This window comes from Cornus florida, unplaced genomic scaffold (genome assembly GCF_030987335.1).
Source record: "Cornus florida cultivar Cherokee Brave unplaced genomic scaffold, ASM3098733v1 CherokeeBrave_3.0.0_Hap2_Chr01, whole genome shotgun sequence".
Classification (NCBI taxonomy): Eukaryota; Viridiplantae; Streptophyta; class Magnoliopsida; order Cornales; family Cornaceae; genus Cornus; species Cornus florida.
Genome location: NW_026775571.1, coordinates 88,053,275 through 88,197,453, shown reverse-complemented (window position 1 = coordinate 88,197,453; position 144,179 = coordinate 88,053,275). Strand labels below are relative to the sequence as shown.

General features: G+C 36.0%; 5 protein-coding genes across 9 annotated transcripts; 3 read left to right on the top strand and 2 right to left on the bottom strand.

Annotated features, from left to right (window-relative positions):
* Positions 1 to 4,949: 4,949 nt before the first annotated feature.
* Positions 4,950 to 5,928, bottom strand: LOC132277025 (uncharacterized). The gene is made up of 2 exons (XM_059778720.1): positions 5,752 to 5,928; positions 4,950 to 5,306 (listed from the first exon to the last, which is right to left on the bottom strand). The coding sequence occupies exons 1-2, from the start codon at positions 5,926 to 5,928 to the stop codon at positions 4,950 to 4,952; spliced, it is 534 nt and encodes a 177-aa protein (XP_059634703.1).
* Positions 5,929 to 27,439: 21,511 nt separating this feature from the next.
* LOC132277015 (disease resistance protein L6-like) lies at positions 27,440 to 29,186 on the top strand. The gene is made up of 4 exons (XM_059778708.1): positions 27,440 to 27,520; positions 27,637 to 28,335; positions 28,820 to 28,880; positions 29,062 to 29,186. The coding sequence occupies exons 1-4, from the start codon at positions 27,440 to 27,442 to the stop codon at positions 29,184 to 29,186; spliced, it is 966 nt and encodes a 321-aa protein (XP_059634691.1).
* A 101-nt stretch (positions 29,187 to 29,287) lies between these two features.
* On the top strand, positions 29,288 to 50,937 carry LOC132305025 (disease resistance protein RUN1-like). Of its 3 annotated transcripts, XM_059802712.1 has the most exons (8): positions 29,288 to 29,837; positions 29,926 to 30,014; positions 30,164 to 30,787; positions 43,948 to 45,046; positions 45,181 to 45,672; positions 45,759 to 47,748; positions 47,839 to 47,985; positions 50,559 to 50,937. In XM_059802712.1, the coding sequence occupies exons 3-8, from the start codon at positions 30,276 to 30,278 to the stop codon at positions 50,732 to 50,734; spliced, it is 4,416 nt and encodes a 1,471-aa protein (XP_059658695.1). In that variant the 5' UTR covers positions 29,288 to 29,837; positions 29,926 to 30,014; positions 30,164 to 30,275; the 3' UTR covers positions 50,735 to 50,937. The 3 variants fall into 3 exon arrangements, with proteins under 3 accessions (XP_059658695.1, XP_059658698.1, XP_059658704.1); XM_059802715.1 differs by having other exon boundaries at positions 29,297 to 30,014; positions 47,839 to 47,989; positions 50,559 to 50,853; XM_059802721.1 differs by lacking the exons at positions 29,288 to 29,837; positions 29,926 to 30,014; positions 30,164 to 30,787 and adding an exon at positions 31,262 to 38,334.
* Positions 50,938 to 62,743: 11,806 nt separating this feature from the next.
* On the top strand, positions 62,744 to 92,259 carry LOC132305011 (disease resistance protein RUN1-like). 3 transcript variants are annotated; one of them, XR_009481613.1, is made up of 5 exons: positions 62,744 to 63,942; positions 88,660 to 89,758; positions 89,894 to 90,220; positions 90,307 to 91,947; positions 92,038 to 92,259. XR_009481613.1 is itself a non-coding variant. In XM_059802699.1 (4 exons), exons 1-4 carry the CDS (start codon positions 63,452 to 63,454, stop codon positions 91,741 to 91,743), a joined length of 3,354 nt encoding a protein of 1,117 aa, XP_059658682.1. In that variant the 5' UTR covers positions 62,744 to 63,451; the 3' UTR covers positions 91,744 to 92,259. The 3 variants fall into 3 exon arrangements, 2 of the variants coding, with proteins under 2 accessions (XP_059658682.1, XP_059658688.1); XM_059802699.1 differs by having other exon boundaries at positions 90,307 to 92,259; XM_059802705.1 differs by having other exon boundaries at positions 63,813 to 63,942; positions 88,811 to 89,758; positions 90,307 to 92,259.
* A 21,236-nt stretch (positions 92,260 to 113,495) lies between these two features.
* LOC132277005 (uncharacterized) lies at positions 113,496 to 118,270 on the bottom strand. The gene is made up of 7 exons (XM_059778696.1): positions 118,138 to 118,270; positions 117,069 to 117,794; positions 116,385 to 116,646; positions 116,117 to 116,205; positions 114,335 to 114,754; positions 113,860 to 114,247; positions 113,496 to 113,763 (listed from the first exon to the last, which is right to left on the bottom strand). Exons 1-7 carry the CDS (start codon positions 118,268 to 118,270, stop codon positions 113,496 to 113,498), a joined length of 2,286 nt encoding a protein of 761 aa, XP_059634679.1.
* Between the last annotated feature and the right edge of the window lie 25,909 nt (positions 118,271 to 144,179).

The window sequence follows — 144,179 nt, the reverse complement described above, 5'->3', positions numbered from 1 at the left end:
ACTTTTGACTTTCTTCTTCAAATCCGCATCCGATCTTCAATCTTTGGAATTTTGAACTGAAAAATTACAACTCAATCGGACTTGCTTTGACAACGAAATTAACCAATTATAAAATATATCTCACATCAGCAAAGTTGGCATTCCAATTTTTGGATAGAAATCACCATATTCAAAGTCTTCAATGGAGTTGAGTGTTCAAATTTTTCAGAGAACGTTTGATAAATTCAAATTCAAATTTAAATATGGAGAGTCAAATATCTCATATTTCTAAGAATTTAGCAATTATTGGGTATAGTTTTCAAATTAACACTCCACCCTTGGCTTATAAATAAAGACTACGCACCCAACATATCTTAAAACATAGACAGACTAGAGAGATTGTTGAAGCTCTCCCAAATATTTGACTCACATGAAACATGCCACACTCATATTGTTTTCTTTGAAATCCTTTCACACTGAAATTTTTGAAAACAAAGAAAAACAAGCAAGCTGCAAGTATTCTCATTTTTTGCCGACCTTCAATTCACTATTCGAGATCAAGCTTCATTGGTTCTGGATCGAAAATTCAGTTAAGCCTTCTTCAATTTCAAAGATTTAAAGAAATGCTTAACACAACCTGTTCAAGATCAAACTTTTGAAATCACACCCTTCAAAAAATTATTTGTAACTAAGATGAGTCGAACTTTACACCGGACAAGTGAATTATCCATTTGAGCTAACCCTTAAGGTTATACATGAATTGCCTACAAATAATTATATCATTTTCTGAAAATTAAAAAATTAAATGCTCATTTGCAATTTCGTTCCTAGAATATTTGGGCTTGAACTTTGTGTGTACGATGGATTTTAAGCAAAATGGTGGTGCAATTCTATAGGGGTGAATTTGAAACAATTGATTTGGCATATTTTAATGGTTTTTGTGTCGCTGTCACTCGGGAGCTTTGCTTGACATGTCAAGCTAATAGAAGTTTTGTCTTCTCGTTTAATGAGTTCTATATTTTCAATTAGATCACTTATTATTTTTTTGCTTTTGGTCATAAGGGGAAAATATTGTTAAAATATGTTAATCGGAAAAAAAAAATAATAAAATAAAATTCATACAAGTAATTTTTTTTTTTTTTTTTTTTCGGTAAGTCAATTTCAATAAAACAAAAAAGGGGAACTATACAAAGGAGGGGCAAAGGCCCAAAGACCAAAAACAACAACCTAGCATGGGCAGAACAACCCAGCCCATGAACAAAAACAAAAGCTATTGAAATAGCAACAAGAAACGAAACAGCCAGTTGTAGCAGCAACTACCTCAACAACCCTCACTAATCACCATGGAACACTGAGCTTGGGAGACTCCATGCCACTGCAATAGACCTCGCAGCCTTCGAATCCCGCAGCTTGCAAGACATGAGACGATTCCTAACATCAGTGTAAATTAATTTAGTAACCGACGCGGTGGAAGCCATTTGATTCATGGCATTTCTTCTATTCCTCTCTCTCCAGATAAAATACACTGATGTTGTGAGGCATAACTTGAAAACGAAGGCTTCCGGAGCCTTGGTACCATCCTTCCACATTGACACAATCCAACTTGTAATCTCATATAAGTTGAAGTCTCCAAAATAAATCCCACACAGGTGTTGGAAGAAAATCCAGATCTCATATGCAAATTTACATTTGAAGAAGAGATGTTGGTGACTCTCGGCATCGGCAAGGCACAGGGAGCAGTAATTAGGAGCAATTTTCTTAGCAAGAGCTGGACTATCCCTTGTCTTAAGCCTGTGACATAAAGCAACCCATGCGATGAAAGAATACCTTGGAATGTGCTTTGGAAACCATATTACAGAATGCCAAAGAGTAGGAGGAGGAGGAATGAGGGCTCTGTAAGTAGTAGCTAAGTGGAAGTCTCTAGTAGGGGAAAGGGACCATACAACCGAGTCCTGTGATCCACTTCTCAGTTGAGGGAGCTGCTCTGTTGTCCCATTGAAAGGGACCAGATCTCTGAACAGACGAGGGACTCTCCACTAATCATTCCTAATCAAACATTGAACCTTTGCCCAATCTTCCCATTGAGAACAAGCAATAAGATTGTGGTCAATTCTGGTGTCAAAAGGCCCTAAGGGAAGCCAGAATTAATGAAAGGTCTTGCAAGCCCTATGAGATGGAGAAGCATCCTCCAATTCCAAGAGCACAACTGAGGAGGCTTCAGAGTCCAGAAGCTGTAATTTTTGATGAGGTTTTTATGAGCTCACTCGAACCAAATGAACTGGCCTCTATCCTTGAACAAGTATTCTTATTACTAATTGCTCATTTTCGTTTAGAAAAAAATTAGGATGAAATCGTGTCTTCACCTTATGTATGTTCTTTTTATTGACCATTAGAGTGGCAGAATCTCAAAATTTGATGGTGAAGAACAAAAAAAAAGGAAAAAAAAAAAAGAAAGTGAAATTCTTATCACAATGTAGATGTGGGTAAAGATTAAAATTTGGTAAATGGTAACAAAATAATAATAATAATAATGACATTTTTATCTTAATCTAATTAATGTAAATGTGTGTAAACATCAAAATTTGGTAAATAATAATAATAATAATAATAATTTTGAGAAAATCTTAATATATTTCAATCAATAATACAAGTTTATAATTCAATCAAAGTACATAAAGATATCTAATACTTATATTCGTTAAGTATGTATTTTCAGAGAACCACTTCTCGACTTTGTATCACATTATCTAACTTTCTCTCTTATACACTCCAAAAATCAATACCAGAAATCAATTATTGAGTTTTGAAAAAATTCATATGTTTAATTTTCTCCCACATCTCAATTTTGTAATTCCTTAATACATTCCAAATAAAAAATATCATCCTGTCAAAAATAAAATAATAGACTTAAAATAAAATAATCTTTATAGTATTATACTCACGATTCATGCCAATTTTGTGGTGTCAAATCATACCAAACTTCATACAAAAATATCCCATTTAGTCACAGCATCAAAACCTATTTCCACCCTTTGTACGCAAACACACTTTACATAATGTCCGACAACCATGCTCCATGCATAAAATAATTTTTTCTGAGGCAGGGTAAAAAATTAGGATGAAACCGTGTCTCACTTGAGATATGTTCTTTTTATTGACCATTAGAGTGGGAGAATCTCAAAATTTGTAAATGGTGAAAAAAAAAAGGAAAAAAAAGATGGTAAATAAAAAATTTTAAAAAATGAAACTCTTATGCTAATCTAAAAATCCGCAACCAATTATTGACACTTGAAAAAATCTATTACCACTGGCAACCACTGTTCCTTCTCACTGGAGATGGTAAAAATTATATTGTGAGGTTTGAAAATTTCATATGTTTAATTTTCTCCCATATCTCAATTTTCTAATTCCATAATACATCCCCAATAAAAAATCTCATCCTTTCAAAAATAAAATAAACTTAAAATAAAATAATCTTATAATATAGTATTATAGTCACGATTCATACAAATTATGCGGAGTCAAATCATACCAAACTTCGTGCAAAAACAAACTTTATATAATGTCCGACGACCATGCTTCATGCATGAAATAACATTAACATTTTTTCATGTGAAGGCTCTTAGAATTGTTCAGATAGAATGGTTTCGAAAAGTAAGTATAGAGAGCTCCATAAAGTTTCATGCTTGTTTGTTGTGAGCTACTCCAGCTGTTTATGAATTAGTTAAAAAAAAAAATGGTACCAACTGGCCCAAATTGGCCATTGCAGATCACCCCGATTTCAGAGCCCATTTGCTGATAATGAGCCCTAGGAATTGCACCTCCTATAGCAATCAAAGTTACCATAATCTCTTAGGCGTATAGTGAAAAAGAAAAGAACAGAAGTAGGGAGTATAACAAAGAAAAGCATGGAAAGGAAATGAGAGATATTATTAACTCTTATTGTATTTAGTTGATTAAGAAATAGAATAAAATAATAATAATTATGTTTGAAAAAAAAAAAATTTTATTTTAATGAGTTTATTTATCATATTCATTTTTATAAGTTTTGTCTTCAATAAAAATAAAAAATAAATAAATAATAATAAAGTTTCATTGAAAATTATTGCCACTCCTCCTATTTCTTTCCAATTTTAATGAGATAACAAAACTAACCAAATCCTACTTTCCGAAAAAAAAAAAAAAAAAAAACTAACCAAATCCCTCCATTTTCTTTCTTTTGACGTTAAAGTAATACTTGCATCCTGTGCAGGGGACTGACGTGGGCACACTGTCTGCTGATATCTGTCCAACATTAAAAATATTAAAATATGGGTAATACCCATTTGTACGGTTTAAACCCGTTTCTCCTTGGCACTAATCTGTTCTCTCTCCCTCCCCCTGCTCTCTCTCTCTCCTCTCTCTTCCGCCAATCCAAGAGAGAGAGAGAGAGCATGCCCGGAACAACCAGCTCCCACTTCAGCCACACCGCCGCCGCCGTTACCGCCACCACCTTCGTTCTCCCCTCCCCATTCGGCGACCTCACGTCCACTCTCTCCGCCACCGACCTCCGGAGATCTTCGTCGCCGCTTGCCGCACCTCCACCGGGAAGCCTCTCATCTACATTCCTACCAATTCCTTCAACTCCGACCGATCCCATCCCCTCGCTGTCGTCGCTGTCCAGCTCGCCATCTAGCTCACCGTCAACGCAGCGATCGCTTACTTCCACTGCTGCTTCCAAGGTCAAGAAGGCGTTAGGGCTCCGATCCAGTTCCAATTCGGCGCTGATGTCAACCCAAGAGCATTTTTTAATTAGTAATGGCATTTTTTCATTTTAGTGCACATCAGATCCCAACCCAAGAGCGTGAATCGCTGAAGCATAATCTTCTATGCTATTCCCCAATTCAGATCTATATATACCCATAAACTTGAAACTTGAAACTTGAAACCAACAATTATTAATTCCTTAAAAATATATGATGAATCTTGGATCAATAAGGATCAAAAGGGCCATTGGGTTGAAGCTGTTTGCAGAGTCCAAGATAAGTGAGATAGAGAACTCGATCTTTGGCACCTGATCGATGATGGTTGGTGTGTTTGCAGAAATACTTCAACTGTGTGAGATTACAACACCCAATCATCTGACCCAGAAGCAAGAACAGCCAACTGATCTCTCTCTTCTTCTCCGCAATCACTGGTTTGACATTACTGCCCTGTTTATGACAGAATTTGCAGATTGGAAGAACAGGGTTCAACCATTCATTTGGAGCTCGATCACGCATGGCGGCTTTGTTTTTGACTATAAAACCACCCACGTCGTTGAATTTCTCTCTCAGATCATATGGGGTCTGTTGCGGCGCATATAGTTTAGGTATTCAGAGAGGGGGGAAGAGATGAAGGAGAAACGGGTTTAACCCGCACAAATGGATACTACCCATGTTTTAATATTTTTTTAATGTTGGACAGGTGTCAGTAGGGAGTGTGGCCACTTCATCCTCCCTGCGCAGGATGCAAGCATTACTCTTTACGTTACATTTCATTTCCTTCTGTTATCTTTTTCTTCCATCACGGTCCAGCCAAACGGACCCTTAGACAAGCAGTGGGTTGGAGAGAGGTTAAGCTGATCGCAACCTGATCATAACCTACCCCAATTGATGAGGAGAGAAGGGCCCTCTCTTAGGGCATGAGATTCGGCAACTTCAGGGTTAGAAATATTCCGCAAGAAAAAAATAGAGGCTGCTTTGATAGCCTGATCTCCATAGTCACGAAGAATGAAGCCACCCTCCTACAGACCTGGTAGAAATGGAGAAAGAAGCGTTCACATTCAATTGGAGGGATCCACCGAGATAGAGAACGAGATGGAGAAGGATGGAGATGGGATTGGAAAGAGAGATCCAAGTTAAAGATTTCAGATAATTCGTTGAAATTGGACATTGCACCGTCGAGTATGTCCTTAGGATCCCAAGACATGGTATTGAAACTCAACTCATTGCCAAATTTCCAAATTTGTCAGTATAAGAATGAGGAGCTTGCCATTGGGGAGTGGTTTCCACAACTCGAAGTAATTGCTGCCATTGTTTAGCCCACGGAAGAAATACCGAGTCAAAGCAGAAATGCATGAGATTACTATTAAGAGAAGTACAAGTGCTAATGGGGAGCTTGAAACAAGACATGGTGTAAGTAGTAAGGGTAGATAAAACTGATTTCACCGGCCTGCTTTGGAGAGAAGGTCACCTATGGTGAGTTTGACGCGAGAGCTAACTCTATGAATCAGCTACTTAAATGTGTCAATTATGGACTTGCCCACAAAAGCTGGAAGACCCAGGTATTTGTTGAACCAGCCATTCATAATCCAATTTTGTACTTTCACACTTTACAGTTACCTCAAAAATACTACTACTCCGTATTAGACTCCACTTTAGAGGAGCAATTTTATTTGTTTATTTGTTAAAAATGCTCACAGAACACTTTCCCAAAAAAAATGAAAATAAAATTGCAAATGTGTTGCTTGAACTTTACAAATGAGTGGATAAAATTATATGGGTTTAACAACTTATGCAACTCACAGTTTGATTCCAAACTATCTATAGTCAGGTTGATCATGATTCGAACTCCAATCTTTATATCCTTGCAAAAGATGCTAGAGATACTGAATAAATAAGCCTCAAACAGGAAAAGGATAAACAAATGTGAAAATGCTATAAATAAAAACTTTAATGTTATTGAGTCCACTTGTAACATTTTGGTTAATTTATTTTTAGTTTTTATTTTTTAAAATTTTCCCTTAACATGTTCAATATCCACGTTCAGTATCGTGTGTGGTTTTTTGTTTTGTTTCCGTTACATATTTTCTTGTTTGATTTTGTGTTATGTAGTGCTTCGGGACAACACAGAACTCCAAAATCCAAAAAAGTTAGTTAGAAAACCTCAAAATTCAGATAAGTTGGCTTCAGAGACGTTATACATTATAATGGGGTTCATATAAGATAGACTGCTAAGCAAAGTTGCTTTGAAATATCATGTACTTGGTTGGAGTTAAAGTTGCTTTGAAATATTCCTTGATTGCTGGAGCTAGCTTGCTTTAGAAAAGTATATATCTCATGAGTATAATGCATGTGACTGCTTGCTTTACAAATATATATGCTGTATAGAAATTCTTGGAACCAAGGAATTCCTTGCTTCATATATCTATGTAGAAATTTATTTGAATCGTGGAATTCCTTGCTTCATAAAGTAAATTGAAAGGTTGCAGAGAATTTCATACTTTCTTGTATTGCTCTCACATGTATATATACAGTAGAGTACAACTGAAAAAGGAAACATATCCCATGATTAAAGCAATCTAAGAATTATAACAGCTAGCTATACACTCCTAATTTACAGTGTGTAATCTCATATATTTCTCCTTAATTTATATTGTGTAATTCCATAATTCATGGAGACTAGAATATTCATCCAATATCCCCCCGCAAACGTGACGACGGAGGCAAGACGAGTTTGGAACTGAGATGTGAGAAGCGCTGCTTGGGTAATCCTTTGGTAAATATATCAGCAAGTTGGTCCTTCGAAGACACAAACTGAATTCGATGAGTGCGGGTTGCAACACGTTCATGGACAAAGTGATAGTCTAATTCAATATGTTTAGTGCGTGCATGAAACACTGGATTGGCAGCCATGTAGGTGGCACTTAGGTTATCACAATAAATTACAGTTGGAGAGATAAAGGGAAGACAAAGTTCCTGCAAGAGACTGTCAAACCGTGTCAGCACAAGTATAGGCAAGTGCACGATATTCAGCTTTGGCACTAAAGCGGGAGACTGTCAATTGTTTCTTGGCACACCAAGAGATTAAATTAGGGCCCGACGAGTATCTGGGCAACCGGCCCAATCGGCATCAGAAAAGGCAGTCAAACATGTCGGGATGTTGGAACGGCGTATGGGAAGACCGCAGCCAAGGGAAACTTTAAGATAGCGAAGAATTCTCTTAACAGCTTCCAAATGAGAAGTACGAAGCTGACTCATGAATTGAGCAACGCTTTGGACAGCGTAGGCGATGTGTGGACGAGTAAGGGTAAGGTATTGGAGAGAGCCAACTAAATGTCGATACTCAGTAAGATCAGCCAATAAAGTTCTAGAAGAAAGAGAGAGTTGAGATTTGGCAGCAACAGGTGTAGCACAAGGTTTGCTATCAAGGAGTTTACTTTGGCGAAGGATATCTAGTGTGTATTTATTTTGAGAGAGATGCAGCCCTTGTGAAAAATGAGTAACTTCAATACCCAAAAAATAGTGAAGTTACCCGAGGTCTTTAATTTCAAATTCAGCCCCTAGTGTTTGGGTGAAGGAATGAATGAGAGAAGGAGTATTTCCTGTAAGAATGATGTCGTCCACATAGAGAAGGAGGACCATGACTTGGGAGTTGCGATGAAAAGTGAACATAGAGTTGTCGACTTTGATTTGTACAAAACCATAAGAGAGAATGAAACAACTAAACCGTTGAAACCAGGCCCTGGGTGTTTGCTTTAAACCGTAAATGGCTTTATGGAGTTTGCAAATGTGATGAGGGCGACTAGAATCTACAAACCCGGGTGGTTGAGTCATATACACCTCCTCAGTAAGAGAACCATGAAGAAAGGCATTTTTGACATCCAATTGGTGAATAGGCCATGCATTAGATACAGCAACAGTAAGAACTGTGCGAATCGTGGTGGGCTTGACTACAAGGCTGAAAGTCTCACCATAGTCTATGCCAGCTTGCTAATGAAAGCCTTTAGCAACGAGACGCGCTTTGTAGCACTCAATACTGCCATCAGATCGTTGTTTTAGCTTGAAAACTCATTTACACCCAACAATATTGACATTAGGTGGCGGCGGGACAAGAGACCAAGTGTGTTAATTGAGAAGAGCATTGAATTTTTCGTTCATGGCATTGCGCCATTTCGCGGAGCGAATGGCTTGAGTGTAATAAGTTGGCTCTACATCGGATGAGGTGAGCAAGGTGGAAAAAGCTTGTGGAATCGGATGACGAGTAGCAAAATCTGCCCGTTGTTTGGGTTTGAAAATTCCATCCTTGGCTCTCGTTCTCATAAGATGTACATTATTAGAAGAATTCGATGATGAGTGTGGTTTGGCCGATGGAGGGTATTCCGACATAGTATGTTGAGTGGTTATGTCAGTAAAGGCCTCCACACTTGATGAAAAAACAACATCTTGTGGTGAAGGTGGCGCCGGAGAAGGAACTGTATTGGTCGGTGCTTGAGTTGGTGATGGCTTTGGTGGTGAGATAGCAGCAGGTGGAGTCAGCGAGATAACTGGAATAAAAACCATATCTGATGTAGAGGGTGGACCAGTAGATGATTAAGAGGAGGCAAATGGAAATTCTGCCTCATTAAATAACACATGCCTTGAAATATAGACACGTCCAGTAGGAGGATGCAGACACCGATATCATTTATGACGATTGCTGTAACCAATAAAAACACAGGCAATAGATCTTGGTTGTAATTTTTCAGTTGTATAATTACCAAGATAAGGGTAGCATGCACAACCAAAGGTACGGAGTGAGAGGTAATCAGGATCAGTGGCAAAGAGCCTCTGAAATGGAGAGGACCAGTGGAGGAGTTGGGTTGGGAGTCTGTTAATCAGATATACAGCAGTACAAATGGCTTTAACCCATAAATTTTGAGGGAGATGGGAGACTAGAAGTAAAGTGCGACCCATTTATGAAATATGTCGATGTTTTCGTTCTGCAAGACCATTTTGTTGTGGAGTATGAGGGCATGATAACTGATGGTGTATCCCTTTTTGCGCACATAAAGTATGAAATGAGGTGTTATCACATTCTTTACCACCATTATTTTGCAAAATTTTAATAGATGTGGAAAAATAATTTTCAACAAAAGCAAGAAAATGTTGAAAATGAGTAAAAACTTCAGATTTATGTCGCATAGGAAATATCCATGAATATCGGGTATAATCATCCATAAACAAGACATAATATGTAAAACCAGAGACAGAAGAAACGGGAGACATCCATACATCAGAATGAAGTAAATTAAATGGTGCATCACTACGATGTTTATGAGTGGAAAAGGGAAGCCGCGTAGACTTTCCCAAAGCACAGTGACTACAAAATGTAGAGCGAGAAAAATGAAAAACAGAGCCTAAAGCTTTATTAGATGCCAAGACTTGAAGCACTTTATTGGATGGATGTCCTAAACGTTGATGCCAAGTTGTAGATGATGAACAAGAGGCTGTGAGAGCATGTTGGGAGACATAAGAGGGCTTAATAGGGTACAGACCATCTTCACATCGGCCCTGAAACAAAACAACACCAGTTCGTAAATCACGAATTTCAAAACCCCATGGAAAAAAGATAAAGCTAGCAGAATTATCTTTGGTGAACTGAGCAATGGATAGAAGATTTTTAGACATATTAGGAACATGAAGGACATGTGAAAGTTGTATAAGAGAGGAACTAGTAGGAAGGGATATACTACCAATGTGCGCAATTGGAAGAGAATCACCATTACCCAAGAGAACTTGATCGGTGCCGACATAATCAGACTTATTTGTCATGGAACGAGGATCACCAGTCATATGGTTAGTGGCACCAGTATCAGGATACCAATTGGGATCGACTTGTGAAGCTATTTATATTCCGGCAAAGGTAGAAGAGAGATCGTCCTCTGTTGTATAAGGATTGCGATATCGTTGGTAACATATGGAAGCACTGTGGCCATTTTTAAAACAAATTTGACGTTGAATAGGAGGTGTGGTGGTGGAAGGGTGTTGTCCAAGAACACCTGGACCATAACGATTACGACCACCGCGACCATAACCCCCGCGATTTGGGTTGTAGGATGACTCATATTGATGAAATGTAGAGCGACCCCCACGACCACTGTGATTATTGTTGGTACGATCGCGACTATGGTTGTTTTGATCACGAGAAGAAAGTAATGTTATTTGTGAGCAATTGTTATAGCTAACCGGAGTTTCTGAATGAGTCGAGGGCCTAATATGAGATTCATATGACAAGAGACGAGCACGAAGATCTGGGTATTGTGGGAGCGGTGGGAAGTTAAGAAGAGCTGTGACAAGCATAGAATAATCTGGACTGAGTCCGCGAAGAACAGATGTGACGAGATCTGCATTGGAGATTGGTTAATTGATGGCAGCAAGAGCATCAGCTAGAGATTTAGCATGTTGCAGATATTCTGAAATAGGCTTTGTCCCTTTGCAGATGGAGAGCAATTGAAAACGCAGATGAGTGGCGTTTGCAAGGGATTATTGAGAAAATTTTTGTTTAAGACATTCCCAAATCTGATGAGAAGTAGAGAGTCCAACAACTTGAGAAAGAACATATTCAGATAGAGTGGCATTGATCATGCTTACAAGAGTTTGATCTGTTTGTAGCCAACTGGTATAGGCAGAATTCAAGGTATGTGTTGAAGATTCTGTGTCTGAGAGAAACTGGGGAGGACAAGGATGAGTTCCATCAACGAAACGCCAATAATTTTGGCCAACAAGAAATGGCTTGATCTGACTTTCCCATAGGAGATAGTTGGTTTCTGTTAATTTAATAGAGATAAGAGTTGAAATATTTGGAACAGTAAATGAACTTGTAAAAGAGGCCATAGGCATGTGGTTGGATAAAGAAGAAGCAATAATGGTGGATAAGGTTGAAGTAGCGATGGAGGAAGAAGCCATAGAAAGAAAAAAAAATATACATATATATATAGAGAGAGAGAGAGAAATATTGCTAAGTTATTCCTGCTCTAATACCATGAAAGGTTGCAGAGAATTTCATACTTTCTTGTATTGCTATCACATGTATATATACAATAGAGTACAACTGATAAAGGAAACATATCCCATGATTAAAGCAATCTAAGAATTATAACAACTAGCTATACACTCTTAATTTACAGTATGTAATCCCATATATTTCTCCTTAATTTATATTGTGTAATTCCATAATTCATGGAGACTAGAATATTCATCCAATATAAATATACTGTGATTGCTTGGAGAATACTTCCTCTTTAACCTAAGGATTACTTGCATTGTAAATGTGATCTTGGATGGTTAGATGTATTGAGCTTCTCACATTCCAGTTCCTACCTATTATCTTAGAGAGAGAGAGAGAGAGAGACTGAGCTACTCGCTTTTTTTTTTAAATGGATTATGAGAAAGGCACCAGCACTGCTTTCAACTCTTCATCCACGACCCTTCCAGGTGGTGAATACGACGTCTTTTTGAGTTTCAGAGGCCCAGACACTCGTGAGACCTTCACCGATTACCTGTACACAAGTCTCGAAGCTGCAGGAGTTCGTACCTTTCGAGACAATAATGACCTTCATATAGGTGAAGAGATCGGCCCAGAGCTCCTTGAGGCGATCACTCAATCGAAGATCTCAATCCCAATTTTCTCCAAAGACTACGCGTCCAGTAAATGGTGCCTCCGTGAGCTCACCCAGATGGTGGAGTGTAAGAGAACTACAAGACAAATGATTCTACCCATCTTCTATGATGTTAAACTGTTTCAGGTTTGGCATCAATCTGGGAGTTACGAGGAGGCCTTCTGTAGACATGAGAGCTGTTTCCATGAAAGTACTGTTAAGGAATGGAAGGAGGCATTGAGAGAGGTTGGAGCACTCAAGGGTTTCGAGAAAAAGGCTGACGGGTATGTTTATCCATTTATGCTACTTAAGTGCTTATTTTATAGTGTTGCACAATAAAAATAGCAAGCAATAACTTCAAGATATATATAAAAAAGCTTTAAGCAATGGATGGGATTAATATTCTAATTCAAAATAGGTCAGGAGCAATTACAGACGGGTGTCATGCGTGTTAAATAATGAATAAAATAACAATTTTGAATCCACAAACCAATGGCGCTAGTCCAGATTGTGTAAGCTCTTCTCCCCAAATGGAGAGGTTAAGTGATCTAGCCAATCTGATATATCATTAATCAATGAATGAATTCTGTTACCCAAACAACAGAAGGAAACCAAAAAAAAAAAATAAGGATACTAGCAGTATAAGGGAAATGCTCAAAACTAAACTTTATTAAAAAAATTCTAAAAAAATAAAGTAAGAAATCCAATTACTAAAAACTAATAATTACCAAAAACTAAAGGAATTCGAATTTGTGTATAACAAAAATCCCGAAATAGTTCAAAGTTAAAAAAATGCAATTTACAGGCCCTACGCGACAGAATTTGGCCGAAGAACATCCTACATCAGCACTAAAGTACCCTGAATTGCCAGTTAGGCTATTTCCAATTAGAATAGTTTCTTGTCAGGTAAAAATAGGTTCATCAAAACTATCCTAAAATACTATGTTAACCCGTCCGTTTGGTCTTTTGGCAGTCTGAACGAGTCATATAGGTTTCAACAATTATTTGTAAATCAGTCTCCTTTGTCTGAAAAAAAAAAACTAGCCCCCTAGTTAAAGTAAAAGATTGCATTTCATCTGGCGGATAATACTCAAAATAAATTTGCAACATTAAATGTAGGAGAAATAGCCATGTGTTCGGGAAGTTCAACAACATAAGCAGTTTCATTAATCTTCTTTACTATGATATGGGCTATACTTTTTATATTTTAGTTTGTTGTAGGCGCCAACAAGAAACCTTTCTTTGCTCAGATATACAATAACTAAATCTCCTTCCTGAAACACCTTCTTGTGTCTCTTCTAGTCTATTGCTTCCTTGTATTTCGCATTGGCTTCTTCAAGATTCTTCCGAACCTCATCTTGAATTGCTTTGATGAGATATGCCATATGTTTCGCGACAACATTTTTTTCGGGCAACTTTAGTAGTGGAACCAAATCCATCATATGCCTTGGCAAATAACAATAAACAATAGCAAAAGGTGACTTTTGAGTTGTTATTGTATACAAATTCTGCCTATACCAATGCAAGTTCCCACTATTTCAGTTTTTCGTCCAAAGTACAACGAATCAGATTTCTTAAAGTTCGATTTACCACCTCTGTTTGACCATCAGGTTGTGGATGACTAGTGCTATTGAAATTCAAAGATGTATCAGCCCAAAAAGTCTGCCAAAAGTGTGATAGGAATTTGGTGTCTGATGCTAACTCTGGAGTGTTCCACAAAAATATGTTGTTTAGATGTGTCAAATGCATCAACTTTTATATTTATAAAACCACTTAAACACTTATACGTTAGTATAGTGAGAAGGGATCGTCCATAGAGATTATTGGCTTGGAATTTAACTTGACATTAATGAGCGTGAGATTGAAAAGATGATTGTTTGGTTGATTATACAAATGGTGATTTAAGCATACAAATGAAATGAAGCTAAATTAAACTTGAGTTAAGTGATAGGGAGAGAGACTTAGGGCATGAAATACACCACTAAACTCATGTAACTAAACCAAATGCCTTTAATTAATGGGGAGAATACATTGTAATGAAAATGTGGCTACCAGCACACATCCAATAATCAAAAAGATAATACAAATTGCAATGAATAAGTATGAACTATCAAAATCAAGCATGAATTGTCTACCTAACTATAATTACTCTAAAGTGTACCCATCAAGACTAAGCATAATCCATCAAACTAATTAGCAATTGTATCCAATAAGAACCATGCATGGCCATCACTAAGCACAATTACAAAGAGCACTCAATGTAGAGATTCACCCTCAATTAATCACACATAAGACAACATGCAACCAATATAGAGAATCAATGGAAAGAATTATCAATATAAACCTTGGTACAACCAAGTTTGAATTCACAAGACCAAGCACTAATTACAATACATAATCTCCAAAATTGAGAGACAAAGGTTTAATTACACAAACTTAGGGCTCATCCAAGCCCTAAATGAAGAACTAGCCACTCATGGAGAAGGTAGATATAATCATGGTGGTCTCACAATCCATCTTCATGCTTGGGTTCATCTTCTTCTTCTTCTTCTTCCTTGAGAGAAACCCTAGAGAGAGAGATAGTAGATCTAGAATTTCTCTTTAGCTTTTCAATTCCCAAATGTCTAACCCTTGTAAAAATGATTTAATTATGTATTTATAAGTGACTCTTGGAAGCTAAAATGAGTCAGACCCGTACATTCAAGTAAGGCAATCTCGCATATCCTGGCTCCTCGAAATTGGGGCCCGAAACGAGCACTTAAATAAATCTGCCCGATGCACGATCGATCGTGAATTCCATATGATTGATCTTTTTTTTGCCAGGATCGATAGTGATCCATGCCAGTTATGACTATTTCTGACTTCGCCAGGATCGATCATAGATTTGCAGGATCGATCGTGATTTCCCACTTTGGCTATTTCTGGAGCTTTCTTCCTTCGCTGCATTTTGCTCGACTCCAAAAAGACTTGAATGCACTGGAATGAACCCTTTTCTGGTGCAACAACCTGAAAATGACAATAACACAAATAAGCACTAAACAATGAATAAAGATAGGGCTAAAGTGCTAATAATCATAAGAACAAAGGCCGAAATGTGCATATTTTGGCACTTATCAGTATCCCATTCTGAAGTGGTCGATTTAGGAATTCCATGTAGGCGAATGACCTCATTGAAAAATGGATTTGCTACGTGTGGCATTTGAGGTCCTCTTGCAAGCTATGAAGTGCTACATCTTTGAATAATGATTAACCACCACAAAAACTGAATTTGCCTCTCGCTGAGTGTGTGGAAGTCCTAAGACAAAGTCCATGGACAAATCCTCTTATGAAAATTTGTTATAGGGATAGATAGGTAAATGCTAGTGTTTTGAGACTAACCCTTTGTAGATTAAAAAACCAGACACCTCTTCACATGGTTCCCAACATCCCTCTTGAGTTGTGGCCAATAGTATTGCTCTTTGACCAAAACTATAGTCTTGTCTTGCCCAAGATGTCATCCCAAACTGCCACCATGTAACTCATGGATAATTTTCTCTCAAAGGGAACTCCTTGGAATACAAAGTTAATTACCCTGAAATAAAAACCCTTCTTATATTTGCATACCCTCAGCCGCCTACCCAGTCTGACATGTAGCCCATAATTCCTTAATGACATCATCTTCTTTATATAGCTCTTTCAGACAATCGAGCCCAACAACTTTAACTCGCAAAGTCACCAAGAGTGCTTCTTTTTTGCTGAGTGCATTGGTTACCTTGTTCTGCTAAACCAATTTATGCCTTAAAGAGAAGGTAAATTGCTACAGAAAAACAACCCATTGGGCATGCATTCGGCATCATTAAGCTTCTCACTATAGCATACAATTGGTATGCCCTCTTGGGATAGAGTACAGTAACTATTACAACTGAAGCATCACACTCTGCCTCGAACAACTTCTCAAAGTTTGGTAGTGCTAATATAGATGCAATCGACTTCCTTAATCAAAGCTCTGATACCAACTGATGCAGTGAAAGCAATGAACATTCAATAATTAACAAAAGAACAACTTTGAATTCATTAAGTTAAGAGTAAATTGCAGAGCAATCTAATATATAATTCTGCTCTTTGCAGACATGTATTTTCAACGAAGTTACCCTAACAACAAAAGAAAAACTAAAAACATAATGAAATTTCTCAAAATTAAACTTTCTTCAAAATTTTTAAAAAAAGAAGGCAAAAAACCTAATTACCAAATATTAAAGAAATTCGAATCCATTTAGATGTTTAGGAAAAATCATGAAATATTGAAAATTGGGAAAAACGCAATTCCTAGGACCTAAATGAAAGAATTTGGACCGTTTCCAATCAGAATAAGGTCTTGTTTGGTCAAAAAGGGTTTGTCAAAACTACCCCAAAAAATTGTCAACACACCCATCTGGCCTTTTGGCAGTCCAAACAAGCCATATAGGCTTCAACAATTAGTTCTATATCAGACAAAAATATAATAAGAGTTTTAAGATATTAGTTTGGTTCGTCAACTAACTAGTCCTTGAAATAACTTCAAATAATTATTAATTGATTCAATTTATTTAAAACAAATAACTATACCTTAAAATTAACCAGATTAATGATAATGAATAAAAAGCATCATCATTCTACTAATTATTTGTCCTGCTTTTCATCTTGACATCAATCAGGGAACTAGTAATGATGGTTGTTCGAGCTGTGTTGTTAGAGTTAAAGAAGAAATGCATGGTTTTAATTGAAAACTTGGTTGGAATAAATGATAATGTAGAAAAAATGATGAGATTATTCAAAATTGGTTCTAATGATGATACACGGATTGTTGGTATCTACGGCATGGGAGGTATTGGCAAGATAACTATTGCAAAGTGGATTTACAACAACGTCTTCCAGTGCTTTGAATGTTGTAGTTTTGAAAGTACAAAGAATTTTCCCCAATTCTAGATAGAGAAACTTTACACTTCTAAAATATTTTCCAACCCCTTTTCCCTCTCATTTCCGTCTATTTATAGACGATTACAATCACTCATGGGCTGGACCTATCTTCTTTCCTTTTGGTTGGGCCCAACTCCTTTCATCACAATGTGGGCTTCCTTAATGACTTCCTGAACCTAGGCCCATTAAGCGAGGACTTGCTCCATCTTGGTTGCCCATACTCGACCCGTTCTTAGCAATATGAATCATACCAAGCCCGGGTTACTTTTGGTGTCTTCATTTGCCCCCACAATCTCTCCCTTAATTAATTAGGGTGAGATTATTAAAAAGACACAATCTTGGTCTGACGGCTCGAAGTGATGACATTGGGAATCGAACGGCTGGCACGAAGACCCAAACTCCGAGATCTGTTGCGCCACTTTTACCTTACCTTTCGAATTCTATGTCGCCTCCATTTCTTCTCTTTAAAAACCCTAATCCTCTCAATCCTTGTCTTCCTTTAACATATCTTACTTTTATCCTCCGTTGTTGTCTTCTCGGGTCTCTTCTGTCATCTTCTTGCATTTTACGGCGAGTTTTCTTCAATTTCTCCGGCGAGTTTTTCCTTCGCGATTTGGCTCTTGTGCTGTTGCAGAGTACTTCACAAACTCCTTCCTCAAGGTCATTTTTTTTTACTATTCTTTTTGAAAGAAAAACCTTCATTATCAGAAATTCCTCCCCTTCTCCATGGCTCCCCCTAATTTGAATGCCATTCGTTCCAAAAATAGCATTCCAAATGACGTTTCTCTCAGGATCTACCCCACAAACCTGGATAGGAGCTCTGGTGAGGGTCTCCTTCCTGGGGAGATTTTATTCTCTGCCGTCCACTTAAACGTAATTAGGTTCCCCTTACATCCATTTTTCTGCTATATCTTCAGCAAATTGGGGCTTTGCCCTCTGCAAGTTAACCCTAACTTAGGGTAATTTCAGTCCTTTTGCTCTTGAACCGTGAGAGGGGTCTCAATCTTGACGTCATTGACCTCCACCTCTGCTACTGAATTAACAGAATCAAACATAGTGAGCTGTACTATCATTTCTTTCCTATTGAAAAACGATCGATTTGTACGGACAAGAACTCCTTTGAAAAAGGTTGGAGACAAAACTTGATTGGGGTCAGTGGAAATTGGCGGACTCCGTTCGGCCAATCTTTCTCTATCCCCTCCACCTTTGGAGTATGTTCTGTCTCTGGTTATAAAAAACTGAAAACACATCCCACTGAATGTCACTGTGAAAGTTGCCTTCCCCGTTTTGTACTTTTCTTTATAGATGCCTTCAAATACCTCATGATGAACTGGTTTATAGCGTTTGCAGGGCCAGGCTAGACATCTTACAAGAGAGTGTGTTGAACAACGTCCCTTCAGCTACAGACTTGCTCACTCCTAGCAACCTCTCTGACATCTCTCTCCTAGGATCTACAATGGAGAGCATTCAGATTCCATCTTTTAGCAGGAGGAGGCATTCTGCTCCCATCCCTTCTGCTGCTTCTGTTACCATATCTTCCTCTACACCTGCTACCACATCATCCACCTCAGCTTCGGAACAGGTTATGACTATTCCAGTTATAACTCAAGTCGCAGATCATTCTGCTGACGGGCCTTCTGCACCCATCCCTGCTGAAACTCGTGTTGTGGATCATTCTGCTGAGGCCCATCCTGCTGCTCCCACCAATGTGCCTTCAAACATTCTATCTAACACTTCTTCAGAGAGCACTCAGGATGCTGGGGGATCTTAGAACAATAGAGGGTCTCCTCCAGTTAGAGCTAGTATGTCAGAGAAAAGTCTGGGAAAAAGGCCAATGCCTGAGGGCGGTCATGACCATAGTGACGTCCCACCAGCTCGGAGGATCAAGATGGCTTTTTTCAGGATCACTGAACCCATGCCTCCACCTCAGCTTTTTATTCCAGAGGGTGAATCTGCCAGAACCTCTGGTCCAGCACCTTCCATTCTTCTATGGCGCCCTTTGCTCAGCCGTGAAGATGGCTCGACCATTGGCCCTACAGATTCTTTATACCAGGACCCCTTTACTTCTTTTGCTTTCTACAAGGGTTTTTGGACTCCCAAGGATCTTAAAATCCAGAACAAGATGACCTTTGGTGAAATATACCGGCGGTTCCTAGCAGCTGCCGTTGTGGTAACTTTTCTTCTTATTGAGATACGTCTCTTTTCTATTTTAACTATTTAGTGGCTGAACTGACCAGAACCTCCCTTCCTTTATGCAGACTCTATTTGGAATGTTCACCTTTCTGAAGACCATTGAGGTTCTGAACAAGAAGCTCAAGTCTTTTTCTGCTGGCCTTAAAAGATCCGTTGAAGCGGAGAGCCGGCTTGAGGCCAAAAACGTTGAGCTTGTGTCTAAGCTAAACGAGTCAAAGAAAGAAACTATCACCTTGAAAACTGAGAAAGACACTCTGGCAAATGAGAGGGACGCCCTGAAAGCTGAATGGGAGGCCCTTAAGGCTGAACGGGACTCTCTTCAAGATGAAGTTGATGTCCTGAAGACTGAGAAGAACGTCACCCTGACTGAAAGGGATTCACTAAGGGCTGAGAAGGGAGATCTTCAGCGTACACTTATTGCTGAACGGTTGACCAATGCCAACTCAAACGAAAAGCTTTTAAATGAACGCTCTTCTTTGCTGAATATGATTGGCAAAGTTGAGGGTGGCATGAGAGTTCTCCTTGCCCGCTTCACTAGAACCAGTGCTCTCAGGTATGCTGAAAGGTACAGAGATGGTTTTATTAACCGTTCTCCCCCTGAGGGTGAATCTAGCTCCTGTGCTAGTCCGGATGAGCTGGACGCCTCTTTGGACATCCATCCACCAAGCAACTACCAAAATCCACCATGCGACCCTGCTGAGAATATCTTTATTGAATGCAAAGAGGTTGCAGCCTCAGGGGTTGTTCCACCCTTCCATCCTTTGAACGTTCCTCCTATTACTACTATCATCCCCTCCACATAAGTTGCCTCTGACAGACTCGTGCTAACTGAGGGGGTGATTCATGTTGACTCTCCTTCCAAGGATGATGGTACAGCTAAAAATGGAAAGGGCCACAATGGGCCAGAGGGCAATGATGGGGGAAACAATGAGTCATAGCTTAGAGAAGATTGTGCCAACTAGCACTCTGCCATCTCTTGTAACAGTTTTTTTTTTTTTTTTAATGTATCTTCATGTATCCTCAGAACATCAAACCATGTAACTCAAGATCGTTTTGTAATGAAAGAATAAGGAATGATAATACCTCTTTTTGGCAAAACTTCTATTCTTCAATTTTAGATGATATGATAACTTGATACCTGACTTTTTTCTTTAATTTCAAGTTTCAATTTTCAAATTTCACTTTTCATAAGTGTTTGGCGTTCGGCTTGTTGTGCCAGCTGCCACTGACTTTGCTAAGTGTCTGGCGCTCAGCTAGAATGCCACTTGCCACTCGGCATATGTTTATTTTTGAGCAAGTGTTTGGCGTTCAGCTTATAGTGCCAACTGCCACTTACTTTGCTAAGTGCCTAGCACTCAGTTAGAATGCCAATTGCCACTTGGCATATGTTTATTTTTGAGCAAGTGTTTGGTGTTTGGCGTTCGGCTTGTAGTGCTAGCTATCACCTACTGTGCTAAGTGCCTTGCGTTCGGCTAGAATGCCTCTTGCCACTTGGCATATATTTATTTTTATGCAAGAGTTTGGCATTCGGCTCGTAGTGCCAGTTGCCAGTTGCTCTGCTACGTGTCTGGCGCTCGGCTAGAATGCCCCTTGCCACTTGACATATATTTATTTTTATGCAAGAGTTTGGCGTTCGGCTCGTAGTGCTAGTTGCCACTTGCTCTGCTATGTGCCTGGCACTCAGCTAGAATGTCCCTTGCCACTTGGCATATTTTTTTTTATGCAAGTGTTTGGCGTTCGGCTCATAATGCCAGTTGCCACTTACTCTACTACGTGGGAAGAATGCCAATTAATTTTAAGCAAAATAAACTTTTTTCATAAAACTTGAGAATTTCGTACACTTGCAAGTATGCAAGTCAAAACGAGCATACTGTTCGGAATTAAATTCTACTTCTACTGGTAGTACCTTTTTAGAGACGTGGCATTCCATGGTTTACTGACTAACCTTCCTGTCATGGCCTCCAGGACGTATGCCCCCTTCCCTTTGACTTCTGCAATCCTGTATAGACCTTCCTATGGCGAAAACATCTTTTTGACTATCCCCACCTTCCTTTTCAGAACCAAATTGCCAAGGGTGAAGTAGTGTGCTTCACCCTCTTGTTATGGCTATTTACGAGCGTCTATTAATAAGAAGCAAGCCTTATTACAGCTGCGTCCCTTTTCTCTCTCCAGCAGATCAAGATTAAACCTTAACATTCTATCATTCTGCTCTTGATTCCACGCCAAGCTTCTAACGGTTGGAACTAAGTGCTCGATTGGTTTCACTGCCTCGGTGCCGTACGCTATAGCGAATGGGCTTTCCCCGTTGTTCTGTAAGCCCACAAGAGGTTCGGAGCTTGTCTAACCATTTTCCTTTTTCATTTTCGAGCTTCTTCTTAATGCAGGCAAATATTATCCTGTTCGTGATCTCAGCTTGACCATTAGCCTGGGGATGGTTGACTGCTGCCAACTTTTGATTAATTTCATATTCTTCCAGCAGTTCCTTCACTTGCTTGCTATCGAAATTGGTCCCATTGTCCATAACGATCGACCTTGGTACGCCAAAGCGACAGATAATATTATTCCAGATGAAGTGTCTTACTTGAGTTTGGGTAACACTAGGGTACGGCTCTGCCTCCACCTACTTGGTGAAGTAATCTGTTGCTAGCAATACGTACTTGTTCTGCAATCTTGTGGTCGGCAGAGGGCCAACCACATCCATCCCCCATTGCGCGAAAGGCCATGGTGTGGCCATTACGTGCAAGTCTTCAGGTGGTTGGTGTATCAATGGTCCGAACCTTTGGCATTTATCGCATCTTCTAGAGAATTCTTTTGCATCCCGTGCCATGTTTGGCTAAAAGTACCCTTGTGTCATTACTTTGTATGCCAAAGATCTTCCTCCCGAATGATTTCCGCATACACCTTCATAAATGGTTCGCATGATCTGTCTAGCCTCTGTTGGGGTAACACACTTCAAGTATGGACCCGAAAAGGACCGTATGTACAACTGATCACGCACAATAGCATATTTCGCGGCATTAGACCTGATTTTTCTTGCTTCATCTTTCTGTTCGGGCAGCACACCATCACATACGAAAGCCATGATTGGATCAATCCAGCTCGGCTCATATGGTATAACATTAACTTGCTGAGCGCTCGGATCGGGCAGTTCATCAAAAATGGACAAGTGGATCAACACGTCAACCGGGATGACCCTAGCCAATGTTTCTCTACAACTGGATATAGTATAGGCTAAGCAATCGGCATCTTCATTATACTCCCTCGGCAACTGAATGAACTTAATCTGATCAAAGTCTTTTGCCTCACGCAGAACCGCGATTTGGCATGCTTCCATAGTCTTATCTTTGGTTCCGTATTCTCCAATTACTTGCCGAACGATTAGCTGTGAATCGCTATAAGCGATTAGATTCTTGATCTTCAGCTCTTTAGCCAACTTCAGCCCAGCTAACAATGCCTCGTATTCAGCCTCGTTGGTTGCTTTGAACTCAAGTCTGATTGCTTAGCTCAGCGTGGTGCCCTCTGGTGTTTGCAATTTGATTCCAATTCCTGCCCCCATTTGATTTGAAGAGCCATTAACAAAGAGCTTCCATAAGGAACAACTATAATCTTCCTCCAAGTCTTCAACATCACATTCAAGTAGGAAATTAGCCACCGCTTGACCTTTGATTGCCGTTTTGGGTTCGTATGTAATATCAAATGAGCTTAACTCAATGGCCCATTTTGTCATTCTTCCTGATAGGTCTGGCTTGTGTTAGATCATCCTTATAGGAAAAGTAGTTAAGACGACAATTGGATGGGATTCGAAATAATGCCTGAGCTTCCTTTTCGTGTTGACCAACGACAAGATCATCCGTTCGGCCTTTGAGTACCTTCTTTCCGGCTCGGCCATTGTTTTGCTGACATAAAACACTAGGAATTGCTTTCCGTCTTTGCAAAGGATCAGAACGGCACTTGTCGTGATGCTGGATACCCCAAGGTACACAATGAGCTTTTCATTTGGCTCAGGAGTAGATAGAACCGGAGGGTTTCGCATGTAATCTTTCAGGCTGGTCAATGCCTGTCGTTATTCATCCCCCCAGGCTTATCTTCCATGGCCTCGTATTGTGTTAAAAAATGGTTTACAATGGTCTGAGAGCTTAGAAATGAATCGGCTCAGTGCAGCTATTCGACCTGTGAGTGCTTGCACTTCTTTGGTTGTCTTTAGTTTTGCATTTCTAATCAGAGCTTCCGCCTGGGCTGGGCTAGCCTCAATTCCTCTATGATTGACTACATGTCCCAAGAATTGGCCAGAGCTTACGCCAAATGAGCATTTGGTTGGATTAAGCTTCATTCCGTACTTCCTCAACACACCGAACACATCCTGTAAGTGCTCCAAGTGATCATCCTTCTTCTTACTCTTTACCACCATATCATCAATGTAAGCCTCTACAGTTCTCCCCATTTGACTTTTGAAAATTTTGCTGATTAGCCTTTGATAAGTAGCTCCAGCATTCTTTAATCCGAACGGCATGACTTTGTAGCAGTAGGTCCCACGTTCGGTAACAAAAGAAGTTTTCTCTTCATCAATCGGGTCCATGGGGATTTGATTATAACCTGAGTAATTATCTAGGAAGGTTAATCGCTCGTACCCAGTAATGGCATCCACCATTTGATCAATCCTTGGCAATGGGAAGCTATCCTTTGGGCAAGCTTTGTTCAGATTAGTAAAGTCAATACATACTCTCCATTTCTCATTCTTTTTCTGCACAACAACGACATTAGAGAGCCAGGCCGGGTATTAAACCTCTCTAATGAATCCTACCTCAAGCAACCGATCAATCTCCTCAGCTATGATTCGATTGCGTTCTGGAGCAAATCTTCTCTGCTTCTGCTTCACAGGCTTTGCATTCGGATCTATATTGAGGGAATGATAGGACACAGAAGGACTAATTCCTGGCATGTCTGAATGGCTCCACACGAACACATCTACATTTTGAGTCAAAAAATCAATCAACTTGTTTCTCCCCTTTAACAACTCTGGATCCTACCCTCATTGTTTGGTCCGGCTTCTTATGGTCAATCTGCAGATCAAGAAGAGGTTCTGTAGTCAGAACTGGCGGCTCCTCCTCCCCACTTTTGTTGGGTGGAGGTTCTTGTAATTGTTATCTTGGACTTGCAGAATGGATGGGAATTTTCCCCTTTCCAGCAGATTTCAAAGTCACTGAATAACATTCTTTAGCTGCAACCTGGTCCCCATGAATGTTAATCACCTTGGTCCCATCTGGACCCAAGCATCGCATCACTTGGTATAGGGTTGATGGGACACCCTGAACTCTGTGAATCCACTTTCTTCCCATCAAGAGGTTGTAAGATGGATGAATTTCTACGACCACAAAACTCTCAGTCAAAACTCTCTCAGCAGCTTTTACTGTCAATTCCACCATACCAATGGGCTCCACCCGCTTCCTATCAAATCCTAGCAATGGATTTCCTGTGGGTTTAAGTTTCCCGGGTTCGATCTCGAGCTGGTCGAACGTTATTCTGGGCATGACATTTGTACTACTTCCTAGATCAATCAGAACTCTTCGTACCAGGCATTCTGCAACTGTCAGACTGACGACCAGTGGATCTTCATGAGGAACCTGAACAAATAGCAGGTCTATTCTGTCAAACTTTATCTGTGCCGATGCGTTATGCTGATGCAAAGAATGTACACTGCCAATCCTTCTCTTCATCTGGGCCTGGCGTAATCGCTTTCTGAACAGCTCCTCTGACTCTGCTAATTGTTCAGGTCGGCCATGAATTGCATTTATAATCCGAACGGGCTGAGTGCTGTGGTGATTCGGCTTCTGATTTCTCTTGATCTGCTCAGCCGGTCGGTTCTGCTCTTGCGCCGGACCTTGAACATATCCTGCAAATTCCCCCTTTGCGATCAGCATCTCCACCTGCCTCCTTAGGTTCCTGCATTCATTAGTCTGATGTCCAAAGTCACTATAGAAAGCATAATGTTTAGTTTGATCCCTCTGTTCAAGAGGTTGTGTGATTGGTAAGGGAGGGCGAAACTTATCTTTGTTCTCTTGATACAGCTTTGCCAGGGTAACTCTGAGTGGAGTAACCAACTCCTCCTCTCTGGGCTTTTTCTTTACCTTCCAGGAGGTCTAATATTGTGGCTGAACTTGTTTTTGCCGGATCTTGGCTTTGGACTTCTCTTCTGTTGAAATAATTGATGTCTTCCTTGCATTAGCTGACTCTTCTTCTTCCAGACGCACAAAACTGTCAGCTCTCTCATTGCTCGTCCATGGTCTTCGGCGTATTCACCACCAGGCTTGTGTGAAACGGTGTCCCTCAGTTCATTGCAAGTTTAAACGCTTGGACCACTATGGACGGATGACATTCCATTACCATGCTTTTGACAAGGTTGAACCAGGTGAGGAAAGCTTGGAGTCGTTCATCTTCATGCTGCTTCATTGTGAAAAGGCTTGAAACATCCTTAGCCGGGCGTTTATTTCCATAGTACTGGCTTATGAACTTGTCACACGAGTCCTGGAAACTAGCAATTGAACCTTGAGCCAAATTCTTAAACCAATTGAGGGCTGGCCCAGCCAAACTTGTAGGGAAGCATTTGCACATCAAAGGATCATTGTTAGTATTCAAAGCCATTTTCAACTGAATGTGGTAGATGTGGTCGACCGGGTCAGTTGTTCTATTAAACAGAATGAAGATCGGCATGGAAAACTTCTTCGGATTTGGAGCGTTTAGGATTTCATCAGTGAACGGAGATGCAACCGTCCTTGTTGATGAGCGCAGTGCTTCGTTCTCCCTTGAAAACCGTGATGGAACTCCCTGATCGGCAGATCTCCTTTCTGAACTGCGGTAATCAAATGTTGCCATTGAAGGTTAATAGGGTGGATCAAACGATCTGGTCCTCCGCAAACTCACTTTGCCACGGTGATGTAGCCCTATGATCGTACATCGGCGCTTCATCTCGCATGATCCGTTCGCGGTGTGGCTCCAAATGAATAGATCCCTCTCGATCCTCTACTTGACGGACATTTGGAGGTAGATCGCCTACTAAAACTTCATCACGACGAGGATCCACGCGATTGACACCTTCTGGATCACCTTGATGAACAGCATTGAACGGCAAGACTCCCTCTCCTACCGGAGGTGGCCTCGGAATAGTAGGAGCTTCACGATGCTCCATTCTAACTCGCAATTCTGCATTTTCTTTTCTCAGGACTTCGATCATGTTCATCAACTCATCGAGCTTCAACTGCTGGCCATTTTCCAAGGGATTTGAGCTCTAATCTCCGATCATCATTCCTGATCAGAGCAAAGTCATTAACCACGGATTTCTTGATCAGATCTGAGCTTTGCTAATGCAAACGCACCAGATCTGGACTCAAACTTGTTGAATTCTATTTGTTACTGGCCGGATTGAATTACTTCAGCTACGAGCTTACCGAATTCGACAATCTCAACAAGTCACAACTGCGCAGCTCACCGGAACAAGCACAGATCAGACCTGCTTAGATCAGACGCCAACCTCTCAAAATCAACTGGAACCGAGATTCATCAAGATAGATCACAATTTCATCAATCTTGATTCAACTTTCAGAGATCTAGCGCCTTCTTCGCAAACTGCTCTAAATCGAATCGATTTGGATCAACACCAATCAATCCTCATCGTTCTTCCCACAGACGGCGCCAATTGAAAGTACAAAGAATTTTCCCCAATTCTAGAGAGAGAAACTTTACACTTCCAAAATATTTTCCAACTGCTTTTCCCTCTCATTTCCGTCTATTTATAGATGGTTACAATCACTCCTGGGCTGGACCTATCTTCTTTCCTTTTGCTTGGGCCCAACTCCTTTCATCACAATGTGGGCTTCCTTAATGACTTCCTGAACCTGGACCCATTCAGCGAGGACTTGCTCCATCTTCGTTGCCCATACCCGACCCATTCTTAGCAATATGAATCATACCAAGCCCGGGTCACTTTGGTGTCTTCAAGCTTCCTTGTGGATATTCGAGAAAAAGCTCAACAATACACAGGTCTTGTTAGTTTGCAAAAGCAGCTTCTCAAGGACACCTTAAATTTGCAATGTGACAATATTAGTGATGTTAATAGTGGAATTAACAAGATAAAACACAAATTTCTCATAAAGAAGGTTCTCATTGTTCTTGATGATTTGAATGAAAAGTCTCACTATGATTGCCTTGTGGGAAAGCGTGATTGGTATTGTAAAGGAAGCAGGATCATAGTCACAACTAGAAACAAATATGTTCTAAACGCTCTTCAAGTTGATGAGGCTTACAAACCACAAATTTTGAACCTTGTGCAATCTCTTCAACTTTTAAGCATTCATGCTTTCAAAACAAAGTCTCCTCCAGAAGACTTCGAAAGCATCTCTGGAGAACTCGCATCCACAGCCGTAGGGCTACCTTTAACTCTTGAGGTTATAGGTTCGTATTTATCTAACAAGCCGGAAAAGGTATGGGAAGCTACATTGAAGAAGTTGGAGAAAATACCAGATGATCAAGTCCAAAAAAAGTTGAGAATAAGTTATGATGAATTAACCCATGAACAAAAACAGATATTTCTCGATATTGCATGTCTTTTGACAGGAATGGAAAAAACTTATGCATCTTACATGTGGAATAACTGTAGCTATTATTCAGAGAAGGAACTTTATGACCTTTGTCTCATGTCTCTAGTTAAAATTGGAGATGATAATGTATTAAGGATGCATGATCAACTTAAAGGTCTAGGCAGGGAAATCATTCATCAAGAAAATTTTGGAAATCCAGGAGCACGTAGCTGGTTGTGGGATCAGGAGGAAGCAAGGGGTGTACTAAAGGAATGTAGGGTAATATTTCAGTTAACTAAATTTTATGCCCCTTATTTGATTAATTAATTTTTTCTTGACCCTCCATCATGACAATCTCGTAATACAAAAACCATCACACAAGTGATTTCAATGGTGGCATCCACATGAGCGCCAAAAAGGAAACTACCTGGTTCTCCATAATGATATTTGAAGGGCTTTTAAATTGAAGTTTTAGCTACCTCAATTTAATTTGTCCTCGAGTGAAAGCCAACCAAAACTAACCATGTCTATTTTGTTAGAAAAATTAGTGCATCATTTTTCATTTAAATTTTTGTTTCGGTAAAGCTGAAATGATCTCTAAACCATTTATTATTATTAATTGTTTTAGAAGTCAATAAAAATATGTACTTTTTTCTTTTTAACTAAGAAGGTTCAATTAATTTCTAATGGTCATAATTTTTTGTTTTAGCACCTCTCTTATTGGTTCTTCAATATTTTCTTATTGTTTGGTTGTTGTTGACAGGAAACAGAAAAGGTTGAGGTCCTAAGTCTTGATCACTTGGATAAGGAGCTACCTTTTACAAGTATGGAATTCACAAAACTCTTTAATTTAAGGTATTTCCAAATAGATGGTGGAAAATTTGTTGGGGATTTTAAGCATCTTATGTCACAATTAAGATGGCTTCATTGGCATCGTTGCCCTCACCATTTCGAAGCAACCAATTTTCACACGAATAATCTAGTCATTCTTGACCTATCATATAGAGATATTGATTCTTGGTCACTGTGGGAATTTACTCGAAATTGACCCATCCATTGGCAAGCTGAATAATTTGAGAGAGCTTAACATTTCTTGGACTAAAATAAAGAAGTTACCTGATACAATTTAGATGTTGGAGAAGCTGGAAGTTATAGATGCCTCATGTTGTCCTCAACTTTTTATGTTAAAAGTTTTCCCTCTAGACATTATTAGAGGCGTACAACAATAAAGAATAAATCATTCTAGCGGAATAGAGTTATTTCAACAATAATCTAACTATGAAAAGTTTAGATTCCACTGAATGGATAAAGAGATAATTAAGGAAGATAATGAATTTGGAGAAACTAAATACTGTACTAAAATATTTTGAAATCATGGATGCGTGTAACTCGTGCTCAACGATTACCACATAAAATATTTGAATGAACACTCATTGTTAGGCAGAATCCTAGGCGGAAGCGCGTGCAATCCATTCATCTTCCCATCTCTCCTCTCTCTCTCTCTGACCTCTCACCTCCATCTTTTGGGTCTTCTTTCCCCTCCTCTCAAAAAAAAAGCGCAGGCAATCCATTAATCTTCCTATCTCTCCTCTCTCTCTCTCTCTGACCTCTCACCTCCATCTTTTGGGTCTTCTTTCCCCTCCTCTCTCTTTTTCTCTCCAGCTTCGTCGGCGTACTATAGGTGCAAGCAACGGTGCCCGGAATGCCAGATTTGAGCTCAGGAGTGTCAAGATCAATTGTCCAATCGATCGATGGTGGTGTCGGCGCCGGAGTCTTGTTCGGTGACTGAATCTATTTTTTTTGGATACTTAATTTGGTTTTTATAGTCCTTTCCCTACCATCTCTCTCACTAATTTGTTGGGTGAACAGATCTCTCTTCCAAAGCTATAACTCTTGGATGATCTATTAATTTCGCGTGGCCGGAGCACGCGAGATCGACGCCGAAGAGCGGAGTTAAGGTGTGTTGGCTTCCATCTATATATATTTTTTTCGATAGTGAAATTTCAGATTGTCATCGTTGTGCGCGTTGTTGGGTCGCCGGTGGCTATCGCAAGTTGTGTCGTCACAGTAAGAAACTGATCTGATTTTTCCGTCGTTGTTTGCATAGGTGAGGCTTCATCGGTTCTTGTACGTGCGGTGGCCGGAGCACGCTTCCAGTTCCCACCAAACTTAGATACTCAGACAGAGAGAGAAACTGAGCTTCTCGTTTTGCTTTTGAAATGGATTCTGAGACAAGCACGAGTACTGCTTTCAACCCTTCATCCACGACCCTTGTAGGTGGTGAATACGACGTCTTTTTGAGTTTTAGAGGCCCAGACACTCGCAAAACCTTCACCGATTACCTGTACACAAGTCTCGAAGGTGCAGGAGTTCGTACATTTCGAGACAATAATGGTCTTCGTGAAGGTAAAGAGATTGGGCCAGAGCTACACCAGGCGATCACTCAATCGAAGATCTCAATCCCAATTTTTTCCAAAGGTTACGCATCTAGTAAATGGTGCCTCCATGAGCTCGTCCGGATGGTGGAGTGTAAGAGAACTACAAGGCAACTGATTCTACCCATCTTCTATGATGTTGAACCATTTGAGGTTCGGCATCAATCTGGGAGTTACGAGGAGGCCTTCCGCAAGCACGAGAGTTGTTTTCTTGAAAGTACTGTAAAGGAATGGAAGGAGTCATTGACAGAGGTTGGAGCACTCAAGGGTTGGGTAGTCGAGAAAGAAGCTGATGGGTATGTTAAGTCAATATTTATCCTACTCAAGTGCTTATTTACTGTTTTATTTATTTATTTATTTTTTAAAAAAAAAGATAAAATTGCTTATTTTAGTGTACCCATGTAACACGAACGTGGACGGAAACGTGGACGGAATATATTGACAATCAAAATTTTCTAAAAATAGGGCAGGGTTTCGACCCGGCTATATATAAATATAAAAAAAAAAAATACTTATTTTAGTGTACGTATGTAGAACGAACGTGGACAGAATATATTGACAATCAAAATTTTTATTTATATACATTTATTGGGTAATATTATTACTTCGTATAAAATTTTAATTCATTTTTAATTTCTATATTAAGGGTTGGTTTGAAATGATTTAAAAATTAAATTATGTCCTTGTTGTAATGACTTTTATAATATATATATATATATATATATGTGTGTGTGTGTGTGTGTGTGTGTGTGGATGTTCTACTACTTTATCATAATAATATTATTGTTTTAAATAAACAAATATCATTTTATGCTTCACTTATGATCATATGTGTAATGCTAATATTTTTTATAGAGAAAAGTTGAATACTTTAGAATGTATTCATATTATTTCAAGATAATCAGTTATACTTTGTTTTACAAATGTTAAAAAGTGTCGGTTTAAGTTTCTAGAAATTGTCGGCGAAGTGTTCAAAATAAAAATATTTAATTTTTATTTATGAACATGTATAAGAAGTGTCAGACACGTGTTCGAGGTATCCGACATAGACACGACACGAATACTGCTCCTTTATAGAAGTGTCCGTGCTTTTGTGACGACCCTGGATTTTACAGACCCAGTGTGTCCTGTAATGACCCAAAACGGATCTAAAATGCAGAAGGTAGAACATAAACAAGGTTTTTAGAAATGTATGTCATCCTTAAGACACAAGAGTAACCTTCCGAGGAGTTTTGACACTCAATGGAAGCAAAACGGAGCCAAGGGTATCAAAACCCTACAAGAGAAGGACCAAAGATAAAATGGTTATTTTACCCTAAGAGGTAGGTATTTGACTTCCAACAAGTCAAATTAGATAAAATAAAAAATAAAAAAAAAAATGTCCAAAAACATCATTTGGTAACTTCACGTGAAGTCCCAAGGCCAAAAGAAGAGAAAACCCAAAAGAACCCTATCCCGGTTCGAACCAAATCTGATACCCTCTCACTAAAATAAGGATATCTCGAGCTAGGAGAAGAATTTGAAACTGAAATTTATACTATTGGAAAGCTTACTTCGACGCGGTCCGTTTAAACTCGAGAACGGACTAATTCGGAGTTAAAACGAAACAGTTATAACAGTTCGAAGTTGGAAGGCCAAAGCTGAACCTATAGAAAAGGTTTTGGGAGACTTGAACCGGTTCAGCATTCCTGAACCAGTTGGACCCAAAAACACACCTTGAACCAGTTCAGCCCCTTTGAACCGGTTCAACCCAATCTGCATTGAACCCAAACAGTAGAAAACCAAAAAAATGGAACCGACGAGGGGTTTTCAAGACCAAGACGACATTATTCGGAAAAATGCCGTGAAAAAACTCGCCTTAAAATCACATTTTCTATGTGACGGAGTTATGACCGGAATTTATTTCCCGAAAGAAAATCCCAAAATGCCCTTTAACCGGATTTTGCAAGAAAAATGTGAAATGAGTCTATCGGAGGCTCATTTCACCAACGAAAGAGTTTTTCATGAAAACGATCATGCACGCAGACGTAACTTACCTATTAAGACGTGCTACAATGATCCACAGCTTAAAAATACCGTTGATGCAAAATTTGACCTATCCAAACCCCAATGCATGGAAAAATGCCCTTTAAAGGCAAAAATGCAATAACTGTACTTAAATGCAATCAAATGACTGTTTGGCCATTGGCCACACTTTATGCATATTAAATAAGACCTAGTGGATGTGCTCGTGCACACTTTGCACCACCCGATTTGGAAAGGAACCCTTAAAGACTCGAATTTTTCTATTTTTAGCCCAAAAATGCAATATATGAAACCAAAATGCAAAACCTAAAACAAAATGGTATTTGGCCCTTGGCCACACCTCATACATGGTAAATGAATGCCTAATAATGAATTTCATACACAATTCACACTCCAGTGCAAAGATGATATATTAAAACCCTAGTTTTTCATATTATTCTCATTAAAGACAAATTTCTACATTTTTTAAATATACATGGATTTCAAATAAAGTTTAGCTCTTGGCCACATATCATATACATAAAATGGATGTTAAAAAGTGTGCTTAGTGTTACGGGCTTAGAGTTTCAACACCACTCTAGCTACTCCCGTGCGGCACCAAGACGTTGCTTCTACTCTCGCAAGTACTTAGTCAGCCTAACTCCCGTGCACACCTTAACCAACACGCTCCCCTCGTGCGCTTACTAGTGTTGTAGTGACCCTCGCCCTCTCTTCATTTGGCTTGCACACTCACACACACTAAGGCACTTAAGTTGGCAAGGAAAGAACACTTCTATTACTTCAAAGAATGTTTTGTACAAGGCTAGCACTCAAACTCTCTACAAGGCTCTCAAGACTCACTCTAGGACTTGTTGGCTGCAAAATGAAGTCCTACTCCTATTTATAGGCATCCCCATCCCTAATGGATGGCTAGGATGCATTCTAACCAAAGGTGGAGATCGATTTTCTAGAATCTTCTCCCACCTTCTTCACACTTCCATACTTATCCACAAGTATCTACAACATTCTAGAACTCTCCATACTACTCCTCACAATTCTGGAGAACTCTAGACTATACTACACATAACTATAATCTTCCACACAATACTAGACAATTTCGGAAGACTCTAGAAACTTCACTTGCCATACAGCTGCCATGCAGCGTCCTACTCAGTGCCTGCGTGGCGTAACCTCCATAGGCGGGGCGTGACATTAGGCACACATTACAAATTTCAAGGTAAAAATGACATTTTTAACCTAACTATGTATTATAACTTGAAAAGTAAAACGCAAACATGCTAACATTTACATGTGAATAAGAATACATTTTAAAGAACTTCAATCCAACGAAATGATCTAGGGACGTTGTGCATCCCGAATCAAGGTATCTGTACCTGAAAAATAACTCAATAACTTTGGGGTGAGTAAACAAGTTACTCGTAGGGAATGAGCATGCATAGACGTAACTTTTTACAAAGTTAACACATTAACATGAAACAATTCAAAGGATCATCTCAAGCTACTCATACAATTGAAATGAACTACGGCATACAAGTATACATGCATCAAGTATACAAAAACGATGTAAAAACACGATATACAACATACAAGCATAAACTTTTAAGTATATTAAACTATATCAAAACAAGTTATGCAATGTCTAAGTATACCTATACAAGTATACAATTAATATGGAAAGCTCGTAAATCAAGTATACGAACACAAGTATACTAAGCTAAATGAATTATGCATGAGACAAATATACACGGCACGAGTATACTAAAGTGAGATCCGATTACACAAATCAAACATACAAGGCGTAAGTATACTAAATAAAGTTTAGATACACAAACAAGGATACAAGTTCAAGTATGCTAAATGAGATCTAAATACACGAAGCAAGTATACATTTTCAAGTATACTAAATGAGATCTAACTGCACGAAGCAACTATACAGTGTCAAGTATATTAAATGAGATCCAAATTGCAAGGCAAGTACCAATTCACAAGCTACAAGTAATCCATGATTAACTACTTGGAATTTAATGTAAAATCAGATAGTGGAAAGACTAGGATACTTGGTTACTGACCAAGCAAGTTATTCTAGGCAATTACGACCCACAAGGAACTACTTAGTGAGCACGTGTATAAGTTATTCTGGGCAATTACAACCCACAAGGTACTACCTAGTACGCACTTCATATGACTAAGGAAGCTCGTCGCCGTACTAGAGCCAAACTCTAGCCATCACATGTATATTTTCCTTACAAGCCTTCCAAAATCAATAAGTTCAAAACTTATGCAAAAATCAATAAGTTAGACCAAACCTATATAAACTCAAATAATGTATAGGAATCAATTTTCATGCACAAGTAAGGTTGAATCCACACAAACCATGTCCTAGAGTTTCAAGTTTACAATGACCTTCACAATGTCGAATCTTCAATGTGTGATTCTTTACAAGCTATGATAATATCATTTCAATATCGAAAACACGACCTCATCTAAACAATCCCTAATTAACATATGTTAAACAACATAGCATAGTCATTATATAAACCAACTCAAAACTAAATTAACTCATTAGAACAACAAAATAGAATTTAATTAAAATACGGTAATTAAATCTCTAAATTCTAAAGCAACTCCAAATGGCCCCAAATTGACATATACTAGTGAACAAGTCCTAGTTATTACCATTATCAAGTTAAAAACTCAATCAAATCAATGGAAACTTTAAATAGATTTTAATTAATTCAATACTAGTGAACAAGTCCTAGTTATTACCATTATCAAGTTAAAAACTCAATCAAATCAATGGAAACTTTAAATAGATTTTAATTAATTCATTTAATTTAAAATCTCTAGATTTCTAAACTTATCCAAATGCTCTCAAATTAATATAGGTTAAAGAACATACCAAGGCCTATTTTAATATCACATTACAAGTTGATTTCATGTTAGTTATAACCATGTGAATTAAATTTTCATTAAAGAAAATTATTAAATAAAAGTTGCAATACTTATTCAATACTCCCAATTTAATATATGTCAAAGAACATATCAATGTCTAATGTACTAGCATGCCACAATTTAATTATATGCTATACGCAACCATGAGAATTAAATCTTATACATAGAAAATAATTAAATTAAATTCTAAAACTTGAACAAAGGCATGCTTACAAGTTGTATATGCTTATGAACCAATCAATACAACATTTATATAAGCCTAAGACAACCCCTACCTCAATTTGAGATGAAAATCTCAAAAGCCACCAAATGGAACCCGCAAAAATCCGACGATATTTCGGGGTTTTGTTGAAACCCCAAGGAGGTCACACCAAAATCCTAACTTGGCTTCAAACCCGAACTCAAAAAATGGCCAAAACGGGATTTCAATCGGTTAGAATCGAAGGCCTCGTCAAGGCGAACATTAAAGCCTAAGGCACCACGGCATTTTACTAAAGGGAAAGGGTTCAAAAGGGAAGAGAGAAGGTGGCAGCCCATGGATGCCGGCCAAGAGAGGGGAAAGAGATGAAATGGTTTGACTTTTCATTTTAGAACCCCTTATTTATAGAAAAACCCTAAAAGTGCCCTGAAGGGGCCGTGCTGGGTCCGGAAAAGTGGAATTTGAGCAAACGCGCTCAAACGACAAAACACTGTGAACGAAAAGAACCAAAATGAGAAAAAATGAACAACGGAAGAAATGACGTCAAAAACCGAGTTTTGAGTAGAGAGATATGCCCCGAACAAGTTTGGCGCTAATCGGGCCAAAAACCCTAAAACTGGGGAAAACGTCCGGAAGACAATTCTAAGAGTACACTACTCGACGAAATGTGAAAATGAATCCCGTATGAGGATTTAAGCCCCAAGAAGACACTTCGCAATTAACTTTAATTAATTGCACAAAGGCCCTGACAAAAAAAGATAACTGCGCAAGTGACCCAAATGAAAATATCTTCCAAAAGATATTGTCTTAAAAACCCCCAAATCAAAATATTTTCAAAAGATATTTATGAAAAACATTCCAAGAACCGAAAATACTTCTAAAGAATCTTTTCATCCACGCCCCTGCGGGGAAAAAAAAACGACCGGCGATCTTTCTCCAAAAGTAAAGTTACACTTTTCAAGGAAACCAACAAGAATGAAAGTACGTGGAGTCAAAAACCAACTCCGTGCACGAAGAGTGAGGTTACGCGAAAGGAAATTTCAATGAAAAAAAATTAATCCGTAAAAATGGAAAAAAGGGAAAGGAAGGAAAATGATCGGGTCATTACAGCTTTGTAGTCTAAGGTTAAGGGTTGCTTGAAGTAATTTGGGACCTTAGGCAAAAAATTAAAATTGGCATTTTCAATAATATAAGTAAAAATAGTGACTACTCACAAACAAAATATATCCAATATATATATATATGTATAAATTTATAATAACAAAATTTAATAAAACTAAAAAATAATTAAAGAACCTGATTTAGAAATGCTCCTACAAATTCTTCAATATAATAAAAGTGCATTCAAATTAAAATTAAGAGTAATGAGTATTGAGTGGAGAAGAAAGAGAACTGTAAACTTATAATGAGAGAGAGAGAAGACGACTTGTTGAAAGATGAGAGAAAGTTCATGAGAAATAAGAAAAAGAAGAAGATAAAATCTAGAAAAAGAATATGAAAAGTTTTTGCTACTTCCCCAAATAACAACGGTTGAATACATATTTAATATTTTATTGTTGGTATAACTTTGAGAAATATTTTTTTAGTGCTTGTGTAAAAAATGTGAATGAGAGAGAAAAAAGAAAAAAAAGTGGAAGTTATTTAAATGATATAAATTTTTAGGCCCAATATTAAATTCTGTATTGATTAAGGTTAATAAATAAATAAATAACGTGAATGAGGAGGACAGAGGAAAAAAAAAAAGTCATATAAGGATATAGATTTTTGGGGCCTAATATTATATTAAATTTCTGTATTAGTTTGAGTTTAATTAAAAAACCAAATGAGGGAGGAAAGAGAAAAGAGGGAAAAAAAGAAGAAGTTATTTTAAGATCTAAATCTTTGGGGCCTAATATTAAATTTTTGTATTGATTAATAATAATATTAGGATATAATTATAGTATATCTTCTATAAGAAAATTTTAAAATTTTGGAGCCTTCCTATTGGCTGGGCCTAAGGCAACTGCATAAGTCGTCTAAAGCTTTCTAGGAAGCACTTATACTTCTACATGGGTGACGCAACGATATCGTGTCCATATCCGATACCGACACTCATTGGATACTTGCGGATACTTGATCGACACTTTCTAAATGTATCCATAATTTTAAAATAATTTTATTTTTTATTTTTAACACGTATCCGATACTTATAGAATACTTTTTAGATACTTCGCCAAATATTTCGACCACGTATCCAATACTCCTCAAATACTCCAAAATGCATTTTTAATAAGTTTTGAATATTAAAATATAAATTTTACAACAATAATATCATATTATAATTGTTAAGAAATTTTTTAAAAATATATTGAGATGTATTTCGTAATTAATTTGCAAAATAACTATTGATATATATTCCTATGTTATATTGTATAATGTTTTTAGATCCATAATAGTATAAAAAAGGAACAAAAACTCATTGATGATATATATATATATATACATATATAATTTTTTATTTTCTATTGTTTTATTGTTGCCGTACTCTTATGTTGTTTTGGAGAAAGTATTAAATACCCCGAGGGTATGGTACCCCCGGGATAGTGGAAGCTATTGGATCATGGACGGGGTGATGGGCCCCACCACATGCAAGGGCTGGGATGATCCCGGATGTACCATACCTCCGAGGTATTTAATATTTTCTCGTATTTTTTAGATTTGCTGTATCATCGTACCCGTCGTATTGTATCTGTATCCTGTATTTGTAACCATGTTTCTTAAAAATAAAAATATCAAGAAATAACTTCAAGAAATCATTAAATCAAATAAAACACCAAGAAGCTTTAAGCAATGGGTGGGATTAATATTACAAATCAAAATAGGACAGGAACAATGAGAGAGTGAATAAAGAACAAATTTGAATCCACCAGTTAAAGAGAAAATTGTAGAGTTGTTAATTATGAAATGAATTTTGCTCTCTCTAGTACATTTATTTATAATGAAGAAACACAAACAACTCAAAACCTAAAAAATATAAGGATACTAGCAGTTTAAGGAAAATGCTCAAAATTAAACTTTCTTTGAAAATTCTAAAACAATAAAGATAGGCACCTAATTACTAAAAACTACCAATTACAAGAAATTAAAGGAATTCGAATTGTTTTAATTGGATTTATGACAAAAATCCCGAAATATTAAAAAATTGGAAAACACAATTCACAGGCCTAAACGATAGAATTTGGGCCAAAAAAAGCCCCGCATCAACAGCAAAGCGCCCTGATTATGCAAGTTGAGCCATTTCCAATTGGAATAGGGTCTTAACGGGTCAAAATTGGTTCTTCAAAATTGCTCTGAAAAACTATGTTAACTTGTTCGTTTGGCCTTTTGGCAGTCCAAACAAGCCATACAGTCTTAACAATCAGTTCTACATCAGTCTCCCCTACCTGAACAGAACTCATCCTCAAATTAAAACTAAAAGATCACATCTCATTTGGCTAAAAATACTCAAATAAATCTGCAACAATAAATGTAGGAGAAATAGTTTTGTCTTTAAGAAGTTCAACAACATAAACACTATCATTTATGTTCTTCAAATTCTGATATGCTCCATATTTTTTATCGTTCAGTACGTTGTAGGTAGGGGTGGCAATTCGTGTTCGTGTCGTGTCGATGTAAGAATATTATACTAAATAGTTAAACCCAAACCCAACCCATTTAATAATCGTGTCAAGAATCCTCAACACTAACCCAACTCGTTTATTAAACAGGTAAACGAATTAACCCGTTTAATGACTTGTTTATCAAAACGAGACATTTAATATTTAATCAAATACTAAATAATAGAAAAAAAATTGTCATAATTAACCCAAATATTCAAAATAAAAAGAAAAATCATAACACATAAAATGTTTATGTTAGAATGACTTAACTATCCATAGTAATTGGGTTTAAACAGGTAACATATTATATAGGTCATATTCACGATTATACAGTAACATGTTGAGTTAAATGGGTCATAAACGGGTTATACCGGTTGAACCCCTCAATCCTAACCCGACACGGTTAAGTAAACGAGTTAATCGTGTTGACCCTTTTATGACCCAAACCCGTTTATGCCAAACCCAAACCCTTTTAAGTCGTGTCGTGTTGTAATTTGCCACCCCTAGTTGTAGGTGCCAATAGGAATCCTATCCTTGCGCAGATATACAATAACTAAATGCCTTGTTGAAGACCTTCTTGCTATCTTATTGTCTGTTGCTTCCTAGTATTTTGCATTATCTTCTTCAAGATTCTTCTGAATGTCATCCTGAATTGCTTTGATGAGATCTCTCGTATGTTTCGCAACAACATTCTTTCTAAGTAACTTTAGTAGTGGAACCAAATCCAGCGCATGTCTTGGCAGATGACAATAAAAAGTAGCAAAATATAACCTTTGAGTTGACCGATAAACCATGTTGTTGTATACAAATTCTGTTCGTGCCAATGCAAGATTCCACTATTTTGGTTTTTTGCCCAAAATACACCAAATGGGATTCACTAAAGTCTGATTAACCACTTTTGTCTAACTACCATATTGTGGATTACTGGTGCTACTGAAATTCAAAGATGCATCAAATGCCACGCAAAGTCCGCTAAAAGTGTGATAGGAATTTGGTGTCCCTATTTGAAGTGATGGATTTAGGAACTCCATGTAGGCAACGACCTCCTTGAAAAATAGATTAGCTACGTGTGTGGCATCTAAGGTCCTCTTGCAAGCTATTAAGTGTAACATCTTCAAATAACGATCAACCTCCACAAAAAACTGAATTTGCCCCTCGCTGACTGCATGAAAGTCCTAAGACAATCTATGGATAGATCGTCCCAAAGAAAGTCTGGTTTAGGGAGACCTAGGTAAAGGTTAGTGTTTTAAGACTGAACCGTTGTAGCCTAACAAATCGAACATCTCTTCATATGGTTCCCAACATCTCTCTTTAGTAGTGGCCAATAATATCGTTCTTGGACCAAATCTATGGGTGTAATCTTGCCCAAGTATTCCTCCAAACCGCCACCAAGCAATTCATAGATAATCTGCACTCGTAGGGAACTCCTCGGAGTACAAAGATAATTACCTCAAAGTAACAACCCTTCTTGTATTTGCATACACTCGGTTTGCCTGCCAAGTTTAACACTTAGCCCATAATTCCTTGAAGTCATCATTTATTTCATACAGCTCTTTCAGACAACCAAGCCCAACAACTTCAACTCGTAAAGTCACCAGGAGAGATTCTGTTCTGCTGATTGCATTGGTTTCCTTACAGATAAGGTAAATTGTTGTAGAAAGACAACCCATCAGATATGCATTCGGCTAACTCTATTATGACTTTTGATGAACTTCAAAGCTTTTTGATCAGTGTATATAATGAACTCGCTCTGAACCAAATAATGTTCCTAAACCTTCAGTGCACATACCACTATATAGAGTTCATGCTCATTGGTACTTGGTAGTCCACTTTTTCTGGCATCACTAAACTTCTCACTATAGAATCCAACTGGTATGAGCTATTGGGATTGAACATCACCAAATTCCTATAACTGTTTGGTTTCTTCACACTGCTAAAACTTTCCCTTCTTTATGCATTTAGTAATAGAAGCAACTATACTACTGAAGTTTTCGATAAACCTTCAATAAAATGTCGATAAACGATGGAATTTTATGCACATCGCCTATTGCTTTCAGAGTGGGCCACCCTCCAATTGCTCAAACTTTCTCCTCATCAACTCGAATTCCTTCAACACTCATCACCCAAAAAATAACAAACTTCTTATCATAAAGCTGCACTTTTTCAGATTATTGTATAGGTTACATTTTTGAAGAACTGTTAGTACCTCTCTCAAGTGCGACATATGCTCCGATTTTGACTGACTATAAATCAAGATATCATCAACATAGATAACAACGAATCTGCCAATGAATGGTTTTAATACTTGATTCATAAGAGACCATCCACACGTCATCACTGGCCACTCATACCCTTCTTTGTCTCGAGTCTTTCATTCGTCCTCCGATCTAACGTGAATATTATGATAGTCTATCCTCGAATCAATATCAGTAAATATTTTTGAACCGGTCAATATATCCAACACGTCATTTAGTCATGGTATAAAAAATTGGTATTTAATGTTGATCTCATTGATGGCTTTATTGTCTATACGCATATGCCACTGTCATCCTTCTAACAAAGCTAGAACAATGCAAAGACTATTACTCTCTTGCAGTAACCCCTTCTGAATCAACTCATTAACTTGGTCCCGCAAAATCCAACTCTCCTTTGGGCTCATGCGATATTGCGGTATATGCGGCAGACTAGCACTAGACACAAGATGAATGTGGTGCAAAATGCCTCGCATAGCCCACTAGGGAGATCACCTAAAAAAAAACTCCTTGAACTCTTTAGGCATGGGTTGTAAACTGTTGGGACTATAGAAGGAGTATGTCTTCTCCAACAACCAACGCCAAAATCTCACCGGACTCTTTGACCTCCTCCAAAAACTTCTGATAACTACAAATCAGAAGGATAATTATTCCTTAGCTTGAGAAGCCTTAGAAAAACTGCCTTCTGTCATGGATTATCTTTTTCCCACCTTTGACAAATAAATAAACATTGTCTCTACCCTTTTGAGTAGCATCGATACCAAATTGCCATGGACTGCCCAGAATCATGTGATTATATCCATATCAACCATGTCACATAATGCCTCATCAACATTTTTTTTTCAAATCAAAAAGGTAAATTTACAAATATCCATCACTCTTATTTCTGGCCCATTCTTACTCTAGCCAATTTTATAGGGACTCAGATTCTTCTCTATTTTTCAGCCCTAGCTACTGGGCCATCATCCTTGACACAATGCTCTCATTACTGCAAGTATCAATAATAACATTGCAGACTTTTATATTAACTATACACCTCGTCCGGAATATATTGTGCCTTACAGATGTTCCTCTTTTTTAGGGGCTAGCAGCAACCTTCGCCAGCCCACACACACACACAAGCATCTTCACGAACCACATCATTTTCATCATCGTAGGAAAGCAATCCATCTTCAGCATCCTTCCTTGATCCTCTACATCCTCAGGCTCTATTAGATTTATTGCACTACTCTTAGGACACTGGTTAGATCAATGTGCTAACTGTCTGTATCACTAACACAGTAACACTTATCTTGGCCTGGCCAATTGTAAGGAATATTTTTAGGCACTTTCTGACCCATTACAGAAACTGTTATTGCATTATTCAACTGTGTACTACCCGAATCACGTACTGTTGGAATGGAAGGTAGATTGTTTATAGGCTGTTTTACTTTATTCCGCGCAGAGCGCAATGAATAAAAGTAATTTCTAGAACCAACCTATAATCTTGCAATGCCTGTCAGGTTTCGCATTAGAAATCATCAAATTCGACCCTTAAAAGAGCCACTCCCTGTTGATTGCCAACGAGCTTGCCACCACCTTGTTCATCAACCATCAGTTTAGGGTAAGACAAGGCTCTAATACCAATTGATGGAGTGGAAGCTATGAACAAAAGAACAACTTTCTATTAAAAAATTTAAGAGAAAATTGCATATCAATCTGATATATTATTAATCAATGAATGATTTGTACTTTCTGACGTACATTTATTTATAATCCCTTAACAGCAAAAGAATATATATATATATATATATATATATATATATATATATATATATATATATATATGTATAAAGAAACTTGCAGTATAAGAAAACTGCTAAAAAATAAACTTAATTTCTCTGAAATTTCTTTAAAATAAGGTGAGAAACTTAATTACTGAAAACTACTAATTACCCAAACTTAAAGGAATTTGAATCCATTTAGATGTTAACTAAAATTTAAAAATATTTAAATTGGGAAATCAAAATTGGGGAGCCTAAATGATAGAATTTGACCAAAAAAAATGTTCTAGTTCAGCACTAAAGTTGCTGACTTATGTGAGTTGGGCCGTTTCCAATTAGAATAGGGTCTTGTTGAGTCAAAAATTATGTCAAGACACCCGTTTGGCCTTTTGGCAGTCCAAATGAACAAAAATATAATAAGAATTTTAAGATGATTGGTTTGGTACGTCAACTAGCTAGTCCTTGAAATATCTTCAAATAAGTATTAATTGATTGGTTTTTCAATTTTTTTTTTTTTTTGAAAATAACTATACATTAAATCAATCACATTGATGGTCATAAATTGAAATCATCTTCTTTCTACTACTAATTATTTCTCCTGTTTTTTTTTACCTTGATATCAATCAGGCATCTAGGGGAACTTGTAATGATGGTTGTTCGAACAGTCTTGCTAGAGTTGAAGAAGAAATGCATGGATTTAACTGATAGCTTGGTTGGAATCAATGATAATGTAGACAAAATGATGAGATTATTAAAGGTTGGTTCTAATGATACACAGATTGTTGGTATGTATGGTATGGGAGGTATTGGCAAGACAACTATTGCAAAGTGGATCTACAACAAGCTCTTCCAGTGCTTTGAATGTTGTAGCTTCCTTACCGATATTCGAGAAAAAGCACAACAATACATGGGACTTGTTAGCTTGCAAAAACAGCTTCTCAAGGATGCCTTAAATTTGCGTGGGGACAATATCAGTGATGTTAATAGTGGAATTAATGAGATAAAACAAAGATTCTTGAGACATAAGGTTCTCATTGTTCTTGATGATTTGAATGAAAAGTCTCACTTTGATTGCCTTGTGGGAAAGCGTGATTGGTATGGTAAAGGAAGTAGGATCATAGTCACAACTAGAAACAAACATGTTCTAAACGCTATTCAAGTTGATGAGGTTTACGAGCCACAATTTTTGAACCTTGAGCAATCTCTTCAACTTTTAAGCATTCATGCTTTCAAAAGGGAGTCTCCTCCAGAAGACTTGGACAACATCTCTAGAGAAGTTGCATCCACAGCTGCTGGGCTTCCTCTAACTCTTGAGGTTTTAGGTTCGTATTTATTTGACAAGCCGAAAAAGGTATGGGAAGCTACATTGAAGAAGTTGGAGAAAATACCAGATGATGAAGTCCAAAAAAAGTTAAGAATAAGTTATGATGAATTAACCCATGAGCAAAAACAGATATTTCTGGATATTGCATGTGTTTTTAGAGGGATGAAAATAACTTTTGCATCTTACATGTGGGAAAGCTGTGGCTATTATCCAGAGAAGAACCTTTACGACCTTCGTCTCATGTCTCTAGTAAAAATGGAAGCTGATAATGTGCTGAGGATGCATGATCAACTTAGAGGTCTTGGTAGGGAAATCGTTCGTCAAGAAAATCTCAGGAATCAAGGAGCACATAGCAGGTTGTGGGATCAAAAGGAAGCAGGGGATGTACTGAAGGAACGTAGGGTAATATTTCACTAAAATATATACTTTTTTCTTTTTAACTTCAATTAATTTCTAATATACGTAATTCTTTTTGTTTTAGCACCTCACAAATTGGTTCTTCCATATTTACTTACTGTTTGGTTTGTTGTTGACAGGGAACAGAAAAGATTGAGGTCCTAAGTCTTGATTACTTGACTGAAGAGTTGACGGTTGATGAGATCATAGATGATTTCATACCTACAATACCTTATACGGGTAAGGTATGGAGAGAACTTGTTAATAATTATGATGATGATTTCATGCCTCGTCCAATACCGGAATTGAGAGAACTTGTTAGGGAATTTGGAGAATTGAGAGAACCTGCTAAGAGGTATCTCCATGCGAGTCACGATGATGATTTCTTACCTCCTACAATACCTTATACGAGTAAGGAATTCAGAGAACTTGTTAATATAAGGTATCTCCATATGAATGGCGTTAAACTTGTTGGGGATTTTAAGCATCTTATGTCACAATTAAGATGGCTTCGTTGGTATCGCTGCCCTAGCCATTTCAAAGCAACCAATTTTCACATGAATAATCTAGTCATTCTTGACCTAGCAAATAGTCCCATCACAGAGAACTGGGAGGGTTGGAGTCAAATCAAGGTTTGTGAAATATTTCAACCTACTTTCATTTATAGTTTCCCATCTTATATGTTTTGTAAATTGATCTTTATATATTTTTTTTATAGGTGGCGAATAAGTTAAAAGTTCTGAATCTTACGAATTGTGATTTAAGGAGAACTCCCGAATTTTCATCTTTTGCAAGTTTAGAGATATTGATTCTTGAATGCTGTTCGAAATTGGCCGAAATTGACCCGTCCATTGGTAATCTGGATAATTTGAGAGAGCTTAACATTTCGCAGACTAAAATAAAGAAGTTACCTGATGCAATTTGGATTTTGGAGAAGCTGGAAGTTATAGATGCCTCATATTGTCTGGATTTGAAGTGTAACATCCCCAGTTGTATTGGGAGATCATCATCTTTTAGACACCTGAGGTTTCGTTATACCAAAATTCAAAGCCTACCAACAAGCATTTGCGATCTCTTGTACCTCCAAACCCTTGACTTAGATTACTGCGAAAAGCTCGAAGTAGTGCCAGATCTTCCCTCAAGTTTAAAAATTCTCAAAGTCAAGTCCCACGCGTCCCAGGATAGAGATTTGCGTGTTACCCCCAATAATGTTGCAAATCTAGTTAATTTACAGAATCTGGAGTTTGACGGCTTGAGGGAGGATGTGGAGTTCCCTAGAGATATTGAGAAGTTATCCAAATTGCAGGCATTGGAGTTAAGTAATTCCAACATTAGGATCCTACCCAAAGGGATTGGTGCCCTTTCTCAGCTCAAAATTCTCGGTATACGTACATGTCATGATCTTCAATGCATATTAGGGCTACCTTTTACTCTGGTTGAATTATCGCTTGAAAATTGTGAATTATTGGAAAGATTGACCGATCTGTCAAATTTGAAAAATTTGTTGATATTGAGTTTTGTCTCTTGCCATAAGCTGATGAAAATTCAAGGGCTTGGGGAACTAGAATCATTGAAAACTTTGTACGTATATGGTTGCCACGCTCTTAGAGAGGTACAATTGTTTGGGAAACTAAAATCTCTCCAAAGATTGACAATAGGTGAGTGCCACACACTCACAGTGATTCAAGGGTTAGGAAATTTAGAATCATTGACATCTTTGGACATACGTAAGTGCAATGAAATAACTGAACTTGATTTGCTTGAATGTTCTACATCTCTGCCATCATCCTCGTCCTTGGAGATGAGCCACACTCTTAAAGAGGTACAATTGTTTGGGAAACTAAAATCTCTCGAAAGATTGAGAATAGGTGAGTGCCACACACTGAGAGTGATTCAAGGTTTAGGAAATCTAGAATCATTGACATATTTGAAGATACATGAGTGCAATGAAATAACTGAACTTGATTTGCTTGAATGTTCTGCATCTCTACCATCATCCTCGTCCTTGGAGATGAGCCACACTCTTAAAGAGGTACAATTGTTTGGGAAACTAAAATCTCTCAAAAGATTGACAATACGTGAGTGCCACACATTGAGAGTGATACGAGGGTTAGGAAATCTAGAATCATTGACATTTTTGGAGATAGATGAGTGCAATGAAATAACTGAACTTGATTTGCTTGAATGTTCTGCATCTCTACCATCATCCTCGTCCTTGGAGCTGAGAGTGATTCAAGGGTTAGGAAATCTAGAATCATTGACATCTTTGGAGATAGATGAGTGCAATGAAATAACTGAACAAGTTTTTTTTGAATGTTCTGCATCTCTACCATCATCCTCGTCCTTGGAGATGAGCGAGTACAAACACCTTGAAAATCAATCAATTGGGTCTAACTTGAAGAAGTTATTAGTTCGAAGTTGCAAGAATCTCACTAAGATCCAAGGATTAGATAGATTGGTATCAGTGGAAGATTTGAATTTGTATGGTTGCAAATCCATAGTAAGATTACCCAATCTGTCAAACTTGAAAATGTTGAGACACTTAACCCTCGAAAAATGCACGAGTTTATGTGAGATTGAAGGTGTTGAGGCTTTGGAAGCCTTGGAGGTACTGGATGTCAGAGAGTGCACATCTCTTGAACAAATACCGGATCTGCCAAACACACATATTATCCCGATTAATCCAATAACACAAGAAGAAAAAGAAGGTATGGAAGACAACAATTTCTCTCTCTAGCTAGGTGGTAAGGGATCTTCCATCGGTGCTTCTAATCATTTCTTTGTATTTATCATTTCAGGTTCTTGTTGGACATCTTGTGTAATGTGCCTGTTGTGCCCTTGTTGTCTATTATGCGTGTTGTGCTGTTTAATCCGTGACCTTCGTAGTGAACAACCGAGTACAAATTGGAGAAGGGAATGCGACTCAGATGATTTAGGAATAGAAGGCAGGTATGGAGGATACCACAATATATTTCTACATCCGTGTTCATTTTTTAAATATTTTTATATATTTAAATTAATTATTTTAATTTAAAAAAAAAAAAAACCATTACTTTTCATTAAAGTTGCATAGGGAGACATTTTTAACTGCAAACCACTTTTAGACAGTTACCTTTTTAAATACAAACATCTTACATCTTCAACTTAAAATTAAAATATGATATTTTCTTTCTTTTTGTATTTCGCTATGTTTGTGTAGCATATATATCATTAGCGGACTGTAAAACATACAGGAGAGAGAATTCACATACCAATTACCGTGTTTAATTTTTTAAGACACGATATATAGACTGGTTATGTTATTTCTTAACGATTTTAGTTTTACCCTTTTGAGAAAAAAATTGATACGTGTTACTTAGAATCTCCTTTCACTTAAAGGTGGTAAAATTTGTGGTACCCACTGAAATAAAATAAACTGAAAATAAAAAGAAAAATGTTTACAAGTCCCATTTTTAACAACAAACTAAGGTTCGCAGTCGCGATGTAATGACAGATCTGCACCTATACACTAGTTTTTATAACATAATTCAAATTATTCAATAAATATAAATTTTTAGTGAATTTTGATGAATTTTATTAAATTTTTTAAGATCATTTAGTAAAAGAAATGACTTATCAATGAATTTTAAGTTGTTTTCATTTTTAAAATTACTTTATATTATTATTGAATTTTTTAGTTTTTTTTTAAGCTGAATATTTTTGTAGTACCTTTAATACAAATTTTTTTTTAAGTTTTAAAGAGTTTAGCCCTAGCCTTCCTTCAAAACAAGAGGATGATTGTTTCAGAGTTAGAGCATATATAATTAGATTTTTTAGGCTTTTATGATTGGAAAGATTAAATGGTAGTATCAATATGTAACACTCTTCTGAAAGTAAATGTGATATCATTTTTTATTAGTTTCCTCTAATATCACACTAACCATTTTTGTTTCTTAAATCAAATATAGTCACCATTTTTGTCAACTCCACCAAAGTATATATGAAAAAATGGTGTACGAATTGTGTGGTGATGGTTTATACTAATGCTGTATTTGGTGTGTAAGAATGGAATAGAATGTAATGCTAATTTCAATCATTCATTTGTTTGGTATGCAATTTAAAGTGAAAACGACCATTTCATTACAATAAAAATGCATTCCTGAGAATGAAAATCCATTCAACAACTAAACCTATGAAATAGTCATTTTATTCCCAAATAATTTTTTTTTTTAAAAATTAACTATCCAAAAAATTCTCATGTTCCAAGTTCGAAAACCACCACCACCACCATCGTAACCAATAACATTGTTTTCCACCACCACCGCCTTCCACCACAACCTCCTCCGCATTTCACCACTGCCACCTCCATTGGCTTACATAACCATCACTTACCATCGCCATCATTGTTGCCGCCTTCGATCAACCGCCACACCATCGTTGCCTCCACTGCCTTCCACCACTACCACCTCCACCGTCACCACCAGTACCACAGACTTCCACCAACACCATCACCTTTCACTACCACTACCATTATTGCCACCACCCCTGTCACCATTATCGCCTCCATCATCACCACCATCGCCACCTTCCACCACCATCACCACCTACACCATTATTGACTTCCACCACTACCACCATCGTCACTGCCACAACCACCACTGTTGCTGCTTTCTACCACCACCACACCTCTGTTGCTTCTACAACCTTCCATTGCCACCACCTTCCACATTCCACTAGCACCACTGCCACTGAATTTCATCACTGCCACCGCCTTCCAACAACACCGCCATTGCCTTTCACCACCACCATTGCCATCACCTTCCACCACCATTGTCACCATCACCCCCTCTTTCCACCGCCTCCACCGACTATCACCACCGCAACTGCCTTCCATCACCACCACCTTCCACTGCCACTACCGTTGCCACTGATTTTCACCACCGCCACCGCCTTCCATCTCCACTGCCTTTCACCACCACCACCGTTACCTTGACTGCCTTCGACCACCGCCACCTTCCACTACCACCACCTACAGCTACACCACTATCTCCTTCCATTATCACCGCCTTCCACCTCCACTGCCTTCCACCACCACTGCCACTGTCACATCGACTGCCTTCCACCACCACCACCTACACTACTATCTCTTTTCATCACCACCACCACACTACTACCATTGCCACCACCATCCACCACTGTCACCATTTCTTTTTAAAAACTTATAGAAGAATATTATTTTATTAATTTAATTTATTTGTCAATAAGAGGGTATTTTGGAGATTTCAATTTGAAATTCATTCCATTCTAAATTTCAAATTGGGGCAACCAAACGCTAAAATGGTTATTATCATTTCATTCTAACACATTTCATATTTGTAACTAAACAATATAGTAAGATCGAATGTTGTTACAGCATGATCTATTATTTACTTAATTCTTATTATATATATATATAGCTACATAAGACATGTCAGATACAAATTGAGCCGATTGGAGTTGAGAATGAAGTTTTATTTTTTTTATTATTTTCATTTTCCAGAGATGAGAAAGAAGCTACAACAGAAGAATTCTAGGAGCAATGGCAGCTTTGCATTATGGAAGCAGATGTGCATTATGGAATTAACCTTTTTTTTCTCCTCCTTGGCTTATTTTTGCGAGAACATATATTGGTCATGGCAAAGGATTATTGCAATAACAATTTATGAAGTTTGTTAACAAAAAAAAAAAAAAAAAACACTCGAGGTTTGGCGTGTTATTTATGATTGATTAAAATCCTATAAAATATTTTCAACTAGTGGCTTGGATGGCAATAAATTTTCTAGCAGGTTGTTTGATGGCATGCCTCAAATTTTTTTTTTTCTTTTTTTGGCGGTGGTGATTTATTGTTCAGTCTTGTAAGAGCTGAGATCTTCCTTGATTGCTTGCTTTTAATCTTTCTTCCTATTGATCAATTCTGGTTATGGTTGGAAATTTTATGAAATATTCAGAAGTTGGTTATAATAACCTGAGCATGTATCAAAATTAATACTCAAAGAAAAGGGAAAATGGTCTTATGAGTTAACAATCAAAATATTAGCACTTGAAGGATCTGCAAAATGTGCCTGGGTCACAGGAAGATGGTAATTCTCTTGAAATCTTGCTCTATAACTCCTTTTGATTATATATTTTGATGTTACATAATTACTGAAGTTATTAATTTTTTTCTAATTTAATTTTGTTAAAGGATTGAGGTTTTGGAGTTTCGTAACTGCTATTTGTGGCTTTGTTTACTTCTTTGCCTTCTATGCTACTGCTGTTTAGCTTGCTGCTGCTATTACAGTTGTAGGGTGGATTGGTTAAATACATTGAATGGGAATTTCATTTCTGAAGAATTTTTGAACTATATTGATAGGTTTAATTTTTTCCAATATCTCAAATTTCAAAATTCTGAATAACATGTCATACAAATTAATTAGCATAGTTGCTACAATAGTCTTCTTATAATCAACACTCATGCAAAATGACACTAGTCACACCATCATAATGCTAATAAACTTCATGCAGAAATGGTCAGATTTAGTCACTCAATCACAACCCATTTTTATTTATTGGTATCAGAGCCATGATGGCTTTAATTCTTATTGTTAATGCTTTTTAGGTTCTGGTAGCATGCTTATTATAGTAATTATGTAATGAACAATATGAATATTATTCTGTCTAAATTATGTTTATCCCAGATTCAATTACGGGTCGTCCAAAAGTCGCGTTGGAATGTTCAACCCGTTTTTGCATTAAATTGCTGCACAGGGTATTGTTTCCAGTAAATCGTTGACAGACGAGTAATAGAATCTCTCTTAAGCAGAAGGATGACAGAATAGTAACTTACTGTTCACTATATAATATTATAATATTTATACTGTTCAGACCTTAAAGCATTAACAATAATTAACAGACATGTTACAACCATCTTCGTCCTCCTCTTCAGGACTACAGGACAACCAGGATTCAGAACTGGTAAAAAATACTGAAGTAGTGGAATGGACCAATGTTCAAAATAAATTGAACAGATGGACTATCCCTCCAGTAAGTGCAAAAAGCATTTACAAAATCGGAATGCTTAATTTAGCTGATCTATGGACTATCAAGACCATGGAACAGACCATGCAATTAAGCACTAAGGATACAATAATTAAGTTATTGTCTTCCCGTGACCTTCAGAGGCACATGCATAAATATAAGTACATCCATATAGGTTTAATTCAAATTGCTTTTAAACCTTTAACCTTGTTAGGTATGGATGCTTGTATTCAAGCAACCCTTAGGGATGCTCGATGTCTGAAATTTCACCCTTCCTTGATGGGTGCACTGGAAACCAGTCTATGTCATGGACCGGTTTATTTTAATGTCTATCCTAGTCTTAATTTATCTTTAACAGATAAAAATATCCATGAGGCAGTTAGTCTTAGGGTTCAGACTTATGGGTATGATTACTTACCTGGATCGGAAGTGATAAGTGTTATTTATCGCATCCATTACAAAGTCCTTGATACTATGGGTCCCAATGCCATACGCAAAGACTCTAAAGGAGTAACAGCGTTATGGGATACCAACATGTACACATCAAATGTTGCCACAAAAAGGATGATTCCTTGGAGTGAGATAACATTTCCTGAACACTGGACGATTTCTAATGCCGTTCCAGCACAGCCAATTGCTAATCATAGCTTAGACTGTGTTATTCAGGACCAAGATGGTGATGTTTTTCTGAATTTCAGAAAATCCATAGATCTACATAGATCTACATCATCTAAAGGAAGTCATCTTCCTTATCATGTTTCTTGTCCTCCTTCTCGCCATTCGATCTCATCGGATTACCGAAAGGAAGAACTCCCTGGAGCAGTTGATTCCAAGCTCAAGCTGAAAGGAATACAACAATCTCAGAATCAAATTCCAAGAGGAGTCTACGAGAAAGCACCAATAGGTATGTCTCGTCGCCAATTTGGAATTGAATTCAGCCCAACTCCATCTGAAATGGGAATCGGAAATGAATCTGTCAAGGATCAGTTTGATGATCCCACAGACATCAATGACCCTCATGAATATTAGTTTTAATGGATTTTGTCCCTGATAGAATTGCCATTAATACTGAATTTCAACAGGATCAATATAAAGAATTCAGAAATTGGTATTTCAAAAGTTTTGACCAAAATCAATTACAGCTTTTTAAAACCCAATTTTATGAATTTCTACAAGAACGCAAAATGTTTATACCTTTTGTTTCTTGGTTTTACATGACCAATCATTCTCTTGTTAATATAAACATATTGGATGATTTTCTCAAACCGTGGACCACATCTGAAGATAAGGTTTTTCACTCTGTCCATCCTCCCACTGAACATCTAATTCTGAAAAGAATTGACCCTGACAGTGGTGCTAAAGTGGAAGCCAAGGCTTATAGCCAACCCAGAATAATTGATCCATCCTGTAATGCTACGAAAAAAGACATTTCTCATGTTTACAGGCAGAACAATTATACTAATGTTTGCTTACAAACGGTAGGGTCCCAGCTTGGGAGAATTGAAACAGGAATAGACACGGTATTAAATACAATTAATACTAAGTGTATTACTGTTAAAACTTCTCCACCAGAAGCTTCCTTATCCAAAGCATTGGTGAAACCTGCAATTGAAGTTCAAGGCTTCAATCTGACCCATCCTAAGAAGAATGAAGAATTTCTTACTCTTCTTACTCAGAAGATTCAAGGACTCAAAATTCAGACTTTATCCCATGATGAATCTGAAATTGGTTCTGAATCTGAGAATGTGTTACCTCATATTGAGGTATTCCAAAATGATTTTCCTCAGATGCCTGAGTTAAACAGAATTGTCTATGATAAGAATATCCACTCTAATACAGCCCCTGCTCCGAGTCGATATTATTATCCCAAACCTACACCTCAAGATATCTTGTATGAAGAAGATTATTTTCATACACAGAAATCTTTTCATGGCAAAACCATTTATGAATGGAACATAGATGGCAAATCTGATTATCAGATTTACGAGGTTATTCATCAAATGTTGATGTATAGCCACGTTTGTAAAATCAACAACAATACTGACCCAACCATTGCTAAGTTTGTCGTTGCTGGTTTTACAGGAATCCTTAAAGGATGGTGGGATAATGTTCTCACTGACATTCAGAAAGCTGAAATCTTTTCTGCTACCAAGATAGTTAAAGATGAAGCTACTCAACAAACATGACCTACTCCTAATGCGGTTTACACTCTCATTACCACTATTATCCAACATTTTGTTGGCCCGAAAGGTGCTAATAGTGAACGGAGTCGTGAGCTTCTACAGAATCTAAGATGTCCATCTTTAACTCATTTTAGGTGGTATAAAGATGTTTTCCTGGCCAAGGTTCTCCAACTCAATGATGCAAATCATGAGCATTGGAAGGCAAAATTTGTGGATGGTTTACCAACCTTTTTTGCCGAAAGAATCAGGAAAAAGCTTAGAGATATGAATAATGGTATCTCTATCCCTTACAGAAACTATACCTATGGTGGATTAGTCAACATTGTAATCCAGGAAGGTCTAGCTCTCTGTAATGATCTGAAGTTACAATCCCAGTTAAAAGCACAAAGATTAACTGGTAGAAAGGAAGTAGGTGAATTTTGTGATCAATTTGCCTACCAAACTCCTTTATCTTATCCTAATCCTAGGAAAAGAAATAAGGTTGAAAAACCTTATAAAAGGAAGTATTCCAAAAGAAAGAATTATTCAAAGGAAAAGAATAATTCTAAACAGTATACTAAGCCTAAAAGGAAATATATTCCCAAAGCAAAGGGTAAAGGAAAACCCAAGGCTGAGGCTAAATGTTTTAAATGTGGACGTATCGGCCACTATGCAAACAAGTGCAGAACTAAGGAGAAACTCAGTAGTCTTCAAATCGAAGAGGAACTGAGACTTCAATTAAGTAAATTGTTACTTAATACTAGTTCTTCTGAATCAGAATCATCAAGTAATTATGGGGATGTTGTCATGGAATTACAATCTTCTTCTTCCTCTGAAGCAGAGATTGTAAACCCTAGATGTTCTTGTAATCCCTCGCATGATTATTATAAGGCAATTGTTGAGATGAATGGGTTAAGCTTAAATGTTTTAACTTCGACTCAACAATCCTTATTGGATCTTATAGATCATATCCAGGATCCTCAAATCAAGATGAAAGTCTTTGAAATAGGTTCTGCTTTGGCACGATCTAATGAGGATACGGATAATCCAGATTTTCTGCGCGCAGAGAATCATTACAGCATGAAAGAAGTTCTAAGCAGATTAGAACACCAAGGACAAAATTCTCGTCCTGCTAATCTCCCTGATCTCAGAATGGAGATTAATCTTTTAAAAGAAGAAATTCGTCAATTAAAGTCTAGTCAGACTAAGATGGATTTGGAAATTACTCTTTTAAAAGCAAAATCTGCAATTCCATCTTCATCATCCAATGATGAAGTCCCTCAATCAGAAGGTCCTAATTATCTCCAACTCTTGAATCAAGTTACTTACCAAAAATGGTATATCTCTATCAATTTGGTAATTAATCAGGAGTACACAATCACTAATGCAATCGCCTTAGTTGATAGTGGTGCAGACATGAACTGCATACAGGAAGGATTGGTTCCTACTCAATACTTTGAGAAAACCACTCAAGGTCTTACCAGTGCAAGTGGAGGTAAGATGTAGATTAAGTATAAACTTAATCATGTTTTCATTTGTAAAGAAGGCGTTTGTTTACCATCCACCTTCTTACTCATCAGGAATATGGCACAACAGGTTATTTTGGGCACCCCCTTTTTAGCTTTGATTATGCCAATTGGGAAAATTGATTCTCATGGAATATGCTCTAATTTACATGGCCAGTCAATTACTTTCCAGTTTTTGACCCCACCAGTAAATAAGCATATCAATGCTCTTAAAGATAACATTATCTTTAAAGAAAAGCAACTGAATTATTTGCAAAAGAAGGTATCCTCCTTAGCAATTAATCAAAGATTGGTACAACCCACTGAGCAACAGAAGATTGAGACACTACGACAAAATTTTCTAAAGGAAATCTGTAGTGAGATTCCTAATGCTTTTTGGGCCAGAAAGAAACATATTGTTTCTTTACCCTATGAAAAGGGATTTACCGATCGCATGATTCCTTCTAAAGCTAGTCCCAGCCGCATGAAAGCTGACTACTTGGAATTATGTAAAACTGAAATCAGCTCTTTAATGGCTAAAAAGCTTGTCACTACTAGCTACTCCCCCTGGAGTTGCAGAGCTTTTTATGTCAATAAAAATGCTGAAAAAGAACGAGGAATTCCTCGATTGGTTATTGATTATCGGCCACTCAATCTTGCTTTAAGTTGGATCCGATACCCAATTCCCAACATTAAAGATCTTTTAGATAGGTTACAATCTGCTGTAATCTTTTCTAAATTTGATCTTAAATCTGGATATTACCAGGTACAGATTGCAGAAGAAGACAGGTACAAAACAGCCTTTTGCGTACCTTTCGGACAGTATGAATGGACAGTAATGCCATTTGGATTAAAAAATGCCCCTTCAGAATTTCAACATATTTTGAATGACATATTTAATCCTTTTACTGAATTTTCTATTGTTTATATTGATGATATTTTAATATTTTCAAAATCAATTGATCAGCATTATAAACACTTGAAAATTTTCAAAGATGTCATTTACCGAAGTGGTTTAGTAGTTTCTGCTCCTAAACTAAAACTGTTTTTAACTAAGGTCCGATTTCTTGGTCATAAAATTTGTGATGGGAAAATTAGACCTATTAATCGCAGTATTGAGTTTGCTTCTAAATTTCCAGATGAAATAAAGGATAAAACTCAACTTCAAAGATTTCTGGGTAGCTTGAATTATATTCGCAATCACTACAGAGATCTTGCACAGGACACAGCAATTTTGTATACCAGGTTAAGGAAATCTCCTTCCCCATGGACTTTGGAACACACCAAGGCAGTCCAGAGCCAAACAAATTCCTTGCTTAGCTCTAGCTAATTCTTCATGGTTCAAAATTGTGGAAACAGATGCCTCCAATATCGGATACGGTGGTATTCTTAAACAGAAAAATCCGAACACAGGAACAGAGGAGCTTGTTCGCTTCACTTCAGGAACTTGGAAAAATGCACAATTAAATTATTCAACCATAAAAAAGGAAATTCTTTCTTTGGTTCAATGCATTTATAAATTCCAAGATGATTTAATCAATCAGAAATTCTTGTTACGCATTGATTGTAGTGCTGCTAAACAAGTACTGGAAAAAGATGTAAAGAATTTAGTTTCCAAACAGATATTTGCTGGTTGGCAAGCTGATTATCTGCTTTTGATTTTTCTATTGAATATATTAAAGGCAGTTCTAATTCTTTACCTGATTTTCTAACTCGTGAATTTTTGCAGGGTTCATGAATCAGCCCCCCCATGGGCAGGGCCGGGGTAATACTCCAAAGGCTCGTGGCAAAAACAAGGCTAAGGCCAAAGTGGTTATACCACTCACTGATGATCAGTTTCCATATTTGGAGCATGTTGCTGATCTGCTCAAAACTCCTTCTAAAGGAAACAGCAGCTCCCAGCAAAAACAACAGAAACCAACCATGAAAGAGGTTCTTGAACAAGAAACTTCATGGATACCTAATCAAAGGTATATTCAAACAGTATTGGTACTGGATTCCCAAGATGAGCAATGGATGCCAGATCCTTGGGAAGTAAAATCCAGATATTTCCAAACTCAACAATATGCTGCACCGGATGGTCGCCATAGATATATCTATGAAGCCATTCTTACTGAAACTTCCTCTGTGGAGATCAACCACACGAAGCAATTTCCGAATTCCAAAGATAGTCCTCTTACTTATAGTAATGCTATCTTTAAGAGGCTTATACGGCCTAGTGACTGGGGATTAAATCCCAATTTGCCAAGAAAAATATCCTATGGTCACAGTTACAATTATTGGGATTATATCTCAGCTTGGACATATTCGTTCTTTTATCAAAATCTGAAGCATAGGCATTCTTGGTTCTTCAAGATATGTCCTCAATCAGTTAAGGCTGATTTCCCAAACTGGGTTATACCCTGGTGGGCTATATTTGGCCCTGATCTGGATATGTTGCCCGAATCAATCAGTCAATTATACTTGCCATGGCAACAATTTCATCCTCAATTACGGGGACATGATAATATTCCTGTAGGGAAATCCACCCTATTGTTCTTTACTGAATTTGGAATCCCTTGGATTTGGAAAATGGGATTTCCAATGTGGTTATACCACTGACAAGTTACCGGTCCTCCAGAGGATCTTTTATTACAGATGGTGGTCAGGCATGACTCAAGAACCTATCCAAGCCCTCCTCCATCAGATCAGAAAGAAAACAATGGAATACATGGATAAGATTCCAAAGTTAACTATTCCAGAACCCGAAATCTTTAACCCATTTGAACTTGTTAAAGATATGATCAGAAAACAACAACCATTAATTACCGAAGCTGATTTAATGGTTAAATGCATGGATTTTATGAGGACCAAATTTGTTAAATCTTTTGAGTCCTCCACCCCTACAGTACGAGATGATGCATCCATGGTATCAGGCTCTAGCCAGACCAGTCAAGACGGAAATCAATTTTCCTGTCTAGCAGGTTCTGCACAGGATCCCAATGAAGATCTTAATTCTGAAGATGAGCCTACAGTAGCAGACTATTGGGACTCTCTCACCAGTCACTTGAGGGACAAGATGAATCCACCCAAAAAGTAAAGATTCCTCTTATCCTACCGACAGAAGCAGCCAAAGAACTTTACCCAAAAGTCTTTGGTTCTACAGTATGTCCTTCATCAGATGACTACTTTCCATCAGATAAGGAGACAGCACTTAGTGGTGGGCCGACCGACTGCATTATTCCAGCACACGATCCCATTCACTATGCGGACTTCAAAATGTTAATTTCAAGTCCATTTTATGTATAAATAGAGGGCAAAGTTTTCCTTCAATGTACTTCAATTTTTCTTTTCTCTCTTTTGTAATATTTCTCTAGCTTGGAAGCTTATAAAGAAAGTTTTCTGTAAGTCTGTTCAACTCTTGTGTAAATTTGTTCATATATCGATCCTCATATATATATATTGAGATAATAAAATATATATATCAATTTATTCGTGTAATGTTTGACAACAAAGCTCCTGCACAACTCTAATACGGAATAGTGAAATGTTATTTGTACTTTGAATTTAATACAATTTCAGTTCACATCATCTTCCACAAAAAAATATATATATATTTTATAACATTCTATAGTCAGGTCAATCATGATTCAAACTTGGAACCTTTTTTACACTTAAAGAAGATGATAGAGATAGTGAACACATTAACAAACTTTAAAGCGAATATGGGAATACAAAGTTGAAAATGCAATCAATAAATTTTTTAATGTTTTTGAGTCCACTTTATTACGTTTAAAAATTAAGATAGTAATTCAGCCTTAGGTCCCTGCGCCAGCCCCGTAGTTATTTGGATTATTTCAAAACGTATTTTATAAATAATTATTCATTTTTGTTGATTTTATACTCAAGAGTGCATTTCTAATTTATAATACTATGCTATTTTGTTAAATGAGAAAATATGGTTTCATACTTTTGTAAATGGGGAATAAAGTCTAGAAATATATATTTTTTTATGTAAATATCTAGGAAAGGTTTAGTCATATATAACATTAATTTATTGTAATCCAAGTTTATGTTCACAAAGCGTTACCAACCAGTCAAATGATATTTGTATATATAAGTACAAAAATCACCGATTCAGTTTGATCTCATTCGATTTTTCTGATATTTAAACTTTCAATTAAATATATTCTAACAGTTTCACTATTTGTGGACTGAGATCTGAAACATTGTTAAGAATAGAGACAAAATTTATGTTTAAATCGGTTCAGGCCGTGGTAAAGAATATAACATTGTAGGATTGAGAGTTTTGGGTTCTCCTTTGGTACCTCTCCTTCCAAGAGACTGCAATGATAGTTCAAGAAAATGTTAATTGTATAAAGCATAACTAATGAATTATCTGCAATAAAACATTTCAAATACTTACAAAATAGAGAGCCTACTTGCAAATAAGCTGACGTAACTTTGAGTTCACACTTATAAACTTGTAAAACTTTCAGCTCACACTTGTAAACTCGTAAATCACGAACTAAGCTCAAATATATATATTTATTTAAAGGTAACTTAGCTGAATATTCAAAGAAAGAGGCATGTTTTAAATGTTTTCCCCTACTTATGGTTTAAATTGAAAGATTTTATTAATCAATAAGTTCCATCCCCTCTCAAATCCATTGACCAAAAAGTGTTGTTGCGGGTTTAAAATTTTGTTGAGTAAAATTGAATATCATAACTATATTTCACTTGCAATATGCATATAACATTATTTTATTATTATTATTATAAAAGAAATTGTTTACTTTAACTTTTCAAAAAAATATATATAATAATAACAATAATAAATAAATAAATGCTTTCTTAGATTCAAAAGCGGACACACTAGGCACTTTTCAATAAATAAAGTAGGTGCTTTGCACTGGCTCACACTAGGTCAGTGTTCGATCCCTGTCAACCCTATTATTACTCCCGACTTACCCGGTGTATACTTAGGGCGAGGTACCGCACCCCCAAGTTTGTAACCTATGATGGGTCCCGAAGGGGCCCTGCTTAGGGGAGTTCTTGGTGCTAAAAAAAAAAAAAATAGGCACTGCACCCCCAAGTTTGTAACCTAGGATGGGTCCAGAATGGGCCCTGCCTAGGGAGCTCCTGGTGCTGAAAAAAAAAAAAAAAAAAAATCAAAAGCGCGTACACAGTTCTTCAAAAGTTGACTGTCACTCATACATGTACACCCTCATGGACATCAGGACCATCCATATATGTGGAGACCTGCCCAAATAAACAAATTTTGTTTTTCTTCTGGCACGCTGAGCTATCATCTTTTGTACTTTACAATTTAATTGTTCAAATAAATTTCATTAAAACTTATATATCTTTTAACATCTCAATGTTGGAAAATAAAGCTGGTATGAGAGAAAAAAAAAAATGGCATTATTATATATCTTTAACTGGTGAATTCATGAATTATAAATAGGGTGGGCTAATATTTTTTTTGGTAGCTAATATTAGTAATAATTTTTTTTTGGTGGACAAAAAATTATTCCAAATCTCATTTCAACATGGGGAAAACAATTTTTTATATTTTAGATATAAAAAGGTTACATTTCAAAATTTAAAAAAAAAATAAATCAGCTCATATTATTTACGACATAATACATCTTTTTTTCTTAAAAGAAAAATGTAACACTAAAGCAACACGACTTTTCCAAGATAGTTTTTTCTTTCGCTTTAATTAGCAATTCTGATGAGATATATGTGGCCTTGCCTCGAGTCTTTTAAGTCTTTGTATATTTCCAAAATCAAAAGCTATCCCCCTGCCCTGTGGTTCACGGAAACGCAGAACTTGATCATTTCTAAGTCTTCAAACATGGACGCTTCCCCCAGAAAATGACTCCATAGTGACCATTCATGCATTTTGTTTTATGCCTTAAATTCAGTCTTCGGTTTTGGACAAGAAGATTTGTTCACTTCTATCCCTTTCTCTTTCAATTTGCAGACTCACCTTTTAATTTCTGTACAATGAATGTCTCCTAGTCAAGATTCCACACAATGGTACCTTTGGAAAATCAATCAAAAATTTCGTGCTTGATTGCTCATCCCCAAAATCATTAATCACTGCCTTGTCTTTTAATTAATCATCTTATCAGTAGCAACTAACTCTGTTCTAGTGATTATGGGGCACAGCAGTAAAGAGATTCCATAATTACAATGGAGAGGGGAGACATTATACAGGTTATAAAATAATAAATATATTAGGACTTTGTATGCATTTGTCTTGAAACTAGTGATAGATCATATTTAGCCAGTGCTTGAAAAATTATGATTAAACCCTTGGAACAAGTTACGTTGTTGATGCAATGAATATTCATCTGATTTATTCCATCTGTATTTTTTATTTTTTCTATCTAGTGATCTGCACTTTTGACTTTTATCTAATATATATATATATATATTTTAACACCTTTAACTACTTTTATGAGCTATAAACTTCTAAGAGAATGGCTCTGCAAATTGGTCTCCAATTGAATGCATTGTGTGTCAGATGTAAATCTACCTGTGATTATTGTTAGTGGACACACTATATATTTTATCTTTATTAATGGATGTATATCCTAAATGACTTATATGACATGCTTGTAGGTAGCCCAAAGTAGATTTTTATCATTTTGATTCTCTGGTATATAATTCTCTGTTAAATTTTGGTCACCGCCTGTTAGAGTTTGGATTAGGACTGGATGGTAAAAACCACGGGAATTTTGATCTTTGATATGGGTATTTGAGGTTTTTTGGCCTTTTCAGATGCGAAGTCTCTTTGTAGTGGCATGCTTATAAAAATTTAGCATGTTTCATGAATTTTGAATATTTCAATTCAATAATTAGTGTGTTTTAAAATAGTACAGCAAAGCAGTTAATATGATCCTTTTCTTTTCATTCCAATATATTTCATATTTGTAACAAAAAAATAAAATAAAAATAACCATTCTATTTTCATTCCAAGCACAGCAACGCAGCATAAGTGAAAGTACAAAATCATAATATACCTCCATCTTTTGGGTCTTCTTTTTTTCCCCTTCCTCTCTCAAAAAAATAAAATAAAAGAGCGCGTGCAATCCATTCATCTTCCTATCTCTCCTCTCTTTCTCTGACCTCTCACCTCCATCTTTTGGGTCTTCTTTTCCCTCCTCTCTCTCTTTCTCTCTCCAGCTTCATCGGCTTACTGTAGGTGCAAGCAACGGTGCCCGGAATGCCAGATTTGAGCTCAGGAGTGTCAAGATCAATTGATGGTCCAATCGATCGATGGTGTCGTCGGCGCCGGAGTCTTGTTCGGTGACGGAATCCATTTTTTTTTTTACCATCTCTCTCACTAATTTGTTGGGTGAACAGATCTCTCTTCCAAAGCTATAACTCTTGGATGAACTACTAATTTCGTGGTGGCGGGAGCACGCGAGGTCGACGCCGACGAGCGGAGTTATAGTGTGTTGGCTTCTTCAGCATCGATATTTATTTTTTCGATAGTGAAATTTCAGATTGTCATCGTTGTGCGTTGTTGGGTCGCCGGTGGCTATCGCAAGTTGTGTCGTCACAGTAAGAAACTGATCTGATTTTTCCGTCGTTGTTTGCATAGGTGAGGCTTCATCGGTTCTTGTACGTGCGGTGGCCGGAGCACGCTTCCAGTTCCCACCAAACTTAGATACTCAGACAGAGAGAGAAACTGAGCTTCTCGTTTTGCTTTTGAAATGGATTCTTTCAACTCTTCATCCACGACCCTTCTAGGTGGTGAATACGACGTCTTTTTGAGTTTTAGAGGCCCAGACACTGGCAAAACCTTCACCGATTACCTGTACACAAGTCTCGAAGGTGCAGGAGTTCGTACATTTCGAGACAATAATGACCTTCGTGAAGGTAAAGAGATTGGGCCAGAGCTACACCAGGCGATCACTCAATCGAAGATCTCAATCCCAATTTTTTCCAAAGACTACGCATCTAGTAAATGGTGCCTCCGTGAGCTCGCCCGGATGGTGGAGTGTAAGAGAACTACAAGGCAACTGATTCTACCCATCTTCTATGATGTTGAACCATTTGAGGTTCGGCATCAATCTGGGAGTTACGAGGAGGCCTTCCGCAAGCACGAGAGTTGTTTCGATGAAAGTGCGGTAAAGAAATGGAAGGAGGCATTGACAGAGGTTGGAGCACTCAAGGGTTGGGAAGTCGAGAAAGAAGCTGATGGGTATGTTAATTCAATATTTATTCTACTCAAGGGCTTATTTTCTGTCTTTTAAAAAAATAAAAAAAAATGCTTATTTTAGTGTACCTATGTAGCACGAACGTTACACAATATATTGACTATCAAAATTTTTTAAAAAAAGGGCATGGACACGGCTATATATAAATATAAAATAAAAAAAAAAATTGCTTATTTTAGTGCACCTATATAGCACGAAGAATATATTGACAATCAAAATTTTTATTTATATACATTTATTGGGTAATAGTATTCCTCCGTATAAAATTTTAATTCATTTTTAATTTCTATATTAAGGGTTGGTTTGAAATGATTTAAAAATTAAATTATGTCCTTATTGTAATGACTTTTATTATATATATATATATATATGGTTGTTCTACTACTTTATCATAATAATATTCTTGTTTTAAATAAACAAATATCATTTTATGCTTCACTTATGATAATATGTGTAATGCCAATATTTTTTAAAGAGAAAAGTTGAACACTTTAGAATGTATTCATATTATTTCAAGATAATCAATCAGACTTTGTGTTACAAATGTTAAAAAGTGTCGGTTTAAGTGTCTAGAAAGTGTCAACGAAGTGTCCAAAATAAAAATATTTAATTTTTATTTATGAACATGTATATGAAGTGTCGGACACATGTTCGAGGTATCCGACAGAGACACGACACGAATACTGCTCCTTTGTAGAAGTGTCCGTGCTTTTGTGATGACTCTGAATTTTACAAACCCAGTGTGTCCTGTGATAACCCGAAACGGATCCAAAATGCGGAAGCTAGAATATAAGCAAGGTCTTTAGAGATGTACGTCATCCTTAAGACACAAGAGTGACTTTCTGAAGAGTTTCGAGACTCAACGGAAGCAAAACGGAGCCAAGGGTATCAAAACCCTACAAGAGAAGGACCAAGGGTAAAATGGTCATTTTATCTTAAGAGGTAAGAATTTGATTCCCAACAAGTCAAATTAGATAATAGAAAAAAAAAATGTCCAAAACCATCCTTTGGTAACTTCACTTGAAGTCCCAAGGCCAAAAGAAGAGAAAACTCAAAAGAACCATATCCCGGTTCGAACCAAATCTAACACCCTCTCTCTAAAACAAGGATATCTCGAGGTAAGAGAAGAATCTGAAACTAAAATTTATACCATTGGAAAGCTTACTTCGACACGGTCTGTTTAGACCCAAGAACGGACTAATTCGGAGTTAAAACAAAAGAGTTATGATAGTTTGAAGTTGGAAGGCCAAAACTTAACCTGCAAAAAAGGTTCTGGGAGACTTGAACCGGTTCAGCATTCCTGAACCGGTTCAGCATGGACAAAACGTCCATGTTGGACCCAAAAACACACCTTGAACCGGTTCAACCCCTCTGAACCGGTTCAACCTAACCTACATTGAACCCAAAAGTAGAAAACCAGAAAAATGGAACCAACACGGGGTTTTCAAGACCAAGACGACATTTTCCGGAAAAATGTCGTAAAGAAACTCACCCTAAAATCACATTTTCTATGTGACGGAGTCAAGACCGGAATTTATTTCCCAAAGGAAAATCCTAAAATGCCCTTTAACCGGATTATGCAAGAAAAATGTGAAATGAGTCCATCGGAGGCTCATTTCACCAACGAAAGAGTTTTTCATGAAAACGATCATGCACACAGACGTAACTTACCTATTAGGACGCGCTACAATGATCCACAGCTTAAAAATACCGCCGATACAAAATTTGACCTATCAAAACCCCAATGCGTGAAAAAATGCCCTTTAAAGACAAAAATGCAACAACTGTACTTAAATGCAATCAAATGACCGTTTGGCCGTTAACCACACTTCATGCATATTAAATGAGACCTAGTGGATGTGCTCGTGCACACTTTGCACCACCCAATTTGGAAATGAACCCTTAAAGTTTCGGATTTTCCTATTTTTAGCTCAAAAATGCAATATATGAAACCAAAATGCAAAACTTAAAACAAAATGGTATTTGGCCCTTGGCCACACCTCATACTTGGTAAATGAATGCCTAATAATGAATTTCATACACAATGCACACTTCGATGCAAAGATGACATATTAAAACCCTAGTTTTTCATATTATTATCATGAAAGGCAAATTTCTACATTTTTGAAAAACACATGGATTTCAAATAAAGTTTGGCTCTCGGCCACATATCATATACATAAAATGGATGTCAAAATGTGTGCTTAGGCACACATTACAAGTCTCAAGGTAAAAATGACATTGTTAACCTAACTATGCATTATAACTTGAAAAGCAAAACTTAAACATGCTAACACTTGCATGTGAACAAGAATGCAGTTAAAAGAACTTCAATCCAACGAAACGATATAGGGACGTTGTGCATCCCGAATCAAGGTATCCATACCTGAAAAATAATCCGATAACTTTGGGGTGAGTAAACAAGTTACTCGTTGGGAATGAGCATGCATGGACCTAACTTTTTACAAAGTTAACACATTAACATGAAACAATTCAAAGGATCATGCTACCTAATGTCTATGTCAAAATGAGACTAAGGGATCATCTCAATCTACTCATGCAATTGAAATGAACTACGGCATACAAGTATACATGTATCAAGTATACAAAAACGATGTAAAAACATGGTATACAACATACAAGCATAAACTTTCAAGTATACTAAACCACATCGAAACAAGTTATGCAATGTCTAAGCATACCTACACAAGTATACAATTAATATGGAAAGCTCGTAAATCAAGTATACGAATACAAGTATACTAAGCTAAATGAATTACGCATAAGACAAGTATACACGGCATGAGTATACTAAAGTGAGATCTGATTACACAAATCAAACATACAAGGCGTAAGTACACTAAATAGAGTTTAGATACACAAACAAGGATACAAGTTCAAGTATGCTAAATGAGATCTAAATACACGAAGCAAGTATACAGTTTCAAGTATACTAAAAGAGATCTAAATGCACGAAGCAAGTATACAGTTTCAAGTATACTAAATGAGATCTAAATTGCAAGGTAAGTACCAATTCACAAGCTATAAGTAATCCATGATTAACTACTTGGAATTTAATGTAAAATCAGATAGTGGAAAGACTAGGATACTTGGTTACTGGCCAAATAAGTTATTCTGGGCAATTACGACCCACAACGAACTACCTAGTGCACGCGTGTATAAGTGATTCTGGGCAATTACGACCCATAAGGTACTACCTAGTGCGCACTTCATATGACTAAGGAAACTCTTGTCGCCGTACTAGAGCCAAACTCTAGCCATCACATGTATATTTTCCTTACAAGCCTTCCAAAATCAATAAGTTCAAAACTTATGCAAAAATCAATAAGTTAGACCAAATTTATATAAACTCAAACAATGTATAGGAATCAATTTTCATGCACAAGTAAGGTTAAATCCACACAAACCATGCCCTAGAGTTTCAAGTCTATAATGACCTTCACAATGTCGAATCTTCAATGTGCGATTCGTTACACTCTATGATAATATCATTTCAATATCGAAAACACAACCTCATCCAAACAATCCCTAATAAACGTACATATGTTAAACAACATAGCATGGTTATTACATAAACCAACTCAAAACTAAATTAGGTCATTGGAACAACAAAATAGAATTTAATTAAAATACGGTAATTAAATCTCTAGATTCTAAAGTAACTCCAAATGGCCCCAAATTGCATACATTAGTGAACAAGTCCTAGTTATTACCAATTTCAAGTTAAAAACTCAATCAAATCAATGAAACCCTTAAATAGATAAGGAAGTGGGCGATAGGGCTCGAATCGCGGCTTGGGCGACTCGTGTGTGGAAGGTCTCATCTGGCGTTGTGGTGTCTCCTCTGCTGGATTCCTTGCTGTTGTTCCGCTTTCCATCCCCAGCGGAAGCTTCAAGGGTACTCAAAATGGGGCGCCGTGATTGGGGGACGGCTACCTTACGGGTGGACAATTGGAGTTTCAGAGTTGGGTGTTCTGAGGAGTTGAAAGGCAAGGGGTTGAAGATTATGACACTTAACGGGCTCCCTCTTCATCTCTGGAGTCATGCCCTGTTCATGACAGTTGGGGATTTATGTAGTGGTTTTATTTGGGTGGATGCCGATGAAGCCGTGGATGCTGAACGGGTTCGTATCATAGTTTCGAATGGAAGGGTTTGCCCCTCTTTTGTCTTCATACACGACGATCAGTTTTGTTATAAGGTTGTCCTGTGGGACGAGAAGCCACGGGAACTTGAGCCGACAACGAATAGCCTTGAAGGAGGGGATGGTTCGCACTTGCTCAAGGAGGCCAAATGGTTGAGGTGGGATGCTATGGGAAAGAAGGGACTGACAGAGTTTCAACAATGGAAGGAGTGGAGGGACGCCCTCTGGATTCAAAACTCTAATTGCTTTAGACGGATTTTCACTCAGAAAAGGAACGAAGGTTTAGCGGGTGGGTCTGGTCGTCGCCTGCAGATGGGCTTCCAGGAAACTCAGAGGGGTGGATCTTTCACCAAGTTTGGCCGTCCGGCGTTCTTGCAGATGTGGGATCAAGGAAGAGAGAGAGGTGATCTTCACGCGATGCAAGCGCGTGGAAAGAGGAGTTTTGCTGGCCATTCACGTGGATGGCGCACAGGGAGTGGACGTTTTAAGTGGAATACAGCTGGTTCCCATTTTGTTTCAAATGATTGGGCTCTAAAGGCGAGGATGCAACTTTGTGGAGATGGGCCTAAGGATGGGCCGTTGACCAAGTCTTTGGGAGTAAGTGTTCATTCCCCGCGTGGGCCGGCCTAGCCTTCGATCTTGACCTGTACTTCTAGTGGACTGGCTGAAGGTGTGAAAGCCCATAAGCATGATTTTGATGCAGTTGGGCCTGTTGGTTTGGGTCGCAATTTGAAGGGCAGGCCAGGGTCATTTAAGGACGTTACTGGGCCAATATTGGGCAATTGTTTTGAGCCCTTATCTAATGTCGTGATTAACAATGATGCTTTTCCGGCTGGCGTTTTTTCTGACGGGTCTTGAGGAGAAAGACGAGCTAAGGGATTTATTCAAGGTCACCGTATGAAGAAGAAGGTGTCTCTTCCTTCTTTTGGTAGAAGATGGTCAAGGAAGGAGAAGCAGAAGTGGGTTCCTAGAACGCCGGTTGAATCTGTTCCGGGTGATTCAAGTATTTCACATGGATTACCGTCTTTTTAACCTTCTTCTCCCTCTTCCTCTTAGTCACGAAGTTGTTTAGGGTTGAATAAAGGCATGGGGGAGTTGGGTTCTCATTGTTTGTCCCCAGTTTTTGAGGGAGAGCCGGCAGTTGATTGTCATGGTGAAGGTTGTGATTTTGGGATTGGCTCCTTTCGGCTGTGTGATTTTAGTAGTGAGGGAGTTACTATTTGCGTGGGAAGGGATGTGAAAATTAAGCTGGATGATGTAACAGCCAATGTTTTTTTAAAGGAATTGCGAGACTATTTAACATTGAAAGGCTTGCAAAGCATCTCAGGAAGTTCTTTGTTTGATGAGGAGGCTGGGACGCCTTTGACTTGCGGTTCCCCTTCCTCTTCCGATGCTTGGGAGGGAGGCTCAGGTTCCTTTTTTGAAGGGGATTTGGGCTTGGTTCAATGGGAAGGGGGTGGTGATGATTTTGACTGTGTTGTCCCTCTGGCTGTAATGGGGCTTGAGGGGGAATGCATGGAAGTATCAGTTGTTGGTGTGGGTAAGTGGAGTTTGGAAGAGGAGTGGTTGAGAGAGAAGGGTGGAGAGGTGGGTTCTCTTTTGGGTGTGTCGTTTGAAGGTAGGTTGGATAAGGCAATGAGATTATTTAATGAGGTATTGATGCTCAGATTTTGGGGAGGGCGGGTAGAAGGGATGGGTTGCTAGTTGAGGTAGATTAGAGGGAGGAGAGGAGTCCCATTGATGTTGTCACTTATGAAAGGAGGAACAGGGGTTCAGGGAGAGGGACGGTGGAAGGAGGAGTGGGAGTGTTTTTTCATATGTTTCCTTATGAAGCTACACCTTTTTTCATGGAATGTCTGGGGTCTCAATGACCCGAAGAGAAGAAAAGTTGTGAAGTCGGTGATTCAGAAAGAGGGTGGGCATGTTGTGTGTTTACAAGAAACTAAGATTGCATCGATGACGGACTTGATCGTGATAAGCTTGTTTGGGGGGGGGGGGGGGGGGGGGGATTTGTGGAGTGGATTGCTTTGGATGCGATTGATTCTGTAGGTGGCGTTCTTATCATGTGGGATAACCGTTGGGTTTCTTTGGAAGACTATCAGATGGGGCTCTTCTCTGTTTCCTGCGTTCTCTCTCTGTTAGAGGATGGTTTTCGTTGGGTCTTCTCTGGTGTTTATGGCCCTACAGAATACAGTGTACGACATTTGTTTTGGAAGGAGTTGGGTGAAGTCCGTAGACGAGGGGAGTTGCCTTGGTGTGTTGGAGGGGACTTTAATGTTATCCGTTCTCCTTTTGAGAGGTCGACAGGGGGAAGTTGGACATTTGAAATGGAGTCATTCTCAGAGTTCATGGATGAATGGAGATTGATAAATTTGCCTTTGGTGGGTGGTCCTTTTACGTGGTCTAGTGGTCGTTCTCCTCCTACTTTCTCTCGTCTTGATAGATTCCTTTTGTCGAGCAATTGGGAGAAGAAGTTCTCGGATGTTGTTTAGGCCACTTTGGCTCGCCCTTTATCTGATCATGTTCCGTTGATGTTGGATTGTGGTGGGTTGCGTAGCAGACGATCCCCTTTCAGATTTGAGAATATGTGGCTTCGAGCTGAAGGTTTTATGGAGAGGGTTCGATCTTGGTGAGAGGGGTATTGTGTGAGTGGTTTACCTAGTCATTCTCTCGCAAGTAAGCTTCATCTGTTGAAGAACGATCTTAAAGTTTGGAATAAGGAGGTTTTCGGTAATCTGGTTTGGCGGAAGAATAGGGTCTTTTCAGAGAATGCTGATATTGATCGAATTGAGGGTCAGGGAGGGGATCTTTGTCGAACTCCTTGCGACGTAGGAGGGTGGAGTGTCAGGCGGAGTTTGTTGAGATTGCTGTTTTGGAGGAGATTTTGTGGAGGCAAAAGTCTAGAGCTTTGTGGCTCAAGGAAGGGGATAAGAACACAAATTTTTTTTATAGACTTGCTAATGCTCATAGAAAGGGCAATCAATCATATTGGGAGAATCCAAGTGGAGATTATGTAAAAAGGAGGAGATTTGCAACGGTATTGCAGATTTCTAATTGAGATTGTTCACAGAATGAGTTGGTTGGAGATCTTTGCTCGCAGGGCTTCATTTTGACTCTCTATCAGGTGAAGAAAGTTTTGTTCTGGAGGAGCTGTTTTCTAAAGAGGAAGTGTTGTCCGCGTTGAAGAGCTGTAATGGGGATAAAGCCCCAGGTCCCGATGGTTTCTCCATGAGTTTTCTTTTGGAGAGTTGGGAGGTGGTCCGTGAGGAGATTATGGGTACTTTTCATGCTTTCCATGCCTAGGGCTCTTTTGAGAAGAGCTTGAATGCCACTTTCATTGTTCTCATTCCGAAAAAGGGTGGGGTGTTGGATGTCAAGAAGTTTCGCCCTATTTGCTTGGTGGGGTGTATTTACAAGTTGATTGCTAAAGTCCTGGCCTGTAGGTTGAGAAAGGTTTTAAATGGTGTCATTTTTTATTCTTAGAATGCCTTTGTGGGAGGTAGGCAAATATTGGATTCAGTTCTTATTGTTAGCGAATGTGTTGACTCCAGATTGAGTAGTGGGAATCTGGGTGTTTTATGCAAGCTGGATATCGAGAAGGCGTATGATCATGTGAGCTGGAGTTTCCTCATCTTCTTGATGGAGAGGATGGGATTTGGGGAGCGGTGGAGGAGATGGATTCTGTTTTGCATCTCTTGTGCTTGTTTTTCAGTTCTTGTTAATGGAGCTCTGACCGATTTTTTCTCAAGTTCGAGGGGATTGAGACGAGGGGATCCTATTTCTCCGTTCTTATTCTTTTTTGTGATGGAGGCCCTTAGTAGATTGATTTAGAGGGCGGTGGAGTTGGGATTCTTGAGAGGTTTTAGAGTGGGCAGGGATGCTATTGGCCAGTTAGAGATTTCCCATTTGATGTTTGCTGATGAAACTTTAGTGCTCCGTGATGCGGATGCTTTGTGCTCCGTGATGCGGATGCAGATCAGTTGAGATATTTGAAATGTGTTTTGGTCTGGTTCCAAGTTGTTTCTGGGTTAAAGGTGAATGTTGGTAAGAGTGTTCTGGTGCCGGTTGGGGAGGTCCCTGAGATTGAGAGGTTGGCACAGATTCTTGGTTGTCGTAGTGGCTTTTTTCCTATTTCCTACTTAGGGTTGCCCCTGGGTGCCCCTTCGAGATGTGTGGGGAGTTGGGATCCAGTTGTGAATAGATTTGAGAAAAAGATTGGCCGGTTGGAAGAAGCAATATCTCTCTAAGGGGGGTCGGGTCACTCTGATTAAGAGTACCCGTTCTTGTCTCCCCACTTATTTCATCTCTCTCTTTCAGATTCCTTCCTCTGTGGTAGAGAGGATTGAAAGATTGCAGCGCAATTTTCTTTGGGGGGGAAGAGGGGAGGAGTTCAAGTTTCACTTGGTTCGTTGGGAGCAAGTTTGTTGTCCTATTCGGAGGGGTGGCTTAGGGATTAGGAGGTTGTTGCCTTTCAACAAGGCTCTCCTTGGGAAATGGCTTTGGAGGTTTGGGGTGGAAAGGCGATGGTTCTGGAGGAGGGTTATTGTTCATAAATTTGGGGAGAGCAGTGGAGGGCGGTGTTCTCTCGTGGGTCGTGGTCCTAGGGGAGTGGGGCTTTGGACTGGCATTCGAAAGAGGTGGGATGATTTTTGTAAGCATGTTCATTTTTGAATCAGGGATGGTAGAAGGATCAGATTTTGGGAGGATCTTTGGTGTGGGGATCTTCCTCTTGCACTAGCTTTCCCACGGCTTTACAGGATTACTTTTCATAAGCAGGCCTTGGTGGTTGACTGTTATCATCTTGATAACGGGAGACTGACTTGGGATGTTCAGTTTATGAGGCACTTCCAGGATTGGGAGATTGAGGAGGTCACCCGGTTTTGGCCTTTCTGCATCGTCAGACGATTACTGCTGGGGATCCTAATTATTGGCTTTGGTTACCCAACCCTCAGGGTCGATTCGAGGTGAGGTCCTTTTTTAAGTGTCTTACGGTTGGCGCTGAAGGCTTTTCCCCTTGGAAATTTATTTGGCGATCCAAAGCCCCCCTCAAGGTGGCCTTCTTTGCGTGGACTTCTGTCTTGGGTAGGATTTTAACTCAGGATAATTTGAGGAGGAGGAACTAGGTGGTGGTTAATAGATGTTTTTTGTGTTTGCATGATGAGGAAACTGTTGATCACCTTTTGCTGCATTGTAGCATGGCTAGGGGCTGTTGGGACTTGATGATTAGGTTGTTTGGGATCCTGTGGGTGATGCCTAGCTCCACTAGAGGGTTGATAGAGGCTTGAAGAGGATTTTCAGTGGGGGCTCTCATTCGAGACGCTTGGAGGGCTATGCCTCTTTGTGTTTGGTGTTGTATTTAGCTTGAGAGAAATAGGAAATACTTCGATGGAAAGGAAAAGCCTATTTATATGCTTAAGTTCTCTATTCTTTTCCACTCTTTTTTGTTGGGTTTCAGGGAGAGATTTTCGATTTGTTGAAGAGTTGGTTTTTTTTTTTTTGGCCTCTTTGAAGGCTTGAGGCATTTTGGCCTTGTTTTTGTACTTGGGTCCCGCTCCCCTTTTAACCGGTTCTTCAATAAATTTTACTTATCAAAAATAATAATAATAATAATAATTCATTTAATTTAAAATCTCTAGATTTCTAAACTTATCCAAATGCTCTCAAATTAACATAAGTTAAAGAACATACCAAGGCCTATTTTAATATCATATTATAAGTTGATTTCATGCTAGTTACAATCATGTGAATTAAATTTTCATAAAAGAAAATTATTAAATAAAAGTTCCAATACTTATTCAAATACTCCCAATTTAATATATGTCAAAGAACATATCAATGCCTAATTTAATAGCATGCCACAATTTAATTTTATATTATACACAACCATAAGAATTAAATCTTATACATAGAATTAACTTAAATTCTAAAACTTGAACGAAGGCATGCTTGCAAGTTGTATATACTTATGAAACAATCAATACAACATTTATATAAGTCTAAGACATCCCCTACCTCAATTTGAGATGAAAATCTCAAAAGTCACCAAATGGAAACCACCCCGAATCCGACGATACTTCGGGGTTTTGTCGAGGACATCAAGGTGATTATTAAACCCCAAAGAGGTCACACCAAAATCCTAACTTGGCTTTAAACCCGAACTTAAAAAATGACCAAAACGAGATTCCAATCGGTTGGAATCGAAGGCCTCGTCAAGGCGAACATTAAAGCCTAAGACACCACGGCATTTTACTAAAGGGAAGGGGTTCAAAAGGGAAGAGAGAAGGTGGCAGCCCCTTGGGCTGCCATGGATGCCGGCCAAGAGAGGGGAAAGAGATGAAATGGTTTGACTTTTCATTTTAGAACCCCTTATTTATAGAAAACCCTAAAAGTGCCTCGAAGGGTCCGGAAATGTGGAATTTGAACAAACGTGCTCAAACGACAAAACACTGTGAATGAAAAAGAACCAAAATGAGAACAAATGAACAACGGAAGAAATAGCGTCGAAAACCAAGTTCCGAACAGAGAGATATGTCCCGAACAAGTTTGGCGCTAACCGTGGTCGAACCCTAAAATTGGGGAAAATGTCCGAAAGACAATTCTAAAAGGACACAATTCTACGAAATGTGAAATGAATCTCATACGAGGATTCAAGCCCCAAGAAAACACTTTGCAATTAACTTTCATTAATTGCACAAAGGCCCCGACAAAAAAGAATAACTGCGCAAGTGACCCAAATGAAAATATCTTCCAAAAAATATTTTCTTAAAAACCCCAAAATCAAAATATCTTCAAAAGATATTTATGAAAAACACCCCAAGAACTGAAAATATTTCTGAAAAATCTTTTCATCCACGCCCCTACGGGAAAAAGAAACGACCGGCGTGCTTTTCTCCAAAAGTAAATCTACGCCTTTCAAGGAAACCAACAAGAATGAAAGTACGTGAAGTCAAAAACCAACTTCGAGCACAAATAGTGAGGTTACGCGAAAGGAAATTTCAACAAAAAAAAATTAATCCGTAAAAATGGAGAAAAGGGAAAGGAAGGAAAATGACCGGGTCATTACAGCTTTGTAGTATAAGGTTAAGGGCTGCTTGAAGTAATTTGGGGCCCTAGGTGAAAAATTAAAAGTGGCATTTTCAATAATATAAGTAAAAGTAGTGACTACTCACAAACAAAATATATCCAATATATATATGTATAAATTTATAATAACAAAATTTAATAAAACTAAAAAATAATTAAAGAACCTGATTTAGAAATGCTCCTACAAATTCTTCAATATAATAAAAGTGCATTAAAATTAAAATTAAGAGTAATGAGTATTGAGTGTAGAAGAAAGAGAACTGTAAACTTATAATGAGAGAGAGAGAAGATGACTTGTTGAAGATGAGAGAAAGTTCATGAGGAATAAGAAAAAGAAGATAAAATCTAGAAAAAGAATATGAAAAGTTTTTGCTACTTCCCCAAATAACAACAGTTAAATACATATTTAATATTTTATTGTTGGTATAACTTTGAGAAATATTTGTTTAGTGCTTGTGTAAAAAATGTGAATGAGAGAGAAAAAGAGATAAAAAAAAAAAAAAAAAGAAAAGAAAAAAAAAAAAGAGGAAGTTATTTAAATGATATAAATTTTTAGGCCCAATATTAAATCCTGTATTGATTAAGGTTTAATACATAAATAAAAAAACGTGAATGAGGAGGACGGAGAAAAAAAAAAATGTCATATAAGTATATAGATGGGGCCTATATTATATTAAATTTCTGTATTTGTTTGAGTTTAATTAAAAAACCAAATGAGGGAGGAAAGAGAAGAGAGGGAAGAAAAAGTTATTTTAAGATCTAAATCTTTGGGGCCTAATATTAAATTTTTGTATTGATTAATAATAATATTAGGATATAATTATAGTATATCTTCTATAAGAAAATTTTAAAATTTTGAAGCCTTCCAATTGGCTGGGCCTAAGGCGACTGCCTAAGTCGTCTAAAGCTTTCTAGGAAGCACTTATACTTCTACATGGGTGACGCAACCGTATCGTGTCCGTATCCGATACCGACACTCATTGGATACTCGCGGATACGTGATCGATACTATCTAAATGTATCCATAATTTTAATATATATATATATATATATATATATTTTTTTTTTAACACGTATCCGATACTTATAGAATACCTTTTAGATACTTTGCCAAATATTTCGACCACGTATCCGACACTTCTCAAATACTTCAAAATGAATTTTTAATAAGTTTTGAATATTAAAATATAAATTTTACAACAATAATATCATATTATAATTGTTAAGAAATTTTTTAAAAATATATTGAGATATATTTCGTAATTAATTTGCAAAATAACTATTGATATATATTCCTATGTTAAATTTAGTTGTTTCTTTATTTATAATATATTAATGATTGTATAATGTATTTAGATCCATAATAATATAAAAAAGGAACAAAAATTCATTGATGATATATATATATATTTATATAATTTTTTATTTTCTATTGTTGTATCCTTGCCGTACTCATATGTATTTTTGGAGAAAGTATTAAATACCCCGAGAGTATGGTACCCTGGGATAGTGGAAGCCATTGGATCATGGACGGGGTGATGGGCCCCACCACATGCAAGGGCTTGGATGATCCCGAAGGTACCATACCTCTGAGGTATTTAATATTTTCTTGTATTTTTTACATTTGTCGTATCGTCGTACCCGTTGTATTGTATCCGTATCCTGTATTCGTAACCATGTTTCTTAAAAATAAGAATATCAATAAATAACTTCAAGAAATCATTAAATCAAATAAAACACCAAGAAGCTTTAAGCAATGGGTGGGATTAACATTATAAATCAAAATAGAACAGGAACAATGAGAGAGTGAATAAAGAACAAATTTGAATCCACCAAGTTAAAGAGAAAATTGCAGAGTTATTAATTATGAAATGAATTTTGCTCTCTCTAGTACATTTATTTATAATGAAGAAACCCAAACAACACGAAACCTAAAAAATATAAGGATACTAGCGGTTTAAGGAAAATGCTCAAAATTAAACATTCTCTGAAAATTCTAAAACAATAAAGACAGACACCTAATTACTAAAAACTACCAATACAAGAAATTAAAGGAATTCGAATTGGTTTAATTGGATTTATGACAAAAATCCCAAAATATTCAAAAATTGGAAAACACAATTCACAGGCCTAAAAGATAGAATTTGGGCAAGAAAAGCCCTGCATCAGCAGCAAAGCCCTGATTATGCAAGTTGAGCCATTTCCAATTGGAATAGGGTCTTAACGGGTAAAAATAGGTTCTTCAAGATTTCTCTGAAAAACTTTGTTAACTTGTTCATTTGGCCTTTTGGCAGTCCAAACAAGCCATACAGTCTTCAACAATCAGTTCTACATCAGTCTCCCCAACCTGAACAGAACTCGTCCTCAAATTAAAACTAAAAGATCACGTCTCATCTGGCTAAAAATACTCAAATAAATCTGCAACAATAAATGTTGGAGAAATAGTCTTGTCTTTAAGAAGTTCAACAACATAAACACTATCATTTATGTTCTTCAAATTCTGATATGCTCCATATTTTTTATTGTTCAGTACGTTATAGACTTGTAGGTGCCAACAGGAATCCTGTCCTTGCGCAGATATACAATAACTAAATGCCTTGTTGAAATACCTCGCTATCTTCTTGTCTGTTGCTTCCTTGTATTTTGCACTGGCTTCTTCAAGATTCTTCTGAATATCATCCTGAATTGCTTTGATGAGATCTCTCGTATGTTTCGCAACAACATTCTTTCCAAGTAACTTTAGTAGTGGAACCAAATCCAGCGCATGTCTTGGCAAATGACAATAAAAAGTAGCAAGATATAACTTTTGAGTTGACCGATAAACCATGTTTTCGTATACAAATGCTGTCCGTGCCAATGCAAGATTCCACTATTTTGGTTTTTTGCCCAAAATACAACAAATGAGATTCACTAAAGTCTAATTAACCACTTTTGTCTAACTACCATATTGTGGATTACTAGTGCTACTGAAATTCAAAGATGCATCAAATGCCCTGCAAAGTCCGCTAAAAGTGTGATAGGAATTTGGTGTCCCTATTTGAAGTGATGGATTTAGGAACTCCATGTAGGCAACGACCTTGAAAAATAGATTTGCTAGGTGTGTGGCATCTAAGGTCCTCTTGCATGCTATTAAGTGTAACATCTTCAAATAACGATCAACCTCCACAAAAAAACTGAATTTGCCCCTCGCAAACTGCAAGAAAGTCCTAAGACAATCTATAGATAGATCTTCCTGAGGAAAGTCTGGTTTAGGGAGAGCTAGGTAAAGGTTAGTGTTTAAAGACTGAACCTTTGTAGACTAACAAATCGAACATCTCTTCATATGGTTCCCAACATCTCTCTTTAGTAGTGGCCAATAATATCGTTCTTGGAACAAATCTATGGGTATAATCTTGCCCAAGTATTCCCCCAAACCGCCAACATGCAATTCATAGATAATCTGCAGTCGGAGGGAACTCCTCGGAGTACAAAGATAATTACCTCAATGGAACAAACCTTCTTGTATTTGCGTACACTTGGTAGCCTGCCAAGTTTAACACTTAGCCCATGATTCCTTGAAGTCATCATTTATTTCATACAGCTCTTTCAGACAATCAAGCCCAACAACTTCAACTCGTAAAGTCACCAGGAGAGATTCTGTTCTGCGCTGATTGCATTGGTTTCCTTACAGATAAGGTAAATTGTTGTAGAAAGACAACCCATCAAATATGCATTCGGTTAACTCTATTATGACTTTTGATGAACTTCAAAGCTTTTTGATCAGTGTATATAATGAACTCTCTTTGAACCAAATAATGTTCCTAAACCTTCAGTGCACATACCACTATATAGAGTTCATGCTCATGGGTACTTGGTAGTCCACTTTTTTTGGCATCACTAAACTTCTCACTATAGAATCCAACTGGTATGCGCTATTGGGATTGAACAGCACCAAACTCCTATAACTGTTTGGTTTCTTCACACTACTAAAACTTTCCCTTCTTTATGCATTTAGTAATGGAAGCAACTATACTACTGAAGTTTTCGATAAACCTTCAATAAAATGTAGATAAACGATGGAATTTTATGCACATCGCCTACTGCTTTTAAAGCGGGCCACTCTCGAATTGCTCAAACTTTCTCCTCATCAACTTGAATTCCTTCAACACTCATCACCCAAAAAATAACAAACTTCTTATCATAAAGCCGCACTTTTTCAGATAATTGTATAGGTTACTTTTTTGAAGAACTGTTAGTACCTCTCTCAAGTGCGACATATGCTCCGATTTTGAGCAACTATAAATCAAGATATCATCAAAATAGATAACAACGAATTTGCAAATGAATGGTTTTAATACTTGATTCATAAGAGACCATCCACACGTCATCACTGGCCACTCATACAGACCCTTCTTTGTCTCGAGTCTTTCATTCGTCCTCCGATCTAACGTGAATATGATGATAGTCGATCCTCGAATCAATATCAGTAAATATTTCTGAACCGGTCAATATATCCAACTTGTCATTTAGTCATGGTATAAAAAATTGGTATTTAATGTTGATCTTATAGATGTCTTTATTGTCTATACACATACGCCACTGTCATCCTTCTCTGGCACTAACAAAGCTATAATTTTCAAAGGCTGTAACTTATAGACACGTAAAGATCATGCACTCTCTTTTGAAGTAAATTCAAAGGAAAATGACTCGTTTGGTCACTTAAAGGATACCTAATGGCCTATTTTAAATTCCTTAGTTCAAGGCAAAGATTGTGAAACGTGATATTTTAGCTAAACTCTCACCATTCCAATACGATTATGTTGTGTTTGGAAGTATCGAATAGGTCTCAGCGAAGATGGTATAGTATATATATACCTGTAGGCTATAAAAGAATTAAAGAGTGAAATGTAAAGATTTGAAGATCTATTTGTGAGGACTAAAGGGTTTCAGCCACCTAATACTTATAATAAAAAGTGTGTGGTTGCCTGTGATGGATGTAAAATGTTCTGTGGAACACCTTCCTTGATCCTTCACTGACAACGACTGCAAGGAAGCCCATCTAGAAACGCGTCAATTCAAGTGGTGTGACTTTGTTCATATTTGACTCCATTTTTCTTGGCACGCTACATTCTTTAAATAAAATATGTGATTAAATAAATGTCAGATGGTTCTATAGGAAACATATGAAAATCAACATGACCCTTTGCTGCCAATTTTTACTTTATGGTCAATTTTGTTAACATTCATGCATCCCCATTTTTTCTCATCTGTCTCGTGTATCCATTTTATACACTACTAAATCAACGGTGCTTTATATACATACATATCTGTATTATTATTAATAAAAGTGTAAGAAGGTTTAGTATTTCAGTATTTATTAATAAAAATGATATGAATATATATAGATAGTATAAACTTGAAAGGAAGAACTATAGAATAAACTTTTTCTCTATATTAGCACACTATTCACAAGTTTACACGGGTTCTCTTTATAAGAGAGAATACACACACATAACTAGCTGGCCTAATTAATAATTTCTTAATTTACAATTTTTGACCAATATTCTATTTACAGCAAATATCCTCCAAATATTATATTTACAGCTAATAATATTTAGTAGTATTACTACCGAATCTTTCCTTTTCAACACTCCCCCTTAAGCTAGTTTGAAGATATCCTCCATTGCCAGCTTGCCAATTAGTCTGTCGAATTGTCTTGTAGGAAGTCCCTTTGTAAGCACATCTGCAACTTGCTCGGTAGTAGGAATGTACGGCATACAAATCAATCCTTTTTCGAGCTTTTCCTTGATGAAGTGTTTGTCTACCTCCACATGCTTTGTTCTATCATGAAGCACTGGATTGTGAGCGATCGAAATAGCAGCTTTATTGTCACAGTACAATTTCATAGGCAACAGATTAGAGACCTTTAATTCATCCAATAGTCTCTTAATCTATAACACCTGACAAATTCCATGAGCAACTGATCTAAACTCTTGCTACTACATTCTGTTTTTTACTCCGCCAGGTGACAAGGTTACCTCCAACAAAGGTGCAGTAGCCAGAAGTTGACCGTCTATCAATAGCACTCCCAGCCCAATCCGCATCAGTATAGGCTTCAACTTGCAAATGCCCATGGTTTTTTAACAGTAAACCTCTTCCAGGGGTCCCCTTTAGGTATCTGAGAATTCTGTAGATTGCATCAAAGTGTTCTCGTCCAGGTGAATGCATGAACTGGCTAACCATGCTGATTGCAAAAGCTATATCTGGACGTGTATGCGACAAGTAGATCAGTCTTCCAACAAGTCTTTGATACTGCTCTCTATTCATAACTTTTTCATCTTTAGAATGCTGCAGCTTAAGGTTGGGCTCAATAGGAGTCTCAGCTGGTTTACATCCTAGCAGACTTGTCTCACTAAGTAAATAAAGAACATATTTACGTTGATTCACAAATATACCTTATTTGGATCTAGCAAACTCCATTCCTAGAAAGTATTTTAATGCACCCAAATCCTTGATCTCAAAGTTAGCTGCAAGTCTTTTTTTCAGTCTCTCCAAATCTTCATTGTCATTACCTATCAAGACTATATCATCCACATAGACAATTAACACTGCAACCTTGCCTTCTCTACTGTGTTTGTAGAATATGGTATGGTCAGCTTGGCTCTGACAGTAGCCAAAATTCTTCACAGCTCTCCCAAATCTCTCAAACCAAGCTCTAGGGGATTGTTTGAGACCAAATAAAGATTTTTTCAGTCTACAGACTTTATTAGGTCCCAATTTTCCCTCAAACCCAGGTGGTAGATTCATAAAGATCTCCTCCTCAAGATCTCCATTTAAAAAGGCATTTTTTACATCTAACTGGTGTAATGGCCAGCTGAAATTCAAAGCCAAAGATAACAAAATTCTGATCGAGTTTATCTTGGCTACAGGAGCAAAAGTTAACAAAATTCTGATTAAGTTTATCTTGGCTACAGAAGCAAAAGTTTCCTGATAATCAATTCCATAGGTCTGGGTGAACCCTTTTGCTACTAGTCTTGCCTTGTACCTCTCTATGCTACCATCAGTTTTACGTTTCACAGTAAAGACCCACTTGCAGCCTATTATTCTTTTCTCCTTAGGTAAATCAACTATCTCCCAAGTACCACTTCTTCTAAGAGCATTCATCTCTTCCATCACTGCTAACTTCCAATTCGGATCATCAAGAGCTTCCTGAATGTTTCCCAGGACAAACAAGTGTGAGATTTTTGAGGTAAAAGCTCTACGAGTATAAGAGAGTTTTTCATAAGAAAGGTATTTGGCAATGGGATATTTTGGATTTGGACATTTGATTCGAATACCTTTCCTAACAGTTATAGGAATATCAAGGTCTGATGGTTCTTGGTTAGGAGAAACAATAGGAACTGAAGATGAGTTAGGAATAGAATTACTTGTGATATCTGGAGGTCTATTTCCTAGGATGTTGAGATTGATCATTGCCAAGAGGAATAGGCTGACTTTGACTCTTTTGATGAGATATTCTCCGAGTATAAACCAGAGGCTCAGTATTGGGAACTTTAGTGCTCGGTTGTAGTGATTCTTCCCCTGTTTCAGATACAGTAATGTTTAGCACTATATGACTAGGATTCCCTTCATTGTTTTTATTGGTTTTATCACATTGTTCCTGACTTTGAATTTTGGGAATAACAGTAGGATGAGGTAAAGGTGTCAAAATCACATTTGGTAAAGGAGTAGGAGATAAATCCCAAAAATTTTCTTCCATCACCTCATTCTCCCCCTGAAGAGAATTTTTGGTAAAGTAAGATTTATTTTCAAGGAAAGAGACATCCCTAGCACTTACATCCCTTTTGATTAGAAGCACACTCTATGAAAACACATTTTTCAGCTCGAGGATCAAGTTTGGACCGAGTATTATTGGGTATATGAACAAAAGCTATGCAGCCAAAAACCTTTAAAGGTAAATCCGAGTATATCCTTGATAATGGAAAAATTCTTTTGAAACATTCTAATGGCGTGCTATATTTTAAAACACGTGAAAGCATTCTATTAATCAAATACGAAGCTGTTAAAACAGCTTCCCCCTAAAGATATTTTGGAACATTCATTGAAAACATTATAGCACGAGCCACTTCAAGTAAATGTTTATTTTTTCTTTCAGCAATTCTGTTTTGTTGAGGGGTATCCACACATGTAGACTGATGATGGATACCCTTTTCTTTCAAAAAAACTCCCCAAAATTTCATTAAAATACTCGGTTCCATTATCAGTGTGAAAAATGCTAATTTTTGCTTGAAACTGAGTTTCAACCATTGTGTAAAAATTCTTAAAAATCTTTTCAACCTCAGACTTTTCATTCATCAAATAAACCTAACATAAACGGGTATGATCATCTATAAAAGTAACAAACCATTTTTTTTTAAAGATAGTAGTGACTCTTGAAGGTCCCCAAACATCACTATGTATTAAATAAAATGGTTTTGAAGAAGTATAAGGTTTTGGCAAACAAGTAGTATGATGACTCTTAGATAAGCAACAACTCTCACAATAGAACGATGAATAATCCAAACCTTCAAATAAAGCAGGAAAAAATTGTTTAAGATATGAAAAGATAGGATGTCCTAGTCTTAAATGTCAAAACATTATTTGTTCGTAAACAGAGTTAGAACTAACACTACTAAGGCCCTGAGCCTTTTTATTACTGGAGAAGTCCCCATCAAAGTAGTAAAGTCCATCTATTATCTTAACACTGCCAATCTTCTTCCCCGAGCTCCAGTCCTAAAATTCACAGTAAGAATCATAGAAAATTACACGACAATTAGATTCTTTGGGTTAGTTTGCTCACAGACAAAAGGTTATAGGCTAGTTTAGGGACATGGAGAACAGATTTAAGATTTATATTCTCGGATAATTTTATCAAACCTTTTCCTGCAATAGGTAAGAAATTACCATCTGCAATTCTAATTTTTTCAAGGCCAGAACATGGTGAGTAAGTGCTAAAAAGATTGGAAAGGCTGGTCATATGATCAGAGGCTCCATAATCGATGATCCATGGAGTATAATTTAAACAACAAGAAAGAGCATTAAGTGCACTACCTGTTTGTGCAAGAGAAACACTAGGAATACCAGATGAGGAATTAAATTTCAGCAGCTTCAGAAGATGATCCATCTGCTCTTTGCTTAAGGGACTTGTCTCAGCTTCATTAGCAGTAGGAACCGCACACCTATTTCTGTCACCAGGCTTGCTACTCTTCCAATTCGTTGGTTTTCCGTGGATTTTCCAGCAGTTCTCCCGAGTATGGCGCGGTTTGTTGCAGATGTCGCACCAGACCCGTTGCTTCTCTTCAGTTTTTCGCTAAAAATTGACTACTTTATTAGCAACAGTCTTTGCAACAATAAGGGCAGAACTCAACAGGTCCGCTGGTAGTCTTCTTCCCCAACATTACATGTCTGCGGCTCTCTTCTCTTCGAACCTCAGCAAACACTTCACCAATTGGAGGAAGTGAAGTCCTGCCAATGATCCGTCCTCGTACTTCATCAAATTCCACGTTGAGCCCAGCAAGGAATTTGTAAATGCGATGAGCCTCTATGGTTCGCTTGTAGTGATTGGCATCTTCAGTGGATTTCCATTCATAATCATTGAACAAATCCATGTCCTGCCAAAAACGCTTCAATGAATTGAAATACTTGGTGATCGAGTCTTCTCCCTGCCGAATCTCACCAAGTTTTAGAGTCAATTCGTAGATCTGAGACTGATTGCCCAAATCAGAGTACATTTGATTCACGTTATCCCAGAGCTCCTTAGCCGTGGAGTAGCATATATAGTTGGAGCTAATATCCTCGTCCATGGAGTTCACAAGCCAAGTCATCACCATTGAATTTTCTGCATCCCAGGTCACGTATGTTGGGTCTTCCGATGCTGGTGCCTTCTTGTCTCTCGTCAGGTACCCGATCTTTCCCCGCCCTCTGATGTACATCCGAACGGACTGGAACCACTGTAAATAATTGTCACATTAAGGCAAATATTGGTGATCTGAACAGAGTGAGAATCAGTACTGGGGGTTTGGGTTGTTGGATTGGTTGGTTGGGTTGTGATAAGCGAGGTTGATATGGAGGAAACGTCAGACATGGTTGATCAACGAAGAAATTATGCAGAAAAGAAAATTAGGGTTTTTTTTTTTTCCCTTAGGGTGGCTCTGATACCATATAAACTTGAAAGGAAGAAATATAGAATAAACTTTTTCTCTGTATTAGCACACTATTCATAAGTTTACACGGGTTCTCTTTATATGAGAGAATACAAGCACATAACTAGCTGGCCTAATTAATAATTTTCTAATTTACAATATTTGACCAATATTCTATTTACAGTAAATATCCTCCAAATATTATATTTACAGCTAATAATATTTGGTAGTATTACTACCGAATCTTACCTTTTCAACAGATAGTTATTTTGAGGATTGGTTTACTAGTTGTCGAAATACAGTATTAATTGTTGTATATGTATTAATGAAATATATGTTATGAACACCATTGGTTTGCTAGCCGTTAGAGAGCCTTGACTGGATTTATAAAACGTGAATATATGAAAGAAGTGAAACAAGAATCGATTTGGTATCGCTGAGACCTATTCGATACTTCCAAACACAACATAATTGTATTGGAATGGTGAGAGTTTAGCTAGAATATCACGTTTCACAATCTTTGCCTTGAACTAAGGAATTTAAAATAGGCCATTAGGTATCCTTTAAGTGACCAAACGAGTCATTTTCCTTTGAATTTACTTCAAAAGAGAGTGCATGCTCTTTCTACTAATTAGTATTCTTGAACACCCAAAATATAGACACGTAATACCAAAGGCTGTAACTTAAAGGTACTTTTTCACCTTTTAACGTACAACATTCAAAATTCAAGTTCTAATAGAGGCAAGTGGGTGTCTGGGTGGCCTATTTGAGTTATAAAAAAAAAAAAAAAAAAGCCATGAAATAACATTATCTTGTTTGGCCGGTATGAATGGAAGCTTGAACTTTCCAACTCTCCTAAGATTTGTCTAAACTAAGCATCCGGTGGTCTTGTCAAACATGCACCTAGCATACATATTTAACTTGTCGAAAACATGATTATCAGAAGATTGCAAATGCATCGAGTTTTTGTCTGAGAATATGTTTTTGTTTTTTTGATCAATCTCTAACTGGAACTCAATTCTAGCCAAGATATTAGTTTCCGAACTTGGCTCAAATATTTTTCATGGAGCTCGATATGTTTGCCTCAGTGTGCCGATTTTGAGCTTGATCTCGTATCATTTTCAAACGTGAGCTTGAACTATGATTACTAAGGGGAAAATTCGATTAAAATTCTAAACAATTCTTAACATACAAGTAACGTTTAGGAACCCTAACAAGTCTGTTTAATGAACTCATTTATGAACGTGTTTGCAAGTCTAATGAGTAGGCATCAGTCTTTAAAGCACAACTTGGTTATCAAAACAGCTTAAAAATCAAACTCAAACTCGACTTGTTAGCTTATTAAAGGTGCTCAAGATAGAGTTTATTAGACACAAGATGAATGTGGTGCAAAATGCCTCGCATAGCCCACTAGGGAGATCACCTAAAAAAAACTCCTTGAACTCTTTAGGCATGAGTTGTAAACTGTTGGGACAATAGAAGGAGTTTGTCTTCTCCAACAACCAACGCCAAAATCTCACCGGACTCCTTGATCTCCTCCAAAAACTTCTGATAACTACAAATCAAAAGGATAATTATTCCTTAGCATGAGAAGCCTTAGAAAAACTACCTTCTGTCATGGATTATCTTTTTCCCACCTTTGACAAATAAATAAACATTGTCTCTGCCCTTTTGAGTAGCATCGATACCAAATTGCCATGGACTACCCAGAATCATGTGATTATATCCATATCAACCACGTCACATAATGCCTCATCAACATTTTTTTTTCAAATCAAAAAGTTAAATTTACAAATATCCAACACTCTTAGTTCTGCCCCATTCTGACTCTAGCCAATTTTATAGGGACTCAGATTCTTCTCTATTTTTCAGCCCTAGCTACTGGGCCATCATCCTTGACACAATGTTCTCATTACTGCAAGTATCAATAATAACATTGCAGACTTTTATATTGACTATACACCTCGTCCAGAATATATTGTGCCTTATGGATGTTCCTCTTTTTTAGGGGATAGCAGCAACCTTCGCACACTAGGGAATGTGAAAGCAGATACACCCCCCCCCCCCCCCCACACACACACACACACACAACCCACACACACACAAATCTTTACGAACCACATCATTTTCATCATCGTAGGAAAGCAATCCATTTTCAACATCTTTCCTTGATCCTCTACATCCTCAGGCTCTGCACTACTCTTAGGACACTGGTTAGATCAATGTGCTAACTGTCTGCATCACTAACACAGTAACACTTATCTTGGCCTGGCCAATTGTAAGGAATATTTTTAGGCACTTTCTGACCCATTACATAAACTGTTATTGCATTATTCAACTGTGTACTACCCGAATCACGTACTGTTGGAATGGAAGGTAGATTGTTCATAGGCTGTATTACTTTATTCCTCGCTGAGCGCAATGAATAAAAGTAATTTCTAGAACCAACCTATAATCTTGCAACGCCTGTCAGGTTTCACATTAGAAATCATCAAATTCGACCCTTAAAAGAGCCACTCCCTGTCGATTGCCGACGAGCTTGCCACCACCTTGTTCATCAACCATCAGTTTAGGGTAAGACAAGGCTCTAACACCCGATTGATGGAGTGGAAGCTATGAACATTCAATAATGAATAAAAGAACAACTTTGTATTAAAAAATTTAAGAGAAAATTGCATATCAATCTGATGTATTATTAATCAATGAATAATTTGTACTTTCTGCAGTACATTTATTTACAATCCCTTAACAGCAAAAAGTAAATAAATAAATAAATAAAAACTTAATTTCTCTGAAATTTCTTTAAAATAAGGTGAGAAACTTAATTACTGAAAACTACTAATTACCCAAACTTAAAGGAATTTGAATCCATTTAGATGTCTAACTAAAATTTAAAAATATTTAAATTGGGAAATCGAAATTGTGGAGCCTAAATGATAGAATTTGGCCAAAAAAATGTTCTAGATCAGCACTAAAGTTGCTGACTTATGCGAGTTGGGCCATTTCCAATTAGAATAGGGTCTTGTTGAGTCAAAAATTATGTCAAGACACCCTTTTGGCCTTTTGGCAGTCCAAACGAACAAAAATATAATAAGAATTTTAAGATGATTGGTTTGGTACATCAACTAGCTAGTCCTTGAAATATCTTCAAATAAGTATTAATTGATTGATTTTTTTTTTTTTAAAAAAAAAATAACTATACATTAAATCAATCACATTGATGGTCATAAATAGAAATCATCATCTTTCTACTACTAATTATTTCTCCGGTTTTTTTTTTACCTTGATATCAATCAGGCATCTAGGGGAACTTGTAATGATGGTTGTTCGAACAGTCTTGCTAGAGTTAAAGAAGAAATGCATGGTTTTAACTGACAACTTGGTTGGAATCAATGATAATGTAGACAAAATGATGAGATTATTAAAGGTTGATTCTAATGATACACAGATTGTTGGTATCTACGGGATGGGAGGTATTGGCAAGACAACTATTGCAAAGTGGATCTACAACAAGCTCTTCCAGTGCTTTGAATGTTGTAGCTTCCTTACCGATATTCGAGAAAAAGCACAACAATACATGGGACTTGTTAGCCTGCAAAAACAGCTTCTCAAGGACACCTTAAATTTGCGTGGGGACAGTATCAGTGATGTTAATAGTGGAATTAATGAGATAAAACAAAGATTCTTGAGACATAAGGTTCTCATTGTTCTTGATGATTTGAATGAAAAGTCTCACTTTGATTGCCTTGTGGGAAAGCGTGATTGGTATGGTAAAGGAAGTAGGATCATAGTCACAACTAGAAACAAACATGTTCTAAACTCTGTTCAAGTTGATGAGGATTACGAGCCACAATTTTTGGACCTCGAGCAATCTCTTCAACTGTTAAGCATTCATGCTTTCAAAAGGGAGTCTCCTCCAGAAGACATGGACAACATCTCTAGAGAAGTTGCATCCACAGCTGCAGGGCTTCCTCTAACTCTTGAGGTTATAGGTTCGTATTTATTTGACAAGCCGAAAAAGGTATGGGAAGCTACATTGAAGAAGTTGGAGAAAATACCAGATGATCAAGTCCAAAAAAAGTTAAGAATAAGTTATGATGAATTAACCCATGAGCAAAAACAGATATTTCTGGATATTGCATGTGTTTTTAGAGGGATGGAAAAAACTTATGCATCTTACATGTGGGGAAGCTGTGGCTATTATCCAGAGAAGAACCTTTACGACCTTCGTCTCATGTCTCTAGTAAAAATGGGAGCTGATAATGTGCTAAGGATGCATGATCAACTTAGAGGTCTTGGTAGGGAAATCGTTCGTCAAGAAAATCTCGGGAATCCAGGAGCACGTAGCAGGTTGTGGGATCAAAAGGAAGCAGGGGAGGTACTGAAGGAATGTAGGGTAATATTTCACTAAAAATATGTATTTTTTTCTTTTTAACTTCAATTAATTTCTAATAAACGTAATTCTTTTTGTTTTAGCACCTCACAAATTGGTTCTTCCATATTTACTTACTGTTTGGTTTGTTGTTGACAGGGAACAGAAAAGATTGAGGTCCTAAGTCTTGATTACTTGACTGAAGAGTTAACAAATGATGAGATCATAGATGATGATTTCATACCTCCTACAATACCTTATACGAGTAAGGAATTCACAGAACTTGTTAATATAAGGTATCTCCGTATGAATGGCGTTAAACTTGTTGGGGATTTTAAGCGTCTTATGTCACAATTAAGATGGCTTCGTTGGCATCGCTGCCCTAGCCATTTCAAAGCGACCAATTTTCACATGAATAATCTAGTTATTCTTGACCTAACAAATAGTCCCATCACAGAGAACTGGAAGGCTTGGAGTCAAATCAAGGTTTGTGAAATATTTCAACCTACTTTCATTTGTAGTTTCCCATCTTATATGTTTTGTAAATTGATCTTTATATATATTTTTTATAGGTGGCAAATAAGTTAAAAGTTCTGAATCTTTCAAATTGTGATTTAAGGAGAACTCCCGACTTTTCATCTTTTGCAAGTTTGGAGATATTGATTCTTGAATGCTGTTCGAAATTGGCCGAAATTGACCCGTCCATTGGTAATCTGGATAATTTGAGAGAGCTTAACATTTCGGAGACTAAAATAAAGAAGTTACCTGATGCAATTTGGATGTTGAAGAAGTTGGAAGTTATAGATGCCTCGTATTGTCGGGATTTGAAGTGTAACATCCCCAGTTGTATTGGGAGATCATCATCTTTGAGACACTTGAGGTTTTGTCATACCAAAATTCAAAGCCTACCAACAAGCATTTGCGACCTCTTGTACCTCCAAACCCTTGACTTAGATTACTGTGAAAAGCTCGAAGTAGTGCCAGACCTTCCCTCAAGTCTAAAAATTCTCAAAGTCAAGTCCTACGCGTCCCAGTATAGATATTTGCGGGTTACCCCCAATAATGTTGCAAATCTAGTTAATTTACAGAAACTGGAGTTTGACTGCTTGAGGGAGGATGTGAAGTTCCCTAGAGATATTGAGAAGTTATCCGAACTGCAGACATTGAAGTTGAGTAGTACCAACATTAGGATCCTACCCAAAGGGATTGGTGCCCTTTGTCAGCTCAAATTTCTCAGTATTGCATGTCATGATCTTCAATACATATTAGGGTTACCTTCTACTCTGGTTGAATTATTGCTTGAAAATTGTGAATTATTGGAAAGATTGACCGATCTGTCAAATTTGAAATTTTTGTTGAGATTGAGTTTTGTCTCTTGCTGTAAGCTGATGAAAATTCAAGGGCTTGGGGAACTAGAATCATTGAAAACTTTGTGCATATATGGTTGCCACACTCTTAAAGAGGTACAATTGTTTGGGAAACTAAAATCTCTGGTAAGATTGACAATAGGTAAGTGCCACACACTGAGAGTGATTCAAGGGTTAGGAAATCTAGAATCGTTGACATCTTTGGAGATATATGAGTGCAATGAAATAACTGAACTTGATTTGCTTGAATGTTCTGCATCTCTACCATCATCCTCATCCTTGGAGATGAGCCACACTCTTAAAGAGGTACAATTGTTTGGGAAACTAAAATCTCTTGAAAGATTGAGAATAGGTGAGTGCCACACACTGAGAGTGATTCAAGGGTTAGGAAATCTAGAATCATTGACATCTTTGGAGATATACGAGTGCAATGAAATAACTGAACTTGATTTGCTTGAATGTTCTGCATCTCTATCATCATGTTCTGCATCTCTATCGTCATCCTCGTCCTTGGAGATGAGCGAGTACAAATACCTTGAAAATCAATCAGTTGGATCCAACTTAAACAAGTTATCAGTTCAATGTTGCGAAAATCTCACTAAGATCCAAGGGCTAGATAGATTGGTTCAGTGGAAGATTTGAATTTGTATGGTTGCGAATCCATGGTAAGATTACCCAATCTGTCAAACTTGAAAATGTTGAGAAGCTTAAACCTCAAAAAATGCACGAGTTTATGTGAGATTGAAGGTGTTGAGGCTTTGGAAGCCTTGGAGGTACTGGATGTCAAAGGGTGCACATCTCTTGAACAAATACCGGATCTGCCAAACACATATATAACACAAGAAGGTATGGAAGACAACAATTTCTCTCTCTAGGTAGGTGGTAAGGGATTTTCCCTCGTTGCTTCTAATCATTTCTTTGTATTTATCATTTCAGATTCTTGTTGGGAAGGTTGTATAACTTGTATATGCTCAATTTTGTGCTTGATGATGTGTGTTCAATTTTGTGCTTGATATGCCCAATTATGTGCTGGGAAAGTTGTTTGGAAAGTCCTAGTGAACAACGGAGGACACATTGGAGGAGAAATAGAATGCAGGTATGGAGAGGATACCGCAATATATATTTTTTTTTCCTAAAGGATACCGCAATATATTTCTACATCCCTTGTAGAATTGTGTGTTCATTTTTTAAATATATTTATATATTTAAATTAATTGTTTTAAAAATAAAAAAAAAAATAAAAAACCGTTACTTTTCAGCAAAGTTGCATACTGAGAAAATTTTAACTGCAAACCACTTTTAAAGAGTTTCCTTTTTAAATACAAAGGTGTTACATCTTCAACTTAAAATTAAAATATGATGTTTTCTTTCTTTTTAATGTTTAGCCATGTTTGCGAAGCATATATCATCATACACGGACTCTAAAACATACAGGAGAGAGAATTCACATACCAATTACCATGTTTAATTTTTTTTAAGGCACGATATATAGACTGGTTATGTTATGTCTTAAAGATTTTATTTTTACCCTTTTGAGAAAAAATTGATACGTGTTACTTATAATCCCTATCACTTAAGGTGGTATATTTTGTATTATCTCGAATAGTAACCGTTGTTCAAAATATATAAACGTGTGAAACAAAATAATCGACTTTAGATAAAGAAACAAAGTCGTGGATTTCAAATAAAGTTGTGTCAGAGTTAATAGAATAATAGATATGTATTTGTGAGACACAAGAGAAGTATATGATATGAATTAATAACAGATTTTTTTTTTTTTTCTTTTTTAACTTCTGCTCATCATCGGTACAAAACCTCTTTTATTTTTTTATTTACACTTCAAAATAGCAAAGAAGAAAGAAAAAAAAAGTAAACTCTTGCTAAGAGAGTCACAACCATTCAGAAGTTACCATCTTAAATAGACATGTCTTCAACCATCCAAAATTTTAAAAAAGTTAACTCTTGTTTAGAGAGTCACAACCATTCAAAAGTTACCATCTTAAATAGAAACATCTTCAACAATTCAAAAGTATATAATATGAATTAATAACACACACACATATATATATATATATTAAATTCAGCTCATCAACGGTACAATACCTCTTTTATTTTTTTATTTACACTTCAAATAGAAAAGGAAACAAAAAAAAATTAACTCTTGCTTAGAGAGTTGACTTTTTTACTACAAAAGCCTATTTCTATTTTTTTATATACACTGAAATAAAATATAATAAAAAGAAAAATGTTTACAGTCTGGAGTCACATTTTTAACTACAAACTAAGGTTTGCAATTGCGATGTAATGACGGGCTTGTTTCGACGTCACATAACAAAATCAATTATTGCAGTTGTGGATTTTTTTCAAACTTGCACATAGTAAATAAAACACACCGATACGCTAGTTTTTATAATATAATTCAATAAATATAGATTTTTAGTGAATTTTGATTAATTTTATTAAAATTTTTAAGATCATTTAGTAAACGAAATGACTTATCAAAGAATTTTAAGTTGTTTTCATTATTAAAATTACTTTATATTATTATTGAATTTTTTTAGGTTTTTTTAAACTGAATATGTTTTTGTACCACTAATACAACTTTTGTTAAGTTTTTCAAAACGAGTTAGAGCATATATAATTAGATTTTTTAGGCTTTAATGATTAGAAAGAATAAATGGTTGTATATCAATATGTAACATTCTTCTGAAAGTAAATGTGATACATTTTTTAGTAGTTTCCTCTAATATCACACTAACCATTTTTGTTTATTAAATTAAATATAGTCACCATTTATGTCAACTCCACCAAAATATGATGCTTTGGTATATGAAAAGTAATGTAAGAATTGTGGGGGTGAGCCATCCATACTAATGAAGTATTTGATACGTAGGAATGGAATGAAAAAATGCTCTTAAATCTTAAATGTCTTGATTGATAATAAAATTAAATATTTACTTGATTTAAAATTAGGATTTGTGAAGTGCATACTAGTATTAGGTTGTATCATTTTTTTGGCCTAAGCCAAATTAGGTTGGACTTGCACATACATTTGAGAGTGAGATGTGAGGAAACCTGAGGTACACGTCAAGTTGATGGAAATGACAGCCGACCAATCTTGTAGGGTCCCACGTTGAAGATACCCTCTGCGAAATTTGATGGTTGCTGACGGATGGTAGCCGTTCGATCTACAATTATGCATCCTAAGGTCTAGAATGATTTATTGGACTCTCAAAATGTTCATAGTGGGGTTTACAGAATACTGTGATAGTTTACTTTTGATAAATTTTATGTAAAAATGTTAAAGTGATAGTATAATAATAATAATAATATTTTAAATTTTTTGTTTACTATGCAATTAAAATGTGAATGATTATTTCATTAGAATGAATATTATTTCTAAGAATAAAAATTCATTCCACAATTAAACTTATGGAATAGTTATTACATTTATAAATAAATTTTTGGATAAAATGCAGTCACACCCTTTGAGGCTTAGTAAAAAGATACATATGTGAAAGTTACTTATTTTTTGAATAATGACACATCTTCAATTTTGAAAAATGGACAAAAAGATCCTGACAATAGTGAATTGACTTAATTATATTTTGATATAAAATTAATATTTTAATTGACTTAAATATCCTTAGATTAAACCCAAACCCAAATCCTTCCCCCTTTATCTCTGTATGTATGTATATTGATATTCAAAATGTTCCTCAACAGATTCTGAGTTTGATTCCAGCTCGCATGATGATCTTGAATCCAAGTCCGAATCCTTTTCTAGCTCTGGCAAGCCGAGACCGACCATTTGCACCTTTATTTGTCAAATAGAAACAAACCCTTTTTATTTCAATGGCTAAAGGAAACCCTACAGCAGCTGTGAGATAGCCTATCTAGTTATTTACGTCATGAACAACAATGAGAGCTTTCTTTTTGAGAAATATGCGTTTAATTATGTCGATTTCACCATCTGTATCAGCCATGTCTGGTAACCCATTAGAGTATCAAATTGAAATCAATAGGACATCTTTTTGAGAAATATATGTTTTTAAGGCGGGTGCAAATTTTATGTCGTCTTCAATACATGAAATCAATTAGAACATATATCCAAAAACATATATATTGATTAGTCTGATATATACATGGCAATAGAATATCAAATTGAAGCATGAAAATATAAGGGTCACAAGAGGCATGTGGTTTGTTAATTTTATATATAGAATTTTGCAATTGAACATCGTGGGTAATGAATTTTGATGCTTTAAAGGAAAATGATATACTTCTCTTCCTCTTTTGCCATCTCATGTCATTGGAAGCATATAGTTATCTGCAGTGATAATATTTTCTAATATTCCATTGATTTGTTGTTTATTGGTACCATGACATGTATTACTTAAATTAAGGTTTCCATCACCGTACCATCTTGTTATTGATCTAAATATTTTTCTTACCCCTAGCTTGCAACTTCCTTCAACACTACAAATGTTATTTTGTACTTACAGATGGATCGATATGATCTCACCAGATTGTACAACCTCTTAGGCGGAGAGCGTCATCGCTGAAGATATGAATTAAGTTGTCAAAAAGATGAGGAGCTAGTAAGTAGTTTATATTGTAGGCTATTTTTCCCTAATAACTTGGACAATGGAGGCATAGATGGTGTGAACAGTGTGATAGGAAGAGAAGAAGAAAAAAAATGAATTAGGGTTATTGTGTCATATGCAAGGTCTGATATTTTGTAATATATCTTAATTTAATATTGAGGGGTAATTTTGTCTTTTCATATGATTTAAGGCCTTGTTTGGGTGAAATTTTAGAAAATGGGGTGTCATTGTCCAAAAAATGAGTAACTTTCATCTATCTGTACTTTTGCCAAACCTCAGGAGGTATGGATGTACTTTACCCTAATTTTTTTAAAAAAATTTAACTTCCCAAAAAACCCTCATGTTCTAAGTCCAAAAACCACCACCATCGTTACCAATAATACTGTCTTCCACCACCACCACCACCACCTTCCACCACAACCACCTCCGCATTTCACTATCGCCACCTCCATTGCCTTCCATAACCACCATTGCCACTGCCATCATTGTTGCCGCCTTCAACTGCTACACCATCGCCGCCTCCACTACCTTCCACCACTACCACCTCCACCATCGCCACCAGTACCACGAACTTCCACCAACCCCACCAGTACTGTAACGACCCAGCTCCTCATGGATCCGGATCATTAAACGGGTCCTAATCCGACCCAAAAACATCCAAGGGTGAAACGGTAATTTCACGTTAAATTAAAATGTTGAGTTCCAAAAATGGTAAGATGGTAATTTGCCATATTTCAATAAATTAAGACCCAAATGACGTCATAGTCATTTACGTGCATCACACAATAATTAAAATGAAGTCCGGGGTAAAATAGTCCTTTTGGGGCAAAAAAAATATAATTATTGCATTTAATTGGGTCATAAAAATAATTAATTTCAACTTTAAATGATGCCAAAGTGTAATTTTAAGAACTTAAATTGGTAATTACATGAAAAGGCAAAACCGGTCGATGTATACTCTTTATACGTCGACTGGTTTGGGATATGAACACTAGGAAAACACACTGCCATGATACCGGTCGACTGGTTTAGGATACCGGTCGACTGGTTCGGGATATAAGTTCCAATAGATACCGGTCGACTGGTTTGGGATACCGATCGACTGGTTAGCCGGTCGACTGGTTCGGGATATAAGTTCCAATAGATACCGGTCGACTGGTTTGGGATACCGATCGACTGGTTAGGGACGTGAAATGCTCAAACATACTGTGAAGATACCGGTCGACCGATTTGGGTTATACATCGATCGGTTCTAGAAAATCTTTCACTCCCACTTTCCACTGTCCTGTGTAACCCCTATACACCAACTTTTGATCGTTCAACCACCCACGTCACAACACTTACATGCAAAATTAATACATTTCAACAATAAATTCGAGTACAACAACCACCTTATTATGTAATTTGCCGCACGTTACTTAAAATACACACAAACTGATTTTGAGTGAGTAAACTTAATTTCATTATCTAAGGGCCATATACAAAATGAATCAAATCATTTACCATGTTGTAAGAATAATACATATTAATAACGAAATTTTTGTAGGATACATAACACGTTCCAATACATCATTTAAAGACCGAACTACGTAAGTCTCATTTTATACAAAATTCAAAGGAATTAAATACAAGAGTAAGGCCTCTATGGCCAAAATTTACATAGCTTTGGTATAAATAAAAGTGAAATCCTATCTACATTGATATCCATGGATGTATATTATTCACCGGCTCATCTTCAATCCCTGAAAAATGATAATAAGTAGAGGAGTGAGCACAAGGCTCAGTAGAGAATACCTAAGTGGCATCTTCTCAAGCATGGTAAATAATTACATGCCTTACAAGCAATGAATAGGAAAAAGAGAAGGGGATCATGCGAGGGATTCACATACGACACCTCAGTTTTTAAAATAATTTACACACCTTCATATTCAATGCTATGCACAAGATGCCAATGCAACCATACATCACACTCTACCCTCACATAATCACACATTCCGTCTATACCATCGTATGTCCACGCATCACTTCCACACTCCTACACACCCACACATTTCATTCACCCCTCCACACATCCACACATCACATTCATACCCTCATCTCTCTTATACCCATCAATATCCTCATGACATGCACATGAAATATTTTGATTTCAACCATTCAAATTCTCATCATGCTTTCATTATCCAAAAAGCAATTTCACAACCATAACAAGATAATCCAACACTTAGACATGCTTCTACATACATCAAGATGACTATACAAAGAGTAATAGAGATAATCCACCATATAGCAACTTCATAGCATGTTAATTGAAATTAATACACAAGATAAACAATTGATTTCCATCAAACACATTAATTAGACAAAGTTTATGCATCAACCAAAACCCTAAAATCTTCATTATTCAATTAACATCAAATTGGCATGTCAAAGGAGGGAAAGACATTTAATTAATTACCAATTCCAAGAAAATTGACAATTAGACAAACTCTACCTCAATGAAACAAAATGCCCCAATTTTTGAAATCCTCTAAGCCCTTGCACCTTTGGTCTCTAATGAAAGCTCATGCCAAGCTCTCCAACATCCCTTCTTCCTTTCCCTCAAAATCTTACGTTAAACTCTCCAAATCAAAGTTTTTCTTTAGAAGACATAATTGTGTGCTTATGTATAGATATAGAGAAAGTTAGAGGAAGTGATAGAGAGAGAGGAATAGTGCCAGAAAATTAGAAGGGAAAAGGGTGAAAAGTGGTCTTGCATCTTCCATGGCCAAGATTGTGCCAAGTGTCACCATTTGTGTAATTTCTAAATCAAGCTAAGTTACTATAATGTCCCTCATCCTTTAATGAAATGCCATTCTTACCCCCACAAATATCTACCTCTAATATATTGATATAGATATATACATATATATGAGAAATGTCCATTATACCCCTTTCTTAAAATGACAAAACCGGGAGAAGTTCCCGAGTCCGGAAATCGTGCCGACCTCCAAAAATTCTAAAAATGACACCATTGCTTTTAATTGACTTATAATGATTAAAAAAAATACACTTCTAAAACCCTCGACTCAACAATTGACCAAAACGCCACTCGGGGCGGGCGTGGCACGCAAAACGAGACAAGGATTAAAATATTTTAGAAAATCAAATAAATTCCAGAAATTAGAAAAACGAGAAAAAATTGGTAACGTCACAATCTCCCCAACTTCAAAAGATTTCGTCCCCGAAATCAATCCTCCTCACAAGAGAAAGACGAGAGGATACAAAAATGGAGTACGTCTCTGAGTACCCCACACAACACGTTATACCTTAAAATCCCAATCTAAAGAATCCGACGTTCTATGCCACTCGTAACCCTATGCTTGTGACCCCACATAATCTCGACCGAACAATGACCACAGTTACATGCGACCTTTCCATCACGACAACCAACTGAACGAAAAAGGCATCACAGTGCTGAACAAAACTCTTTACCACCACCTGCATACACACGAGGAACTAGCCCCCAACCAACTCCATGACCCCACTGAGTCCCATCCACTGAGAACCATCCGACCTGTCAAAAGTACCATCAGGTACCTGGGAAAACAACCCATCAGCGTAGCTCAAGGATCAAGGAGTCCTATAACTAAAACTCCTTAAACACGTAGTCCCATACCAAGTGCACCACCATCCATAACAAATGACCTGAATATGTACAAAGAATACCATCAACCCTAAATGAGACTTATTCTAAAACGAGATCGTACTACCACACGTACGCAACGCACAACACCGTACTCCAACTGTCACTAAGCATACTAAAATCAATGATCTTTGACCTTTGACCCAACATTATGTTAAGGAAAGATTGACATCAGAGAAATGGTTGGCCAGGCCATTCCCATCATCCATCCGACCTCAACACTAATGTCGTTCTTGTCATCAGGTCCAATCCTCAAGTACACCCACACACCAATCTCTATGTCCACTCTAGACACACGGTTTATCCATCCTCAACACACAAGTCACATCACAACTACTAGATACTATCACTAACTCTAAGACCCTAAGAAAACGTACACACCGGTAAACAAGTCGCATCTCACGCCGTATCGATTACAACCTCTCGAAACGAATCCCACAAAACTAAGGACTTCACCTCTTACCGTGGAGCTAAGTTGAACGATTAAGATCAAACCTTCACTCGGAATCCCTAATAAAAGAGGGAACTCTACAAAGTCATTCCGTTCGCTAGAACGCACAACCCCTATATGGATACACAAAACTCACAAACAAGAAAGTCCTTGCCAGTACCAACACAAGAAGAAAGAAGATCAAGTTCCACTACCGCAACAAAGCAGAACACATATCTATCGATACCTTACATAAGTTATGCCAAGAAGGAGGATCTAAACAGAGACGAAACAACGCAATCTGTAACTTGTACACTTAACATCCATATGTAAACGAGGGTAGTGCCCCTTCCCAAACACTAGGGCTAGACAACGATTCCTAAGACATCGCGTACCACCCTGTCCAAAGCAGAACCTTAACAAGTGAAATTCCAAACATTCCATTCATAGTTACAACTAGGCAATGGTAACCACTACATCAATAACCTTTAAAGTAGCTAAAACCTTTCTGTCATTAATCCATCATCAAAACCATACCTTTCTGTCATTAATCCATCATCGAAACCATTACATAAGAGCTCAAAATACACATCATTATTTGATAAAATTGTCTGGAATACTTATATAGTTTTACAAATACATCATTGCTTTAATACATAACGGGTACAACTGATACATCATCACAACTTAAAACTCATACAAAACACCTTGATCTATATTATGCCCCAAGGGCCCACACTAAGCATCATCAACATCATCCGGTCCGGAACCACACTACGGGTTATGTCCACCATCCTGGCACAGATGAACCGACACTGCATAAAGTGCACGGGCACCTATCCAAACTCACAGGTAGCCCCCGTTACCAAAACAACTGTGTGCAGGTACCTCCTGTCACACCCAAACTCGCAGGTATCCCCCGCTACCAGAACAACTGTGTGCAGGTACCTTCTGTCACACCCAAACTCGCAGGTATCCCCCACTACACAATCACAGGTAACCCCCGTTACAGAACTCGCAGGTATCCCTCGCTACACAGTCACAGGTAACCCCCGTTACTGTACCAGACTCACAGGTATCCCCCGTTACAACATGACACAATGCACTGACAACAACATGACAAAACACACATATGATGATGTGACATGACTACCCAATAACTATGCAACACGACTGACAAACTACTGTGTAACTTAACATGACTCACAGACAACAGTGCAACACAACTCATAGACGACAATGCATCACAACTCATAGGTGACCATGTGACACAGCATGACTCACAGACAACCATGCAACACAACATGACTCACAGGTAGCCCCCGTTACAACACGACACGACTCACAGGTATCCTCCGTTACAACACATGTCGGCTCACAGGTGTCCCCCGTTACAACCGACACGACTCACAGGTATCCCCCGTTACCACAGTCACAGGTAACCCCCGTTACAAAACTCACAGGTAACCCCCGTTACATCTAGCACAACTGTGCACAGGCAACTGCCTAATCTCATAGGTATCCCCCGTTACACAAGAATCAATCACAATAATATCTCATCTCCTCTGTGGACAATCCCTCTTCATGTGGCCTGACTGACCACATCGAAAGCAAACTCTGGAACTAGGTCTATCAAGAGGATACTCCGCCTTGTGGTGTCCTGGCTGCTTATAGTGATAACACACTAAGCTTATCCTAGAAGGCTCTGAAGAAACACCAACAATAGGAGTAGCACTTGCCGTCCGCTGTTTCTGAGTAAACAATGAAACATCCTTGTGCCTCTTCCTATCCCGACTTCTGGAAGAAGTACCCAAACTCGTACCTCGTTCTTGAGAACCCACGGTACCACTCTTTTCTCGCCAATCCTTGGCTTCTGCTTCTACCATTAATGCTCTCGTAACCGCTTCAGAATAATTCTTTAACCCCAAAAGTGTCAACCCCGGCCTAATAGAATGGTTTAGGCCGTACACAAAACGCCATGTCTTCTCCTCCTTGTTCTTTAACACTTCCGTAGCGAAACGTGAGAGAGAAGTGAACTTATTCTCATACTCTGTTACTGACCTTGCTTGAGACTATCGAACTGCGTCCTCAATTCTCGTCTCTTAGTTTGCGGGAAATACTTTTCAAAGAAAAGACTCTTGAACGCATCCCAACTCATACTGTCAATATCATGCGCTCTAGTCATGGTCTTCCACCATGCTGCCGCGTTACTAACAAACTTGTATGTAGCTAAGGTGATCTTCAACCGATCACCGGGCACTGTTATTACCCCGAAATGCTTTTCAACTTCATCCAACCAATCATCCGCTACCAATGGATCTGAACCTCCTTCAAATGTTACTTTCTTGAGCTTGTTAAATTGAAGCAGATATTCAAGATTCCACTCCATCTCCGTCTCCTACGGCTGAATAGCCGGTTACGGTACCACTTGAGGAACTGTGGTACTTGCAATTTTCTGAAAGGCTGAAGCTACAGCCCTTGCCACCAGAATTTCGTCCTCCAGTACTTGTGGATTATCATACACCTCTCTTCCTCGGTCCTATCCCATCGAAACCCTTTCTGGTTGGGATGGCCCTTCACCTCTTTGCTGTCCAACTTCATTCGGGTCCATCACTTCACGTAGTCTTTAAACACGGTTCTACAATGACAACCAAACGATCAACAAGAATACATGAAGTAGCTCAATCCACGAGCTACGGTGCTCACACTATTAGTTCGATAAGAACTAAACATTTAGAAACATAGAAGTGATCAAGCCCCTCACTTACGTGGATCAAAACTTTTCGCAACTCAATATACAACACTGTCCCGAAACCTCAAACTCATCAACAACGAAACAAACTAGTCACGCGAACATCCACTCCCTAGTGGATGAACGACCACAACACGAATCTAGACGTACAACTACTTCCCAAAACAGGATCATATCTATCGTGCTCAATTACGTGCAATAAGAACTCATATACATGCTTTGAATTATAATTACACTTAACAATTAAGCAAGTAGTCAACTAAGCATTCATTCATCAACAATAACAATTAACAATTAAACATGTAGCAAATCAAGCATGCTTTAGATAAATTTAATCATATAAGTAGCTACACATATACATTTAACATTAACAGTTGATCATGCTTTTCCACTCAACAATTAATAAACTTAATGAGCAATGAATACGGAGACATATACTAAACATAGTAACATGTAAGCACATAGTAATAAGTCATGTTTTTGAACCAAAAATTAATCATCACATAAGCATGCAATGTCGTCAAACCCAATTCTAACTCTTCTAGGTCAACCATACCCGTCGTCCTTAGGTTTTCGAACCTAAAACTCTGATACCATTCTGTAACTACCCAGCTCCTCATGGATCCGGATCATTAAACGAGTCCTAACCCGACCCAAAAACATCCAAGGGTGAAACGGTAATTTTACGTTAAATTAAAATGTTGAGTTCCAAAAAGGGCAAGATGGTAATTTGCAATATTTCAATAAATTAAGACCCAAAGGACGTCATAGTCATTTACGTGCATCACATAATAATTAAAATGAAGTCTGGGGTAAAATAGTCCTTTTGGGGCAAAAAAAATATAATTATGGCATTTAATTGGGTTATAAAAATAATTAATTTCAACTTCAAATGATGCCAAAGTGTAATTTTAAGAACTTAAATTGGTAATTACATGAAAAGGCAGAACCGGTCTACGTATACTCTTTATACATCGACTGGTTTGGGATATGAACACTGGGAAAACCCACTGCCATGATACCGGTCGACTAGTTTGGATACCAGTTGACCAGTTCTGAACATAAGTTCCAATGGATACCGGTCGACTGGTTTGGGATACCGGTCGACTGGTTAGGGACGTGAAATGCTCAAACATATTGTGAAGATACCGGTCGACTGGTTTGGGTTATACCTCGACCGATCTAGAAAATCCTCACTCCCACTTTCCACCATCCTGTGTAAGCCCTATACACTAACTTTGATCGTTCAACCACCCACGTCACAACACTTACGTGCAAAATTAATACATTTCAACAATAAATTCGAATACAACAACCACATTATTACGTAATTTGCCGCACGTTATATAAAATACACATAAACTGATTTTGAGTGAGTAAAACTTAATTTCATTATCCAAGGGCCATATACAAAATGAATCCAATCATTTAACATGTTGCAAGAATAATACATATTGATAACGAAATTTTTGTAGGATACATAACACGTCCCAATACATCATTTAAAGATTGAACTACGTAAGTCTCATTTTATACAAAATTCAAAGGAATTAAATACAAGAGTAAGGCCTCTATGGCTAAAATTTACATAGCTTTGGTATAAATAAAAGTGAAGTCCTATCTACATTGATATCCATGGATGTATATTATTTACCGGCTCATCTTCAATCCCTAAAAAATGATAATAAGTAGAGGAGTAAGCACAAGGCTCAGTAGAGAATACCTACGTGGCATCTCCTCAAGCATGGTAAATAATTACATGCCTTACATGCAATGAATAAGAAAAAAAGACGGGGATCATGCGAGGGATTCACATATGACACCTCAATTTTTAAATAATTCACATACCATCATATTCAATGCTATACACAAGATGCCAATGCAACCACACATCACACTCTACCCTCACATAATCGCACATTCCGTCTATACCATCGTATGTCCATGCATCACTTCCACACTCCTACACACCCACACATTTCATTCACCCCTCCACACATCCATACATCACATTCACACCCTCACCTCTCTTATACCCATCAATATCCTCATGACATGCACATGAAATATTTTGATTTCAACCATTCAAATTCTCATCATGCTTTCATTATCCAATAAGCAATTTCACAACCATAACAAGATAATCCAACACTTAGACATGCTTCTACATACATCAAGATGACTATACAAAGAGTAATAGAGATAATCCACCATATAGCAACTTCATAGCATGTTAATTGAAATTAATACACAAGATAAATAATTAATTTCCATCAAACACATTAATTAGACAAAGTTTATGCATCAACCAAAACCCTAAAATCTTCATTATTCAATTAACATCAAATTGGCATGTCAAAGGAGGGAAAAACATTTCATTAACTACTAATTCCAAGGAAATCGACAATTAGACAAACTCTACCTCAATTAGAAGAAATGCCCTAATTTTCAAAATCCTCTAAGCCCTTGTACCTTTGGTCTCTAATGAAAGCTCATGCCAAGCTCTCCAACATCCCTTCTTCCTTTCCCTCAAAATCTTACCTTAAACTCTCCAAATCAACGTTTTTCCTTAGAAGACATAATTGTGTGCTTATGTATAGATATAGAGAAAGTTAGAGGAAGTGATAGAGAGAGAGGAATAGTGCCCAAAAATTTGAAGCGAAAAGGGTGAAAAGTGGTCTTGCATCTTCCATGGCTAAGATTGTGCCAAGTGTCACCATTTGTGTAATTTCTAAATCAAGCTAAGTTACTATAATGTCCCTCCTCCTTTAATGAAATGCCATTCTTACCCCACAAATATCTACCTCTAATATATAGATATAGATATATACATATATATGAGAAATGTCCATTATACCCCTCTCTTAAAATGACAAAATCGAAAAAAGTTCCCGAGTCTGGAAATCGTGCCAGCCTCCAAAAATTCTAAAAATGACACCATCGTTTTTAATTGACTTATAATGATTAAAAAAAAATACACTTCTAAAACCCTCGACTCAACAATTGACCAAAATGCCCCTCAGGGCCCGCTGGCACGCAAAACGAGACAAGGATTAAAATAATTTAGAAAATCAAATAAATTCCAGGAATTAGAAAAACGAAAAAAAATTGGTAACGTCACAAGTACCACGGACTTCGACCAACGCCACCGCCTTTCACCACCACCACTGTTATTGCCACCACCTTTGTTACCATTACCGCTTCTATCGTCACTACTACTGCCACATTCCACCACCACCACCTATACCATTATTGCCTTCCAACACTACCACCATCATCATTGCCACAACCACCATTGTTGCTGCCTTCCACCACCACCATATCGCTGCCGCTTCTACAGCCTTCCACTGCCACCGCCTTCCACATTCTACCACCACTGCTGTCAACGAATTTCACCCCCACCACCATCGCCTTCCATCACCCCCACTTTCCATCGTTGCCACCGACTTTCACCACCGCCACCGCTACCTCCTTCCATCTCCACTTCCACTGCCTTCCACCACCACCACTGTTACCTCGACTGCCTTCTACCACCGCTACCTTCCACTACGACCACCTATATCAATATCTCCTTCCACCACCACCAACACCACTACCACCACCACACTACTACCATCGCCACTGCCTTCCACCATCGCCACCGCCATCCACAACCGCCGCCATTTCTTTTAAAAAAATTATAGATGAATATTATTTTATTAATTTAATTTATTTGTCAATAGGAAGGGTATTTTGGAGATTTCAATTTGAAATTCATTTCATTCTAAATTTTAAATTGGTCTAACCAAACACTAGAATGGTTATTATCATTTCATTCCAACACATTTTATATTTGCAATCAAACAATAGAATGGAATGAGCGGTATTTTGGAGATTTCAATTTGAAATTCATTCCATTCTAAATTTTAAAATATTATTTACTTTGTTCTTAATATTTATAGCTACTCGAGACATGTCAGATATAAATTGAGGCAATTGGAATTGAGAATGAAGTTTTATTTTTTATTTTTTTATTATTTTTATTTTCCAGAGATGAGAATGAAGCTACAACAGAAGAATTCTAGAAGCAATGGCAGCTTTGCATTATGGAAGTAGATGTGCGTTAGGGAAGATAAACCTGTGTTTTTTTTTTTTCTCCTTTTTGGCTTGTTATTGCCAGAACATATATTGGTCATGCCCAGTTGGCAAAGGATTTTGCAAGAACAATTTATGAAGTTTCTGATGTAGAAAAAAAAAAAACTTGTCATTTGGTGTGTTATTTATAATTGATTGAAATTCTACAAAATATTTTCAAGTAGTGGCTTGGATGGCAATAATTTTTCTAGCAGGTTGTTTGATGGCATGCCCCTTTGTTTTTTTCTTTTTTTTTTTTGGGGTGATTTATTATGTTCAGTCTTGTAAGAGGGATCTTCCTTGATTGCCTGCTTTTAATCTTTCTTCCTATTTATCAATTCTGATTATGGTGGGAGGTTTTATGAAATATTCAGAAGTTGGTTATCTATAATCTGAACATATATCAAAATTAATAGTCAAGAAAAGGGCAAATGGTCTCATGAGTTAACAATCAAAATATTAGCACTTTAAATGATCTCCAAAATGTACATGGGTCATTAGGAAAATGGTAATTCTCTTGAAACCCTGCTCTGAAGTTCCTTTCGATTATATGTTCTGGTGTTACATAATTATTGAAGTTATTAATTTTTCTCTAATTTAATTTAGTTATGGTAGTGAGGTTTTGGAGTTTCGTAAAAACGATTTCAGATGGCATGGCTTGCTTAGCTTCTTTGCCTTCTATCCTACTGTTGTTTAGCTTGCTGCTGCTATTACAGTAGTAGTGTGGATTGGTTAAATACTGTGAATGGTAATTTCATTTCTGGAATATTGCTTCTTTTTATTTCATCTTATATATATTTTATATATATTGGTAAATAATTTTGTTTTAAATTTTTTTAAAGTCTCTCTAAATTTGTTTGAATACTTTCAAGTTATTTTGACTCTGTTTCACAGAGACAATTACAGTTCAGAAAACTTTGTTGTTGACATTTGGGTGTGTTTTTTATATCCTTCACCAACGTCTTGTATTGAATATTAGATGAAAAGAGAACAAAAGTCTTTAATTAAAATCAGCTCATGAATAATTTGTCTATTTTGATTAATTGTTTCCCCGCTAAGTGTATATATATATATATATATGAGTGCATCCCCATAAAGTTGGAAGTACAAAGTACATCAAAATCAGCTCATGAATAATTTGTCTATTTTGATTAATTGTTTCCCCGCTAAGTTGTTTAGTGGGTGTGTCTATTTATAAAGAAGCACATAAGATTTCACATCATTTGTATAAATAGAACTACGTTTAGGTTGTTATTGCATACTGATATTTTCTTTTATCTTCACATGAAATGATGAATTATTATTTTCTTTTGTATAAATAGAACTACGTTTAGGTTATTACGTTTAGGTCAGTATGCAATAATAACCTAAACGTAGTTCTATTTTGTATATCAGTATGCAATAATAATCTAAACGTAGTTCTATTTATACAAAAGAAAATAATAATTCATCATTCCATGTGAAGATAAAAGAAAATATCAGTGTATATATATATATATGAGTGCATCCCCATAAAGTTGGAAGTACAAAGTACATCAAAATCAGCTCATGAATAATTTGTCTATTTTGATTAATTATTTCCCCGCTAAGTTGTTTAGTGGGTGTGTCTATTTATAAAGAAGCACATAAGATTTCACATCTTTTGTATAAATAGAACTAGTTTAGGTTATTGTTGCATACTGATATTTTCTTTTATCTTCACATGGAATGATGAATTTTTGAGTTATGTTGATATGTTTAATTTTCTCCAATATTTCAAATTTTAAAAATCTAAATAACATTCATACAAATTAATTAGATCGTTGCTACAATAGTCTTTCTTATAATCAACACTCCTGCAAAATGATACTAGTCACACCATCATGATGCTAATAAACTTCATGCCAAAAAGGTCAGATTTAGTCACACAATCACAACCCATTTTTATTTATTGTAACTTAAACTCGCATACAAAATTCCGTGTAATGTTTGATAACAAACAGCACAACTCTAATATGGAATAGTGACAAAAAAAAAAAAAAAAAAACAGAAGAAGAAAAAAAAAGGGCTCCTGCTCAATATATGGAAGAGTGAAATGTCACTTGTACTTGAATTTAATACAATTTCAGTTCACATCATCTTCCAAAAAAAATATATATTTTATAACTTTCTATAGTCAGGTCAATCATGATTCAAACTTTGAACCTTTTTTTATATTTAGACTCTGTTTGTTTGGACGTAAAATATTTTTTTTATTTTTTGGTATTTGGTTATCGTAATATATTTACGAAGAAAAAAAAAATATTAAAATTTAATAAAAATAATTTATCCATTAATTTTCGGCAAGTTATTTTACATACTGTGCCCGATGAACTCGACCTCAACCTCGACGTAAGCCTTTACCAAACGCTTATAAAATAAAAATAAAAGAATATTTTACCTAAAAGAATCGAAACAAACGGAGCCCAAAGAAGTTGATAGAGATAGTGAATTTATTAACAAACTTTAAAGAGAATATGGGAATACAAAGTTGAAAATGCAATCAATAAATTTTTAAATGTTTTTGAGTCCAACGTTGGTAATTCTATAGTAATTCAGCCTTAGGTCCTTGCACCAGTCCCGTAGGTTATTAGGATTATTTCAAAACGTATTTTATGAATAATTATTCATTTTTATTGATTTTATATTCAAGAGTGCATTTCTAATTTATAAAACCATCGACTACCTACAATAGATATAATGTACTATGCTAAAAATTTTAAAAGAAAATATGGTTTCATACTTTTGTAAATGGGGAATAAAGTCTAGAAAATATATATTTTTTCATGTAAATATCTAGAACACCGGGCTTAGCTCAAATATATATATATATATAAAGGTAGTTTAGCTGAATATTAGGACAAAATAATGTAATGAGGCATGTTTTAATTTTTTTTCCCCTACTTATGGTTTCAATTGAAAGATTTTGTTAATCAATAAGTTCTATCCCCTCTCAAATCCATTGACCAAAAAGTGTAGTTGCGGGTTTAAAATTTTGTTGAGTAAAATTGAATATCATAACTATATTTCACATGCAATATGCATATAACATTATTTTTTTATTATTATTATTATAAAAGAAATTGTTTACTCCGATTTTTCAAAAAATATAATAATAACAATAATAAAAAAATAAATGTTTTCTCAGATTCAAAAACGTACAAATTGCGTCAAAAGTTGTTTGTCACTCACACATGTACAATATTTTTTTCTGCTACTACATATGTTTACCATCCGTCAACAGCTACCGCCTAAAAATATATAAGCACACAAAACCAACAAACAGTTACCACCAAATAAATCTCAATTTATAACATTTACAGAGTATTATTCAAAATTAACAATATATATATATTTATTGGTAACATGATAAATGTGTAGTAAAAAAATATACCATTATCATTTCATCACTTCAGAGGAATAAATTAAAATCAATTAAACAGCAATCAATATAAATTAAAACGAAATATTAAAAAATAACCTTTTTAAATATAAAACATTAACATATTTAATTTTCTCCAACATCTCAAATTTTTCAATAGTATCTCAGCAGCCATTAAATCTCGTCCTATATTCTACTAATATTGAAATAGTATTATAATCAACCGTCCTGCAAAATAAATCACATCTTATTACCCAATTAATCCCCATATTTGCGCCAATATGCTTAATTGCTCTTTTTTTTTCTTTTTTTTTTTTAATCTTTTCTTGCATTTTTTTTGTTTTTAAGATTTTAGAGATATGGTTTTTCTTTTTCTAAGTTTTTCCTACTCTTACTCTCTTAGAACTTCTCCTTGTTTAATTACTTTACTTGTTTGTGTATTTATAAACATATTAATTAGTGCATTTAGATTCATAATATAACAAGAAACCGATAAAAAAAGGTATTTTTTGTATATAAAAAATTAATTTTATAAAAAAAAAAAAATTTGTTGTATCCTGCTATACCTTTATCTTATTTTTTTTTTGAGATTTGTAGTATATATATTCGTACAGTATCGTTTTCATGTCTGTGCTTCTTAATATATATATATACTGCATTTTGTATCTCATTTAGACTTGCATTGGAATGTCAAAGGTTGTTGAAAAGATTTTAATATTTTATATAACTGCCAAATATTCCTGAAAAGTCAGAAATAAGACTCGTGCAAAAAGCATGATCAGGTTTTGTAAAAGTGCAGAGGATGCACATATAACTACAGTGTGAGTACACAAGGACTCGTCCCCACAAGCAACGTTGTAAACAAGTCGATCCAATTTTTACTTGTTTGTGCTCAAATTGGACAGTCAAATTTTAAGTTAACTTGAGTTCAAACAGAGCTTCAAATTCAAATCAAAGCATTACTGAGGAAGCTAAAGCATTACTCAGGAAGCTAGGCAGACTTGTTTGGTTCAATTATTGGATTCTAAGTTTAATTTCACTCATTTTTAAGTTCGCGTTCAAACTTGAGTTAAAAAATAAGATGTAAAATTAATTATATATCCAAATAATCCGTGAGTTGAGTTACAAATTGTTCGAACTCAACTAATTACCAACTAATTAACACAAACAAAAATAAAAAAATAAAAAAAAAATTAATTAACAAAAAGTTTAAGAAAATTTTGATTTATTTTAATTGAGTTATGTGACACATGTTTGTCAAGTCTCGACTAATGATTCCTTTTAGATTTTTTTAATATTATTTTACACTTCATCAATCTATTTCCTTTTAAAAATATGTGGTATTATTATTTCCTAGATTCTGAAAAATCTAGCATATTTCTCCCATTTGTCTAGTAATATGTTCACTCATTTTTAACATTTCTTAATCCCCATTTTTTTAAGGTGTGATACAAACAATTTATCGGATTCACATTTACGAGCCCAGCTCAAAAATACCATAAATTACTCAATTTCACTAATATGAGATAACAAAAATAAACATGAAATTAAAAATCATTCACATATTTAATTTTCTTCAATATCTCAACTTACAAAATTTTAAATAATATTTTCCAATAACTCTCATCCGATCTTATAATCAGCACTCGATTCAAAATAACATATCTACTATCAATAATGAAATAGTCTTATAATCATCGCTCATGCTAAATAAAACAACTCACACCATCATTATGCTACAAACCTTAATGCAAAAATTATCCAAATGAATCAAACAATCACTGTCCTTTTCTATTTATTGTAATTCACCTTTATTTGCATGAGTGCACAAAAATACTTCATTTTCTATTTATTGTACTTCACCTTTATTTACATGAGTGCACAAACATACTTCATGTATTGTCAGACACCAATATACCCCATGGGTAAAAAAAAAAATTAAAAAATTTAATAATAATAATAATAATCCTGAAATACTTGATATAGAATAGCAATAAAATATTATGCATATTCTAATTTTGTACAATTCTAGTCCACTTCTGTTTTTGAAAAGGAATTCTCACGATTATCTAATTACTTTCACATTCTGCCATTATCAAGGGATATCATACCTATTAGTTAGATTTATTTATCAAAGTGAAACAATTTAGATCATTTTAGATCTTAATTGATGACCTTAAGGCCATTTTAGGCCTTATTTCAGATCATCAATGACTTTAATTATTTTACTTTGACAAATAAATCCAACTATTCCGCCTTAATATCATAATTCTTATCAAGACAGATTGATTATGATTCCATCTCCAGCATGCATTTACATTCTTGTAAAAGATGCCAGAGGTACTCAACAAATTAACCACATTCAAACAAGAATAGTTGAACCATTAGATCATCTTTTATTAACCTTTCCTCTCTCCAAATGAATGTTAGGGGTTTGAGTTGCATATACAGGGGCATTTGTGAGCGTGTGTGCCTAAGTATTTACCTTAAAAAAATAAATAACAAATAAAAAATCAAAAGTTGTTGGGTATTTACGTAAATGTGGCGGGGTAGAGCGAATACGGGTGCTCTCATCTTTTAACGGGGCAGATATGAATTGTGAACTTTAAACCCGACGCAGGTTATGGGGCAACTATGAATTTATTATTAAATAATTGAAGCTGAATTTTGACATTTTGTTTCAAGCTTCAAAAGTAAAAAAGCTTGCACTAAATGAAAGCAGCTATTTAAATCAGTAAATAAATAATATAGTCCTAAAGTACTGATTGGGTGATTATGTATACTATGGGAACCGTGAAAATGACTACATATATTCCATGCCCCATAAGCCAGAACTCCGTGGGAGCATGACAAAGCAAGTTGCTTGTGCTTTGCGGTCGTCGTAGTGATGATTATGTTCATGCAACACTGTGATGAGACTTAAAAAGAAGGTTTCAAATCGATGTATGTATTAATCAAATTACTCAATGAAGTAAACTTTTGGGTCCAATGTGCACGTAAATTATCTTGCACCACTCTATCAAGTTGACCCATCGACAATCAATTTTAATCTTCTATTTATTTTTACATACTACTTAATCATGTGGATATATTCAGTTGTGTTCCGGTACTTGTAAACATGGAACTCAAATTTGAATCAAAATCTTCTCCAGTACATATATTTTTTTTTTTTTTTTTTTTTGGGAAATTAAAGCAACTGTATAAAATCAAATATTGAAAGATACATGGAGGGCCTTAGGCCAAACCAGCCCAGAAAGGCAGTAAAACAAGCCCAAAGGGCACCCCAAATAGAAGATGGACCCAATACTAGACACTAGACTGCAATAACTGGAGGTTAGCCGTAGAAGGCGACCCCGAATCAATCTGGTGAGAGAAGAACAGAGGACTGGCACTATTGCCGGCAAGAATCAATCCGGAGGTCTCGGAGGGGGATGACCTGAGGAATGCGAAAGATCCCATTCGCATTGGATCCTATTTGCTGCATGAAATTTCTGCAAACAACCCAATTTTAGAATGGAGTTGATTGTGTGGCAGATGCGAACGAGAACTGATATTTGCGATGTTTTCTTCCTTTCGAAAATTCTCTCATTGCGCTCCTCCCATGTATGGTAGACAATTGAGGAGAGACAAATTTTGCGAAGCAAATTATAAGCAGATTTCTTCTTCCATTGATTGCTGATAAGTTGGATTAGGTCATCCCAATTTGTGATTGCAGCGTTGAAGTGAGCTCTTTGCTAGATGAATCTCCATAGAGTTGAGACAAAACAGCACTTGAAGAACAAATGGTCATGAGTTTCTGGCTGGGTACCACAGAGGACACAGATGTTCTCATGTTGAGCCATTGATTTGCTATCCAAAGTAGGAAGCTTGGACTGAACTGCGAGCCATAAGTTGAACTTCATGCGAGGGATCACTGGATTATCCCACACGAGATTGTGCCATAGAACACTTGGATGATGACCCATTAAATAAGCTGACGTAGATTTGAGGTTGTAAGTCCCTGAAGGTGAAGCTGTCCAAACAATTTTATCCTTCCTTGATGAATTTGGTGATGACATAGAGAGGAGTTCAGGGATTGCAGATACCATGCAGAGTGGAAAAGACCAATCTGAGTTGAAAATGAAATTGTCCACTTTGATGTCAGTGTTGAACCCTCCATCTGTGAGAATGTGAGTTGGGAATCTATTGCTTAAAGGACCTCTAGGAGCCCAATTGTCCCATCAGAAAAAGGTATCTCTTCCATTACCAATTTTGTGTTTCATTATTTGCCTTGCACTAACTCTCAGCTGAAGGATCTTCCTCCAGCTCCATGAGCATGGTTGAGGAATTTTGAGAGTCCAGAAATTCTTTGACTTGATAAGATGAGCTTTGCACCACCTAATCCAAATCCTGTTGCCGTCATCATTGTGAAGGTCCCAAATTAATCTCAGAATCCCAGCTTTGTTAGAGATCTCCAGATTAGGAATATCCAAACCACCCATTTCCTTTGGCCTGCAGGCTTTACCCCAATTTACCTTAGCTCTTGTGGTCTTCATCTCAGGTCCAGACCAAAGAAATGCCCTTATGATTTTGTTTAGCTCATTGAGGACAACCTTTGGGAGGATGAAGATGCTGGACCAATAAATTTGGGTAGAAATAAGGACAGCTTTTATGAGTTGAAGCCTTCCTGCATATGACAAAGATCTGAAAGACCAGTGTGTAATTCTGTTTGTGATTTTCTCAATCAAGATACTGCAACGAGAGGCCTTCAGTTTTGTAGAAATTAAAGGAACTCCAAGATACTTAACAGGTAAGGCACCAACACTAATACCAAGAAGATTGGTGATGCTATACATATCTTCTTGAAGATTTCGTGATATAAATTTTTACTCACTCGATTATTTCAATATTTTTTTCTAATTTTTTGGTAAAATTTTATCATTACATGCAGTATGGTGAAAATTTAATATTTTTTGGTGAAATTTTGCACCGTAATGCAAAAAAGGAGTGGATTGAAAGGATTTTAATTTCTGAAATTCAATGCAAGTAACTACCAGGTATTCGTGAAATAATTAATTTTCTTTCCGTTTTGTGTTAGGAACTCTCGATTCCTACTCAAATTAAACAATCAAATCTTAAGTTTAACTTGAGTTCAGATTGATTGTTGACTTGTTTGGTTCAATTATTCAGCTTTGAGCTCAATCTCAAGCTTATTCTTGAATTTAGTTCAAACGTACTCTGAGTTTGTAATTAAGATTAAAAATTAATTATAAATCTAACTAATCTCGTGAGTTGAATCATAAATTATTGGAGCTCAAACTCATCCAACGAGTTCAAAAAAGAGTTTGAGTTGAGTTTTAAGTTTTTAACTAAGTGAGTCTTTGAGGTTTTAATTATCTCAATTCATTTGCATGTACCACTTCTCAAATATTGAATGGCAAACTCTTTGCATTGGAATATAGTAATTTGCAAACTGCAATTACTGACAAAGACACCCCAAATTCATTTAGCTTGCCCACTTGAATGTGGATCTTTAGTGCATGTTTTCCAACTTTTGGGTGATTTTGAGTCTGCTGTGTACTCTTATGAAGAATTTTTATATATTTTCGCACTACATGTTTCTAACCAAGCTCGACATGTAAACAAAAAAAAAAACTGAATAAAACGAGAAGGTATTGGATGTGCTCGGTGCACCGAACTCATCTGAGCCGTACGTGTACACATACGTATTAATATTTGAAGTTTCGGATAGAGATACTCAATATGCCAAATTTGAATTGTTTGTAGGATTCATAAATTAAAATAATGAAAAAAAATTATTTGGCATACCACTTTTTTTATATGTCAAATTTGACAAATTTGAGGGTATGTCAAAGCCTAGTATACATTTGAAGTGTCGGTTGGAGGAGCACTTGATGTCAAAAATAATTGTTACAAATGTCTACAATTTAATATATCCTAACAAATGTTTGAAGGTTAATTAAATATATATATATATATTGGTTTGACATAAGAAACGATATATTTAGTCCACATATTTTGACACTACCATCAAATTCCGCTGTGACAGAGTCATTAGGAGAAATAAAAGGCCTAAAGATAGATGAAATTAATGAAGACAATCCTAGTGAAGCACAGCTAGAGAGAAGAAACAAAAACAACCTTAAACACTCAAATACAGCTAGCCCCCCTCACTTCAACTTCCACGCTTCTTCTAAATCTGCAACACCAACAAAAATAATATTGTCCATTTTATTTTTAATCAAAATAATCAATAATAATGCTATTAAAGGAGAGCCAAGTTGGTCATGAATTACCAGATCCTGGTGTTACCATCATGTGGTGATGGAGCTAACGTTTGCATCAGGTAGTAAAATGCGCCGTGCTGGAGCGAGTGGAGGGTGACACCCCACTGGTTGGTGAGAACAGGCTGACCGGAGTAGTGGAGGAGCACAGCGTCATCACCGAAGGCCTCTCTCACGTTGAAGGGACCCACAGACACCTCGAACGCCACATCATTAATGAAGACCGTTGATTTCGCCGGATTAAGCGGACCCACTGTGCCCGATTCTCCAGCACCTGCACATAGGATAGGATTCATAGGACCTTTCTCACTTGATAATTCATGTACATAAGACCAACGCAGTAGTCAATCAACAAGAGTTACAGAAATAGGGCACGCCCATGCACACGTCCAACCGGACACAAAATCGTAAATTACGGTCAAAATGACAACTTTGCCCTCGTTCTTTTGCCAAAGGTGCATAACCAAATTCAAGGACACCACCACCTCCTATGCAGTGAGATGAACCCACAGTCACACTACACTCTGTCATTGTATAAAGAATTATTCATATATATATATATATATATATATAAATATTTTAACATTTAAAAGTTTCTAAAAAGATAGTTGTTATTACCAAGTATAAAAACTAATACACATATATGCAAACAAATATTGTAAAGTCTTAATTAATTTCAACGTAATTGATAAGTACCTTGACTGTGATTGATGGTAGATGGAACACTGGTATGAGTAATAGTTGAAGCTGTAGTAGTTGCAGTGTATAAACTCAGCTGTTCGTGTAGCTTCATCTTCTCATCATATTCAACCTTCTTTGCAGTGTCTCCATGGCTCATCATCAATTCACTCAGTAAAAGCCCAGAGCAATTCCCAACCGTCTGATCATGATCAGGAACATGATCAACCACACTTGACAGCTCCGGGAAGCAAAAGTACCCTTCTGTGAAAACACCGCTTGTAGCTGATCCTCCGGCAGTAGAAGAAAAGAAGGGTTCCGGAAAGACCTCGGAATGGGTCTGAAAGTAGCTCTGGCTACGAGATTTGGGCACTTCCCCCACATTTGGAGACCCAATATTTAAGAAGGCCTTATGGGTGGTTTTTAGAGAAGATTTATCCGATGAGCACGACGGGACAGACATGTTGGAGGTGATGGGAGGGGTTGGTTGGGGCTGAGATTTGGTGGTTTGGAATTGGCGTTGCTTGTTTTTGCTTCTTGATTTTCTGTTCTGGAACCAGTAGAAGACGTTGGCATCGCCGACTTGGCCGAACACTTGTAATTGGGCTCTGATCTTCTTTATCTCTTCCCTTGGTGGATTCACCATGCCTGAGTTGAAGATAGCTTCGAGTATGCGTATTTGCTCTGGTTTTGGGTTCCATCTTGGCTTTGGCTCAGGACTTCTCTCTTCACATTCTCCAGGCACTGTTCAATCAAAACATACATTACTGATGACTCGATCATGTGGTTTAAAACACCGAATCCACATCTTGAATTTTATTATTTTGAACTAAATTAAAGTGGGAAAAAAAAATAATCTATTTATATATATATATAAATAGATTATATGTAGTTGAAACAAAGGAAATAACAGTGAATTCATAAGAAACATGCATGGGTGAATTATGATTGGTGAGAGGAGAGTCCAAAGACTTTTCCTTTCAGAATTGAGAGCAGATCGATAACAAAAATAGGGAGAAATTAAAGCTTAAGTGATATGAAATGATGATTGTAATTGTGACTGCAATTAAATATTGGGTGATTTTACCTGATGTGTGAGGGGTTCCGTGGCAACCACTTGACGTGAGAGAAGTAGGGTTAATGTCATGCTGCCATTGGTGTTGAGTGTTGCAGGCCTTGGACTTAAACATACTAGGCCAGTGTCTATTTGATGAAGCCATGATATAGTGATTGATGATATGTGTGTGTGTGTGTGTGTAGAAGGCCAATCACCAATATTAAAACAACACACAACCCTTAATTAATTTGGTTGATCTTGTTTTTGGGCAGTGACTTGAATCACTTCTTATAGCTAGCCAGCCTCCTCAGCAACACCTGTGTTCAATTCATTTTCAATTAATAAACAGTCCTTGCCATCTCTCAAATATAATATATAAAATTAAAAATTAAAAAAGTGAATAAAAAAGAGAAAACCCACAACAGGAATCGCCTGTGAAATGATAAACAAGAAGAGAAACCATATTAAATAAAAAGAGAAGATCAAAGAAAGGTACAGTACTAGTCCCATACTGTGCCTAACAATTTTGCATTAAAACTGAATTCTTGTGCACTGCTCAAAGTACAAGCCAATTCTACCAGAAGAGAAACAGAGAGAGCATTGAAAAGAGTACTTGCTGGGGCTTATATTAGAATCTCCATCAGAGAAGACACAGAGAGCTCTAAATGCAAGGGCTGGATTACAAGGATTGTGTGGTTGAGTTTTCTCATCAGTTTTTTTTTTTCTTTGTTTTCTCCTGTTTTTTATGGAGAAGAATTTACGTTCACATGGTTTTTGTTTTTTTATTTGTTTATTTTTTATTTTTTTTACAGAGTATTAATGGGGAGGGTTGAAGAGGATAGATATTCACAAAGTGGTGATATTATTCTAATGGGAAAGTTGTCGCAGAAATAAATAAGGGCATTTGAAAGTCAAGAAGGCGCGTAGAATTTGATTGGAAATCTGATGAGGTGCAGTAATTACCTGTTCGGGTTATTTTGAACAAAGTAAGTTTTTTTTTTTTGGAATATATATATATATATATATATATATATATATATATATATATATATATATTATACTACTTGTTTAGATTGAGTAGCTAGGGTTCTTTTTCAAATATAAGACGAAAATAACTTATAAACCGAGCCGACTCACATAATTCAAGGATCGGAATCCATCTAGCCATTTGATACTTTAACGTAGTCTCGTGTCCTTAGATTGGCGAGTCTATTTAGATAGAATAGTAATTGATATTAAATTAATCTTAATATGAGAATTTTAAAATTGGACCTTTTATTTTGAAAAGTAAAAAAGTATTACACTAGTGATGTAGGTTTCTTTATGTGTTTAGTATTTTTTAGTTTAAATTTGTTATTTATTTTATTTTTATAATTTTTTTTATAAAAAATTTAATTTTAGTTAATTTCCAAGAATTATTTTCCTAGTGTCATTAGGTATTTTTATGTTTTTAGTTTATTGCTAGGATTAGGATTCTTGGTAATCCTAAGTTTATTATTTTTATTATAAATAGGTTAAGTGCAAAATTAATTTTTATTTCATTCAATATAATATCAGATTTTCTCTAAACTTATTTTTTATTTTGTATTCAAAGTAATTCGTAAATAAATTTATCAATTCCTTTTACGTCAACTAGACTATCCAAAAACACAAAAATACTATTAGCGGATCATAAACTTTTCTTAGTACATACCCTTATACCGTAATTATGTATTGCAATTTGCAAGTTAGATGATGGTAGTGAAAGTCTTGCAATGGATTTTTTTTTTTTTCTTTCTCCAATGGGTAATTAGATGATTAAGTAATTAATGGCCATGTGTGATGATAATGGTTAAGAGGATGATGTAATATATATATATATATATGATGGAGTTAGTGAAGCCATGCCAAGTTGCCATTTCATACTTAATAGATTACTTAAATTTATTTTGCTCCTGTAAAAGTTTCAGACGCAAAATAAATGAAGGCGACAATATCCATAATAAATAATTGGCATACAAACAAATTAATATTAAATGACAAACAAAATATATAAATAGATTGCACATCTAATCTATGTGGTAGTTGTGTGTTGATGGCAACCTTGAATGAAAGGCGGAATAAATTTGCTTTCATCAACTCAAATTTCACAACTACAAGACTGCTCACATTCAGTAAGTTGAGAGTTAGAATTTTCTTAAATTTTTTTCAATATATTTAAGATAAAATAACTGTATCTAATTGATAGAGTGTCCAGTTTTTCAAATATGCATGTACAAATGACTGATTTACAAACAGGGCAAATTTCCTCCCCCTATTAAAAAAATATATATTTTACTTTTGCCACCCATCACTTAAAACCTGAATGTGCCCCATGATAATATATACCCATATTATAAATTGTTGTATTCTTGCATTGTCCTAATTATTATTAAAAAAATTAATTGTATTCCTATCCACATCAATATTTTAAAATCTACACTAGTGTGTTTTAGTTTTGCAGAAAAATTAATTGTACGTATTCCTATCCACATCCATATTTTATAATAGACACTAGTGTTCTAGTTTTGCAAAAAAATTAATTGTTTTCCTATCCACATCCATATTTTATAATCTACACTAGTGATGGACAGAAAGGAAGGTATGGAGAAGTCCCCGTCAAAAGTCTGAGAAGTGATGTAGACCCATGAAAACTACAGGATATGCATGTAGACAAGTAGAGTAATACGTATAGTAGATTTGGCTTTAAAACTTAACTCATCACTCCAACTCCAAGACCAAACATGTAGATATATAGGAATGCTTGTTAATTATATATATATATATATATAGTGAAACAATCCTACTCACAATACTGCCACTCCTCTCAACCTTTTTCTGTACATGGGGGATCCTCTGCAACACCGTACATGCACTTCAACATTTATTGATCCTTTCCCCTATCTTTTATGTCAAACTTTTCCTTTCTCTTGCTTTCCATCCCTTTCTGTTCCCACCATTTTGTCTGTAACAAAAATGCCAAACTCAATATTAATTCCACTCACGTTCTGAGTTTCCTCTCACTCTAATCTTTGTTTCTCCTCCTTTTATTATCTTAAGATTTTAAAGAAGGAAGACGGGAGGGGGACTACAAGTCGCTGGGTGCATGGTAAATTTTCCTTTTCCATTTTATTTTCGCAAAATAAATAAATAACAAACAATGTTTTGATGCAGAGGACTGCTACATTTGACCATCACTTACCTATGTTTTTGCATTTCAATCACTAGTGTCCAAACAAGCACTCTTAATTAGTAAATAAAATATTATTTTATTATTTTTCAATTATACTTGAATAGTAAATAACATAGTCAATTTGTTTTAAAAAACTACCGAACGTATTTTTTCTTTTCTCTTCTAAAAAATTCAACAACAAATATACATTCCAAAAGTTTTTTGATTTTGACAGGAATGATAACACAGCTTTTCAAAACTTGCCATTTTCATAGAAATAACAATAGAGTAAAAAATGAAAGTCACAACTTCACTAAACAGGCCCTTAGTCTCTAATTTTGGTAGACCATTTAATTAGGAATTGCGTTTCATCGTTGATGTGTTTTTTTTCTCCCTTTATATAAAATTTTTCTTTTTCAACCCCAAGAGGTTTGCTCACTCGTAAGGTTACTTGGTCCTGATATCTCATGAGTCATGAAACATTAGATCTGAGGCTAGTCTCCCACTAAGTGCAACTATTTCCTTGGAGCTATGTCTCCACTGTCATATTCTACAACTCACCCAGCCTGAAGTGGAGAGACGTTCTTCCTATATCCTTAGAAATTAGTCGAGCGAAGTCCCAAATAGCCCAGGTTACTCTAAAAAAATTCCTCCTTCCCAAAACAATTTTATTTGGACTAATTACTCAGTCAATTATCAGTCTATTTCGAGTGATTCTCCCCATTACAGTTAAAACACAATTGAAAGAAGCCATGACCTATTATTGGAATTTAATTAGTAATTTTTTTTTATGTTCACAAATTGTACTATCTGTACCATAAATTTTGTGAATCATACAAATCAAAATTGTCATTTCTTTTTACATATTTTTCACACTCACAATTTTTAAAACACATTCATAGTGTATAAATCTGACACTTCTCACTAAATTATGCTAATTCAGTAAATTTCAAAAATGTATATGAACGATCTTTAGACCCTCAAAAGCACTTTTATTTTTTATTTTTGAGAAGTAGAAGTAGAAATAGCTCAAACCCTCTTATTTTCAATCCGAGCATTCAAATCTCTAGACATCTAAATAATAATAATAGGATTGTCAAAGACAAGAACAAACATACCTTGTGATATATTTTATAATTAATTAATAAGCTACATATTTCCAAAGATTATGCAGGCAGTATTCAACTAATTTGTCAAGTTCACAATTTTGCTACTGAATATATTAATTATTTATTAATTCAAGTGTTGAAGTTGCACATGATTACAATGAATATGTCTCTGTTTTTGTAATGGCATTGGTGAAATGGGTATGTAGTAAATACACAACATGCTATCTTAAATGTACAACTTTGCTGCACATGGGACCAGAGTTTTTAATGGTAAATTTGTTCTTATATTGAAGACCAAAACGTACCATATTACTTTGGCACAGAAAATTTAGAGAGAAATTTATTCAACCACCAACCGAATTTAAAAATTATAAATAAATAAGGGCGAGATGCACTAATATTTAGATTAGTATTTGATTTAGATATTATTGGATTTAATTTGGATAATTTCTTAAAAAAAATTATATTTTTTATATTATAGGACATTTATTATTTTATTTTTACGTCACATCAATAATAAACATGAATTTACTATGCACCGGTAAATAAATAAATATTGTTTAATATCACAACATCAAGTAAAGTTACCTCTAAAATTTACAGAGCTTATAAATCTTAGTTTGTATCATGGTTCGCTGTATAGGCCAGTTTTCTAAAGGTTCAATTCCGATATACACTTCTATAAATCGACTAATTTGATTAATTTACATCAATATTCATCCCATAACTACGAACTATAATTTGTATAGCGAAACTCCTTTTCATTTCTTATTACTTTATCAATTGGTTCCCTGTTCACCAATACATATTTTGCGGTGTGTTCAGTTAAAAAAATATGGATTCAATGTCTATGTCAGTCTCTGGCTGGACATATTGTCTCCTAAAATTTCAAACTTGTTGACAACATTATAATACTTGCAAGATGGACACTAAATGTGGCATTAAATAATACTTGGAGGCAGGGAACATACAAATATACATTATATATTAAAGCTAATTGTTTAGTAACAACAATATATATTTAAGTTTGTTTTTAGGGAATGTTTAGTAACATTTTTGTTTTTTATTTTTGTAGTTTTAATAAAGTAGAAATATAATTTATTTTTTTTAGTAATAATAAAAAACAAAAATGACTAATAAACGTGTTGTTGTCATAATTTTAAAAACAAAAAATAATAAGTGTGTTTAATAATACATATTTGTTAAACAAATCCTAATAATATCCCATACATAATTACAAATAAGATATATTAGGACAAAAACAATGTCACCTAAATGCATGCATATGCATCCTCTATACATTTATTATATAATATATAATGATAGGGAAAAATAAACCTAACCTACTTTAACCAGTCGCCAGACCTCTTCGGTGATCAATGATAATATTTGATTATTAGAGGTAACGATTTCCATGGATTAAAATAATGACAAATCTTATCAAGGATAAGATCTTCATGGGATAAAATCTCCATGGGATAAGGATGATGAAATTTCCTTATCAAGAATAAGGGAAGCGACGATAAATAGGACTTCGACTCGGGAATAAGGTACGACGAAAAAACTATTATTAAATCCCTGCCTTCCTTTTTAGACCTCCAGTGACTAACTTGATCGTCGGAGAGCTCTTGACAGGCACCACACCGGTGCTGTCAAGATTCATCGATTTTCTCCTCTTTCCCTTGCAGGTAAACGGTGTCGTATCGGACCGTGCGGATTTCACCCTCAACATATAATATATTTAACATATAGTATATTATAATAAATAAAAAAATATTAAATAATATATTTATAATAAAATATAGCTATGGTATATAATAATATATTATATATGTTGCATAAGAATTTAACAATATTGTATAAAATAAATAATAAATAAATTAAATCATAAATAGTTTTTTGTCCCAAAAAATAATTTACACTATTATATAATATATTATATTTTAAAAATATATTTTTGTTAAATAAAAAATAATTTACACTAATATTAATATAATATAATTATACATTAAAAATACAACTTTTATTAGTATTTAATATGTAGCATTAGTATATAACATGCTTAACATACATTTTATTTGAAATAAACAGTGTATATGTAAGATTTTAACATTTGTCATTTCACCTAAATATAGGGCTGACAACGCTTCATATAATTTAGTGATAAAAAAGGCTTGAAGAAAAACTAAACGCCGATCTCTTCACATTTCATTGTCTTCCCTCTATTCTAATTCTTTTTTATGTTTAAACCCGAACTCTGCTCCTTCCAATATCCTCCCACTGAATATAAAGCTACGTCATTCATTTTTTTTTTTTTTTTAATTTCTTTATTATCTAAATCAATGAGATAATGTTGTGTTATTTTTAATATATGATTTGTTGATTACAACAAGTTGGTAACTGCATTTGATTCTGGTTAAGTGCAAATTATTCAATCTAAACTGAAAATTTGGGCTTAAACTCACTGATAATCACCACAAATTTGCAAACTTCACCACCAATTATGTACCAATCCCAATTTAATTACTTCAATTCCTCCAAAATTTTGAGAGTCTATATACACACACATATATATAATAAACACACAGGAAGACGGTTTGTAACAATTAAGAACTCGCTAGTTTTAGGCATAAGAGACAATAATAATAATAATAATAATAATAATAAATAATATATAAAAAAATAAAAAATTGGAGAGTTGAATAAGTTTTAACATTCGTTAACGACGTTTCTCTGTGTATTGGTTAAATAACTTTAGTTTTTATTTTTTATTTTTAATTTGTTAATTTGGTGTATTATGCGTCATAGATCTATGATAAAGGCCACATGTCAAAGTTTCTAAGATTCAACTTAGGATAATGTAGATAAGTTTTAACTTAAAGGATTCTAGTCCGTAATAATAATAGTGAAAACGCTTTTGCTCAACAGTGTCGAAAATATGGGAAACGCCTTTTTTATGTTTCCTCCTTTCTTCACAAAAATGGAAAACGTTTTCTGTTATAAAAAAACAAAAATATATTATTAAAATATATCTAAGTGAATATATAATCTTTTATTTTAATTCTAAGAGAAGTACATCAAGAGAGTCTTCTATTAATTAATAAAAATTACATGGCAGATGTTATTAATTAATTATCGTTGTCCAATAAATGGTCTATCTATACCATATACTATAGTATTATTTAATTAAATATTTTCTAAAAAATATAATGTATATATATATATATATATATATATATATATAATTTCATATAATATATAGTTTAATATAATAAAATAAAAACTATAAAATAAAAGAATCTGATTAAAAGTCGAGGCTAGAATTTGATTATATATCCTTAAGACAGATTCGCTCCGTTATGGTACTAACAGACTCAGTGGCATCTATCTCCCAAGATACAACGAATTATCTTTCTTTGGTAGTAGCACTGCAAACCGAAGAAATAAGCGAACTGACTCGGTGTAATACTCTCTGACTCGAACTCGAACTCGAACTCAAACTCGATCTCATTGACTAAGGCTCGAACCCACATACTAGGGCTCGAACCCAGAGATGATTATAGAAAAAGAGAGAAGAAGAAGAGAATTCTGAATTGGTGTGCTTAGAAAATGAACCCAATGGGGGTTTATATAGGCAGCAAGGTGCATATTAGGGAGGGTGCAACCATGGGTCACAATGGTTCAGAACCAGGTGCACCCTTTGGAAAATAACTAAAAACTGTTTTCTGGTTTTAATTTAAATTCAAAATACTAGAAATTGTTTTTACTCCATTTTTAAAACCCAGCAAACAGGCCCAATTTCGCCCATCAAACAGAGCCTAAATTCTAAATTCCATTTAATAAAAAATTAATCAGATTTCAGAATCAAACCTAAGCTCGGACCTGGTCGAGCGGGCAGTAGATGGTTTGGACCCAAGCTTGCCTAGGTCTTCCCCCTCTTAAAAACTTGGGTGCCCTTTGCCAAATCCAAATCCCATACTTGGCTTATTTAAACTTAAAATGGTTTCAATATTTTTTCCATGTGGGGCAAGCATTTCCCACATATTGCATACCCATTTAGGCTTATCAAACACCTCACTTAGGAGCTAATTTCTCATTCACCTAGAAACGGATTTGAGAAAGTAAATATACTACGTTCATCTCTTTACGGAGAGGAACGTATTCGTCTATATATTCGCAAAAAATTCTTAACGGAATCTACTTCAAATTTCATCCTAAGTATCTGTTTTGTATGCCCCATTTCCAACAATCCCCCACATGAATGGAAATTTGCGTCAATGGCAAAAAATAAAAATACAGACACTAGAGAAAGTACTATTGGAAAGTTACTGCATCAGGATAGGTAGCTTTTGGCCTTGAACATTCCCTAGTGTATTACTATCGGATTTACTAGTTAACCAATGAATATGATGTCTTGAATTGTTCAGCCATTGATGTAAACTAAGATAATAGCAAACACACAATTCCTTCCTACACAAAGTCAATTCTCACGGTTGTGTTCATATGGCCCTGAACAACTCCTGGTATTTCATGAGTGCTCTAAAAAACTTAGCCTTAGAAGTTCTCATACATGTGTCCCCACTTCACACTCATATAGGTGACTTCTTATTAAGAGTATTTCACCATACCCCACTTGAAATTTTCAAGGTATAAGAGTCATTAAAAGTATAGCTTATCCTAATCATCACTATGGGTAACACTGTCTCATCATAGAAATGGGTAGAAGATTAAATCTTCCTAGTGCTTTTGGGAAGCCATTCAGAATTTCTGTTGTCCCTTTAAACCTAGATCTTGGGATCTCCAGTCAACTAGGTTGGGTTTCCATTAAGATGTCTCGTTAGCTTTCGGCTTTAATCCCATTTCTCTCGATGAACTATACATTTGCTCTCTAGTCAAACCTTTTGTAAACGGATTCGCTAAATTATCTTTTGACCTGATATAATCTATTGAGAATATTCCACTTAAGAGCAATTGTTGTGATACTCTTTGGATTCGAGACACGGGTTGATCAGGTCCAGGCCCAAACCTGAGGGAATATCAAATCATTAATATTTTAAAACGAACACAGAATATAAAAAGATTTAAGAATTTAAATAACAAAGCTGAAAGAATTATGAAATATAAAATTCTCCAAATGATACTGAATAATAATACTCCAATTCTCAAAAACCTCCAAGGGTACAACTTGGGAATCCATCTAGTGGACCCCTAAACAAAAATCCCAACTAAACTGAATAACTGAAAATAAATCAAACTAGAACATAGAGAGAAGTCCTACGTAAGCAGATGAATGAGAGACTGTCCTCGACAAGCATGATCAAGCTCTAAGGCTGGAACCGTCTTGTATCTAAAAGGAATAAAAGAGTGGGTCAGGCCCACAAACAAGTTCTAATTTAACTGCAATACATACAGTGATCCGATACGCAGATACACCCTAGATACCTCACAATGTCTATCTAATCCAAACATATATATATCCACACTATGGGACATTCACTGGACTACAATAGGGGTTTCAACCTGAATAGAAGGCAACATACGAAAACACACCCAAAGGTGGGCATGAGTACCTAGACCTAACAGGGTACACCTCAACCTATCATAGCCAGCTACGCATCCACTGCATATACACACCCTAACCAACGAGCCTGAGACTCAAGCTCATCTCGTGGTGCCATAACCATATATCTAACGTCCGTCCAAAAACAGAGTATGTCATTCAATTATTCATTGAGCTGACATACAATATATAATCATGTTAGTCACTCAACTTATTCAGTTGATATGACTTAACTACAACCAACTAATCCAGGAGATCATTCAACTTAGTCAGTTGATCTGACTTAAACACAAATAGGATTCAATATTTTACAATCCATTCCTTTAATCCGATAGGTCAGGTCTTAGCGTTTTGAGCTAAACCTTCCCTCGTATGCCACCGTCCCATACCGGTACATATAATCCTCCACATCCATGTAAATTATACAACATAAATAATAGTTCAGCAATTTACAGTCCAAAACCATAATCCAGATAATTGCAGAAAAGTGTTTAAATATTTCAGCAATTAAAAATCCAAGGGTTAATCCATGTAATTGCAGAAAAGAATTTATTATTTCAGCAATTAAAAACCAGAGTAAGCATAGACCAAGACTGATATATAAATGCCCATATCATGCATCCAAAATAAGATTTGTAATCATACTTTATTCCGTTTAATTGCTAAAATTAAATTAGACAATTAAATTCCTTCCATCCAATATCCGCATGCAAAATTATATAATTTTGTACTGTTCCATCCATTAACCTACAGATTTAACTGATGCCATAGTAGGCTTTAAAGTTTCATTAAAACAATATTTAGAGACCCCAGTAAAGTCCTAAACAATTCTGAAAAATGAAACTTCTCCAAACAGTGTACTAAAAATTTCAGAACGCACACACATAAGAGAGTCTGCTCTCAAAACTAGAGAGCAGGTTCCATTAAAACATGGAGCCGCCTCCAATCCTTCTTGGAGCCGGCTCTAGAGGGGTGGAGCCGGCTCTACATTCCCTTAGAGCCGGCTCTACTCTTGGGGGGAGCCGGCTCCTTCTTCCATGGAGCCTGCTCTCTCCCTCTCTGAGAGCCTGAACCTCCTCCGGCCTTCTGCTTCATCTCCGGCCGCTTCCACCCCTTCTGTTATTGGTAAAAACTGAACCTAAGGATCTAAATTTCATGTTATATCATCCCAGTTATTTTATTTAAAACATTTTGCATTAAAAGTAACCATACAAACTATTACCGATTTAACATGCTTACGATTAAACACTGAGATAGAATTTTGCAACAATAGTTCCAATCAAAACTAAACACATACAGGCTAATGATCTAACATATATTAAACATGCAAGATTTATTTAATGTCCAGTTAAAGTCCTAGAGATTATCTAGGTGTGCACAGAACACAGGCCAACAGGAGAGAGAAAGAAAAGAACTTGCCTATGATTTCAATTATGAAATCTCGGCGTCGTCTCTAAATTTTTGGCAACCACTGAATACCTTCAAGCCTCTTATGGTTCTGGTTTAATCCACAACAACACTCCCTTGGTCCTCTCTGTTTTTCTCCTTGACAACCCTTACGGTGCCTCCGTTCTCTCAACCCTCTATTTTATGTGAATAGAACTATATTTATGTTTGTAAAACCCTAAACCACCATAATATTATATTTATAGGCTTAGAACAATAAAAATCCTAATCCACGTATAATTAGAGACAGAGCCCTAATGTAAATCCTAGTCGGCCACAACGGGCATTCTAAAAGAAAATAAACCCTACTGTGTAACATTATTACTATTACTAATTTAATACATTATAACTGTTACTAAGTTAATCTAATTGCACAAATTAAATCCAATAAAACATTTAATCAAACTAAGTTACACATTAAAATTAATAACACTAAAGTAATCCAATCAAATAAAATACAAAAGACACTTAAATCAAACAATTCAATTAAAGAAAACAAGAAATCAATTAATGCAATTTAAATACATAATTAAACAACTAAATCAAAAAAATAATTAAAACCATTAAACAATTAAACAAATAAGCAAATAGTCACACAAAAATGCAATAAAACAATAATTAAAATGCTTAGACTATCCTTTTAAAATTAGGGTATTACAATTGTCTAGCGGTATTATGTCTTCGACGTATATATCGACATTTACCGTTATACATATTACTTTGTGCCCTTCGAATTGCTGATTGACTATCGTAATGTATACATATAGCAGGCATAGGTTTAGGCCAATTTGGAATATCTTCTAAGAAATTATGAAGCCACTCAGCTTCTTCACCAGTTTTATCTAAAGCAATGAATTTAGATTCCATAGTGGATCTGGCAATACAAGTTTGTATTGAAGATTTCCAAGATATGTCACCTCCTCCAATAGTAAAGATATACTTGTGGATTTAGAATCCTTCGTATTTATTATTCAATTAGTATCACTGTATCCTTCAAGTACTGTGGGATATCTTGAATAATGCAATCTATAACTTATGGTATATTTTAAGTACCTTAGAACCCTGTTTATTGCAATCCAATGGTTCTTTCCTGGATTGCTTGTATATCTACTCAATTTATTAACTGAGTATGTTATATCTGATCGTGTGCAATTTATCAAATACATTAAGCTTCCTATAATGCGAGAATACTCAAGTTGTGATATGGTAGGACCAGTATTTTTCGATAAATGAAGATTTACATCAACAGGAGTCTTTACAAGACTACTATCTTCTTTATTAAACTTTTCTAATATTTTCTCAGTATAGTGAGATTGAGATAATACTAGACCATCTGATGTTCTAGAAATTTTGATTCCTAGTATGACATCAACTATGCCTAAATCTTTCGTATCGAAATTTTTGGTCAACATCTTTTTGGTAGTTTGATTATAACATCACTACTAGGGCTACAAATGAGCCGAGTCGAGCCGAGCTTTAGGCTGCTCGGGCTTGGCTCGTTTGTTTACGGGATCAGCTTGGGCTCGGGCTCGGGCTCGGGCTCGGGCTCGGCTCGGCTCGTGACGAGCTCAAAAATTTGAGCTAGGGCTCGGGCTCGACTTGATTTTAAAAGCTCGAGCTCAGCTCGGGCTCGGCTTGTTTAACAAAAAAAATAAATTTAAAATTTAAAATTAATTAGTATTCTACATATCACAGTGAGACAACACACTATCATGCAAAAAAACACAACAATAACAACAAATTGCTATATTTGTGTCATTACAATATTCATTGTGTTTACCAGAGAGGAAACCTATAGGGTACAGATTATAGCTGCAAATGACCCGAGCAAACAAGCTAGGAAAGTAAAATTTCATCCAAATTGAGAACCCAACCACTAGAAACATCATAAACAAAACTGAAAACTAATATTCTAGGCAAACATACATAAAAACTTATAGCCACCCAATTGTCTACCAGAAATGAAACATCAACTTCTCTTAAGCCATTCTCTTGTCTTTTAATGGCCCTCTTGGAATCTTATCACAACTTTGGCATCAAAAACTGCATACTGCTACTTGATTTCAATATTTGCCTTTTCTGCAAAGTGATTAACTTGGTCTTCATACTCTGTATGCACCGTATGAAGCAATACGAAAGTTGTTTCATTGAAAATTATGATCATCAAAACATACTACAATATTTATAATAAATACATATGTATTCAATGTAAGAAAAAAAATTCACAAAATATTTATGTCATTACTTATATAAAATAGCGTCAAGAAGTTACATCAATTCCCCCAATTGACAGAACCCACAAAATGAAAAAATATGTACATCATAACTCATAAGTCAATCCAGCACCCCCTAAGGAACATTCTCCTTGGTAGTGCCACAGTTAGCCATACAAGGCAATACAAAGAAACCTCCTACGGGAAATCCAGTACAAAGGTAATACAAGGAAATACAGTACAACTTTAGTTTGCAACATTGACTGGTAATCACTAGACACATATTCAAGGATTACATTAAAGTTACATTCTCCTTGGTCTTTCATTTGGAAGGAGAACGACATGCCACTTGACTAAGCCCATGGTGGTCACTAGACACAGATTCAAGGATTACATTCAAGCAAGTGATCAACAGTATGTAATGCTAGTTACATAAATTAGTTTACAACATTGACCGGTAATCACTTATGTTTGTACAATGTATAGTTTGCAGCTTGTAGAAGTTAGCACCCTATAAAAATCCCATTAAGTTCTAGTATTTTGACCGGTACTGCACACTTACAAGATCTTCATTGGAAGAAATTTGTTAATACTTCTTCATCTACAAAAGTTCAGCTCCCTTTCATATCCAAGACACCATCAAGAATATATATATACCTGATTTTCTTTCCAATTTTCCTAAACAAAGCACCATCTTTGCAAACAGCAATGCCCCTTTGCAAACATTCTTCAGTTACCTGCCATAAAAGGAAAAAAAGATATAAAATGTACATTCAACAGACAGCAGTAACATAAACAATTTCTAAATTTATCTGTGGAAGAAGTTAATATTTCACAATTCAAGAAGAGTAGTACAACATTCATAATCTTTTTTTTTTTCAAAGATTTATTACTATCATGAATTACTTTTTTAGGTATATTTTTCTACGGAAGAATCATTACAGATTAACTGAAGAAGAATAACCACTGCAACAATTATGTAGCCTACCAATGCACGATGACTAGCAAAGGTGAAAAAAGATATTAAAAATAAAAAAGTAAGTAGCAGTAACATATAAATGGAAACTTCTTCAGATCTCTTTCAGATGCAATGTCAAGCAATGCAGAAAAAGCTCGGTTAATTTCAATTCTCAAGGAAGAGGCAACCTGGAGGAATGGATTCTTTAGAAGATGAACTTTAGGAATATGTGGAAGAGACCTGTAATTTGTAAAGAATTTAGAAAGCCTATGAATTTAAAATAACAATAAATGAAACATACAACTCAGCAGCACTAGAAAAGTAATAGAAAGATACTTTTTATAACAATATTATGCAAGTTTTTTCTTTTCCAAAATCAAAATCACCAAAAAGCTCCAACCTATACATAAATGAAATAAAATAAGATTAAGAATTAGAATATAATTAAGTATGTTAGTAATCTACACAAAAAAAAAAAAAAAAAAAAAAAAAAAAAAAAAAAAAAAAAAACTACTTACCAAAAGAAATAGTTTCCAGTGAAGGGACTGCCTGAAATGGATCATATAACAACATGTTTTCTCTTTTCCAAAATCAAAATCACCAAAAAGCTCCTACCTACACATAAATGAAATAAAATAAGATTAAGAATTAAAATTTAGTTAAGTATGTTAGTAATCTACACAAAAAAAATAAATAAATAAAATAAATTACTTACCAAAAGAAATTGTTTCCAGTCAAGGGACTGCCCAAAATGGATCATGTAATAATATTATGCAGGTTTTCTCTTTTCCAAAATCAAAATCACCAAAAAGCTCCAACTTACCCAGAAATGAAATAAAATAAGATTATGAATTAGAATTTAGTTAGGTATGTTAGTAATTTATACAAATGGGAAAAAAATTTACTTACCAAAAGAAATAGTTTACAGTCAAGGGACTGCCCAAAATGGATCATATAACAATATTATACAGGTTTTCTCTTTTCCAAAATCAAAATTACCAAAAAGCTCCAACTTACCCATAAATGAAATAAAATAAGATTAAGAATTAGAATTTAGTTAAGTATATTAGTAATCTATACAAATAGAAAAAAATAAAATAAAATAAATTACTTACCAAAAGAAATAGTTTTTAGTCAAGAGACTGCCCAAAATGGATCATATAATAATATTATGCAGGTTTTTTGTTTTCCAAAATCAAAATTACCAAAAAGTTCCAACCTACACATAAATGAAATAAAATAAGATTAAGAATTAGAATTTAGTTAAATATGTTAGTAATCTATTCAAATGGGAAAAAAAATTACTTACCATTCGTGGGATGATCAAGGTAGTTTTATCTCCTTCATATCTTCAGTCGTTCTCTACGAAAATTGAAAATTAAAAATTAAAAATAAAAATCATTTCAATTTAATTTCAAATATAAGAGAATGGAAGTTATATTAGAAAGTTCATAAATACTAACATTTAATACTTCTTTTACTCCATGAATAGAACGTACCTAGTCGCCAGCACAAATCAAAGCTTCCATCGTTTTTGTAGATAATAATACACGATATGGATCTATAGTTCTGCCTCCAGTGCTAAAAGCAGCCTCAGAAGCAACTGTAGTGATAGGAATTGACAAAATATCAACTGCCATTTTGAATAGAAGGCGAAATTTGAGATTATTAACTTTCCACCATTCTATTGCATCAAAAGAGTGATCCATCTCACCATGACAAATAAAAACATCTTCTTCTAAATACATGTCCAATTCAGATTTTGAAGGCTGAACACACTCATTTTTTCTAACAAAAAGATCAAATTCAAGCCTTCCTTTACTTTTGAACTTAGAAGTGTGACTAGATTCACAATCAATAGCTGAAACTGTTACATTCACTTCTTGCTCCAAGTTGGTGGAAGTATAAGTTTCTACATACTCTTTAAATAGATCATATAATGCCTTACGCACTATGTCAATATTTTGATGCTTCTAGCTCGGAATATATTTTGGGAAAGCAAAACTCAATAAGCACCATTTTGTACCTTGGATCCAAAATTGCACCTATGGCCATCAAAAGATTGCATTCACCCCAATACTTGTCAAACTTTTCTTTCATTTTGTTGGCTATTGATCGCATATAAATATTTTCATCCAATGAATTTTCTCTCAAGGCTTCTTTTATCTTCCACACTTCAGGCAGAAACATGTTTGAAGTTGGGTACACACTTCTAGATATAGTGTTTGTCACTTCCTGAAAAAACCTTCAAAAATTGACACACCTCATCTACTCTGCTCAAATCCTCTAAACTAGGCAACCATCTATAACTGGGATCTCTATCTTGTTATCTTGGAAACACATCCTTGAATTTTAATGCCGCTTCCAACATAGCATATGTTGCGTTCCAACGTGTAGGAACATCTAAAATTAACTTCCTTGAAGGCAATTGCAACTGTTTCACAATCTCATTGAATTTGAGAAGCCGTGCCTCCGATGCCTTTAAGTACTTAACACTCTCACGAATATTTTCAATCACATTCTGGGTTTCACTAAGCCCATCTTGCACCATGAGGTTTAAAATATGTGCACAACAGCGTACATGAAATATCTTTCCACCAAAAAACAGTTTACTTTTAATGGTGAAGTTATCTCTCAAAATCCTGATAGCTACATCATTATTACTTGCATTGTCAAAAGTAACCATTGATACTTTATTTTTAATGCCCCAATCAATTAGACATTGAAAAATAGTATCAGCTATGACAACGCCAGTATGAGGAGGTGGCACATCATAGAAATTTAAGATCCTCTTCTGTAATTTCCATTCAGAATCGATAAAATGTCCTGTAAGGCATATATAACTAATCTGCTGACCAGATTTCCAGAAATCTGATGTGATACTGACTTTATTAACACTTTTAAATGTTGTTTTCAACCTTTTCTTCTCCATCACATAAACTGCCATTCAATCATTCTTTGCCATAGTATGCGATATCTTTTGATAATACGGGGTGGCCATATTCATGAACCGATTGAAACATTCATGCTCCATCATGTTAAATGAATATTCATGTACGAGTATCATGTGTGCAGCAGCTTTTCTAACCTTTGCATGATCATACTTGAAATTTGCAATATTTGGTTCACTTCCCAATCCTCCTTTTCCTACACTTAGAACATTTTGTTTTTTATCAACCTGTAGACGACGTGGACACGTGTTCAAGTGCCTAATAAGATGAGTTGTAGGACCCCCTACCTTAGTAGCAAGCTTTGTCTTGCAAAATTTGCATTTTGCTTTTTTACTTCCATCCGGCTCTGTGACTATCTCAAAATCATTCCAGACTTGAGATGTTTTTTTTTTTCTTTTCTTTGTTTGAAATGGGCTTTCTTCACTGACCTCAACATAAATCACTTCATTAACCTCATCAATTGGCCTTTTGGCATTTTCATTTTTACTATCCATTTCTAAATTCTTTGAATCTAATGTTGAAGAATTCGAAGAGAAATCTAGATTTTCATTTAACATAGCTGTATATAAAAAATAAAAAAAAAAACTACTACAATATCACCAAAAAAAAAATGATAGAGTAAAACTTAAATCCAAAGAGATGATAAATAAGATATATTGGCAAAATCTGTAACAAAGTTGGAAGAAAATATTTAACAAGAGAGAGAACATCCAAACATATAATATAATTAAAGGTTCGTACTGCGACTGCAAACTTTTGTTATAATTTAGTCTTTGCAAGTATGAAGACCTACAAGTGTTTGTGCTGGGACCTATTAAATGTCTCTAGCTCAACTGACACACGTGGCAACAAGAAACATCACTAAAACACAGCCCACGTATACCTCGTACGATGACATGACATTGCAAACACATGCAATCAAACTCATCAATTACTAAACACCTACCACTGTATCAAATTAATGTCTAGTTTGAGTTCAATTTTTTTTTTTACATAATTTACCACATCATAATGATTTTTAAACCAATGTGTTAAGGAGGTCAAACAATTAACCCAATACCATTTGAATGCCTTGGAGTGAGACCCACAGATAATCGGGTCACTCGTGGGTGTATAATAAATGGCACCGATTTAAAAGACGGTATCATCAGCATATATCCCTCCTGGTAAATTGAGTAGCAATTCTAAATAGAGTGTTTAATTATTTTGGTTCATACACAAAGCTAGTAAAGAGAAACAAACGGTGAACACAATTATATACTATAATATCTAAAAAAAATGTCACATCTAATTGTTCAGATATAATATAATAAATGTAAAATGTTATATGTAATTATCCATATATAATATAATAACAAGGAATCATTGCGCATTCGGGAAGTAAAAAATTCAATTAATAAATTAGGAAAAAATTCTTTCTCACCGCGCCAATTTGCACTTGGAGGGTGAAAATAGATATTTCCCCACTAATCTGTAAAGAATTAATTCATGAGACAGAATAGAATGGTTGAATCTACACCCCAAAAAAATAAAGAATAATAAAATAAATAAATTAGGGTTTCTTACCAAAGGCAAAGATTCAGCCTCAATTTCCTCTGATGTCTAAGACTCCAAGAGATTAACTTCTTTGATCTGTTCCAAAATTCTCAATAACTTATCTTGCGGGTGTCTAGATCGAGACGAGATTGTCAACCTTCAGGCAAGGTAACCAGTTAGCCCCAAAGGACTTTCGAAGAACAGGCCTCATAATTTCATGGGTTAACCCTCACTCCAGAGTCCAGAAGACGGAACTGAAGAATTGAAGAAGAGGCCTTACAAGTCACAATAAATCATCTTCGTTGGAATCGTTGGAGACTTGAGTCTTAGATGAATAAGGGAAGATAAAGATAGAGTTAACTTGGTCAAGAGATAAGAATAAATTGAATAATAAGTGGTTCGTCGAGATTTCCTGTTGATAAGATTTTGAAGAGATAAGGTGAGTTTTGAGCAATTGACAGGTGTGCATAATTTAATCTATTTTATTTTGGGTAATTATGTTATAAATTATAATAAAATCATATATATATATATATATATATATAAATAATATTATATATTATGTATATAAATATAACGAGCCTTATATGAGCTTTGTTCACGAACATTAACGAGCCTAAACGAGCCCATGTTCACGAGCCTAAGTGAGCTGAGCCCAGTGTTGCTCAAGCTTGGCTTGTTTACTAGACGAGTCTAAAAATTGGGCTTGAGCTCGGCTCATTTGCTTAACGAACGAGCCCGAGTTGTTCATAAACAGCTCAATTCATTTGCAGCCCTAATCATTACTACCCATTATTAACATATCATCCACATATAGGCACACAATGACATATCCACTTTGAGTGTTTTTCACATAAATACATTTATCACACTCATTGATTTTAAAACCATTTGAGAACATTACTTTGTCAAATTTTTCATGCCATTATTTAGGTGCTTGTTTCAATCCATATAAGGATTTTACAAGCTTGCATACTTTCTTTTATTTCCCTAGAACTATAAAACCTTCAGGTTGTTCCATATAAATTTCCTCCTCTAATTCACCATTCAAGAACGCAGTCTTAACATCCATTTGATTTATTTATAAATTTTGCAATGCTGTAATAGCAAGTAACAATCTAATGGATGTTATTCTTATGACTGGTGAATATGTATCAAAATAATCTAAGCCTTCTTTTTGCCTGTATCCCTTAACAACAAGCCCGGCTTTATATTTATCAATTGAACCATGAGACTTCATCTTCCTCTTGAAAATTCACTTATACCTTAAAGTTTTAGTACCAGGAGGAAGATCCATCAGCTCCTAAGTATGATTTTGCATGATGGATTCAATTTCACTATTTATAACTTCTTTCCATAAATGAGCTTAAGGAGAATACATAACTTCCTTATAGCTTTGTAGTTCATTCTCCAATATATATGTCAGAAAATCATGACCAAGTGACTTAGACGTTCTAGCTCTTTTACTACGTCTAAGTTCATCCTTATTTCCATAGACTCTTGGTTTATATTTTCTTGTATATTGCTATTAGCAATATCATGATTTCTTTTATGAATTTTTACAAGGAAATATATCCTCAAGGAAACAAGCATTCCTTGACTCAATAATTGTATTGATATGGATGTCAGGAATGTCTTATTTATGCACAAGGAAACGATATACACTACTATTCTGTGCATAGCCTATGAAAATACCATCAAAAGTTTTTGGTCCTATCTTAAATTTCTTAGGAGTAGGAACTGCAACCTTAGTTAGACACCCCCACACTTTTAAGAATTTGTAGGATGGTTGTTTACCTTTCCATAATTCATAAGGTGTCACATTTGTTTTCTTTTGAGGTATTTTATTGTGAACATAATTTGCAGAAAGCAAAGCTTTCCCTCACAAATTCTGGGTTAAATTAGAACTTATCAACACAACATTCATCATTTCTTTTAAGGTACGGTTTTTGTGTTCAGCAACATCGTTCTGTTAAGGTGAATAAGGAGCGGTAGTTTGACGAATAACACCATGTTTTGAACAAATGTCAGCGAATGGTACTTCGTATTCACTACCTCCATCACTTCTAAATACCTTTATCTTTTTGCCAAGTTAATTCTTAACCTCATTCTTGTAATGTTTAAACATTTCCACAGCTTCATCTTTGTTTCTTAGCAAGTATACATAACAGTATCTTATGCAATCATAAAAAAAAGTAATAAGATACTTTTTCCCACCTCTGGTTGGCACAAATTTAAAGTCACAGATATCACTGTAAATTAATGCTAGAGGTTCAGTACTTCGCTCTATAAAGTAAAATGAGATTCTAGTCAGTTTTGATTCTACACATGTTTGACATTTTTTTTTTAATTTAAATCAATACTAAATTTAGTTATAGAATCCATGTTAATTAATCTACGAATCGTATCAAAATTAATATGTCCTAACCTACTATGGCACACATCAGATGACTCAATCATATAAGCAGAAGCATTGACTTAATTATTATTAATAGCTTTGGGTACAATAGTTATTACAATAAATTTGAATAATCCATTGCTAAGTACCCTTTGGTCACATATTCTTAGTAAGCACAAACTTATCAGATATAAAAGACTAGCTTGAACACATTCTTGCTTAGGAGTGATCTAGCGACCAAGTTCTTCCTGATGTCTAGCACATACAGCACATTATTCAGAGTTAGCTCTCTCCCTGAAGTCATCAGCAGCTTAATCTTTCCTTCTCCTTCAACCTTTGCAGTAGAAGAGTTCCCCATGTAGAGTTATTCTTCATTATCTATAGCTTCGTAGGTAGTGAACATCATCTTTTCTAAGTAGACATGACGAGTAGGCCCTGTGTCCACCCACGATTCTCTATTGTTGCTTACAAGGTTGATTTTAGAAATCACAGTTGAAAGATTTAGCTCTGACACATCAGCTATCAATTTATCTTCCTCGGCAATGTGTACCTCGGTGGTCTTTTTCTTGGAGTTATTTGTGTTTTACGGCTATGACAGTCTTTAGCTAGGTGTCCTAGCTTGTCGCAAATGTAGTACTTCCCAGTGAACCTCTTATAGTTTCCTTGGCTGGGACCTTCTCCAGAGTACTTCCTCTTCTTATTTTTCTGCCCAGCTTCCACTACGTTTTCCTTTAACACCATTGAAGAATTTTTGGCTTTCTTTTCAGATATGTGGTTATCTTCTTTAATCCTTAACCTGACAATCAGGTCTTCAAGCCCCATTTCCTTGCTCTTATACTTCAAGTAATTTTTTGAATCTTTCCAAGTAGATGGTAGCTTTTCAATGATTGAAGCTACTTAAAAAGATTCACTCAAAGTTATCTTCTCAGCATGTATCTCATGTATGATCAGTTGGAGCTCCTATACTTGGCTCATAACAGTCTTGAAGTCCACTATTTTGAAGTCCAGAAATTGTTCGACCACGAATTTCTTTAAATCAGCATCCTCTGTTTTATACTTCTTGTCTAGTGACTCCTAGAGCTCTTTAGCAGTATTTATCGTACTGTACACATTACATAAAGTATTGTCCAATCCATTAAGGATGTAGTTCTTGCATAAGAAGTCTCCATGCTTCCATGCATCAACAGCTCCTAACTTTGTAATGTCAGTCTCACCCTTTTCTAGCACTGGGGCAGTCTCAATTAGGAATTTGCTTAGATTCAGAGTAGTAAGGTAGAACATCATTTTTTGTTGTCACCATTTAAACTCCGCCCCATTAAATTTTTCGTGCTTCTCCCCATGACTGACGGAAACATTTGACATAGTAGTCCTCGTACTTACCATTCGTCTGATTAAATATTAAATATACAGATCACAAGTCAATTTATAGCAATATAACAATAATAATATTTAAATAATTAAACTATAGTATAATCAGATTATGTCTTAAGACTGTTGTTCAAAAAATGATTATCTATACCATATATTATAGTATTATTTAATTAAATATTATCTAAAAAATATAATGTGTATATATATACAATTATTATTATAAAATAATAATCTCTATATATATAATTTCTTATAATATATAGTTTAATATAATAAAATAAAAACTATAAAATAAAATAACCTGATTAAAAGTCGAGGCTAGAATTTGATTCTATGTCCTTAAGATAGATTCACCCCGCTATAGTGCTAACGAACTCAATGACGTCTATCTCCCAAGATACAATGACTTGTCTTTCTTTAGTAATAGTACTGCAAACCGAAGAAATAGGTGAAACGACTCGGTGTAGTACTCTCTGACTCAAATTCGGACTCGAACTCACTGACTAAGGCTCGAACCCACAAACTAGGGCTCGAACCCAGAGATGATTATAAAAAAAAAAGAGAAGGAAGTGAGAATTCCGAATTGATGTGCTTAGAAAATGAACTCAAGGGGGGTTAATATAGGCAGCAAGGTGCCTATTAGGGAGAGTGCAACCATGGGTTACTATGGTTCAGAACTAGGTGCACCTTTTGGAAAATAACTAAAAACTATTTTCTGGTTTTAATTTAAATTCAAAATACCAGAAACTGTTTTTAATCCATTTATGAAACCCAGCAAACAAGTCCAATTTCGCCCATCTGAATAAGCACACCAAACACAGGTCCAAATTCTAAATTTCGTTTAATAAAAAATTAATTGGATTTCAGAATCAAGCCAAAGCCTGAATCAGACCGAGCGGGTGCGTGTGTGGTAGATGGTTTGGACCCAAGCTTGCCTAGGTCACCCTCTTAAAAACTTAGGTGCCCTTGGACCCAAATTCAAATTCCATACTTGGCTTATTTTAAACTTAAAATGATTTCAACATTTTTTCAATGTGGGACAAGCATTTCCCACATATTGCATACCCATTTAGGCTTTTCATTCACCCGGAAACGGATTTGAGAAAATAAATATACTACATTCATCTCCTTGAGGAGAGGAACTCATTCGTCTATAGGTTTATAAAAAATACTTAGCAAAATCTACTTCAAATTTCATCCAAAGTATCTATTTTGTATGTCCCGTTGTCAACAATTTTTTTCTATCTTTGACCAGTAAGGACAGCAGATTCAAGTGTTTTATAAGATTTTAAATTGTTTCATGGTGGTATTTAGGCATCCCATGAAATTTGTATGTGTAGGTTAATCCAAATATATCATCTTGAATGGAATAAAAAAAAAGAATAAAAATAAATAAATAAATAAATTGTGAATGTTTGGACAAACGCAGATATATTGCATTGGGCCCACTAGTATAAGTCACAAGGCCGAGTTAAACTTTGAGTATACTATCACAAGGCCCAATTATACTTGTGAAGTATTTTTATTTGTCTGTAGAGAAGCAAATGTTGTCACAAAGAGTTGGGCTTGGACCAGAGCCAATCCCAAGCTGGACCATTGCAAAATGCAGATCCTGTAGCAAATTGTGGTATAAATTCATTATAAAGTGGGGGAGAACAAAAGAGGTTTTTTATTTTTATTTTTAAACATATAACTCACACATTACTTTCCTAATTATAAGCACTCTTCTCTCTTTGGAGGTCGAGTGTGATCGAATTCCGGTAGGGGTAAAAATATATAGTGGAGAGATTGGGTGTTATTCAATTCGTGGTTGTGTGTGTTTGTCTTGAACTTTGTCTACCAAAAAATAAAAATAGAAAAAAAATAAAAAAAAATCCTTTAAACACTCAAACATTTTAAGGTTGATCATATACACAACTTTATAACATTTTTTTCATACACAACCCTATTTTTTGATGTACCAGCTAAAAATTTTGATTCTAATTCATCAATTTTTATTTCACGTGGTAATCTATTTCTTAATGAATTTGAAAGTATTCAATGGTTCAACCTTGAATTATAATTGATCGAATCTTAACTTTTCAAAAAATAAATTTACATATATGCTACATGAGCTTAGTTTATATTTGGTTCAACTTTGTCATTTTTCTTCACCAATGATTCATCAAAGAAAAGAAAAGAAAAGAATTTTTTTTTTTTCTTTTTTTTTTTTTAGCAAGTGTATCGATCTCACACCACAAATAACATTTAAGTAAGAAGTATGGTTCCAAAGCAATATTTCACTTACCCCTTGTGATGGTTACTTTACCCACTGTCATTATTGAGATGGGATTGGGGGCATGAAAGGTTCAGTCAATAGCTCCTAATATTCTAGTCTCCTTGTCAAATGATTTTTTGTCATTAATCATTATTAATTTATTAGTATTACTCAACTTTTCAAAGTGAAACTTGAGGTGTTCGAGTCCTTTCTTAAGATGTTATATATATATATATAAATCCTCTTATATATAAGATCTTAGGACAAATTATATATATATATATATATATATATATATATATATTATTATGTTTTTTTGTAATTCCGTTTTATAAATAATTATAATAACATTATATATATATATTGGAATTACAAAAAAATATAATAAAATAAAATACATTTACAAAAAAAATTGGTGCCTTTCGTCTAAAAGGAAGAGGATATATCATTTACTCTAAGGTGTTGTTCAGCATTTAGTTGTGAATGGTTTAAGTATTTATCTAATTAATTTGATATCGCAATTTGAATATCACATAAAATGATAAATAGCACTTAAAATTAAGTAAAATTTTAGTTGAAAAATATATAATGCTTAACACTGAAAATTTTAAAAAACGTCAAAAAAATTTATTTTATAATTACCACTCAAAAAAAAAATCACTACTTAAAATTTAACTCTTAAAATTTTTAATACTTAATATTTAATTTTATCAAACTAACACTTAAGTTGTTTTTTTTATTAATATTTCATTTATTTTTATTTTTATTTATTGAGAAAATTATTTACGATAGAGTGCATTTATAGCCAAATTCAATACTAGATATTGTTTTGTAGTTGAACCGTCAAACCTAGTCTCAGATGGTCAAGGTGAAGCGATAAATTGAATGTTATCCACGTTCTATTTCTTTTTCTGTTATTTTTATTTATTATTTATTTTATATTTTTTCTGATGATGAAACTGGGAACAAAACAAGAGGCACCACCAATCAACGACAATGAGAGACATCCAGGTTCACTGAACCATGTTTTTGTGATGCCATGCCTTGTATCACGTGAAACATATTAGGCAGCATGTGCAACGA

Excerpts from the sequence above, each read along its gene's own strand:
- LOC132277025 (XM_059778720.1), bottom strand. The coding sequence starts at position 5,928 with ATGTCTTGGGATCCTAAGGACATACTCGACGGTGCAATGTCCAATTTC. Across the intron at positions 5,307-5,751 it reads TCTTTCTCCATTTCTACCAG|ACCCCATATGATCTGAGAGA; the intron begins GTCTGTAGGAGG and ends GCGCCGCAACAG.
- LOC132277015 (XM_059778708.1), top strand. The coding sequence starts at position 27,440 with ATGAATCATACCAAGCCCGGGTCACTTTGGTGTCTTCAAGCTTCCTTG. Across the intron at positions 28,336-28,819 it reads GTGTACTAAAGGAATGTAGG|GAAACAGAAAAGGTTGAGGT; the intron begins GTAATATTTCAG and ends TGTTGTTGACAG. Across the intron at positions 28,881-29,061 it reads TAAGGAGCTACCTTTTACAA|AGATATTGATTCTTGGTCAC; the intron begins GTATGGAATTCA and ends CCTATCATATAG.
- LOC132305025 (XM_059802712.1), top strand. The coding sequence starts at position 30,276 with ATGGATTCTGAGACAAGCACGAGTACTGCTTTCAACCCTTCATCCACG. Across the intron at positions 30,788-43,947 it reads GTCGAGAAAGAAGCTGATGG|GCATCTAGGGGAACTTGTAA; the intron begins GTATGTTAAGTC and ends GATATCAATCAG. Across the intron at positions 45,047-45,180 it reads ATGTACTGAAGGAACGTAGG|GGAACAGAAAAGATTGAGGT; the intron begins GTAATATTTCAC and ends TGTTGTTGACAG.
- LOC132305011 (XM_059802699.1), top strand. The coding sequence starts at position 63,452 with ATGGATTCTTTCAACTCTTCATCCACGACCCTTCTAGGTGGTGAATAC. Across the intron at positions 63,943-88,659 it reads GTCGAGAAAGAAGCTGATGG|GCATCTAGGGGAACTTGTAA; the intron begins GTATGTTAATTC and ends GATATCAATCAG. Across the intron at positions 89,759-89,893 it reads AGGTACTGAAGGAATGTAGG|GGAACAGAAAAGATTGAGGT; the intron begins GTAATATTTCAC and ends TGTTGTTGACAG.
- LOC132277005 (XM_059778696.1), bottom strand. The coding sequence starts at position 118,270 with ATGGCTTCATCAAATAGACACTGGCCTAGTATGTTTAAGTCCAAGGCC. Across the intron at positions 114,248-114,334 it reads AATAATGAAACACAAAATTG|ATGGAGGGTTCAACACTGAC; the intron begins GTAATGGAAGAG and ends ACATTCTCACAG. Across the intron at positions 113,764-113,859 it reads CATGACCATTTGTTCTTCAA|CAATCAATGGAAGAAGAAAT; the intron begins GTGCTGTTTTGT and ends CCAACTTATCAG.